General features: G+C 44.8%; 5 protein-coding genes and 1 long non-coding RNA gene across 9 annotated transcripts in view; 1 reads left to right on the top strand and 5 right to left on the bottom strand.

Moving 5' to 3' along the window:
- baiap2b (BAR/IMD domain containing adaptor protein 2b) overlaps positions 1-47,505 on the bottom strand; it is a 73,810-nt gene extending 26,305 nt beyond the window's left edge. Inside the window, exons 1-5 of the mRNA XM_056296750.1 lie at positions 47,207-47,505; positions 24,328-24,403; positions 20,379-20,465; positions 2,905-2,966; positions 1,363-1,434 (exon numbers count right to left, since the gene is read on the bottom strand). Of these exons, the coding sequence (XP_056152725.1) occupies positions 1,363-1,434; positions 2,905-2,966; positions 20,379-20,465; positions 24,328-24,403; positions 47,207-47,278 (369 nt within the window). The 5' untranslated portion in view covers positions 47,279-47,505. The remainder of the gene's footprint in view (positions 1-1,362; positions 1,435-2,904; positions 2,967-20,378; positions 20,466-24,327; positions 24,404-47,206) is intronic.
- A 2,935-nt stretch (positions 47,506-50,440) lies between these two features.
- Positions 50,441-56,502, bottom strand: chmp6b (charged multivesicular body protein 6b). The gene is given in 9 exon segments (XM_056297300.1): positions 50,441-50,930; positions 51,252-51,324; positions 51,629-51,697; positions 51,699-51,710; positions 51,958-52,023; positions 52,195-52,281; positions 52,387-52,474; positions 55,796-55,905; positions 56,292-56,502. Coding segments are annotated over 9 exon segments (618 nt in total). The 5' UTR covers positions 56,355-56,502; the 3' UTR covers positions 50,441-50,880.
- A 3,721-nt stretch (positions 56,503-60,223) lies between these two features.
- On the bottom strand, positions 60,224-98,605 carry abca5 (ATP-binding cassette, sub-family A (ABC1), member 5). The gene is made up of 38 exons (XM_056297223.1): positions 98,582-98,605; positions 97,338-97,504; positions 92,061-92,250; positions 90,605-90,778; positions 90,317-90,414; positions 88,043-88,269; positions 86,532-86,673; positions 84,825-85,013; positions 84,372-84,519; positions 82,897-83,074; positions 82,475-82,533; positions 81,883-82,169; positions 80,818-80,937; positions 80,350-80,488; positions 79,359-79,449; positions 72,611-72,750; positions 72,293-72,412; positions 71,950-72,151; positions 71,533-71,699; positions 70,424-70,551; positions 70,011-70,148; positions 69,781-69,894; positions 69,372-69,542; positions 68,145-68,258; positions 67,405-67,542; positions 67,065-67,133; positions 66,861-66,952; positions 66,461-66,584; positions 65,195-65,312; positions 64,551-64,642; positions 63,992-64,167; positions 63,114-63,189; positions 62,344-62,438; positions 62,046-62,165; positions 61,285-61,437; positions 61,060-61,139; positions 60,884-60,939; positions 60,224-60,731 (listed from the first exon to the last, which is right to left on the bottom strand). Exons 1-38 carry the CDS (start codon positions 98,592-98,594, stop codon positions 60,591-60,593), a joined length of 5,046 nt encoding a protein of 1,681 aa, XP_056153198.1. The 5' UTR covers positions 98,595-98,605; the 3' UTR covers positions 60,224-60,590.
- Positions 98,606-99,169: 564 nt separating this feature from the next.
- Positions 99,170-113,990, bottom strand: LOC130127732 (ankyrin repeat and SOCS box protein 3-like). 3 transcript variants are annotated; one of them, XM_056297452.1, is made up of 10 exons: positions 113,977-113,990; positions 112,322-112,537; positions 111,884-112,057; positions 109,731-109,843; positions 109,504-109,636; positions 108,994-109,171; positions 108,593-108,808; positions 108,178-108,480; positions 107,933-108,066; positions 99,170-100,064 (listed from the first exon to the last, which is right to left on the bottom strand). In XM_056297452.1, the coding sequence occupies exons 2-10, from the start codon at positions 112,518-112,520 to the stop codon at positions 99,832-99,834; spliced, it is 1,683 nt and encodes a 560-aa protein (XP_056153427.1). In that variant the 5' UTR covers positions 112,521-112,537; positions 113,977-113,990; the 3' UTR covers positions 99,170-99,831. The 3 variants fall into 3 exon arrangements, with proteins under 3 accessions (XP_056153427.1, XP_056153429.1, XP_056153428.1); XM_056297454.1 differs by having other exon boundaries at positions 111,884-112,054; XM_056297453.1 differs by having other exon boundaries at positions 113,587-113,986.
- A 3,369-nt stretch (positions 113,991-117,359) lies between these two features.
- LOC130127829 (ankyrin repeat and SOCS box protein 3-like) lies at positions 117,360-127,871 on the bottom strand. Of its 2 annotated transcripts, none has more exons than XM_056297551.1 (9): positions 127,445-127,871; positions 125,881-126,048; positions 125,671-125,780; positions 122,187-122,319; positions 121,810-121,987; positions 121,078-121,293; positions 119,784-120,050; positions 118,009-118,142; positions 117,360-117,882 (listed from the first exon to the last, which is right to left on the bottom strand). In XM_056297551.1, exons 1-9 carry the CDS (start codon positions 127,644-127,646, stop codon positions 117,731-117,733), a joined length of 1,560 nt encoding a protein of 519 aa, XP_056153526.1. In that variant the 5' UTR covers positions 127,647-127,871; the 3' UTR covers positions 117,360-117,730. The 2 variants fall into 2 exon arrangements, with proteins under 2 accessions (XP_056153526.1, XP_056153527.1); XM_056297552.1 differs by having other exon boundaries at positions 117,360-117,844.
- Positions 127,515-137,522, top strand: LOC130127830 (uncharacterized). Its single transcript, XR_008811854.1, has 3 exons — positions 127,515-127,560; positions 133,753-133,979; positions 137,440-137,522. It is a non-coding gene; the product is annotated as an uncharacterized LOC130127830 (long non-coding RNA).
- The last annotated feature ends 6,657 nt before the right edge of the window (positions 137,523-144,179 follow it).

Below are 144,179 nucleotides of genomic sequence, written 5' to 3'. Positions count from 1 at the left end.
TCTCTTCAAATAATTTTCTTTTGTTTTGATTTAAAAAAAAAAAAGCACAGGCACACATTGTTAATTACTTTTACAAAGAATGGAAATCACAGGGCAGGCCCACGTGCACGCCTGTTTGATTCTAAGCCCAGACACCAAAACCCAAAATGGAATTGTCACATGAATCATGAGGCCATAGTGTGACTTCTGAGCCTATTTTCCTTTGTGTGTGCATGTAGATACCAGTGTTGTAGTACTCGAGTCCAGGACTCGACTTGGACTTAAGCATGGATGACTCGGACTTGGACTCGAGCATTGACTCTATTCGGACTCGGAAGTTGGAGATGAGGACTCGGACTTGTTAACTGATAAAGACTTTTTTGTTTTTGTTAAGTTTTTTTGTTTGGCTATTGTGTCACAAAGTAAATAAACTCCCTTTCAAGTGGTGACAGCTGTGTCACTTTTGTTTCGTGTAGACCTTTTTTATTTGTATGTCAGCTTTTTTACGGTGCCAGACTGGGGCACTGGAGCCCATCTTGGAACTCGACTCAGACTCAACCTTGGTGACTCGGACTCGGGTAATGGGGACTTGACTCGGACTCGTCTCGGACTTTTCTTTGGGGACTCGGACTCGAACACTGGGGACTCGAGACTCGACTCGGACTCGAGGTTTAGTGACTCGACTACAACACTGGTAGATACTAACCACCATGACGATCATCGTCAAAGAGCGAGGCACACAATCGGCCCCACCGCCTGTGTTTTACACCTTGTGGGTTCTTTTCCCCACACCACTGCTCTCTACAAATGAGATTGTCTGTTTTATATTTTGTAAAAATCATTTTCGTAAAATGGGGTAAATTTGTGGTGCAGAAAAGGAAGCAATTTATATGTCGGTATTGCAGTGGTCGGATTGAAATCCCTTCGAGAAATAAAAGAAAGTTTGTGCGTATTGTCTTTTGATAGTGATTTAAGAGACTTCTGCTCATGTTCCCCATATCGTCCCTCCTTGGAGAGGCCTGTCTGAAACAGGAAGCAGTGATGCAGAAGGTCCTTAAAGAAGAGGTCGTCACTTCAGAATGCACATGCTACATGGTGGGGCTGTTACATAATTAACTAAAACACAATATTCTCAGGATTTTCCTGTGCCGTCCTAAAATTTAAGACAGGAACTCAGAGACGGCCATCTAGTTTGCTGATACCTGTGGGTTTTTTTATTGAAACAACACAAAAAAAGAGGGCTGGTAACTGTGGTTCTTGACAAAAAGAGCTTCAGTATCGAAACAAAACATCTTTTGGCACACATAATATTGATGTGAGAATACGTTTTATAACAGCAGACTTGAACGTGACTGAAGATGTGGTATAGGAGGTGAAACTTACATTCAGATATCGTGCGTCCAGCTCAACCTTCTTCTCCAGCTCTGTGAGGAGCTCGTTGTGAAAAGACTTCAGCTAAACAGCAAGACACACAACAACACCGCATTAACAGCTTACGCAACTAGAAGAAATAAATGACATAAACCTCAAGTAGCTGCACATACGATGCTCCAACACAGCTGGCTTATTTTCAAGAAGGAACGCCGTGGCTCTCTCAGTGCTGCGGTGCCAGAGTGAATTTAAGCTAAACTCTGTTTACGTTGATATCACAACTGCTGCACCCAAAGGATGAGGAGAGGATGTCTGCTATGTCACACACATGACAGAATCCGTTTGGTTTGTCTGTGTGCATATATGTGAGTGTGTGTGTGTGTGTGCATGTAGAGCAGTGTTTCCCAACCCAGTCCTCAAGGACCCCTTATCCTGCAGCTTTTCTTTGCAACCCTAAATAGGTACCTGTTTGTAGTTAGTCAGCCAATCAGCAATGAATGATGTCAGATTTTGTACACCTTGCATGATTAAGTACTGTGAGATGATTGGTTGAGTAAGTACAAGCAGGGCTACCTATGCAGGGTTACAGTGAAAATTTGCAGGATAGAGGGTCCTTGAGGACTGGGTCAGGAAACACCAATGTAGAGGGCGGCAGTGTTGAATGCAAAAAATGTCCTCAAAAAACGTCAAAGGAAAAATAAAGAGTATCCTCTTTAAAATAAATAACAATAAAAAAATTTTTTTAAAAACATACTTGCTGTAATGCCTGTAGCCACTGACTGGCTGTACCAGGGGTTTTCAATAATGAGCGATTGAAAGCAGTGTGTATGGAAGTTTTCACAACTCAAAACTCCCCCGGCTGATTTCATGAATTAGTCCCCCCCCCCCCCCAGTCTGGCTGAAGGTGTGTTAATAAGGGAAGTCAGCCGGTGTGGTGCCGGGCTGGGATGAAAACCCGCGTATAGTCTATGGACCACATTTACAGAGGCTCTTCTCAAATGAAACAGAATTTCTGCCTCATATTACATCAGGTCATTTTGCATAGGAACCTTTATCAGGGCTCTTTACCCTCTTTCTGCTTCTCTTATCGTTACGGGGGAAATATTTTCTTAAACTTATCAGCTGTAACAGCGGTAGCTCTTAAAAGATTAAGTCTTGGATGAACACTGAGTTCTGAGCCCAGCAGTCCAGAGGCGATCATTTGAGGGTGTTGCAATAGACCGAGGTCCGGTTTGTGTTAGGACTTCCTGTTCCTCTGCTTCATTCGGGGCTAGCCCTTGCAGAAGATGAGACAAACGACTCAACAGGGACATTTCTGTGTGGCACCGTCCTTCAGAATAGGTCGGTCTTTAGTGCAATTGTCTCTTTTCAGCGATGGATTCAAACTAGGCAAACTGGGTGTCACTCTGGGACCCAAGCACTGAGAAATATGAAAATACAACAAGAGGGGGAAACTATATTAGAACTCCGGCTTTGTTGAGAACAAACTGTTTTGGGTCCCAGAGCGTAGTTTAAGATGCACTGATTTCAGAGACACCATCACCACCAGCTCACCATCTCTTCAAGCTGGATCTGGATCTGTCTGTGGACTTCAGCCATCTGAAAGAGCACTTCCCCTGCAGAGAAGAGAGAGACGAGGAAGAAAATAAACAAAAAAAAGAAGAAGAAGGGAGAAAGAATGATATCAAACCTTCCCAATGCCTTTAACAATTGTACTTGATCGTGCAAAAAAAAAAAACAAACAAAACAAAACGGACCATGCAGCTACACACAACACAGATGAGAGACAGGTGGATGGTAACAGAGAGGAAGAGGAGGAGAAGATGTACAAGATGGAGCCTCTGTCATGTTTCAAAGCAGACAAAACTCAACATGGACAAAATCAACAGGACGTCACAAGGATATGCAGCGAAGACAGAATGTATGTCCGGAGTTTGTCCAGAGGTTTAAAGAAAGCTATTTATTCTACATTAACATTGACCACAATACAAACTTTTGATTTTTTATTGCATAAACAGTATACTACAAATACACTTACTGCTAAGAGACATATGATTAGTTTAATGAAAGTAATATTATAAAATCTTTGCACAAAAAACATGAAGAAAAAAAAACATTAAAAAGCGAAGCCCGGAGGGCTCAAAAACTTAAAAAAAATAAAAATAAAAAAAAAAAACCCACAAAAAAGAAGAACATAAAGGATGATTCATGCAGCCAGGGTGGTGCGTGTCGTTTTAAGATACCTACATGCTGCCTCTTCTGAATATGCAATGCGTTGTAAAAAAAGGAACAAAAACATCTAGTTTGAGCAAAGAACAGAGGGATAGAGACCTGGAGAGACAGTGACAGATCAAACTACCCCAGAAGAATGAGACACGACAGGTTTTCACACATACACAACTGGACGGGCAGTAAGTCGGACCCCTGAATAAACTAACACAATCTGCCATTTTGATAAACTTTGCGCAAAACTTCTGCCTCTTTAGAATTCAGTTATCTAACCACTTTTTTCATGAAGTTCAAATATGTGTGCATCCATCCATCTTTCAATTTGAGATAAGGGCCTCCCTGCTATAAATATTTATCAAGAAAAAAAAAATCTTTAAGATCAACAGAGAATATACGTTACCATGTAAAGACTTACAAACCTACTCAGAAAATGATATATTCTGCAGTTCCACTCCTGTTTCAGACAGCTCTGAGGCACTCGGGGCTAATTTATTCAAAATGAGCTCACTAATGTCCATTACAGCTCTCATCTGCCGGGTGCATAATGTATGTTGACACTGGAAAACGTGTGTTCTCACAGGCTTACCATGAGCGAGTGAGCTCGGTGACGTATGGGTGGACGGGGAATTAATGGTCCGTGGACGGTGTGCCGAACTAGTGAGCAGGACACTGGGATTGGGGTGTGTTTTAAGGGGATATTGGAGGCTTAAGTCAAATACTGTGGTCATCTACATGAGACTCAGCTGGAGTGGGGGGATTGAGGCGATGGGGGGGGGGGGCTGAGGCAGTCCAGGGGAATTCCATCTGACTGCCCTTTAGGCTTTGAATCCACAAAAACACAGGCATGTGATGCAAATCGGTCACACATATAAATGGAGGAAATTTGGGTTATGAAATATGTCAAGCTTTACACATTTATAGCAAATAAAACAGAGAAAGACACCAACAATTTGGGGGGTGCAGACCACACGGCTCATGGTCGCAACCGTCGCCGGTTCGATTCCAGCCGGCGACATTTGTTGCATCTCATACCTCTCTCTCTCTCTAATCTCCAATACGCACCCCCCCCTTTTCATGGCTTCCCCCCACTCATCTGTCCATAAAAAAAAATGCAGTGACAGCTATATTACTGTACAAATGTTCCACTGCTTGAGGCTAGGGCATTAGGAGTAGTGAGGCAGATAAAGGCACCGGTGTGTACTTCCAATCTCTCCTTTGATTTTTGGAGGGCACCCAACACACTCGCTGTCCCATCATGCATCTATAAGCAGCCGCTGGTCATTAGTTTGCAATAGCAATAGGTCCTGAACTCAAACGCCTCCATACAACAACACCTATATATACCACAACAGAAAAAATGTGTGACCTCAATAAGAGGGGTGATAAGAGGACTGCATGCTATAAAAACATATTCAAATGCACACAGCGATAGCTTCTTCCCCTTTACAACCATTATAAAAAAAAATTTGTAAGGTCATAGACGTGTTCCACACAAAGGTTGGCTGTGTGCATTCTCTGTGTGGATGTGCCACATTGCCCCCCCCCCTTTAAGGAAGCCACTAAATAAAATTTTAAAAAAAGTGGGGGAGAAAGAGATGGAGAGCCACACACACACACACACACACACACACACACACACACACACACACACACACAAACACACACATGCAGTACTGTGAATGATAAGCGCTGATCTCTACACTTGCTCCATTTTCCCTGCAGTCCCTCATTCCCTCTCCACCAATAAGAAAGCATTCAGCTGGGAGAGAGATTTGCAATGGATTAACTACACTTTACAGTACACAGCCTCGACAAAGATGAAGCCTGGCTGTTGTTCCTGATCTTTATATTGGAATATGTTCACCTCACCACGACAGCTGAAGACTAAATATGTCTGATTATCAATCCCCATAGGAACACTGACGTAGTCCAAACTGTCAGTACATTCTGCAGACTTCAAGTATGTAGTGTATACTCAAGGCTCAGCGTTTTCGGTTTTTTACCGATTTTCACTGAAAAATACCCAGATTTCTTAAAAGGAGCAGATCGGTTTAAACTGATTTTCACCCAGATTTAATGTTTCCACGGATCCAAAAGTTGTTCCTGTTCGTGTGAGGTTATGCAACAGTGTCCTCTGTGGCGAAATTCGGCATGCTGGAGGGCTTTGAAAAATAAAAACCGAAAACGCTGAGCCACGTGTATACCCCATACTATCGGGACCTACCATTTAGTACGTAGAATGCAATATGCACTGCATATGTGTGTCTGACATTCTTGTGTAACAAGTGGGGTAGTTGTGAAGCGTCTAGTGTGTTGGTGTAGTGTTCTGTGCCCGTCACGTCTCACTCGCAACCTTCACCGCTGGCTAGCAGAAATGCGAACAGGAGAGCCGAGCACCTGAGTCTCTCCCTGCCAGTACATAGCCTCTCCAACAGCAAGCCCTATGTAGCGCCTCCTCGTGGCAACACACAGTAACTGGGTACACCTTGGACCCTGGCTGAACTACAAGGGACTCGGAGGAGGTCTGGCCCCTCGACGTGCGGTACGCAGGCCCACCGGTGTGTGGCTATTCCCTGATGCCCACGAACCAGCCCCCCGCTATGGGTTAAATAGTGCCGCTGCCTAGTGGATACCTCAGGGGAGGACTAGGCTATACGGGAGTAAACCCCTACACAACATCAATGTCCACAGTGCTGTTGTTTTTCTTGCCCTTTGTAACTGTTTAGTTGGAGTGTACTGCTGGAGTCGTGTGTGGCTGCCACTTCTCCCTCTCGTAGCCCCCCTTCCCATCCACCCCTGTATGTTAGTGTGACGTTTATGTGTTGTCTTGTTTCACCGCCGTTTATTACAAAGCGACTTTGAGTGTTAGACAAGCACTATATAAATTTGATTTATTATTATATTTACATACATTACAAAAAAATCAAATCTATTTTGCATGCATACACATGCCTTTCACATTCTAAATGTGCATAGTAACCCAGGGCATACTACAATTTGCATACTAGTAGTATGAACAATTCAGACACAGGTACTGTCTTTTCAGCTGCCCCCCTCTCACAGCAAGATTGGAGTCACAGGTCAGCTAGAGTCCCTGCACCTGGCAGGGCTCGTCTTGCTCAAAGACACTTCAGCCAGGCTGATACTTGCCCATGCAAACTTGAAGCTGTTCATCAAAGGATGGTCTCTAACCACCGAGTTACCCAGCCGCTGCACACACAGTCAACCAAACACAGTGGTCTCCGCTGCATTAAAACCTCCTCATACCTGACGTTTACAAGACTGAAGAAAGAGAAAATAAAACAGCCGGCAGAGATAACAGCAGGTTTGCCAGGCTGTGTGCCCTTAGTCACTAACTTTGGTACGGCGGGTCCCTGTTCCCTGGCCTGCCCCTGGATTCCTGGACGTACTTATTTCACTGCTGCAGTCTAATCCAAAACAACTTCAACTCGCCTGTAAAATACTGGGCTTCCACCCAGCAGGCCAAATAAGCTGCTTACCAATAATCACAGCAGATCACAATATCTGAGGCTTAGCGAGACTGAAGCATACTGTTGTGCGCTCCTAGTACCAGAGGGTCTGGATCACTTGAAGAACACAGTTGGAGCCACACAGCTGTTTTTTCTACTTTAAGTCCTCAACAATAATTACTTAACCGTCCCCTAAAATATCTGTTCGTGACAAAATCTTTTTTTTTCCTCTCATTTTATTTTTGATTTTAAAGTCTGATTCTAGCATTCACCAGTGTACTTGTTATTTCACAATAATGTTTAAATATGAAAATGAGGGGCTTTAGAAAAAACAGAATAAATGTTCTATCAATTAAGCAAACTAAAACGAGTGCAAACAGCTAAAACACACACACAACTCTCAGGTCAACAGTGCAGGCGGGGAGCAATGTAAGCGCCTCAAAACGGTGAGATCTATAAAAAATATGGCTCTCAGTAGTGGGTTCGGGGAATAATCAATACTGTATGAAGCGGTTTGGATAATGGATGGATGGATGAAACCAGTTGAAGCAGTTATTCAAGCAGGTGAAAAGCTGTCAGAGAACAAACCTGAACCTCCTCTATCATCTAAATACCCTGCCAGGTCTGAACTATAAACTTAAAACTGGTGCTTTGTTATTCATCTCCTCAGAAAGAGAGAGAGAGAGAGAGAGAGAGAGAGAGAGAGAGAGAGAGAGAGAGAGAGAGAGTGTGCGCGCGCGCGTTTTTTTTCTTCTGGTAGAGCCCAGCAGGTCTGAACCTGCCTGTAGGGGGAGCCATTTTGCCTCAGGTAATGGAGGGTGAGAAGCGATCCATTATTCCGTGTGGCTGACCCAGGGGCAGCATTCACAGCTGGGTTTATTACCCCCGCTATTCTCCATCTTCGCCGGGCGTGACAGAAGGAAATACATATAACGGGGGAGACAGATGGAGCGCGCGAGTGGCTCTGTACCGAGCGGTGGGGAAGACACAGCCTCTACTAATGGCCATATGGAGAAGGGGCTTTTTTATGTGGTGGGTTTCTCTGTGGGGAGTGTATTATGGGGGCCTGGGAGCAGACACGGGCAACTCTAATCCCCAGAAAGCTGCAATGAAGGGAGCACAAGGTGCTGCAGGGAGATTTGTTCTCCTCAAAGATAGCTGACTGACTGCGGCGGTCCTTGCCTGGTTGCTTTCATTTCTCTTTAACAGCACCCGTTTTCCCGACATGTTCCTCCATTGCCCTTGAATGAAGAAGTCATATCTTCTACGGCATTCACACGCATACCGGCAGAGCGCAAGAATACATACAGGGCCATCCTGTATATCTGTTTGCACATCATCAGCTATACAAAGAAGATACACAGGGTTAGCAGACAGGGCTCAATAAGGACAGACCGATCAGTGAATTAACTGCCTGTAGTCCAACATTAAATACCACAGTCCTGCACACTGCTGGCAGAAATACAAAAGCCTGGAATGCCTAATTGGGGAATACGGTCAACGTGGTTCTTGACCAGGAAAATTAAAAACTCAAAAATGAGCAGCTGCTCATTCTAAAGAAGAAATAGGTTTGTCCTCAGCCATACAGGGACGTTGTACAGCATGCCCAAGTCGAAGCAGTGTCTTGCGAGTTGATGCCATGAGTGAATGCATTTTGTTTCGTGACCGGGCACTGTTTGACATCTTTAGTTATACACCGTACTGAAAAGAAAAATGAATCCCTTGAAAAAATGAATTAGGCTACCGAAGATCGATAGGAATGACCAGCTATACATAATCATTACAGAGCGGCTGATGGGCTGCAAAATGGAGACTGATTATTTCTGACCGCAGACGGAAGCTGGGGGCGGGGGGATAGAGGGATGTGGGGACAGAGGGCTGAGGAGGGAGACGAGAGGGAACAAGTCACAGACAGTCCGGTGGATTGGGCCCGCTTTGACACAAATGGCGTGTAGACTCCAGCTGGCCCAATAGGTTTCTTGGCCTGAAACTCATCATGCCTTCAACAAACTATTGTCCCCAACTTTTCCACCACTTGTTCTGTCCCCGTCTCTCTCTGTTGTGAATGCAATGAGCGCGGCAAGTGGAACCCAAGATATCCAAATAAATATTAACACGACGACTCTGAGGAGCACGCAACAAACCGACAAGAGGCACCGAATGCCCTGCAGCTGGCAGGTGGAATATCCTCACGTAAGAGAAAGCACATCAGCTAAATCGTAGTCCTAAACAAACTACAAATAAACAAACAAGCGACTGTTGAGGTTTGTTCATTTGACAATGGTTTATGCATCTTGGGGCCTGTCGCCTGTCAGTGGCTCTTTGCAGAGGAATCGCCGCTGTTTCACACCATAGTCTGGTGAGCGTGAGATAGGGGACGGGCAGAACAGGGAGGTGCTGCTATACACCATGAGATGCATAACTGTTTGTCCCCTGGGGGAAAGGAAGGTTGTCCTCCCCTTCTTTCCTGAAGACATCAAGACGGTTAAGTAATTTTGGCTTTAACGTCTGCCGTGTATTGTCATCGGAGCCGTCACGCCCAAAGGATTAGGGGAGGATGTCTGGCATGTAGAACTCATGCCAAAGTCAATTTGTGGTGTGTTTGTTTACGTTGACGCTTGTGTGTGTGTGTGTGTGCGCGCGCGCGCGCGCATGCGTGCCAGTGTAGTGCCTCTGATCACGCCCCATGTTTCATGCCATTATCAGCCTCATTAAGTCGCCATTTGGCAGAGTCTCCCCACCAAGGACGATGCGACAGCTCAAGGACATATTTTGTGAGGTCTGGCGAGCTTTAAAGCCACATCGACACCTTATCGCCGCCCATCGCTCACTGAAAAGTATCACACAGTTTAACCTCCGAAATAAGCTTGAAATTAAAATCTACAGCCGAACAGTAGGTCTTACACCATCATTTCCAAAGTCTTTGCCATTTTAATGGTTAAATGAAGAAGTGCATTATTCAGCGAGCGATCGAGCGAGCGAGCGAGCGACATCGGCGCCTGTTTGAAATTTGGTGCATGTGCACAGCGCTCCAGACAGCAGCATGACACAGTGGCAAGCCAGTGGGATCAGTCAGGCGGTGAGAGAAGTATCAATGGGAGGCATCAGGGTGATCAAAGCAGCAACACTAGGCCCTGTGAGCTTTGTTGCCAGCAAGGCTTTGATTTGGCCGGGCCCCGACTGAAGGATGCTAATGAGCTGGGAATACGTTGCCTTGGCATAGCCTCTATGTCTCTTTCTTCTAACTACCCCACTGTCTCTTTCTTGCTCTCTGTTCATTTTGTCGCTAGCTCTCCCCTCCCTCCGTCCCTGGGATGACTCGAGGACAAGGGGTGTCCAAAGAACTGAGTCAGTGAAATCGAATTCACATCATTGGTCAGGCCAGATAATGCACAGAGGAAGGACAGCTCTGTTTCTTATGTGTGATAGGTCTCCTGGACTTCAAAGCACACAAAATGTTGGAAAAGGGAAAAATGCAAAGAACTGAAGGAAGGGAAAGGGGGGGGATCACTCCATCCTATGTTACATAACCTGATTAGGTCTGAACTGCAAGTTTTCAAGCTCAACTCTTTTGCCTCAGAGAGTTGTCATCAAAACAGCACAGTGTAGTTGGGAGGGTGGGGGGGATGTCAAAGTTGAAGGAAGGAAAACTATTTCCCATGGGCAACGTGTGCATATGCATAGACAGAGTGTAGGAGTGAGAGCAGAACTGTGGCATTAGAGGATGGGTGGATAATGAGATGGTTAAAAGAGGAAAAGAAGGGGGAAGAAACCCTTGGAAAGAGTCCTCTCGCCGCAGTTTCCCTCTACGCAGAGCGAATGCAAGCAGAATTCTGATAGGGGCTGAAACTCAGGGGAGATTCATGCTGCGCTGGCTCTCAGAGGGTATATGTATGTGTGTTCACATATGTGTGTGGTTTTGTGTGTCAGGGAGGCTCACTATGGAGGTTACCAGCTTTCCTTCTAGCTGGTCAGCAAGAAACGTCCATCTAACCAGCGGAGGTACGAAAAAAATAAGACAAGACCAGAAGCTGGGAGATGTTTTAAGTCCATGTGTGTGTGTGTGTGTATATCCATCTCTCCAACACAAAGACCTCTATAGCTACTGACTGCCACTGAGGATGCCCCATCCCCACTTGTTTTGAGGCTTCAGAATTTCTTTCATCCTCTTTTTTTCTCCTGCGAGTGATCTTACTACCTGTTTAACTGTCCTCCAGCTGAGCACAACAAGGTACTCCTCTCACAACAAAACAAAGGATGCAGGGCTATTTGACAGACCAACGAGAGGGAACGCATGCTGTATAATGCAGTATAATCAAATGACGGGTATCTGACTGTGGGAAGCAAATCTTGTAGATTTTCCTTTTTTGGCCCAGAAGAACTGAGTTACGTTTCCCTGTGCGGTTCCCTCGTCTGGTCGTTGCTAGCACTGTGCTGTATCCGAGCCCCTTGTTCTCCTTCTGAGTGGCCGCCATTTTCAGCGTTATATTTGTTTGACAACGGAGTATGGAAAATGTATAAGCTGGCCCAGACACAGTCCATAATGTTGTTACTTTGAATCCATATCTACTGCGTAACTGTTTCCCAACTTGTTTCTGTGTTTTGACCTCAATATTGGCCATAACAGTTGTCCTCAGACTGTTTTAATGAGATAATCATGATGCTAAACTGTTTCATTAGGTTGTGGACATGAGGCGTAATGTTGTTTTTTTGCAGTCATTATTTGGGGCGGCTGTGATTACAGAAAGTATATGATGGATGGCATAGAAGAGATGGCTCACAATCTGTAAGATGTTTCAATGATTTGGTCAGTCTCTATTCTTCTGGAGCGGCATGACTCAGGAGGTAGAGCGGATTGTCTAGTAATCAGAAGGTCGCTGGTTCGATCCCCGGCTCCTGCGGTGAGCGTGTCGAAGTGTCTTTGAGCAAGACACTGAACCCCTAAGGACTCCTGATGAGCCAGGTTGGCGCCTTGCATGGCAGCCTACTCCATCAGTGTATGAATGTGTGTGTGAATGGGTGACTGTGAGGTGTACGCTGTAAAGCGCTCTGAGGGGTCGGTGGACTAGAAAAGCACCGTATAAACACAGTCCATTTACCATTTATTGTTGTTTTCATTTCACAAGTGCACAAATGTAAATGTGGTTTGTACCGAAAAGCAACGATCTTTGGGACCATAAATAGTTAAAACACTGTCCGTGCACCCAGCTCCCCGCTCCTAGCTGCCTCGGCATTTCGTGACGATGCCTCCATGTTTCACATTTCCTTCTACTCTCGGTGACAACAATTTAAGTGAGCCAGGGGTAAATTTGATGACAAGATTAGACAGTTGCTACAGGTAAGTGTCATCAAACAGACGACTACCTTAAAAAAAACAACAACATAATGATCTGGGATCTAGCGAATGTAAAATATGAAATCAGACCTAATGCAATAAAAGAAGACTTCCTCAATTGGAGTCTTCCATAAAATGTGTTACTTATCCAGAGCCCCCCCCTTATGTTCGGCTGAAGTCGAGCGCAGTGCTTCATCACAGTATTGAGCACCACGGCCACCAACCTGCATCTGAACTGCACTGATGATGGCTGAGCCCATATAAGGCCAGAGAGGCAAGCCGGAACTGCAGGAGCTCCCTTTTTTTTTTTTTTATCACAGCTATGTCCTTATTTAGTAAGCGGAACATAGAAGATGTCGTTTCTCGCCGGTACTGACATCACCGACGAACCATTTTTGGTCTGCACATTGAACACTGTATTTCTTTCTCTCTCTCTCCTCCTTTTCTCTCAGAGCAGCTCTAGTCGAGGCGTGCGTTTGATCTATTTTTGGAAACGTGTGTGGCGGCGGCGTGCTCTCCCAGGGCTGCCTCGGCTCCCACATCAATGCGGGGGTGTTTGCAGAGGCAGAGAGCGAGGGAGCGTGCCGGAGACAGAGAGGGAGAGGGAGAATTTCACAGGGATGAGGGAGTGGGCTGCCTCTCACCTCTGCAGCAATGAATAAGGAAAGATGTTCAAACTTCCTCAGCACAGCTTCAATTAAGAATGAATGAAACATTATTTACTTCTTGCACGTCCTACTCTAAAAGTCCTTGGAGCTATGGTATCAGCTTAATGACTACAGACCCATTTGCTTTGACCTCAGTAATAATGAAATGCTTTGAAAAATTAGTTAAGACACATAAATCCTAACATTCCTGCCAACCTTGATACGCAAGACTTTGCTTATCGGTCAAATAGATGTGTGGAAGACACTGTGTCATTGTCTCTGCATACTGTGTTAAAAGTGTAGCGGTCTATTCCGTTGCCTACCAACATGGGGATCGCTGGTTCAAATCCCCGTGTTGCCTACGGCTTGGTCAGCCGTCCCTACAGACACAATTGGCCCTGTCTGCGGGAGGGAAGCCGGATGTGGGTATGGGTCCCAGTCGCCGCACTAGCACCTCCTCTGGACGGTCAGGGCGCCTGTTCAGGGAGGAGGGGGAACTGGGGGAAATAGTGGGATCCTCCCATGTGCCACATCCCCCTGGCAAAACTCCTCACTGTCAGGTGAAAAGAAGCGGCTGGTGACTCCACATGTATGGGAGGAGGCATGTGGTAGTCTGCAGCCCTCCCAAGATCAGCAGAGGGGGTGGAGCAGCGACCAGGAAGGCTTGGAAGAGTGGAGTAATTGGCTGGGTACAACTGGGGAGAAAAAAATCCCCCCACCCCCCCTCCAAAAAAAAACACCTTGAAGGAGAAACATCTGTCAGATTGTTGTTTATTGCCTATTGCTCTGCATGTAATACCATTGTACCATCTGGTGTTAAAGCTTAGACACCTTGGTCTTTCTAATTCTATCTGTAAGTAGTTATAGGACTTTCTGACAGGCAGACCTCAGACAGTGAGAGCAGGTACCAGCTACTCATCTACCATAGTTCTCAACACAGGGTTGTTGCCTTAGTCCTTTACTCTACAGTCTATTCACAGATGACCGTGTTGCCAAATATTGTAACAGCATGGTGAAATTTGCTGATGACGCCACAGTGATTGGATTGATAAATGACAACAATGAAAATGCCTATAGGAAGGAGGTGAGGGACCTATCCATATGGTGTCAAGATAACAACCTCTCCCTAAATGTTGAGAAAATCAGAATCAGAATAGATAATTGCTGATTTTAGGGAGTCCAAAATGGTTCAGACACCAGTTTATATCAACGGTGTCCCTGTTGAAATTGTGAAGACCTCCGGCTTGGTCGGGCACCCCTATATACACAATTGGCTGTGTCTACGGTTGGGAAGCCGGATGTGGGTGCGTCCTGGTCGCTGCACTAGCGGAGGGGGAACTGGGGGGAATAGCGGGATACTCCCACATGCTACGTCCCCCTGGCAACACTCCTCACTGTCAGGTGAAAAGAGGTGGCTAGCGACTCCACATGTATCAGAGGAGGCATGTGGTAGTCTGCAGCAGAGATTGGGAAGGCTCGGAAGAGTGGGGTAATTGGCTAGATACAATTGGGGAGAAAAAAGGGGGGGGGATTGTGAAGAACTTCAGATTTTTAAGCATCCACTTCTCAGACTCCCTCTCCTGGTCTCTAAACACCAGTTGTGTTATTAAGAAGGCACAACAGAGACTATACCTTCTGAGATGTCTTGGAAAATTCGGCGTCCACAAAAACCCTGGTCAGTTTCTACCAGACTACCATAGAGAGCATCCTTACTGGAAGCATACTGGAAGTATACTGGTGTGGTTTGGCAACCTGACTGAACAGGAGCGCAAACAACTGAGAAGGGTAGTAAAAACAGCTTCATAGGAACAGCACTGCCACAGCTTCAGGACATGTGCACCACCTGTTACAGAAGGAAGGCCCTAAGTATGATGGAGGACACCAACCACCCAGCACATGGTCTGTTCTCCCTCTTTCCCTCGGGACAACGCTTACAGAGCATCAGCGCTCGGACCAGCTGCCTCAAAGACAGTTTTTACCCCCAGGTGGTCAGAGGAATGAACAGTAGGTGCCTTACATAACTTTCATCGATTTATTATTTTGTGGGATTTCTGATTTCTAAATTAATTTTTCACTTATTATTTCCTTTTTACAGTTTTTAAGGGCTGAGAGAGCCAGGGTATATACAGTTCATTGCATTTGAAGGTACATGATACTGTTTATATGTATATGACAATAAAGTGAAACTTGAACTTGAGCTATGCAAAGTGAACAATGCTGTACTCCATAAACAAGTGTCCCCATGAGTGGATGAGATGGTATTTTGGTTACGGAAAATTGATAATAACCACGTTATATTTTTGTACTAATTACAATGTTTGAGCGCTGGAACAGGCACGCACGTGTGTGCAAGTTCCCATGTGTGCGTGTGTGCACACACGGGAAGACGGCTTGAATCTACAATTTAACCGCTCCCCTGTGGCTGCCGTCTCCAAAGCTACACAGCAAGCCAGACTGCAAAACATGCCCATGAAAAACCAGCGGGATTCACCACCACACTCTTTATCTACTGCAATTACACACTGGAAGCTTCTCTATAACAATGAACATCACAACAATGAAGGTGTAGGATGACCTCGCATTTTTTTTTTTTTTTGCAGTTTCTGTGTCGTCTTTGTCAGCCAATGTTTGCGGCTGAAAACATCCTGCTCTTCTCCTGGGACAGCTACGGTAAGCTGAAAAACTGGTTTGTATGTTTTACCCAAGATCATATGTTTTACATATTTTCACAAGTATGCTGACCATGTTAGAAAAAAAAAAGAGTGGGGAATACTTGAGCCTGTATCAGGCTGTGTGTGTACCTCGGGCTATAATTTGTTATTCGGCTCTGTGCGGCTCCATTCCACTGATATTCTCACACAGAAGTTGTGCATTATTTAGCTAAAATTGAAGGGGCTCGATAGGAAATGCTTTTTATCCAATTTGGACGAAATAAAAAAATCAATTTTTAATTTGCAGTCGCATAATTTTATGATCAAAAGCAAGACTGCCGCATAAAGCAATGAGCTGAAGGAGAATAATAACTTGGCCCCCCATCACCCACTGCAATCAGTTAGTTTCCAGCAAAAACAACATGCTTTCTGTACAGAGGTGTGCCACCTCCCAATTACCCATGTTATCTTTCTAATTCCTGTGTCCGATGTGAGCAAACTACCAAGATAAATTATTTATATTTTCAACCTTAACTGACTGATAAAACTGAATCTATATTCAACTTTCATATCAGCAATACCTTCCCCCCGCCCTTTTTGTCCCCAATTGTACCTGGGGAGGGCTGCAGACTACCACATGCCTCCTCCGATACATGTGGAGCCACCAGCTGCTTCTTTTCACCTGACAGTGAGGAGTTTCATAGGGGGAATGTAGCATGTGGAGGGTCACGCTATTCCCCCCAGTTCCCCCTCCCCCCTGAACAGGCGCCTCGACCGACCAGAGGAGGCGCTAGTGCAGTGACCAGGACACATACCCACATCCGGCTTCCCTCCCGCAGGGGACACCCGACCGTACCTTCTTAAACAGAAATTTCACCGATGGTTTTGCGTACGTGGAATCAGTACTGACGAGTAATGTAGTCGATTAAAGAAATTAAGTTCTGGCCGTGTACTACTGACTGAAAAATTGGTGTTGTCCCGCTCCCAGAGTCTTTCCCACAGTGCCTACATGTACCAGAATGCATCTCTGCACGCTAGCTTATGCTACTGTTGTGGGACGCCATTTCCACCATCGGAAACGTAGCTTAGTCAAGAGAACATGGATGTTTTTTTTAAAACAGTTTGTTTAGAGTATATTAGAGTACTAGAAACCCTGCTAGGCTGTAGTTTTTTCAACTGACGTCAGGATACATCAATTGGCAGCCAGAAAAAAAAGAAGGAAAAAAAACTAGAGTTTTGCTGCCGTTCCAGAGATGCAGAAATGATAGAGACAAGGTTGAAAATCAGTGAATTTTCCCCTTTAAAGAGATGGCGCCCATATCAGCCCCCACCGCCCCATGCCCAAAGCAGCAGACATCTTACAATCGGAAGAAGCAGATCAGCTGACTACACATTAGAGGGAGCATCACACACTCACATACACACACACACACACACACACACACACACAATAACAATAATGACAATAATAATACGATAAAGGCAGCTGGTTCAACACGGGGGTGCAGCATTCTCCTCAACCATAGCGGCCAGCTAGTTTTGATTTCAACTCCCGAGGCTTCCTTAGGGGTAATTTTATCATAACAATACAATGAATAATTATCAGTAAAATAAACGTTTCTTTTAAATTCAGCATACGTACATGGCTTATTTACTGACCAATACCCAAGTACCCCATACTCCATTCTTGGCTTTCACTACCTACCCTCTCATATCCAGCTGTCCATATTCTCCCCTTGCCCTCTTTCTTGCCCCACACGTGCTGGTCAGCCTCACTGGTGCATGATATAACGCCATTAGCTGTTTTCCCCTAAATGTCCGGATTAATTCCATTGTTTCAGGCAGAACAATTGGAGGTGGCAGTCTCGCTCTGCCAGAGTTTTAACTCCCTGAGTTTAAGTAGTGTAAAGTTCAGCTGTGTTCATTTAGCTGTCAAACTCAGCCACCCACCCCACCAACAAAATGTGATCATATTAACAATTGCAAGTCTCTGGATCTAACAAATGTGCCTTCGGCCTTATGAGTTATGAGGTAAAGCCCTTGTGTGAGGGATTACCCATCACGCACGCACGCGCGCGCGCACACACACACACACACACACACACACACACACACACACACACACACACACACACACACACACACACACACAGACACATAGATAGACAGACAGACAGACAGACAGACAGACAGACAGACAGACAGACACACACACACACACACACACACACACACAAACACACTTGTGGCTCTGCCGTCATAGCTTCGGTCGTAACAACCCTCTAGCCGACAAGTGCCAGATGAATGACATTCAAAACACAGCAACAACCGTAGCACCTGCTGATTATGAGATGCGGTGGGCTTGAGAAGTTGCAACAACAGCACTCACACGTTCTCCCTCCTCACCCCCTTCTCATCCTTTAGGCTAGCAAAAACAGCACTGACGAAGACATTCAGTCCTTGTACTGGCCGTAATGGATCCCATATGAGTCTAATGCCTGCCAGTGCTTCTGGAAATGACTCGGGCTAACTATCTAATCATTAGATCCTAACAAGCTAAGGGAGGACTGATTATGTAAATACTTGATAGGTACTCATAGATTGTAAACTTGTGGTAATGGGTAAAATGGGATTGGGGTTGGTCAATGATTACCCCTCTGACACTCAAAAATCATTTACCAATGAATTTGACAGTACCTTCACTGTATGTATATGAATAATTGATAATGCAAGAAATCCCATAGATTGATATGATCTTCAACTTAACCAACTATAAGACCCTCACGGTACATTGTACTTTTGATTGTGTTTCTTTTACCCTTGTTCTCTTACACATGCACAACAGTATACTCAAACCGTTAGGTCCAGCCGTGCCACACATGTAAGAGATGGAAAATGCATATCAATCCATGAAAGCAATATGCATTCAGAGAGCAAGTCCCTCATTTGGGCTGCACAGGCCCCAGCCACAGACAAAAGCTGCTCTGGGCTCTGTTGATATGTGGAGACAGCATCAATCTGGCCTTTTCAGCCCAGCTTGTCATTTCACCCAAGGCAGAGAGAGGTTTTGCTGAGTTTAACAGTGCTGGGGCTGCTGAGTCATGGTTAGGCCTGCTAAAGAAAAAAAATACAGAAAATGGAAAAGAAAGACGCAAGACAGGAAAGCCAAACATGTAAACGAACTCAGGACATGACACAAGTACAATTCAGCAAGACAGAAAGCATGTAGGGATGGACATCAGACCAAAGCAACCAAGCTGATGGATATGAATATGGGGATGGAGATATATGGCTTGGTTGATAGATGTATGGTATGGTATGTATAGATGCATGGCTTGGTTGATAGGCAGATATTTAGACATTCCACTCAAGGGAGGATTTTTAAGAGAATTGCAGAGGGTTTGACATAATTATGGGTGCAGAATTTGTATAGTGGGCTGTCCCGCTGTTGCATATTCTGATACATAAATTCCTCAGCTTTCAATGGAGGTGGTCTTAATGCCAAGTGAGACCACCACGCGGACAATGAGATTGAAGCCGAAAGCAGAGAAGGTAATGGACTTTCACCATTCAAAACCATGTGCACACTTGGAATATGCACACAAAATCATTTGAATATGTTTTTGCAGAGAGGGAAAATGAAAAGATGAGTTTCCAGAAGTGTGTGTGTGTGTGTGTGGGGGGGGGGGACCAGAAAAGGTCGCCCCATGAATAATGAAAGCGCAGAAAGCTTTTATACCCCTCCTCTCTCAGCTGAGATAGCTTTCTTACACTGTACTCGCTCTTACCCCTGGCTCCCTCCCTCTTGCCCCATTTGAATCCAACGCCTGCTATCTTCTTTCAGAGCAGGGGATAAAACCAAGAGAATGCACTGATTTGGTGGTAACATAAGCTAGTCACATTCCCCTGCATGTGACTAGCTCCGCGACTGCCACGCAGCCAATACTTTTCTAACTGTACGATGGAGAGGCAACGGTGAAGAGGTCAGGCTCTTTTTATTTTGAATGCAATTTAGGGACTCCTACCTGTGTACCTTCCAATCTGTCCACTCTAGAGGACAAAATTATCGCTAACAAGCCTTTCACTGTAATGAGCAGAACCAGGGCCGATTCAGCCTTAACCAGACTGCATATTTTGTAAAAAACTGTTCTGTCAAGGACTGGATAAAGTAATGAGAATTTGTCCTTGCAATCTCCTCAAAATAGCGGTCTTAAAGAACTACTTTTCATCAACACAGAACATTTATTCTGGGTTATTATCAGTTAGAAGGCAATCTGCTTCACCATGTGTGTCATTGTGAATCTCAATTCTTAGAGAAAGATAAATTTGTGAATTAATTATTCACTCACAGTGGTAAAACATAAAAAACAATCTGTTGAATGCAAGGGGGAGAAAGGGAGATTAGAAAAAGAAGTATTGGCATAACAAATGCCTGGAGTTAATTCTTAGATACAATTGTCTGTGAAAAGTGATGGTGCCATCGCATCAAATAAGCTTCAAATCACAGCAACTGACATGCTAACGTGACTTCAACAGCTTGTATTGCAGATTGAGCACTGGGTACATGTGTATCAAAGCACGAACCTGCACCTCCAGTTTCAGGTCAGTCATCGGCTGCTTCTGCTCATAACCCAGGCCTCCTTATGCAACCCCCCTCAGCCCCACTGGGCGAACTACAGCCACTACTAGGACTCACCAAGATCCTTAGAGCCTTGACTTTCGCTGGCCATCTCGCCCATCCGTACCAGAGCGTCGAAGTAGCCCTTTGCAGCAAATGTCACACCTGGAAACATGGAAGCATTGGGCATCAGGTCAAGGGTGCTGAGCGGAAATGATGTCATCTTCAGACCAGCCTTCTTCCCCTGTGGTTCCACATAGGTAAGGCTGGTCAGGGGAAATAAAAAGTTCTACAAGCTACAATAGAGACTAGAGAGGTAAAAGAAAAATCACTTTTTAGACAACTACAGGAAGTGCTATTGGACAGCTATCGTGACAACACACTGTAAGACCAATTTTAATCTCTATATGGTACAAATAAATCCCAAGACAATCTATGGAAAGCTAACAAGAGGAGAAAAAGAGAGATCAATCTAAATTACTTTAGACAACGGTTCCTCCACCAACTCAAAATCAAGACTTAATACTATGTTGAAGAAAGTTAAAGTTTTCATGGCAGTGGGGTCATAGTATTCTGCAATTCAAATATATCAGCTCTTCTCCTCTGCAGTCAATCATTCCACATGGCTGGGATACTGGCTGTGAAGTTCTGCAGACGAAGGCCCCAGCACAGGGACCTAGTAGCCTCACCAGCACAGCCTTGCCATAGAAGCCGTGAACAGCAATTAAACAGGTCAGAGGTTAGCCACAAAGGGGGCTACAGTCATCATGAAAAAAGAAACCTGTCTAGTAAGGAGATGCCTGAATGAGGGGTATACGTAAATATTAGGGGCAGCCATACTGATGGATCCATCTTCAAACCACAGATGGCATCCAAGCATGTACACTGCACAAGAGAGATGGAAATTTCTCTCCAGATGACAAACAATGGAAAACCACTCAAAAGTCAAGTTTGCTTTGAGTTCGTTTCATGCTGTGGCTAAGTGGGCCTCTGTAGCTCAATTTGGTAGAGTGCCACATGTTGTGACATCATATTCCTTGAGCATGGTACTAATACTGCCAGAGTAAGGGGTTCAGTTCTCACTGGGGCCACCCATCTGTAATATGATGCTATAATTTCACTGTGATGCACTTTGTCTTGTAGGACTAGAGAAGCACTACAGAACTGCAAGTGGAGTTCAAGTGGAGTTCACCAAGACAATAGCAGAAGCCTACCCTTATGTAAACTGATGTGTTTCCTCTGACAAGGAGAATGGAGTCTGGCAGCTTACTCTACAAACAACAGACGGACTATGTCTCATTAAATCCCTCCACTCTGGAGAAAACAGTCAGAAGTTTTCCATCCGCATCATTTCCCTTACTTTATTGCAGTCCTGGACTGACAACACAACCGAGCCAGGTAAATCTCCAGCCACAGTGCAATGTTCCCTGATAAGCTAGGCTGTGCACTTGGCAATGACCAATGACACCCGCAGCATGAGAGAGCGAGAGTGACAGTAAGCGAGAGAGAGGGACCCTCTAGCAGCTCTTTCTAAGCCCATCTTAAGTTAAACCAGGGTAGGAAATGAAAGAGTGTGGAGGTGAGGCAGTGTGGTAAGCCTCCGGCTCTGGGAAGCCGGGTAGCCACGGATGGATGGGCTAATTTAACCATCTCCACAGATATCCTGGCCAGGAAGAGTATGGGGCCAGGTAAGAAAGGATTAGCCTGAGGAGATGTGAGAGCTTTGGCTGTCTGTGGATTGCGAAGGGGGCTGTGGAAGAAAGGGGGAGAAGTGAGGGGAAGGAAAAGGGGGGTGGACTTGCAGTACAGAGGATTAGCATGGTGATATAAAGCTGATACAGAGATTCCTCCCACATGTTACAGAGTAAATGACACACGCACAATGAAGAAGCAAAACCCGAGCTTAACCAGTTGCACAACAGACTGAATATGTGCTCTCTATCCATTCTCCTCCTCCTCCCTCTCTTTTCACCAATCCACTCCCCAGTATGTCTACCACAACCTCTATTGCATCCCCACAGCTCCTCCTTTCCCCTCTTCACTCACCCTTTTCTCACATGGAACCTCTCCATGGTGAGATGTTCTCTCCACCTCACAACTACAACATAATCCAGCATTGGTTAGTGACTTTTCTCCCCCCCCCCCATTTTCGAGGCCTGCGGCTTGCTTAAACAGAACAGAAAGAATCCCATTGTCCTACGAGACAGACAGAGGATTTTAATCAAAATGCTCACACTGCTTCACATTCTGGCCGAGCAACACATGCCAGTTTACACTGCTCACATCCAATCAAAATGCCCCCCCCTCACGCACACACACTTTAAGAGTCAAACAAAATGCCTCTCCCTCTGCTTAATGAAGATCCCCAAGGGACTGTCACTCCACCCCTGTTGCTATGAATTTGAGATATTTGGCAATGGCATATTTGCAGTGCCAGTGAGAGGAACTGGGTGCCCAACCCTGCTTTGCTCCATGTCTACTGCAGTATCTGCAGCCCAGGCAGAACCCTGTGCCTGGCTCCTTGGCATTGATGAAGTGTAATCCCCACATTGGGAGTCGCTTGGCTATTTTTAGTCTTATCTATCAGGCTATACTGAGGCCTCCTTTTATTGGGCTCTTGTGTTGCTGAGACTTCCCTGCATTTCCCCTCTCAGGTGGACACAGGGAGGAATGCCTGATGAAAGGGTGTTCACGGCGGAGTAATCAAACCCAATTACAATGCATGTTGTGCTGTTCTGTTATGCATGGTAAATTCATCGCACAAAATGGAATAACCCATCAGATAAGCAGACTGCCCTCTCCCAATAGGATGAAAAGCAAGAGACGAGTAGAAAAGACATGTCTTCTGATCAGAAAACAGGTTCCAAATGTCTGGAGGTAACTTTATCTAAAGACATACACATGGCACCGCAAGAGGGGCAAGATCTTTTCATTCAACTCCAATTCTCACTGGCTTGCATGAAAAATACCAATAGATGCTTAATGTTTCACTCCCATCAAAGTCCCCGTGACACTGATTCATAACCGGGCTATAATATGCTGCTGCTTCAATATCATCAACTGCACACAGACTGCAGTCAGTTCCCTTTTAACTTCCAGTCTTTTTCTCCTCGAGCTTCTAAATATCCCATTCTTTCTCATCTATTTTTTTTCTCCTTCTTTCCTCCATTTTGTCCTGGATTCTGGCTCTGTCCGTTCTCTTTTCCTTGGCCCTTTGGGGCCACTCCTATTCTCAGGGCTCCTCCTGCTCCACTTCCCATTGGCCTACGCTCCACTTAGCTCTCCCCACCTCCCCGTAGACATTACTGCATCTTCAGTCCCACCCACAACCTGGAACCATCACTTCATGTATACAATGTGCACTTGCACACGGGCGCGTGCGCACACACACACACACACACACACACACACACACACACCAATACAAACAGAGCTGTACAAGCCACTGACTTGTCACAAAATGAAACGTAAAAGATGAAGCAGATGTACAACTGATGAGTTGGTGCAGAGGGACAGGAAGAAATATGGACAGAGACATCCTCAAAGAGGAACAATCTGACATTTCAGCGAATTTTCAAAGTCAACACCATCACCTTACAAATACAGAACACAGCACAATTACCACTGTTTGAAGAGAATATTCAAACACAGCATATTACAAGACTTTCTCTGTGGGGCATTGATACTGCTCTCGCTGTTTCAAAATAGGCTGACATCAAACTAGCCCATGTCATTTAATGCCAAATGGATGCAGCATCTGCCGGAGATTTCTAAATAGACTTTGAAGACCCTGGAAGGGACACTGACTGCATTCAGACGTCAACAAAACCAGTAAATACTGTATATCACTGTCATCATCCAAGCTCATCACTACTACAGATCCATCTAAAAGAATATTGAAGCAGTACCAGGTGTCAGGCCAGTTGGCCCTCTGCCTGGACTACCGGACAGAGGGGAGAAGGGGGGGGGGGATACATTGAGAGGGGAAAAAGAGAGAAAGAGGATACGGGAGAGAGGGTTTACTCACTGGAGAGTGCCTTCTCGTAGCTTTTCCCCATGGCTATGAAGTTCCGCAAGCACGGGTTGAACTGCTCCATGATGGACTGAAAAGAGAAAAGGTATGTGATGTCAGTCAGCACGGGTAGCTGATAGAGCCCAGTAGAACACTGCACAAGCACTCATATACACACACATATATAAGCATTACAATACAGGCGCCCTACCATTACTAGCACACTCACACACATAGCTTGCTAAGCTATGCAAACCAGGAAGAAGATAACAACAGCAGGGATCCATTCGGTGCCTGCACTACGGATTGGAGGGATGAGATATAAGCGAGAGAGCGAGAGAGAGAGAGAGAGAGAGAGGAGAGTTCTGAGGGTATGTATGTGTGTATGTATGTGTGTATGTGTGTGTGAGGGGGTGTCATCCTCTCCCCCTAAATGAAGCCTGGATTCATTTTAGAACAGCTCAGCAGCAGGAGCTGGCCCTGGTGCTGCACTCCTCCACTCCCCACATCTGACTGAACTGTGTCACGCAGCTCATGCTAATTGCCTTTTTTTTATTGGAGCGGGAACATACAAGGAAATGGAAAAAGCAAAGGAGGGAGGAGGGAGGAAAAGTTGAGGAATGGGGAAGGACAACAGTGATGGATGAAGCAGAATCAGACAGCTTTGCTGACATTGTCAACATTGGATTGGTGGCGTTGCGTATTGCATGGTTTGATGAACTTTTTAGATGTTAAGCGCCTCATGAACCTGCCTTCCAACTCACTCACTCACTCACTCACAAACTGACATACTGGGCTCCATCTTACACCCGGCGCGAAGCCGCACCAAGCACAACGCAAGTGTTTTGCCAGTTTCAGACCGACGCAGTTGTCTTTTTTCCCATCCAGTGCCCATGTTGTTTAAAAAGCTAATGCACTTGCGCCCATCTGAGCACCAATGGGTGTGTTGGTCCTAAAACGAGGTGTGGTCAGGCACATTGTTGGCTCGTTGCTATCTTGACGCAGCGGAAAGCGATCGCACAATTGACCAACAAAAACCTGGTCTTAAGTCAATGGCGCAATATTTTACTGTTATTCTAAGGGCGCATTATCAAGATGGTAAGACGCGCCTACATTGGCAGGTGCACAACTTTCCTACTACTTGGCAAACCCGCTAATATAACAGCAATCCACCAAGGTGCAAGCACACCTGGCTTTTAAAGGGCACGGGAGATGACGTCGCGTTTGGTTTATTTCATGCTTCACCCAAAACACACCTATGATTAATTAAGAGACAAAGTACAACCCCTTCGAACCATGCACCTTACTTTGCATTCAGATTATCCACCGTTAAACTAGCAAAAGTGGATTTGGACATGCGTAAATGCACTTGCACCACGCACTTTAGACCATGTGCACTTAGAGCGTTAAAATACAGCCCATAGTTTCTCTGTACCATCTGTGTAGATTTGGAGGTGGGGTCTTGCAACCCCTCCAAAAATGCTTGTGAGTGCGTGCATTGAACTATATATGCTGTTATAAGACATTAAAGATTTGTTGTTTTCTTTTTTTTTATCAACATTATGAGCATCACTGGTAAGAAAACTGCCCCAATATATTTTTTCTGCACTCCCTCCACTGTTCTTTTAGCCTCTCCCTCGTACTCCATCACTTGGTATTGCCCATGTGGTTTCATTAGAGGTAGGATTTCACAGAAACGCCATCGACAGAGATACAAGCAAGACACACTGTATCAACTCTAACATGCTGAAACAAATCAATCTTTTGATCAAAGTTTTGAAGTGTTTCTGATAATCAATACTAGGCCAACGACCTTAAGACAATAATCCCACATCATTCTGATAAAGTCACACAACAGTTGTGCTTTGCATCTACGACACTATATGTCCTTGTTTTTATATTGCAAAGGCAAAGGCAAAAAAAAAAAAAAAAAGGAATGAGAGATCAACACTGACATATGAGAAGCAGGAAGCGAGGACACTACGGTCTCAAAAAATATGTAACATCTAATAACATCTGTCCCCCCTGACAAGGTTAGGGGCGAATAGACCACACCATGTTCACAACACAAGGTAGCTCCCAGCCAGCACTGTCCTCAAAAACCCTCACACACACACACACACACACACCAAAATTCCTCTCCGTCTTGATAGACGGTGAAGTATTGATCCATTCTCTGACACTCGCCGTATGTCTGTTTCACAGTAATTGTGTGCAGTCTGCTGGGTGTGCGACATGGAGAGACAGCCAAACCCCAGGTCACAGGTGTGTGCAATATTTCTGGCTAGGCTGTCAGTGTTGACGTGCTTGTCACCCCAGATTCTCCCTTTCTCACACCCACCCACCCACCCACCCACACACACACACACACACACACACACACACAGTTGATTAAGCATTTCTAGTGTGTGTGTGTGTGCGTATAGGCAGCAGAATGGGGCGATGGATACGCATAGCTAACCAACAAGTAGGGGAAAAGTTAAAAAAAAAGAAAAGGTAATGCACAATGAGTTCCTCATTACCTCCTCCCTCTATCTCTGTTTCTCTTCCTCCTCTTATCGCTCCATTTCCCTCACCATACAAAGAAGCAGTGAGTCATCCTTCCTCACAGTCCATGCTGCCCTTTGCTTTCTCTTGCAAAGTCCACAGTTTAAAACTGGCAACTCTCCCCTTCACGCTCCGTGTTCCAGGATTAAAGTGGCAGGACTGTCAGATGGCCTTTAAGGTAAACGTAGGGGCAAAGAAGGTACTTGTTGAGAGAGAACGAGACAGGGAGCATGTGTGTGTGTCTGGGGGGTGGGGGGATGGTGGAAAGAGGAGAGAATAAGGGGCAGTCTTAAAAAAAACAAATAAAGGGGCATCCGGGTAGCATAGCGGTCTATTCCGTTGCCTACCAACACGGGGATCGCCAATTCGAATCCCCGTGTTCCCTCCGGCTCAGTCGGGCGTCCCTACAGACACAATTTGGCCGTGTCTGCGGGTGGGAAGCCGGATGTGGGTGTGTGTCCTGGTCGCTGCACTAGCGCCTCCTCTAGTCGGCCGGGGTGCCTGTTCGGGGGGGGGGGACTGGGGGGAATAGTGTGATCCTCCCACACGCTACGTCCCCCAGGTGAAACTCCTCACCGTCAGGTGAAAAGAAGCGGCTGGTGACTCCACATGTATCGGAGGAGGCAAGTGGTAGTCTGGAGCCCTCCCCGGATCGGCAGAGGGGGTGGAGTAGTAACCAGGATGGCTCAGAAGAGTGGGGTAATTGGGTGGGTACAATAAAAGACAAAAAACATAGAACTCTACAAAATGTATGAAATTTCAAGTGGCAGTGGTGGGGCAGAAGGCAAAATAGAGGGGTGAAAGGAACGTGGAAAGGCACACTATATTCCTGCCAGCTTGGTACAAGGGGTGCCTGCTAATGCCGCTCCCTGCCAAACGGAAGTGGAGAGGACAAAAGACAGACATGAAGTAAATAACATATTCTAAAAAAAATAATAAAAAATGAGAATGACTGATCTGTGAGTGAAAGGAGAGAAGAAAAAAAACAAAGGCCAGATGTGGGAAACAGGGTTGGGTTGTGTAATACATAGGAGTAGGCTGACCATAGCTGGACCACACGATGAAGGGGGGGGGGGTTGAGGCACACAATGTTGAATTAAATTTTACGCTAATTCTACACATATGGGCATTAAAACTGGCTATCACAAGTGGGCTTGTCAGACACGGCCACGCCGGCTGTGGGCTTCATAATAACGCGCCTACACACGCGAGAACGGGGAGATCGTGCTCGTGACTATATTGCCTGGGACAGACCGGCCTATTTATACCCCAGTTCTATCTCGTCTGTCTCTTTCTTTCTCTTTCTCGCTCTCTCCGGATACAAATTCTGTTACGCAAGACCCCGGGTACTGAACAAACCCCATTCAATGGAGGCGCCCCAACAGTGGCAATCATCCTGGCTACATCACTCCTTGGCAGGAGGAACGGCGGGGGGGGGGGATGAACAAAGAGAATAAATATAGAATATGGAGAGCGGCCCGTTTCTCCTCTCTGAGTAAACGGCAGATGTGACGACTGCCGAGGAACATGTTACACGGAGGCGAGTGCGCGCCCGCGTTTGTTGCGTGCGACGGGACAGAGAGAGGGGAGCGTTACGCAATCGACGTCGAACAGGTCTCGCCTCGCGTGCCACGTTCCTCCAGAGAGCCGGTGGCGTCGCGGTGTGTTGAGGTTTATCGCGTACACCAGTTCACGTGTGGGGAAACCGTCACACAAATGAAAAAGCGCTGCGATTAAAAGGAGATGTCAGAGCTTGACTGGGGGGGGTGGCTGGGCTAACTACACGTTGTGTATTGTAACGTGCATCGATAAGAAGACACGCTGACTGGCGGGTCTGACCCTTTAGTCGAGCGGTTAGCGATGCCTCCTGCGGTGCGGGCGATACGGGTTCGCGTCCCGGCCGCGGCAGTTCCTGCGGTTGCGTTGTCCCCCGAATTCGCTACAGTATGATCAATTTTGCAGGAGTTAGTCGTGCAAGCGCAGACTCCTGTGGGAATTCTACCCGGCTGACTCGGTCCCAAACCGATCGATCGCTTGACACTCAAGCACGCGGCAACTGCTCCCTCGTCGCGCCGTCTGCACATGTGCTGGCGGTGAACAAATACAGGAGCTCGCCCCCCCCTCCCCCCATCTGCAACGTGGTCATATGATTCAGTGTCATAATTCAATAGGATCATTAACGTTGCCGGTGCTGTCTTAATCCACGCTCAGTCAGCTGAGCTTGTGCGTTTCTCAACAGGGCTAAAACCGATTAGCATTCCTGTGAATGAATGACAGTATTTGACGGCGTACATGGGAAATGAGCGGGATTACCACGCAAACAGCGTATGGAGGCTTTATCTGGTTTTGCCCATGCGCTTTGGTAATGCGTTTGCTTAAGCCTCCTCTTTAATTGACTAACTAATCGCTCTTACCAATCAAATGCCGAAACTCTGCAACAATAGATGGGCTGTCTTTTCACATAACACAGTGGGGGAGGGGGGACTATTTTTTTAATAACATGTTTGAGCTCCAACAAAGAAAAGCACAAATTCATGGGACGTTAACGTCAAACCAGCACAAGACAAATGCTCAAGCACTTTAAAGTGTCTTCTACCTTGTTAAAACAGCAATTCAGCAACAGCGATAAGATATCTGGTGAAGGTTTGTGCCTCTATTGGCATGTTTGGGCGGCACGGTGGCCCAGTGATTGGCGCTGCTGCCTCACAGCAAGAAGGTCCTGGGTTCGAACCCCGGGCCGTACCCAGGTCCTTTCTGTGTGGCGTTTGCATGTTCTCCCCGTGTCTGTGTGGGTTTCCTCCCACCATCGTGTGTGTATGTACAATGGCAAATAATAAAGTGTCTTCTCACTGATATCCCTCTGATTCTGTCAGTCGGCTGCGGTGATGCTTTATGGTTTTGTTTCCACAACTTTTTTAATACCTTGGCATAGTTACAGGACTGAAACTCCGAGGCAGAATCCAGTAGCTGTCTCCTAATGATGACTGTAGAAGGAGAGATTGGGAAAGATGTGCTGACTGAGGACAACAGTGTTGTGTAACATAAGGCAAAAGGGGAATCGGGCCTGTTTTAGTGTATTCTATTGATTATTCTTCCATATCGCTTGTCAATACTAGTAACCACTACAATAACATTATATCACAGTCTGCATAGTTTTATAAGAATTAAAATATTCAGGTTAATTAACATTTTATTTTCTATATGTTCGCCATTTTATAATTCATTTTGCTGCCAAACATCCCATGCTTTCTTGAATATCCTTAAGAGGAACACGGGTAACCTGCAGCATTCAGGTAGAGGCTGGAGGTACACGCATATTCAAGCACGTGAACATACACACAGGTCACAAGAAGCACACCGAACAGTTTTTCCCATACTGACGTGCTGTATGTATGGCCGGCGTTTCAAATATTTATCTTCAAATGGAAGACAAATAGCCTCCAGTCCTCACTCAAGGCCATGTTGTGGCTATTTGGGTGAGCAGATGTTCACTTCAGAGGCATCAGAGTCCAAACAAAAGCCTGCGTCTGAAAGTTTGTGCGTAAATCTGCAGGAAAAGGCTTTGTCAGTCAAAGGGTGCATAAATATCTATGTATGGCCGTGTCTTCTGCGTGTATTTCTGAGTGTCTGTACACCTAATGCAAGGATCTGTAATGTTTCTGTGACTGTCATAAGATTCTGACTGTTCAGAGCACATCATATAACCAGCCATGACAGCTGCCATGTAACATCAGGTTCTATAGGAGATGGGGATTTGGGGCTTCAGAGGTTTGACTGGGAGGCAAACAGCGCTGCTCCTGCTACACAAACTCTGCTGGGTGTGTGTTTTTACCTTTTATGCACCGACATCACTAATGTGAACAATACCGTACCATTTTGCTATTCATAGGGCCCTGGTTTCTGGCGTTGCACTCTCCAACTCAATATTCAAGTTTGAAAACTAGAGTTTTTTTTTTTATTTGTTCAGATTACAGATTATTAAAACTGCATTTCTTATGCACATGGCAACAAAAATTCAGAAGCTGTTGTTGCAATTACAGGTCTTTAAGTCATGAAGCACAGTGCAGACACGGTGGGATATGATTTGTGAGCCTGTCTGGGAAGGGGTGAGAAAGACAATGTGTAACTTGTAAAAATGTTCTGACAAACAAATTTTGTGCTGATGAAAATGAGACTTGACTTTGTACAAAGCTTATCTGAACTTGCTCATCATACCCCGAGGCAATTATCAGGAGGTGCTGTCACGCTCGCCCATTCTCTGTATTCCAGTTCATTCTCTCCGGATGTACTCATCAGTTTTAATCACTGATTACAGCGCAGGTCCAAGTCTCTGCTCGGTCATCCCTGGCAACGAGCGCCGGTAAGTTCACCAATACAGCAGAAATTCAGCCGCACTCCTCTTTAAGTGTCAACCTGTCTGCAGCAGTTGGCTAATGTGAGGAGAGGGAGATGGAATAGGGGGCAGCTAGCCCTTAGCACCAAGCTCAATAGATCAATCACACAAGCATGGCCGTGTTGGACGCTACGTCCCACGCCAGATGAGCGATGTGGAAGAAAACTAGAGGTTATACAAGCCACTGAACAAAAGGGGGCATTGAACAGGTAGAAAAATACATCTTTCTGGAATGTGTATGTCAGGCCACAGTAAAAATGGCAGTGAGTGCAATTCAATAACGGACTATGCACAAAAACAAAAGATATGCACACATGCACATTGTGTGCTAACATACCAGTGTCCACATTCACTGATACTTGGCAAAAACAAGCACAGGGAGAAAACAAGCGGCATTAGAGAACATGGTGACCTAGCTGGCTCTGCCATGACGGTAGGTGTGTGTGTGTGTGTGTGTGTGAAGTGCCTGAAGTGAGTCAGAGCCTACATAACCACCAGCAGGTTCATCCCATGGAGGGGTGTAAATTACTGTAAAGCCAGGCCATGTGGTATCATTAGAGCCCACTGCGCCTCTCCTTGCCAAAAACATTAACTGGCCAGCTAGGGCCTGGCCTTTTAAGAGGGACAGAGAAGAACAGAAAGGTGAGAGAGAGAAAGAGCGAGAGAGAGAGAGAGAGAGAGAGAGAGAGAGAGAGAGAGAGAGAAGTGAAGAGAGAAGACCAAGACAAAGAGAGATTAAAGAGACAGTCCATGTGAGTGACATGTGAACGTCATCCCGCCACTAAACCACAATCACCATGATGTGGGACTGATACACGGCATTCCAGACAGGTCACCTTTCTCTCACACGGCCCAGAGCATGCACTGCTACAACCCCCTCTCTCTCTCCCTCTCTCTCTCTCTCTCTCTCTCTCTCCCCCCCACCCCCCGGCAGCCTGTTGGTGTTTGTGTGTATATGTGTGTGAGCACAACATACTGTTCCTCCACTGGTCCACAGAGTGAATCCGGTGGCTTATGGACCAGCTGAGCTCTATGTCACTGCCTCTCTTGCTTTCTCTCTCCCTCTCCCTCCCTCCCTCCCTCCCTCCCTCTCACACAGACAGGTCAGGCTGAGGGTCCACAGCAGAAATCACAGCTCCTGACAAGTGACACACCGAGTCGCGGGGACATGCAGTTCGAGTTACAGGCTTACAGACAGTCTGAAGAGAGTCTCTTTTAAACGGGAAGGAGAAAGGGCACTGGAGATGTGGAAGAGGAGAGGAGGAGAGAAAAGGAAGAAGCAGGTTCAGTTGGTTGAGCAGTCGTGGCACACAGGCTTTAAGATGCCAATTCAGCTGTTCCTAGAGCTGTTTTCCTCTGAGGGGGGCACCGGGATTCAAGAATATTACACAGGCAACTCCCGTATTTTAGAAACCCAGAAACGAGGCCCGGGTGACAGGACGACAGCGATACGTACCGGCGACAGACACGTCATCAATAGCAAGAAGAAAACTGTTCGATATAACGTCTGATCCTTTCACTTAAATCCATTAAATACAAACCGCCATGAAAGCACATAATTGAATACGCGGGCTCCCTCCCCGGCTCATAAACAGCCTATCATATCCCCTGATAACGGAGCGTGCTGCGAGTGACAGGTGAACAGCCAATCATTTAACAGCTGTTGTTCGGTCGCACCGTCCACACGTGATGGCGTGAGAAAACGACTGCCGACGGTGAGGAAATTCTTGACCAAAAAGGACAGGTCAACTCGCCAGTACGGGGGGTTTGAAGTCTGACCGATATCAGAACACAGTTGTGTGTAAACCGTGCGGGAAAACCGTCCAGACCAAGAGCGGGAATTCAACCTTTTTTTTTTCCTCCTGGTTTTTATTAAAAAGAGGTCATAAAAATGATCAATAATTGCAGATATCGACTGAAATGAAAGATTTCATCATGATACATTTTTCAGCTGTGTCGCCCAGCCCTTACACACACACAGAAACACACAGCGAAGGAAAAGGTTTCCCTCTTGATGGAGGTTAACCACAGTTTAAGTGTGAGCCGCCATGGAAGGGTCAACCTTAATAATACCAAGTAAAGTTCCCCTTTTGTTCCGATCCCACTCAGACGTGTACTGGCCATGTGGACGTAAAAGGTTAAACAGATTAAAAGGGCTCACATGCAAGGAAATATATACACACACACACACACACACATATCAGGAAAAGGTCATTTCGTTGGGTGGTCACTATGGCAACGGGGAGGGTTCTGGCAGTGCTGAGGTGTATTTAGCTGCACTGCTGTACAAGTACTCAAGGTGACCCTTGTCTGGAGTGTCTACAGTGTGTGTGTGTGTGTGTGTGTGTGTGTGTGTGTGTGTGTGTGTGTGTGTGTGTGTGTGTGTGTGTGTGAGAGAGAGCAAGAGAGAGAGAGAGAGAGAGAGAGAGAGAGAGAGAGAGAGAGAGAGAAAGAGTTTTACCAGTATGACTGCCCATTTTCTAAATCCGGCCATCACACCGCTTTTCTTGCCATATGCAAACACTGCACGATATGACAACTGTAGTGTAGACACACATTGCTCCCAATTGCTCACACACACAACACACAAAAGAAATGTGCTGCCCACACACCGCATGCCATTTTTCCACAAATACCCAAGGAAAAACAAACTGGGGTTGTGACGGTACTGCAAGTAATATTCACAATTTCCATTCCTCACTCAATTTGGCCGTGTCTGCGGGTGGGAAGCTGGATGTGGGTGCGTGTCCTGGTCGCTGCACTAGCGCCTCCTCTGGTCGGTTGGGGTGCCTGTTCTCGGGGGGGGGGGGGGCTAGGGAGAATAGCGTGATCCTCCCACGTGCTACATCCCTCGGGCGAAACTCCTCACTGTCAGGTGAAAAGAAGCGGCTGGCGACTCCACATGTATCGGAGGAGGCACGTGGTAGTCTGCAGCCCTCCCCGGGTCGGCAGAGGGGGGGGGGTGGAGCAGAGATCGGGACGGCTCAGATGAGTGGGGATAATTGGCTGGGTACAATTGGGGAGAAAAGGGGGGGGGAATCCCCCCACCCCCCCCAAAAAAAAAAGTTTTATGAAAAAGGAATTTGTATTTCCCAAAATAACGTTCAGTCGGACCTTAAACTTACTGAAAGGTGGGTAAAATCCCCCCCCCCCGAGGAAGGTCGTTATATCGTTACAACCCCAGTAAAATAAACTCTTACATAGGGGATGCTGTGTGCATGCATCAGCACACACCTCTGATTTCATGCAGCGAGAATAAGAAGTCAAGCTGATTGTTATCGGTTAGAGCGATACAGAACACATTAGAGATCTGTCTGCTCCTATTAAACCCTGCACGACACGCACTGTGTGTGTGTGTGTGTGTGTATGTGTGTGTGTAATAATGACTTAAGATGAAATTGTGATGCACGTGCGGTGCACTGCATACATTAGTCTTACGGTGCTATCCCTCGCCATCTTTGTTTCGGAGGAAATGGCCTTTATTTACCTCTGGCGAGTCACAGTGCAGATCACTGGGCTAATGGAAAGCCCTCAGGAGACAGAAATTAAGTCGCTGCTTATGTGTGTGGCGTGTGTTTGCACACGCCACAGTCTCTTGATCGAGTGGAGAATTGATGTAGGAATGAGAGCTACCGAGGGGAGCACGCACACATGCATTTATATGAGTTCAGTCAATTTCCCTTTCATATGAGCTTTTATCTGCGGGGGGGGGGGGGGGTTAGAGGCACTTCCGCCACCATTTATGGCATTGCTGGAATCCCCACTGCCAAACAGGGTATCTCATCTCCATTTGCTTGGCTCGTACCGTAGAAGACCCGAGGGGAGGAGGGCGTGAGGAGGAGGAGGAGGAGGTGGAGGAGGTAGTAATAGGAGGGGAGAAAGCTCTGCTGCATGAGCAAAGGTGAGCATTATTGCTTGTGAATGATGCATGCAACTCTATATACACAACCCCCCCATCCACGCCGTCACCTCCTCTCATTTACAGACACACATACTAGCACACACACCAACATATGCTCCAATGAACATGTTCGTGTACATTTGTTCACGTGAGCAAGTATTAATTTATGCACACACACACATATATATACACACACACACACACACACACACACACATATATATACACACACACACACACACATATATATACACACACACACACACACACACACACACACACAGCTGGAAGTACAGTATAATGTGAACTCCTTTTCACATCTCAGTTTTTGACGCATATAAAATGTAGGAGTTCACATTAAAAATAGTCAAACTAATACATGTTAACATTTATAAAGCTTATACGGAAAGTAGTTTGCTAAGTCGTGTATATTGTATAACCAGCGTTTCAGTTTTCAAACATCATCAACATGGACTGGTCTGAGCAAATCAAGATACCAAGATACAGCACAGCAAAGACCTATAGCAATCACAAAACATGGAAAAACCAGAAGAGTGCAGACCTCTGCCAGGCGTATCTCCTCTTCTACGGTGCTCGGACTTGGGCGAAAAACCAGCTGAGGAGTTAGCACTAAAATCACGGTATAAAACAGGCTCTTCAAAGGTTTTGAATCACCGCAACCACGAGAGGTCCTTGATCATACGGTCATAACTGCGCAACAGTTATTAGGCTGACAGGCCCAGTAGTATGCGAGATCAGCAGCGGACAGACACACACACACACACACACACACACACACACACACACACACACACACACACACACACACTCACACACAGAAAAACCAGTCTTTCCTGCTATATACCAACATTAAGGATGCATACAGCCCTTCTGTCCTGCCCCCCCCCCCCTTGGTAGCTCAGATCACAATCTGGTTAGACTTACACCAACCTACAAAACTGTTATCAGAAAGCAACCAGCTACCGCTCGGGTTGTCCAACAGTGGTCAGTGGAAGTGGAGGAGACAATGAAGGAGTGTAATAGGACAACTGACTGGGAGTTATTCAAGGAGGTCTGCAACCTGCCCCAACCTCGCCCCCCCCTCCTCCTCCCGCACAACGACTGACTAGGATCGACTCCTTGACCCTCTCCCCCGCACAAGGACTGACTCCTTGACCCCCTGACTAGGACCAACTCCTTGACCTCCATAGGCCACCACAGAGCCCTCTGACTTATCATTAGGCTGACTAGATCTAGTGACCCACCTGACCATACCGTACCTTGCATATTGCACATGGTGTACTGTTTTACAGTGTACAAGTTGCTACTGTTCACATGTGCGTATATACTATGCTATATACTATATATATATAGACACATACACACACTCATACACACACACACACACATATATACATATATATATATATATGCAGAATACATGTGTAGATGCTAATTTCATATCTATGATGTTGATTAGTATTGTTAGTATTAACGTTAGGTTTAGTATTGTTCTGATCCCGAGGTGACTGACCTCTACTATCCATCTACCTCTGTTAATCTGCCCTGTTGATGTCCTTTTTTTTTTTTTTACCCTCTTGCTGCAATCTCCACCTGAATTTCCCTTCGGGGATGAATAAAGATTATCTTACTTTCCTGACATTATAAGACTTTTGCACAGTGCCCAAGTCGATTGAACAAGAAATACGGGGGACATTTTTTAATATGCAGTGCTCAAGCTAAAAATTCTACCAAATAAAAACGGTTTGCCTGTCAGCCTGTGGATGTGCAGCCTTCTAGGCAGACCCTCGCACAAATGCGATCCAAGTCTAATATGAACTCGCGCTTTCCGAAATGAAAAGGTTTGCTATGCGACCATTTTGGTTGTAGTCTAGAAGCTCTGCAGAGAAAGAGAGCGAGGGGGAGAGAGTGTGTGAGAGAGAGAGACACAGAGAGAGAGAGAAGTGGCTGAGTGAGCTAGAGAGTGAATGAAGAGAGGGAGTAGCGACAGCGAGAACAAACGTTTTTCAAAGCTTCTGAATCACTACAACCACAAGAGGTTCTTCATTATACAGTCATAACTGTGCACACAAAATATTGGGCTGACAGGCCATAGCCCCAGTAGTATTCGAGATTAGCTGTGGGGACACACACACACACACACACACACACACACACACACACACCTCCAGGCTACCTCCTGGCAGAGATAAAAATTGTATTTGTTTATCTGAAGGTTCTTATGTTTGAAATGCGTTTCGTTTACCCTACTAGACAACATTGCCTACGACAGTTTGTGCTTTTTGACATGCAGAAACACCAAGTCCAGAGTATTTTGAACACCGGGACATTACAACCGACCACGCTTCCTCGTTGTTGTGTTTAAATCAATTTAACACTGCTAATGAGAACAAGACAAACGGTGAACCACTAGGGAATCCACCCACAGCAACACGTGCGTTCATTCGGCTGCGGGTGTAGATTGAAACGTTGAGTTGTGACGTGGTTGTGCAATGCTTTTCTGGTGCAGATTTGTGGCAACGCAACCGTAAGATTACGGTCCATGTTTCACCTTGCCACATCCACAGTCCCCCCCCCACCCCCCACCCCACACATCAGCCTCCAGATTAAATGTCACTCGTCAAGCTACCTGGAGTGACGCTACTTCATAATAACAGACGCACACAGCAGAAGATTAGAGTCATTTCTTGCCTCTCGGGTCTCCTTTGACTTTCTCTCCATCTAATTAGAGGGTAAAAACTATACAGCAGGTCCACGATCGCTCTCCCTTGTCTATCCTTACTGCTGTCCTTTTCTCTCGTCCCCCCCCCCCTCCTCGCTCTCGCTTTCCTTTCAGAGAGCTGTCCCAGTAACTTTCCTCTCATCCCCTGCCAACTTGCTGCTTACCGACAGCCTCTACTTCTCTTACCCCCAATCTCTCACCGGCTCAAGAAAGAGAACTTATATCAGCGCTGCTACTGTACAACACCCGCAGCGGATGCTAACAGTTATGTTTTATGACAGCTATGAATGCCGAGTTGTCCTTACGGAGAAATCTTTCAGCTACACACCAGCTATGAGCTAATGTCTTCTGGAGGCCCACTTAGGGTCCCCCCTGTTGCTGAAGGGTTTCATTTACCAAGACCTATCATTCTCCATAGCAGCAAGACATCTTGAAAGGCACTGTGAAAGGCACTCTTAGAGTTGTGGGTTTGCAGCTGCACATAACACTCACTCAACTTTGTTACGGACGTCTTTCTATTGATGAGCCCTATAGGATGTAGGTTTAGTCCAATTCTCCTGGATCGCCAACTTGTCGTGGTGGAGAAGCTTGTGTGTACTAATGTTCTCAAGAGTTATGCCGTCCGGAGCTTGGCTCCTGGTGGGGCCACCCACGCTGGACAGGTCAAGGGGGAGGTTCCAGGTGAAGCGCGATCCAACAAGGACCTCAACAGCGCAACTGGGGGGAAGACGATGCCAGTGAAGGCAGATGAAGGCCGCAACAGAGGGTGGCCCCCAATCGTCTTGGTTCTCCATGACATTGGCCACCCCCTGCCAAGGACCGTGTGGTGGCTGCAGGCGCATCAGCCGCTCCACGTAAAAAGCTGTCACGCGCAGGCTTCCTCTCACAAGGATACCCACAAGGACCCAGAAGGACAGTCATGCTCAAACCCGGGTGACTGCTGATGATGATGTTTCGTCTTAGCCAATACATTAAAGCCAAAAAAAATTTTTTTCTTTAAATAATAGCCTATATAGTATAAGAGAACAATAAAGTTTTGAATCCTGAAACTTCAAATCTACCCCCATTTGTGACATTCATTTTAATCATCATCATAATCTAAAAAACTGCCCAAACATGGTGAAGCTTCTCCTCTTACATATCGAAATCACTGAATCAAAAACACAAGTCAAAATCGTCACAATACCACTTTGTGAACATTTCTGTAATTCCGGCAGAAGTAATAATGCCCAGCCTTGAGCTGAAGGACTCGGCTGGCCTCAGGGAAACAGACACAAAGACAGCAGTGTGAGTCCAAACAGAGACAATAGAGGTGAAATGCCCCGTGACAAATTGGAAAAGAGGAGCAAAAAAAAAATGCTGATTTAAACGCCATCACACTGGAGAAAATCAGTTCGGTTGAGCGTTCAGAGTTCAATAGTTTCTGTTCACACAACAATAGAAGTGGGAGGACTGAGCTCACCTTAAATGACCTCAAAGATGAGCAAACGCAAAACTTAACCCGAGTCCCCCCCCCATCAGCCTTTAAGGGCTGCAAGGAGACATGATGCCGGGGTAGCTCTACCATCCCAGCATGTGAGAGAAGAAAAGAATGGAGGGCCTGATGAAGCTCCCCGCTAACTTGGTGAGGCTGGATTATTATTCTGCCTATGGAGAGGATGCCACGAGTCCCTCCCTTTCTCGTTACAATCACAGCTGCCACGAGTCTCGTTCCAATCAGAGCTGCCATGAGTCCCTTCCCTTCTCATTTCAATCACAGCTGCACTCATCCTATCGCCAACAGATGCCCGGCCTTTCACCTGTAGTGCTGACTGTGACAGCAGCTGTCTGCTACCTTATGAGCTTAAAATGTGCACGTGCATGCATGCACACACACACACACACACACACACACACACACACACACACACACACACACACACACACTCACTCACTCACCACAAACAGTTGAAAATGAAAATGTCTAGATGCACGCTCAATAATCCAGGTAAGAAAATCAAGAAGGTTGAATCAGTTCATCTGATACAACGGTTATTGACAGGTAAGTCGTTGATATTTGATAGAAGTCCTTAGTTTTTGTTTTTGTCAAGTTTCTTTTTTGGCTTGACAACACATCATGAGTGAACAGAGTATCTGCCAGGCGCAGGCCGCCGTCATGGTGTACGATGATGCCAATAAGAAGTGGGTCCCAGCTGGCGGCTCCACGGGCTTCAGCCGAGTCCACATATACCACCACGCTGGTAACAATGCCTTCTGCGTGGTAGGGCGCAAGATCCAAGGCCATCAGGTGGCGATTAACTGTGCCATTCCCAAGGGGCTGAAGTACAACCAGGCCACGCAGACCTTCCACCAGTGGCGCGACGCCATGCAGGTCTATGGCCTCAACTTCGGCAGCAAGGAGGACGCCAACGTATTCGCCAGTGCCATGATGCACGCCCTGGAGGTGCTCAACTCCCAGGAAACAGACCCCACATTGCCAAGGCAGGCCTCCCAGGTGCAGAATGACTACACACATCTCATGGGCTGCACCGGAGAGCACTCTGGAGCTCACGGCAGCGGCGAGGGCTCTCCGTGGCTTGAATACATGGCAACAGCAGCACATCAGACTCATGCACGCCCACTCTCATAGTGCTCCTCCAAGTGGCAGCACATATGTTCAACTAGTTGTTGAATGAATGGGTAATTTGCGCACCTGCTGTCTTCCTTAGATGCAATAGCCATTTCTCAGGCTACCTCTCTGGAACTGAACCCTGATTCCCTGTTACCCATGGTCACCATGGAAGGCACAGAAAGTACCATCGAAAGTTGATAGGGCAGACATTTGAATGAGATGTCGCTGCTGCGGAGGGCAGGGCGATCGGCCCGAGGTTATCTAAAGTCACCAAAGCAGTCCAGAGCACCCTGCGAGGGGTTTGGATCTGATGAATGCACGCATCCCCGAAAGTCAGTGCTTGTCGGTATATATTAGGTCTAGAATTGTCACAGTTAACCATGTAACAGAAGAGCAATCAAAGGAACCATAACTGATTTAATGAGCCATTGGCAGTTTCACTGTACCAGCCATGTGTACCGTACCGTCAGGGTGCCGTCCTCTTTCCTGCGGTGGCCATTGTTCTGAGGCGGTTTTGGCATGTTTGAGGAAGATGACAGCCTGTTCGCAGTAGGCCATATCTATGATGAAGAGCTCATCTTTGGGAGCCCCATGATGCTGCTGTTGATGGTCTGATAGCGGTGTTTTGGCGACTGATGCCATACTGTTTGGGGCTAGGTCCTCGGTGTGCTGGGAATTGGTGAGAAGGGTCTGAGTGATTGGGGAGTCAAAGATGTCTCGGACGTGGCGGGGCGGCGGATTGTTCCTCTTGTGGAGGGACAGCATGTAGGATTCCAGTCAGCACTGGATGGCCTCGGCCTGGGTCCAGGTCAGCGTGGACAGCAGAACTGCGTTGTTGACATCCTCACTGTCAATAAACGTTGTATCCAGATGAACTGATTCAACCTTCTTTGAGTTGAACGTTAATATTTTCAGTGACAGTTTAGAGGATCACAAATGTACAAATGAAGGATTCCTATGAAATCCAATGAAATACTGGGTGCTGTTGCCATATAAACTTGTCACAATTGCACCTTATAGACTTGTCTACATGTCTCAGCTTTGTTATATCGTGTATGTTAAAAGGTAGAACGAGTAGGATTTGCCGGTTGCGGTTTGTAAACACAACATTCAAAGTTGGCCCCTCCTCCCCGGCTCAGCAACACCAAAAGCGTGGGCCCCCTGACCGCATTTACCAGAACACATCCCATTTTACAGGCCCATCCTCTCCTTCAGTGCTCGCCAGAGGGTGAAAGCCAACCCCAGATTCACTCTCGTTTTGGAACTAGCTTTGTCCGCCATTGTCGTAGCTTCCTCTTGGATGCATGCTTACGATCTCGATCTGGCACCCGGTCACTACATTTTTTTTTATAGAGTCCCACTGCCCAAAGGTTAATCCCCAGAAATGTCCCGTATGCCACAAAATAAAAAAATAGGAAATACAGGCAAAGGACAGGGTCTCTGCAGATACAGACACTGCCACACAAGTCTAGTGGGTGACTGAGAGGGATTATTTTCATATGAGTCTATACACTGGGTTTTAGGAAAATCCTACTCGTTCTACCTTTAAACAGAGCTGGAGGAACCACTCTGTCGAGTGAAATTTCCAATGTGTCACTAAGGCTGAAACAAAACTAAACAGATTATGCTCCTGTGGTTGTGGGGATAGAGAATTCACCAACATTACTAACCATGCGCCACACAATTGATAAAATTCCCCACACCAGACTAAATATTGTTAGCTATGAATGTGCACCGCCATTTGCAAGCGCCATCTGTGAGCCTGAGTTTTGCCATTGTGTCTTTAAAGGGGCCGAGTTTGGGAATATGACGATATTTACAGAGATTCATAGATCATTTCACTGATTGTGCCCCACGGAGATAGGTAAGCAACAGAAATGCACACGGAGTATTATTTTTCTTTGAGAAGAAAACAGACAACACACGTTATTGAAAGATGAAGATAAGCCCAGTTGACAGTCCACATCGAAATCCATCAACTGACTTGATGTCGTTTGTCTATTGCTTTTTTGTATCAATTCGATGTTATTTAAAATGACACTAAAGCATTCCTCATCAAATGGAGCTCATAGCTCTGCCTTGGCCTAATAAACTCAACTTAAAACAAGCAAACATGTAATAAGCATATAAACAGATGGTCTTTGTTGAACAACTGCCTCAGCCTGAGGACACAACATTTATCTTTACTGTCTGTGCCTGCAATATTACCGTGAGCATATTTCACCATCTGGCTCACAGCAAATTTTACATCCAAACACCACATTTAGACACAACATCAAGTTTTAACAATCCATTTCAGCGAATCATTTTAAGGGACAAATCAATTCATAAGATTTTAGGATTTTATTTGGGGCTTTAATGGATCATTTGAGATTGTGGATCGTTTCAGGGCCCGACACAGTGTCAGCCCATGTATAGTGTGAGAAACAGACACACACACACACTGAGTCGTGAGACACTGCCCACAGGCTTGCTCACACAAACTAAAGCAACTGCTTGTGTGAGTCACGCAGTGTCACGTTCAGCATTGCATCTTATTCCAGCAGATGAGCGGTGGGGTTGCTTGACAGTTGTGAGCCTGCAACTCACTGCTCAGTGGAACTGAATATTAACATCCTGATGGTTAATATCCAGAGAATTAACATTTACCATCAAAAGAAAGACGAAAAAAAAAACATTTTTACATGACATTTTCTCCCCCAAATCAAATTTATTGAGGGAAGGACCTTGGTGAGCATGCTTCATGTTCAGTATGCCCACATTCTCACAAATATACACGCACTTGGGAGACAAACAGTACAGCCACAGTTTTGAACTTTTGGCCTCAGAGCTGCTCCACTGGAGCGGTTACTAAAAATGTCTTGCTCAGTGGTAGTTCTTAAGAGAAGATAATATTTCGATCACAATAGGAACCAGGAGACTTTTTTTCTAGTATTTTGGCTACCTCTTAACAGAAACATATTGCCTTGCATAAATGACGATCCTGCTCTCAACCATATTTGATGGGTTAAATCCCTGGTATCTGCTCCTTCTCCCCTCCCTCCTCACAGATTTTAACTATTTTCCATCTTTGTTCTTCTAAGGACACACCATTGCGCTACCCTAAGGTAGGTGGGGAGAGCGTAGACTTCTACACACATCCTCTCGATACACTAGAAACCACCCATCACTACTTTTCACATGCCAGCTGCAGGTTTCTCCAAGTGAACGTTAACATGTGCAGAGATTCCTGACATTTCCCTCAGACACACCCACAACTGTACGGTTACCCCACGACTTGCAGGAGTCACAAACTGCAATGGTGGGTCACATAACCCCAGCTCCCCACCCACGAGTACTATTAATTGTGCTCCTCGCAACACTCGGGCAAGTCACAGGCAACACTGTGGTGCAAACTGTGAACCACAGCATTGGAACGAAAGTGAATTAGTCCCCTACACTATCTGCCAGATACAGACTTACACATCTGATGAGAGATAGCACCTCTGGGCCACTTCATTTCACAGCCTTTATAAACTAATCAAAGTCTCATGTGGTCTCTTAAAGGTAAAATTGAAGATTTTGCTCCATCAATATCGTTATTCTATCCATCTGGCAGCTTTACCAGGCTTTGAGACATGTTATATATACATCACTGTTGACACTCTTGACCAGGTGGGACGAACACTGTTGTAGTGGCAAACACATTCCTAATCAAGCGGAAGAGAACCTAAATTGGATGACAGCGTGGCAATACTTCTGTTACACAGGTAATCTACCCAATTTCCCCTCAGGGATGAATAAAGTATTCTGATACCGATTCTCATCTACCAATCCTACAATCAATATTACAGTACAAAAATGCTGCCAAATCGTTTGCTGTCATTTGTTATACATTACATTGCCTGTGTGTTAGCTTTGGTCCAAGGACACCCTTTTTAGAAGGTGGGAACTGCTTAATGCTGAGCTGATGGCAAACAAGTGACAATGACTGATACACCTTGTTTGTAGTTCTTGCTACCAGAGAGTGGGACGGATTCGGGAAATCTCAGATTTCAGCTTTAGCAGTGTCCCACACAAAGATGACCACCTTCACTGGGCCGACTCATAACCACCCCACACATACTATTCTACCACCAAAACACCAACACTATGACCCCCAGTATCATTCCCCAGCAAATAGTGCCTGGCAGTGGACCAAATCAGCCACAACCCTCTGCATCTCCTCTCACTCCATCTGATCCTTTAATCATGTTGTCGGCCAATGTAGGGAAGACATCCCTCCGATGTATTTCTTCACATCGACATTCTCTAGTTCTCTTTTCGTCTTCACCAGAGCGTGTTCCTTCTAATACTGGCTTCATCCTCTCATGTTCGCCTTTCCTGCTCCTCTACCTGAGCCTCTTTCTGAACGAGGCATTTTTTTCCTTTTAATTACAGGGAATCTCCCCTCCTTATCCCTATTCAGCTTTTTCAATACACGACTAAGCCTGTCATTATCGCTGACTCTTTGTCCTCCCTTGTCAAACACCACCTCCTCCTCCTCATCTCATCGACACCACCATCAACCTCCTCCTCCACCTCCTCTTCCTCCTGGCTTCTCATCAGCTATTAATGAGCCAAAGAAACCTCCGCAGGTCACATTATCAGCCACTTGCTCCGGGGGTACCGTCGATCCCTCATTACAGCCCCACGAAGGTGTGTGGGTGTGTTCTTTGTGTACATCAGCAGGTGATCATTATAGCACCAAGGACTAAACATTACAAAAGGCTGAGGAAAAGATTACAAAAAGTTGAGCTGAACATCCTCCATAACCACCTTGGCAAAAAAATTCTTTCAAGCCAACATGTCACGTGAGGCTTGGCCTCACTAACACCTACTGGTTCCTCTGGAACCTGAAATGTTTGTCTTCACACCAGTTATTTACACAGTCATTCCTCTCCCCAACAGATAACCCTGAACTCTCAATGACTTTTCAACCAAACCGCAACAAGCGCTCCCTTCAAATGCAGATTTTGTTTCTTTACAAATGCCCTTTTCCCCAGTACTACTTCTATTACCAAGTTATCTACGACCGTTGAACACTTCCCCATCTCCAGATTCTTGGGGGAACTGCTTTTGAGTCATCCGGGCTGTATGCGACACCAAGCATGTCTCCTCTCACAGGAGGAAACCCTCATTATCTTTCATCTCCCATTTCATAACCAATTTCCCCTCGGGGATGACTAAAGTATCCCGATTCTGATTCAAACACCCCTAGCCCGGGCAGCTGCCCTGAGGCTGAAGCCGGACACCTCGCTCTCTCTCTCTCGCTCTGTGTGAATGTCTCTCTACCCCCATCTCTCTCTCTCTTTCGCTATCTGTCTCTCTCTACCTCTGTCTCTCTACCTCTCTGTATGTCTCTCTACTATCTCTGTGTATGTCTCTATCTCGCTCCTCTCTCTCTCTCTGTATGTCTCTCTACCCCTCTCTCTCTCTCTCGCTATCTGTGTCTCTCTACCTCTCTGTATGTCTCTCTACTATCTCTGTGTATGTCTCTATCTCGCTCCTCTCTCTCTCTCTCTCTGTATGTCTCTCTACCCCTCTCTCTCTCTCTCTCGCTATCTGTGTCCCTCTACCTCTCTGTCTCTCTACCTCTCTGTATGTCTCTCTACTATCTCTGTGTATGTCTCTATCTCGCTCCTCTCTCTCTCTCTGTATGTCTCTCTACCTCTCTCTGTATCTCTACTTCTATCTCTGTGTATGTCTCTATCTGTGTCTCTACCTCTATTTGTGTGTATGTCTCTCTATGTGTCTCTACCTCTATCTGTGTGTACATCTCTCTATCTGTGTCTCTACCTCTATCTGTGTGTATGTCTCTCTATCTGTGTCTCTACCTCTATCTCTGTGCATGTCTCTCTATCTGTGTCTCTACCTCTATCTGTGTGTATGTCTCTCTATCTGTGTCTCTACCTCTATCTCTGTGCATGTCTCTCTATCTGTGTCTCTACCTCTATCTCTGTGTATGTCTCTCTATCTGTGTCTCTACCTCTATCTGTGTATATGTCTCTCTATGTGTCTCTACCTCTATCTGTATGTCTCTCTATCTGTGTCTCTACCTCTATCTCTGTGTGTATGTCTCTCTATCTGTGTCTCTACCTCTGTCTCTGTATATGTCTATCTCTCTCTACCTCTGAGAGTGTGTGTGTCTCTCCACCCTTCGCCTTAACCGCGGGGCAGCTTTGTTGCGTTGAACAACAACCCACGAAGACGAGGGGTTATTTTAACCACTTTAGTTTCAACACCTTTGGTTCAACGCGGCGGGGCTACCTACCCGCGGTGAACCGCCACACGGACGCGTCGGTAAACTTTTCGACCGACTAACTAGGTAGCTTAGTTCTCCGGCTCGACTAACCTCTCCGGGGGCATTTCCGTTTAACGTCCAACAAGTCGAGCCTGCGAATCCGCCTCCGGGCGAACTTGTTCAGGTTTTTTTTACGCGACGGGGCCGCTCAGCCACTTTCTCTGGACAGCGGACGAGCTGATAAACACACGCGTTACATCTGCTCGAACTAGCGCGTTTTAGCCGGTGTCACTGACGCAGCAGGTGTCCACTCGTCTTCCTCCTCCTCTTCGTCATCATCATCATCATCATCACTATCAGTCATCATCGCCGCCGTCAATCAACGCGCGAACGGACACAGAAACAGGTGAACATCGCCTTTTCTTTTTGGTTTTTACCTTGTAGACGTTCTCCGTTATACGGTGCACCTCGTCGGTTCGAGACATCTTGGAAGCGTCGGTCACAACCATAGACGAGGTTTCTCCTTCAGAGAGAAGAGAGACAGAGAGAGTGGGGGTGAGACTGAGTTTGGTTGCCGGAGGAGAAACTGCGGTGGTTGTAAAGTCAGCAGACAGAGAGAGAGAGAGAGAGAGAGCGAGAGAGCGAGAGAGAGCGAGAGAGAGCGAGAGAGAGGCACGGACTGGTCTGACTGGGATGCCCGCTTTTATATAGGAAAGTCCTCTGATGATGCACCCACACCGGCCCACGCATCCACTGGCACACTCCGGTGGAGTGCAGAGGCAGACTCCTCATAGAGAGAGAGAGAGGGAGAGAGGGAGGGAGGGAGGGAGAGAGAGAAAGCGGTGGGGGGCGTGGCTGGTTTAAACGGCATTAAGCGCTCGCTCTCTCTCTCTCTCTCTCTCTCTCTCCATCTCGCTCTACCGCGCGCTCTCGCTCACGCGCACACGCACGCGTCGCCCGCTGCCCCCGTCTCCGCGAGGCATAGCGAGACCTCCCTTCTACGCCAACTCTCATCTTCTTCCACACAACGGGAGTCTCTGGAAACCTTTCGGCGCACAGGAAAAGCGCCCCGTCGTCGAAAAGAACGTCGTAAAACGTCTCATCCTGTATGTTTTTGTACACATGTTCGTGTTCTTACTTGCAATTCCTGACTGTAGTTTTTGCAATTAAAAAACGGGTTATGACACCTACTCCGCGTCAGTACGTCGGTGCTGTGTGCGAAAGATTTCAGTTTCTGTGGCGTCTCTGTATGGCACAAAGACGTGTGTGTGTGTGTGTGTGTGCGTGTGTTTTTAATAGGTGTGCTTTGTTTAAACTGTCTTTATGGCGGCGCGGTGCTGTGGTTATGTGGGTTGTAGTCCAGTTCTTGTGAGGGGGGAAGAAACTTTCTTGTTGCTATTTTAAACGGATTATTATCGTGAGTAGGAACAAACACTACGACACATACTGTTTGCAAGTCACGATTTGTTGCATTTCAGTGTATTGGAAAATATCGACAGCTGTAAGACGAGACGTCCTCTACTTAGTGATGGGTTTATTTGTTCATATGAGGACGGGTTTATTAAGCACCGACAGCTTCCACCCAAACAGATGAAGAGATGGGGGGGGATCAAAGTGAAAATCCAAAGTTTTCACGGGTGAAGGATGCTGACCTGATTGTACGTGCTCTCCCCGTACGCATTCAATAAGTTAACACTTCATTAAATCAGTCAAGTTTAAATCAACTGCGGAATAAAACAATATAGGAGCAAATTAATAGAGCCAACGTAAGATCCACAACGACACGTGGTAGACAGCCCAACATGAACATCTGGAAGACTGAGACACAGCCCGAGTCCCCTGCGTCTGCGCGCGCGCGCGCGTCTTCTCGCTTACTTACGTATATTGTAAGGACCAGTTACCGCTTCTAGATATAAGCGCGAGGACGATCATTTGCAAACCGGGAACATGTTGTTCTCTCCTCGTTTCTTAAAGGGTGAAGGGTTAGGATTTAGGTTTAAAGTCAAGAGCAGAATGAGGATTAGGTTAAGGTTAGGGTAAAGGTTAACGGTGAAGTTATATCTGGACAAGTGTTAAGCACAGAAGCTAGGGAATGAATGTAGTCAATGAGGGGTCAGTCCTCACAAGTACCGAAAAACGCGCGAGAAAGCGAGTAGGGGTATACTGTCTTGACCTCAACCCCACAGCAAACCATTCGTCATCACTTTCAGAACTAGGCGTGGGGAGCTGGAGGAGGAAACAAGTGGGCTGTCAAAAGTGGCGGTGGGCAGGACGTTTTACGCGCGATCGCGCGCGCACACACACACACCTGAGGCATACCTCCAGCGCTTCCACACAACTGTCGTGGTTTGTCCTCTCCTCCGCAGTCCTTGAGACCTCCTTCATCTACAGCCTACGCACCACCACTGTCCACGTCTCCCCCGTACAGATCGCCATCGGTGATTCATAAAGCGCAGTGCTCCGACACTGCTGTCTGCCGCGCACCGCCCACTCCCACGCCTCCCCACCGGCCCCGTGTTAGTGAATGGGGCCCACTTCCATTCAAACGCGAGGTGAATCTCAGCCTAATTCAGACTACTTTGCTGAAAGTCCTGACGAGTGCTGAAATTTGTATCGTCAAAAGGCCTACCTCAAGGTCACAGATGAAACCGCAGCGGCACTCGGCTGCTATGCATGGGAGCTGTTAGTGTGCAGCGGTGCAACGAGCGATCATTAAATCTCAACGTCAGAAGCACCAATACTGAGGAGTATAAGAGCCATGACCACGCTGACGTATTTTCTTGTGACCCTGAACTGGTCACATAGGTGACGGAATACTTTTTTTTTTAAAGGGCAAGGATAGGAATATATGATTATGTAGAGTTCAGGCTTCCTCAAAAGGTTTGCGCTATAATGAATGACTACACGGAAACTAAATCTTTCTGATGTTCTCGCAGTCTCAGTGGTATGTGTGTTTTTGAGTCAAAAATCTTGTAACGTTTACTCCTATTTAGTCACGGTCAGGGATGGAACGGGTCACACACTGCCACCTAGTGGCCGTTTATGTAAACGTCACCTTAACGATCGTTGAAGTGGACAACTGAAAGTAACGGTTAAAAAAAACGTTTACTTCGAAAACAATAAACGGTGACAATTTCCAAACCATTTTAAATATACATGGTTTGACGGAGTGTTAATTGCGAAATTACAGCCACAACCTGCTTGAATTAGTAAGCAAAGTTTTTCAAATGTTTACATGACAAACTCATTTTCAGATTTGAGAAAGGCTTCGACCAACAATGTGCCATTGTCTATTGTACCATGGTGTACTCATATAAGCCATTAGGATAAGCCTTATTTATGCACGTCTCTTATGTAATTTTTACCAGATCTAAGCGAGTCAGGGAGTGATATGTAAAGTCATTGTAGACCATAACTATACTGATAAGCGCACAGAGCCTGGGTTGTCTCCGATAATAACCTGGATAGATTCTAATAACTAACTGTTGTCTGGGCTGTAGAGGTAAGCTTGCTGACAATACGATTAGCCCTTTCACCAATGACACTGAGCTAATCCACAAGGAGAGAGGAGAATTAGATTGGTTAAGCTGTTTGTCTAAAGGGGTCAGCCTGAGAAAATGGCAAGAGAAACAACTAGCAATCTGTGAAGTGCAATAATTGATACATACATGTGTTAGTAAATGAATTTATCCCAAATAAGATGGATATTTTGCTCTTTTGCAGAGGTCTGAACATAAAAATACACTGATTAAACAGCAGCAAAGCATAGGCACAATAATTGGTATCTTGCGGCTCTTTTTATGATTTTAACATTTCCCCAGAGATACTAGGTGCTGGAGCTGATTTACTAGATGACTGACCATTCATAGGACTAAGTAGCTTGCAGTTGGGGCCAGAGAGGTTGTTGGCCTGTAGTGCAAGCTAGATGGAGAGGCCACAGACTGTGGTGGAGTGGTATGATGGTCCAGTCTTCATCAGTACAGGAGATAAGAGTAGCAGTACAGTAGACGTCGGAAAGGGGAAGATTTCCCCTGTGCGTGTATTTGTGTGTTGGACTGCATCATCTAGAGCAGGACCAGGAGTAACCAGGTCACCCGAGGGAGGCAAGTCTCTAGGCAGCAAGCATCTCACGCTCTTGCTTCTTCCTTGGATGATCCATCTCTGAAATAAAGACAGAGTCACAAAGGGATGAACCGCTGGACTACCTTGAGAGCTAGTATGTGACAGACATAGAGGACTACAGCTGCATCATAGACCATAAATAATATGCAAGCAGGTAAGGGATCAGGGCAACATGGACAGGCAGAAATATCAAGAAGTAACATAGGACTACTCCAGCTGAAATGAATGGGAGAGCTCTGCAGAAACCCACAAGGAGTTTCATCACCAGAAACACCAGGAGACAGAAATTCAGAATAAAACTAAAATAAAATTCACATCCCTGAGAAATCTTTTGGGCATTCAGCATTTGGCGCGTCATACCTGGCTTTTCCTCTGTCTCTTCTGGACCCTCTGGCAAAGCTTCTGAGGGAACATCGGGAAGTTCAACCTCTTCCTGAGACAATAACGGTTCAAAAAGAACGCAAACTTAGAAAATAGTGAAAATAGAAAAGTGTGCTCATCAACAGATTTAAAAGGGCAGAAGCCTGAGTCCATTTTGCCTCTTAGGTCCAACAAGCTACAACGATGTGGTCTCCTAAAATCTAGTCCGCCTCATTTCAACAGAAGTCCGCATTAGAATAAAAAAAACCTACATCAGTAATCTCCAGTTACTGCTTTTGCTTCCTAAGTAGAGTGTTTGAGATATGGATAAGACTGAATGTCCTGGTTATTCAAACAGAGCTGCTAGTTGGGCTGACCTGAGTGATGGCCTCCAGCTCAGCCAGTATTGCATCTTCATCTTCTTCTGTCAGAGATCCTGCCAGCATTTTCATCTATTTCCTGCAGGTGACAAACAATCAATGAACAAAAACACATGTTCAGGTCAGGATGCAGGATTTTTAGAAATCACTGAGGGTACGTTTTCTCCTGAGCAAAGTGTGGATATTAAATCTAAGCAACGAGTTCAACATGTCAGTGTTTTTCAAATTAGGAATAAAACTAATATTAAAACATTTGCTGTGAGAATTGTGAAAACAAAAAAAAGAGAACGGATCCCTACGACTCTAGATTACTAGTGGGGCCATACCCTTTGATATTCAATGGCATCTTGGGTCTCATCCATAATCCGTTCCACCTCCTCAATGGACAGCACCTATTATGCAGAAAAAAAAAGAAAACAGTCAACAGGAGGCTGTCAATAGCCAGTGGTCTAAGGGAACATGATGAGAGAATACCAGAAGTATTCCTCCCTGTTATAACGTATGGTGGCACAGAAAGATGACCCTGTACAGATTAGAGAAAAATCTACCCTCATTGTGCCTACCTCATGCATTTTTTTCAGACAGTCATTCCCAACTTTCAGCCCCTCAATGACCTTCATTTCAATCTGGGCAAACTCAAGGTCTTGAACCTACAATAAGAAAAAAAAACCCAGGAGATTAGTGGATTTGATGTTTTGCACAGATATGAAGTGAGGCTGGAATATACTATGTCAGCAAAGACTCAGAATACAAACCATGCGCTCCAAGTTGCTTATCTGATTCTCTGTCTTGTCCAAGAGTTGGTCCTGGTAGCGCTTCTTCTTGAGCAAGAGGAGTGCCTTCCTATTGATGATGAGCAAGTCAGTATTACTGTATAAGATGAACCAAACACCAGTCGTGAGACTTGCTTAAAGCTGAATTTCAGGATCTTTCTCCATTAGGAAATGGTTATTACATCCATCTGGACCATGGAGTCAGGTTACATTAGATCAACTGGCATTTTTACCATGGTGAGAGACTCTTCATATAAAGCTGTTGACATTTTTGACAGGGTAGGACAAACACTGGTACAGCGGCAAACACATTCCTACTCAGAGGAAAAAGGACTGAAACATGATGATGTTTCTGCTGGACAGGTAATCTACCAATACAATCAGCTTTACAGTTTGATTTGATTTTGATTTTATTTGCACATATAAAACAAAGCGGCAAAAACACAACGACAAAAGAAAAGAAGATGTGCAGATGAGATTAAAAAAAAAACCTCTAGGGGCTTATAGAAGGAATCCCACCTCAATAAGCATTATGAGCAAATACAAAAGTATATGCTATCCACAAAAGTAAACAGGCAGGCAAATGAAATAAAAAAGGCAAACATAAAATAAGCAACATAAATCAAGCAAAAACATAAAATAATATAGTGAGAGCGTGTGTGCAACTCATTACGAGAGAGAGAGAGAGAGAGAGAGAGAGAGAGAGAGAGAGAGAGAGAGAGAGAGAGAGAGAGAGAGAGAGAGAGAGAGAGAGAGAGAGACAGAGAGAGAGAGAGAGAGAGAGAGAGAGAGAGAGAGAGAGAGAGAGAGAGAGAGAGAGAGAATGTAGGTAAATTATAGTCAAATATCATCAGTTTGGATAGTTTGGTTCATCAGACAGGACCTAAGCCAATATTTGAAATTCTTGAGTGAGGCAGACTGAACTGCAGTTTGAATATAACTGTCCCATAGATGAGCCCCCTTATATCTAATAGAAAGTTAACAGAGCCCAGTACAAAACATTGGGAGGTGTAACCATTTGGGATGGGGTGGCCCTCTCTACCTCAAGCTGATGTGTGGTGAGTGTTCTGGGGCAAAATGGCTACCGTGCATCACCCAGGTGGGTGCTACACATCGGTGGTGGTTGAGGTGAGTTTCCCCCCTTCCCTGTGAAGCGCTTTGGGTGTCCAGATAGAGCACTTTATAAATCTAATCCATTATTATTATTATTATTATTATTATTATTTTATGTCTTGTATTATAGTTATGTACATCACAGTTAGGCAGAAAGAATACTTTACAAGACATGGGAAGCGAACCAGGCTGATACAACATTTTATAAACAAAAATACAAGTCTGATATGTATTTATGTTTAAAACTGATAGAATATTGAACCGATTGAAAAGAGGGGCTGAGTGTTCTGCCCTGCTCCTAAATGTGGCAATTCTACAGAACCTTGTTTGTAAAATATAAACCTTATGAAGGTGAGTGGGACAGGTAGCTCCCTAAATGATATTGCAGTATATGAGGTAAGGATAAATTAGGCTATAATAAAGATTTAATAAACACTTCTGATATACCAAACTTTGAATTTTGCCAATGATGCCAATAGATTTGGATATTTTATTGCAAATAACTTGAATATGACGCTTCCAGCTTAGGGTTTCATCAATGAAGACGCCAAGGAAACTTGTGGATGAGACCTGGGTCACTGGGTTATTCCCAATGGAGAGATGAGAACTAGATTTACAATAGTTTTGTTTTTTAATGTAAATATGATTAAGTTGGATTTTTTTAATATCAAGAGATAATTTGTTTAATTGGAACCATTTGAAAATTCTTCCTATATCAAAGTGAGTTTTTGCCATAAGTACAGCGAAATTAGTATGTGAAAGAAATATTGGTATCATCGAAAAAACGTACTGGGAACATGGTGGATGATGCAGCAGGGTCATTGATATAACTAAGGAATAGGAATGGTCCTAGAATAGATCATTGTGGGACTCCATATGTTATAGTGGCCCTATCAGATGTCCATCCATTAATGTTAACAAACTGTTGTCGATTATGAATACAATTGTAAAACCATTATAAGTGATTACAGTAAAACAATAGTGTAACAATTTTTGGAGTAAGATATGATTAACAGTGTCAAAAGCTTTAGATAAGTCAAGGAATATTCCTAAAGAATATTTGTTGTTATTTAAAGCAGTGTGAATTTTGTCAACCAATTGAAACACAACCATTTCTGTAGAATAATTTTCCCTAAATCCATACTGGTGTTCATACATGATTTTCCACTCCTGCAGATCTTTCATCATTCTATTGTCAACCTACTTCTCCCAATTTTTGAAAAACATGGACAGAAATAGGGCAGCAGTTGCTAAATGAACTTTGGTCACCAGATTTAAAAACAGGAACTACTCTAGCAATTTTAAGATCATTTGGTATTATTCCAGTTTCTAGAGATTTGGCAAATATATAGGTCAATGTGCTGATAACTGAGGAACTAATTTTGGTGCTCAGACATGACCTGACCTCATCATGAACAGCTCATATTGGCAATGATGTCCATAATTTCCTTCTCGGTATGAGCACAGAAGCTCTGGAGAGAAGCTTAGCAACCTTTCAGGAACTCAGATGGGGACCTAGCAATAGGACTTATCCTCTCTGATAGAACTGAACCAGTATTGGCAAAATAATTATTAAAAGCACATACAATATCGGATGGGTCTGTATATACTCTATTTTCACCCAAAACTGGAACAGAAGAGTGACTGAAGCCTTTTTCCTATTCAAGAGCTGATTGATGACTCTCCATGTTATTTTGATCCTATTTGAAGCCTCATCAAATTTGTTAGTGAAGTATTTTTTCTTTGTAATTGTAATTAAGTGGTTACATTTGATTCCATACTTCTTATAATTGGTAATATTCATAGGGGATGGATTTCCGATACATTTCTTATACAATCTATTCTTTGTTAGTGCTGACTTGGAGACCTGGAGTAAAACAAGGTTTATTGAATGTACTGACTTTTTTAGTATGCATACTGACCAGGGGTAGACAACTGTAAAATACAGTTAAATGAAGCAACAAAACCTTGTGCCCAAATTGTTTGATGTAGTTTGCAATACATTGTAATACATTAGATTGCCTGTGTGTTAGCTTTGGTCTGAGGATATCATTTACATAAGGGTGGGAACTGTTTACTGCTGAGCTGACAGCACACAAGCAACGATGGCCAATACACCTTGTTTGAAGTTCTTGCTAACTTATAGGCAAGGGCAGATTGGGGAAATCGTGGATTTAAGCTTTAAAACCAAGCATCGTATCGCGGAAAAGACAACACACCAAAAAGAAACCTGCTGTTATAATCAACGGGACTGTATCATGAAAAAGAGAAGTCTTACTCTTTTTTGCCATCTTTCAGCAGCTGTTTGGCAAGAAGTCTCTCCTTATCCAGCCGCAGATTTATCTTCTTTTGATACTGCCTCAGTTTATCTCTCTGCTGTTTCAGTTGCTGGAATTAAACAAATAGGACACACAATAACACAGGGGAAAGGTATGTATAGTGCCTGTGTGTGTTTGTTTTTAGTTTATTTGAATAGGGACAGTGCATATTAATGAACATGGGTATAGCAGATACACATGTAAACACACATGTAGCAATACTGCTCATTTACATCCGTTGTCCCCTAGGCAACGGGACATGTTAGTAACATGTGTGTGTGATATATTACTATGTGAGTCATACAGCATAGCTACAACTGATCCAGCTATCTGCAGTTCTGTACAACTAGCGGTAACACACAGCAAGTAAGGTCAGAGAGCACAGTAAGTGGCTCGGGTCAGTGCACAGACACCGTCGGCGAAGCTACGTTAGCTAATGCTAGCTGTTAGGCTCACCAGAACCGCCTTGTCTTGCTCTGTCACGCGAGTGCGTTTCTTTCTGCCAAAAATGTTTCCCATGTCGACACCGCATCCCAGCCGCTATTCACGATTAGATACGACCTAACCAGCACAACGTCACCTACGTCTGGTCAGTTCGTTAATCTAGCGGGCAATTCACTCAACCACATTGTTTGTGTAGTCATCTGCTGAGAGTGCCACGGTCCACACCCACAACAGGAAGTACGGGGGCCGGAAGGGGACTTTCCCCCCACACAAAACTCGAAACCGGATATATATGTACGTATATGTATATATGTATATGTACGTATATGTATATATGAATATTTATGTATGTTTTATGTATATATGAATATGTATATATACATACATTTATATAAATTGATATATTATTATAAAATGGGATTCTTTGAGACCTTGTAATAAATGCACCTGGATACACAAATGCAAATTTAATGATCTCTCTACATTCCATTTTTTATGTGAATCTTCTCTCGAGTGAACGTAACGAAAAAAAGTGGGGGGGAGTTGTGTTTGAATCTGTCCTAACTATTATTTTGGGGAAAATGTTGTCCCTATCGCTAAATCATTCCATTAATCATTAAAAGATGGTAATACATTGATACTCTTCACTTAATAAATGTGTATTTATATTAGTAGTAATGATACTTATATTACATAAATATCACCTTAATAAATGCACTTTTGCCGTCTACTGGTATACAAAGAGGAAAAAGGCCCAAACTGACGGTATCAACATTTATTCATGAGGAGATGGTGTAGGGACCACAGAGGTCATTCATGACCGGTGTTCTTTGACCTGTGTTCGTCTAGACATGGAAGCAATAGAGGAACAAAACACGGCACACTGCTAAACCACACACAGTCTTTAAAATCAGTGCACAGATAGTTGTACAAAAATTGCATAATATGCTGAAAGGTTATAAAATTTCCCAGAAATAGTGCAATTATACCACCACCAGGAAAAAAAAAACAAAAGACCGGTACAATTCCAAGACCATCTACCTTTAAGTCATAGACTCTACAGAGAGAGGGGGAAAAAAGTGTTTGTGTGATTGTATCTGTTTTGGTACCAGGCATCAGAAAAGTGCAAAAAAAGCAAATGTTACTTGGGTGGCTACATTTTACTGACGACTAAGCCCATAAATCAGACAACATATGGGTATTGCAGCATGACAAGTTCAAAAAAACCTTCCTGCGAACACCAATTATGTAAATATTGCACTTTGGGGAAAAAAGAAAACCTGAAAAGTCATCCATTGTATACACAAAAAGTCACGTCAAACATGTAGAGTGAATATTCTGTTTTGTGTCTTTCATGACAGCACAAGGCTACATGTGTGCAAAAAATATTGATGAATAAAACAGGTCTTTTTCTAAGCTGTCACACTTACAAAAAGGTAGTATGAACACATCGCAGACTATGAATGTAAAAACAGGGGCTCACTCTTATTTTTTGACATTTCAGAATATCTGATTCTTCACTGCCCAACACTGGCCTTGGTCAGAGAGGAAATATGCAATCCATCAAGCTTCACAAAGTTGCATTTTAGATTTTATACCAGCACAAGAGCATTCTTGAATTGAGACAAACAGATATTTCATATTTCACAATCTTGCCACCACTTTGAAACTTTAACAGGCAGTGTAGATGTGTTTTAGTTATTGATAGTGAAATCACAGGTAGGGGGGGAAATGTACATCTTTAAGAACAAACACCTAACCATCGAAGATCACTCAACATCATCTTCACAATACTTGGTTTAAACTACGTATGCTTTCCAAAAAAAAAAGAAGATTTCAATACTTGGTCAAATTGATGATGGGGTGGAAACGTGTTCCACTGCCATCATTAAGTACGCTGATGACAGCATAATGCAAAACTCAACTAAATCAAAAAACACCTTTCAACCATGACTACAAAATCCCATCATTAAAATATACAATTCTGGATTATTACAACTATGAAGTATCTGCAACCCGAATGTGACAGCATGACACACAGCGCAGGACAGAAGTCAAGAGGCAGGATATTAATTCATACTGGAAGGCAAGACAGGATCTGGGATATATTTTATGGCACTTCCTTCCAAAATCCAGCTACAACACCAGTAAATCAAGTTTTCTTTCAGTAAAGTGACCACTAGTTAATTCTACCAAGTTACTCTAACAATGGCTGATTACCAGTGGCACCACGTCCTTCAGACTGAACTTCAAGACATCTTCTTCATGAACAACGAGATTCTACATTATGACGTATTCATAGCAGGGTTAGACAAGGAACAACTTAAAACGGGGGGTAAAATAAGTCATCCATTTGCAGTAATACTTCACGTGAAACAGGCAGAGGATCTCGAATCTGCATAATGCAACAGAACAGAAAAGCAAAAACTGACATGGATTGCTCTTTTACTCTCAGAGCAACCTGATATGTACTTCCTGTATGCTCCAACTTGGTATACTTTACCTACGATACCAAACCAGATGCCGAAAGGGTCATGCTGTGAATTAATAAACATGTTTAAAAAAAAAAGACACAGCACAAGCCATTCATAGTTGTAGACAGGCTTAAAAAAAATCACATTAATAAACCTGTCTCCCAGCAGGTGTTAAGAAAGTCTGTTAAAACCTGTGTCACATCTTTTCATCTGAATACGTAAGAAAATTTACAATTTAACGGCTTGCAGATATGCGCTGTGTCAACGATGCACCTCCTATTACAAGTATTAACCTGCGTATGCATAACCACCAAAATAGCCAAAGCTACTGTATACTAAACATATACACAATTAACACACACCAAAAAAAGGCTACGAAAATATATTTTTAAAAAAAAACACGTGATTAAAAGTGGCACCAAAGTGAAACAGAGTGACGACAGAGCTCCGCCAATCACATCATTAGTTGCGGAAGAGTTAGCCGCTCCTGCGTTACTAACCCTCCCTCTTCAGAGGCCCCAACTTACATTCAAAATTGGAAAGACAGGTAAAAACCCCAATAAAACCAGGCTAGGAAACGATTTAAAAAAAAAAAAAAAATCTCTTTCTGCTCACATTTCATTTGAGTTTCGTGTCTACAATGAATTCTCTACGAGGACGGTGTGCTACATGTACTGGTGTGCATATTCTATACGGCGTTCTCTGGGCCACTCTTCTCTGAAACCTATGACCCTGTGGAGAGCAGCGCCACAGAGCAGTGAGAACGCCGTCAATCCCAAAATCCATCCAAATATTTATCTTCCGTCTTTTAAAAATCATCCCAAATTCATCCTATGTGTGCATGCGGAGGTACTAAATGAAAAAGAGAGACGCTCCATAGAGGTGTACGTGGGATCAGGACGTTAAGCTCTGCATGCTGGTGTATAAACTGCGGAGAAGAGACTGTCCTTCTACTCTGCAGAAAATCAGTAGAAATCGCTCCACTCGACAAAAGGAGGTGTACATCTACAGCGAGCAGTAAGGACCGTCTTCGAGCCGCTGTGGAGCGGCAGCCTCTTTACTGCACTAAACAAAAAGGCATCTTCCTCTTTCTGCAACAAACAGTAAACATTTCATCTTTCCTTGTCCTGTTACTTATAAATGACCTCAATAATAGAACTTTTATGCAAACTAATCATACACATGCTACCCACACTTAAAAAAAAAAAGACAAAAAGACTGTCAAATAGTGTGACAGAGTGTGTGGTTCAGTCATGTGCTGCTTTGGTACTATTGAGTATTGATAGCAGTACTGCTAGTCTTCAAAAAACACATTGTAGTTTCACAAACACAATGGACGAAGAGTTGAGGACAAGACCAAACACACTGTACTACTAGTGTTACCACCTCCCAATAAGGAGAATGGATGGACATTAGAAAGCATAATAGTCATATATATTAATAGAATTTCATATATATTTTGATATACCGACTCCCTGTGAAGATTAAAAAAAAAAGCTATCACAAAGAGGAGTAGACGTCGCATCAGTGTGTCTTCGAGGAAGACTGCAGACTCTTCGGTCAGTACTAGTCGGAAAACACACGAAGCACCAGTGAACGAGGGTTACAAGTGCGCGCACCCTGACCTCGCAGAAAGGAGGCCATGACACCCCATTCCCACACACAGTTAGTCCCAGTGTAGTGTGTGTCCTTCCCCCTCCAGGGTCCTGCCCATAATACAGTTCCATAGGTTTGGGAGTGGTGGCCGTGTGTGGCGTGAGCGAGTGCTGGCATGTGCCCCCCAAGCGGCTGTGCCCGATGGGTCGACATCGGCCCCCTGCCCCTCTTCGGATGGTGTTCAAAGCTGGTGAACAATGCTATCTGTGTGATTGACAGACACAGGGGCATCCTGACGCAACCTCTGCCACTGGAAGGTGGTGCTGAGGGAGCCCACCTCCTCCTCTTCGTTCTCCTGCTCCTTGGCAAACTCCATGAACACCTGTGAGGAAAGAGGAGGCAGACGGGGGGGGGGGTAAGGCAAGCAAGAGGAGGGATTCAGTGAGCAGAGGAAGTAACAAATGCCAAAAACGAAATAAAGAGCAACTGGTGGATAAACCGACAGAAATCATCCCAAATAACGATGTTACTAACCTGCTCTAGTGTGGACTGGGAGAAGTTGTACTCTTCAAAATTAAAGGTTTGCTTTGCTGGGGGTAGAGAGAGACGAAGAAAAGCTATTAAGAGCAAGAAGTCAAAGAATATATGTATATGTAAATATATATGAACCATGGTGAGTGTGTGTACATCCAAGACCAGAAGCAACTCACCATTCTCTAACTGAGAGAACGACTTGGCCAGTGACTTGACATCCTCCATGGGGATCTTGTAAACCATCAGCGTGGCAAAGCTGCAAGACAGCACCAACAAACATTAGCAACTCAATTAGCAAGTTTGTTTTTACACACACACACACACACACACACACACACACACACACACACACACACACACACACACACACACACACACACACACACACAGTTCCATCTCACCTCTCTTGTCTTGTAGCATGAGGAAAAATTCGTAGGATTTCCTTGTGCAGCAGTGCCACCTGCTGGAGCCCCGTTAGCTCCTCTCTGAGCTTCACCTCCAAGCTGTAGCCTCGGCCATACTTCCCTTTCAAGTGCTGGATGGAACCAATACATCTGAAAGGGGGATGCAGAGTGACCACTTTAAAACAGAGTACTCATAAAAGAACTTCACAAGATGGTTGTGAGACCAGCTATGTTGTATGGTTTGGAGACAGTAGCACTGACGAAAAGACAGGAGGCGGAGCTGGAGGTAGCAGAGCTGAAGATGCTAAGATTTTCAATGGGAGTGATGACGAAGGACAGGATTAGGAGCGATTATATTAGAGGGACAGCTCAGGTTGGACGGTTTGAGATGGCTTGGACATGTGTGGAGGAGACATGCTTGGGTATACTGGGAGAAGGATGCTGAATATGGAGCTGCCAGGGAAGAGGAAAAGAGGAAGGCCAAAGGGGAGGTTATGGATGTGGTGAGGGAGGACATGCAGAGGTGGCTGCTGTGACAGAGGAAGATGCAGAAGACAGGGAGAGATGGAACGGATGATCCACTGTGGCGACCCCTAATGGGAGCAGCCGAAAGTAGTAGTAGTAGTAGTAGTAGTAGTAGTAGCAGTAGTAGTAGCAGTGGTAGAATAAAAGAACTGGGGAAAAAATTGTTACAGTTCAACTAACAAAATAACGCAGAAGTGTGTGTCCCATATTTGTGATCTGGTGCAAACACAAACCTTAGCTGGCCAGACACCATAATAGCCACACGGTCACACACGGCCTCAGCTTCTTCCATGTAGTGTGTGGTCAGGATGGCCCCCCGCTGTCGATTCTTGAATGCAGCACGAATTGCCCTCCTAGATGAGGGAAACATTGTCATGTCAGGGAGCTATTCAAATTCAACAGCAGTGGTGGGGTGTGCTCATAAAGGAGACCATCAACTTAAAGGCATGGGCCTCCATCAAAGCCAGTCACGGTACAGCTGAAGTGTCTTTAACTAAGTTGTATAAATACACCGGTTAAATATTCTCTCACCACATGCGTTGTTTAGACTTGGGATCCATCCCTGTGGAGGGCTCATCCAGCAAGACAATTTGAGGGTTCCCAAGCATACTCAGAGCAAAGCACAACTGGAAATAGATGAGAGAATGACAAAAAAAAAGAGGCTTGTCATTCCCAGAGCATTTACTGCAACAAACAGTTTAGCTACGTGTCTGTGAATGTTCTCATTCATCCAGGTCATGGTTATGCAAAGGAATTGAATAAAGTGCAACTGGACTTGGTATATATCCGTGAAGACGTTTCACCTCTCATCCAAGAGGCTTCATTAGTTCGTGCCTTTCTGACTAGACCAAGCTAGTCTGACTGGCTGGTGATGAAACTCAGATGTTTATCCTCTTTGGAGTCGTTATCAGAGCTATTGATGTCCATGGCCCTTTGTGTTCCGATGTTTAGCAACGCCCGTCGTTATCAGAGGTATTGATATGCGTGGCTCTTTTGTGTTCCGATGTTTAGCCACGCCCGTCGTTATCAGTTATCAGTTTCATCACCAGCCAGTCAGACTAGCTTGGTCTAGTCAGAAAGGCATGAACTGATGAAGCCTCTTGGATGAGAGGCGAAACATCTTCACGGATATATACCAAGTCCAGTTGCACTTGATTCAATTCCTTTGGAGTTTAGCTACGTGTGTTTGCACTTGGAAATCTTGGTTGGATACGAAAAATCAACGGTTTATTCAGAATTGCTTTCTTGAATTTCAAATATTAAGGCCAGCTGTGGTGTTAAACTAAAGATTTTCTTCTCACCTTTCTCTTGAGTCCTGCAGACAGGTGTTTAGCTTGCTTGTTCAAGTGGTCCTTAAGCTCTAGAGCATTGACAATACTGAGGAAGAAAAACACAACATATGCTGTTAGGGAGTACCGCATGAATTACAAATCACAAAGAAAGTCATGTTAATGCCCCCCGCTCACCGCTCATCTCATCCAGTCCTCCATCTTGTCTGTGGAAGCTGATTTGGGCTTATGGGCTTTGTTTTTACTTTTCCCCCTTTTTCTCCCCAATTGTACTTGGCCAATTATCCCACTCTTCCGAGCCGTCCCAGTCGCTTCTCCACCCCCTCTGCCAAGCCGGGGAGGGCTGCAGACTACCACATGCCTCCTCCCATACATGTGGAGTCGCCAGCCGCTTCTTTTCATCTGACAGTGGGGAGTTTCGCCAGGGGAATGTAGCACGTGGAAGGATCACACTACTCCCCCCCCCAGTTCCCCCTCCCCCCAAACAGGCGCCCCGACCGACCAAAGGAGGCGTTAGTGCAGTGACCAGGACACATCCACAATCTGGCTTCCCACCCACAGACACGGCCAATTGTGTCTGTAGGGACGCCTGACAAAGCCGGAGGTAACACGAGGATTTGAACCGGAGATGCCCGTGTTGGTAGGCAACGGAATAGACCGCTACGCTACCCGCACGCCCATCATGTTAACATTTCTGACTGTGGTTTAACATAGACAAACAGACTTCAATCAAGACAACTTGTCACTGGTTTGAAGTGCTATCTATCTTGTACTCTAATTTACCTAGTCCTTCTAAAAAAAAAAAAGAAAAAAGAAAGGCACTGGTGAAATTATCAGTGTCTACGTCTTGCGCACCAATTCTTTGAAAGGACTCTAAGCTGAAAGCTTACCGTTTGATGATACCTGGAACATCTTGTCCTCGGAGGCCCTTGATGGCAGCATAGATCTCTAGGTGTTCCTGCAGGGTGATCCTGGGCCACAGTGGGTTGACCTGTGGGCAGTAGCCCACGTGCTCCAGCGAGGTTTCTGTCGGATGGTACTCGGTGCTATAGTCTCCCATCAGCACCTAGGGAGAGAAAAAAATGTGAGAATATTAACACTGCTCACCCCTGACTACATCCTCACATTTCCCCATGGAGGGCTGGGAGAAACATACATTATGTCTCTTTACTGAGGTATTTAATAAAATACACAGACTGAATGCCCAAAGGCAACATAACTAGTGTTCTTAAATGCTGTTTTTTCTCTGTTCTTTTTTTTTTTAGGGTTTCCATATGTCCAGGTTGAGCCATTGATATGGGAAGATTGCAACAATCATTAATTGTTAATAATTACGTATTGCAGGGGGATTAAATTATAATTTAACCCCCTGCAAAACGTCCCATGAATGAATGTCATAAGAAGGGACCAGCTACCCCTACAGCAAAGTAAATATGGGCGCTCTTATACCTGACCAGCAGTGGGGTCTGTATCACCAGCCAACATATGCATGATGGTGCTCTTCCCTGCTCCGTTAGGGCCCAACAGGCCAAGAACCTCACCTGGAAAAAACAATAGACAACTTTAGTTTTTCTACATGGAGATGACCAAGGTTCCTCTGATGCAATCTCACAAAAATAAATAAAAAAATGAATAAATAAATGATATAGCCTTACTATAACCATGATATAACATAATATGACATGATATAACATGATATCATAACATGATATAAGGTGAATCGGCCATACTAAATTGTCCCTAGGTGTGAATGTGTCGGCCCTGTGACGGACTGGCGGCCTGCACAGGGTGTCTCCCCGCCTGCCACCCAATGACTGCTGGGATAGGCTCCAGCATCCTGTGACCCAAATTCAGATAAGCAGCTTGGATAATGGATGGATAAATAATACGGCCACAGAAAACCAATTACAGCTAAATTCAGGCCAATTATAAATATAACATGTTACAAAAATTTGATTGTGAGAACCATCCTGACAAAATGAAAAGTAAACGCTGAGATCTGGCAGTAAAGTAAACTAACGGCAGGACTTAAGGGGAAATTCTTGAGGAAATCAGCGCTCCAGTTTTTTCTTTGATAAACAGGCGGCCCTTACCTTTGCGAACACAGAAGGAGATGTTTTTTGTGGCCACCTTCCTCCTCTTGTTGAGAGAAAAGCCTTCTCTTCTGCCCATGTACTGCTTCCTAAGATTACTCACCACCACCGCCGGTTTCTAAATGGAGAGCAAAAAGTGAAGAGGGGCAAAATTATCTCACATGCAGTTAATGCTTTGTGATGACCCCAGGCTAAAAACCTACCATCAGGCTCCCCGCTCTCTAAAGAGAAATAGTTTACCGGGATTTTTCAAGGTAATTTCCCCTGACTTTTGATGGATATACACAGTAGCATACCGTGGGGTTTCCATCAGGGCCTTCAGTAATGAACGGCCCCCCCCCCACCACACATTTCTCATATGGGTGTTGATACAGCCAACACAGCCACATACAAAATAAACCATCACACGCTATATGCACTACTGGATGAACATTAACAAGACAGCTGATCTTCAACAACCACAACGCACACACCACTGTGCACTATAGCAGCTATTGCAGCATCACCATCAGATCTTCCTTTATGTCACCAGAATGCACATGCACACCACATGGCACAAAAACAACTAGACACAGCAGATCTCCACCGGGCGTGAGATCTCCCCTTCTCCGGTGCTCCGACTTGGCAACAAACCACCCCTTTATTTCACCTACCGGTAGAAGGGGCCCTTATGTGTTTAAACGCTGCAATTTTCATGATATAAATTTAATGTAGTCAAATGACTTTCATTCATTCTAAAGCAATGAAACAATGGTAAAATAACACAGCTCATGATAGGCACTGTTGCTGCCTGATCTAACATCAACCGTGTGCATGCGTGCAGCAACAGAGCAGCGTTGGTCAAGCGAGCTAGAGAGTGAATGAGCAGAGGGAGCAGTAATAGCAAGAATAAACATTTTCCAAAGGTTTTTAATCACCAGGACAGCTCGAATAAGTTGGGTACAATTGGCCAAGTACAAATGGGGGGGAAAGGGGAGGGGGATATTTGAGGGCATTAGATCAATTTTATTATTTTCAAGATGTTTTCCATGACTGGAAAACTAGTTCATAAATTTCCAGGTTTTCCTGGACGCCTGGGAACTCTGACAATGGATGGAGGCAGGACTTTCACATTCAAGTGCTCCAGCGCAACTTACTGAGGACAATGTTCAGAGTCTAGGACCTTAATTACATGAAAGAATAATGTGACAAATTAAAAAAAAAATGATGGAGCAGTTGGCTGTTCCAGAGACGGTGATGTCAACAGAGCTGACCATCAGCACCTACCTCCTCACAGGACTGGCAGTTGAGGGCCTCCCTCACCCGGGCCTTCTCCATCTGAACGTCCTCATCCTCATTTTGTCCTTCCTCTGGGTTCCTCTCCACTATGGGCTTAGCCTTAGATGTGATCCTTTGAAAATGAAAGGGAAAGCACCAGGGCTTGGGTCAGTTTGGCTCAATATTCATTCTGAGATGAGATGTTCTTATCATGGCTTTTCACAGCCAATCAAGTTTTTAATCTAAAACAACAAAACTTGCAACATCGTAGTCTCCATCATTACCGGAAAGAAAACCAGTTCAAATTTTACCATACTGGCAATACATCCGAAAAATAAACAGAACAAAGGTACCAGGGTGATGACTGAAGTGTCACCTCATTGTGATGGTGTATTATCTACGTGATCACCTGCAAAACTGGTCATTTTTCATGGTCCTCCCTCCGTAGTGGATCTCCAACCAGCGAAGCAGGAAAAGCAGCAGGATGCACTGAAGGTAAGGCTGAACAAAACAGATTCACACGATGGGCTCGACACACAACCGCGTTGCCATCATCTGCGATTTTCTTTATATCAGCGTTTCAGCCATGGTACTAAAAAATAGAACTACGTACAGTTACGATGGCGATTAGCAGGTTCTTCCACAAGAAGTTGTCCTCATAGAAAGACGGGAGGAAGGTGGCCTGCAAAAAAAAAACAAAAAAACAATTGTCTTAACCTCTTTTGACTGAAACCCCATCTTCAAACTTAGCAGGGCTGCAATTCTTACAAACAATTTAAGCACAATAAAGTGTTACATGAAAGCTAAAAAACTTTCCTCATGAAAATGTGCACCCTCACGATAAACCTAGAGAAAATAGAAAATAACAAAAAATAAGATATAAAAGAAATAAACAATATAAAAAAACAGCCAGCCAGCAGGCAATGGATCGGCTGCCTGTTCCGAGCTCCTACCTTAGTGATGCAGTTGAGGCAGCCCATTAGAGGGTATAGGGGGTTGAAGAAGCACAATGCGTTGTGCAGATCTCTGGTCAGACCGGGGTTGTCGTTTACAAATGACAGCTGAACCAGCGAGGCCGAAACCACACACAGCTAAAGACACAAGACACGTACGTGAGGTCAAAAAAAGTCCACATGAATGTGGTATGATGCTCTGATGAGCCAATATCTAAGCAATACAAGAGAAGAGGAGCAGTGAAGGTGCCGCAGTGGTGAAGAGTGATAACAATCACTGTAGCTGTCTGGATGCACACTCAATAAGCCAGGTAAGAAAATCAAAGGAGGAGGAATCGGTTCATCTGGATACAACGTGTACTGACAGAAATATCTGTCAGTTATTATCTGTCAATAAACGTTGTATCCAGATAAACTGATTCAACCTTCTTTGAATCACTGTAGCTATTACAGAAGTGTTGAACCATCACAGCAAAGATGATTGTCCCAATTAATGTGCGATATTGTGATTGTGATTATAAATGTAGATGACTGGAGGAATAAAATTACTTCCTTAGATTTTCTGCAAACCAAATGATTTTAACCGCAATGGAATCTTCTGGAGAAAGTGAAATAAAATGTTTCAACACCCCGAAAGTGTAAGCTAATGTATTGTTTCAAAATAAAACTGTCACATTTAATCATACACAATTAGTTGTGCAGGCCAATGAAACAATGCTACACAATACATCCCCTCTTACCATCATTGAGACAACGGAGAAGAAGTCCCTGTTGCTCTGGACGCGGGCGAAGCCAAAAGAAACAACGTAGGTGAAGAGAATCATTGCTGGGCCGAAGCCGACAGTACACAGGACCTGAGACAGCGGAAAAGAATGGTAAGACAGTGGCTCATACTGAGTGTCAAGGTGACCGTCACAAAACATTTCTTGTTAGAAGTTAAACGACTTGTTAGTGCTATCACTTCATTAGTTCTCCTCCTCATTCTTTTAATCTATGTCCTTTTATTAAAACTTTTTCGGTCAGTGACAGTTAAGGACTCTGATGCAGCCCGAGAAAACATTATACTTTGTGCCTTGCAATGTAATACTGGTTAACTGTGTTAAACAGTACTAGGTTATGGTACTAGTTATAGCTTAACTGTGTGCGCTGATGCTTGCTTTGGGTTAGCTCAGGGAGCTGCCCAATGACTTGTTCCAGTGGTTGGTCCTATGTTGTGAGCACCGCTATCCCTTTGTGGAGTGACTGAAGCGCAAGATGCCCTTTTCTGATGGTTTATTCAAAATTAGTTCATGGTGATGGGTCATTTCTCTAGGTGTTGACAGCAATATTTTTCATCATTTCAGATAATTCTCCATAAATCTCTGATACTTTTTTTTTTTTTTGGCTTTCCCCCCCTTTTTCTCCCCAATTGTATCTGGCCAATTACCCCACTCTTCCAAGCCATCCCGGTCACTCCACCCCCTCTGCCGATCCGGGGAGGGCTGCAGACTGCCACGTCTCCTCCGATACATGTGGAGTCACCAGCCGCTTCTTTTCACCTGACACTGAGGAGTGAGGAGTTTGCCAGGGGGACGTAGCACGTGGGAGGATCACGCTATTTCCCCCAGTTCCCCCTCAGCCCTGAACAGGCGCCCCGACTGACCAGAGGAGATGCTAGTGCAGCAACCAGGACACATACTCACATCTGGCTTCCCACCCACAGACACTGCCAACTGTGTCTGTAGGGACGCCCGACCAAACTGGAAGTAACACTGGGATTCAAACCGGCGATCCCCGTGTTGGTAGGCAACGGAATAGACTGCTACGCTACTCTCTTATACTTTATCCACACTTACCTTGCCCTGTCTCCTTTGCCCCAAAATAATGTTTATGCATCTTACAGCATGCTAGCTCACAAAATGGAGTATCCAAGCACCTGTGTGTTTGTTTGTGTGCATGTATGCCTGTATGCAAACAGCAGTACACACCACAGCTGTTAGGTTGCTAGAGGTGAGCAGGTTGTCGGTGTGGAAGGAGAAGAGGATGGTGGTCATGCAAGACAAGATGAGGTAGTAGAAGGGGACATCCACTGCTGCCTGGCCGCACCAGTAGGCTGAGGGCACCATGCCGGAGATACGCAGGGTGGAGCGACACTTGATCTAAGTGGGAGAGAAAAAAAAAGAATTGGTAAATACAAATGCACACAACATGAGTGAAGATGTATATATGCTTATGAGTACACATGTGCACAATACGTTAATCAGTACTGACTGAAATATTCAATAGGGTAAAATACATGACGCCTTCCTTCTTTATTAATAAATGTACATGGGAATAAAAGAAGATCCGATTCTGATAATATAATCCTCATCATCATCATCAGGGTTGAGTGTTTACCTCTCTATCTCGAGTGTGGTCCATTGCAAAGTAGGCTGGCATTCCTGCTGCCAGCATGCCTAGTATGATGGCCTCTATGTACACCAGGGCATAGGATGTGGCATCAGGGATTTGCTGAGGGATTGCCACAAAAGCAGCAGCATTAAATTGGCAGGATTCAAAAAAGAATTACCAAAAAGATTTTGTTGTTGTTGTGCATGTGTCTTATGAATGTGTTCTTGGACACTCACGTAGTCAAAAGGCTTAGCCCAGGTTCGGATCTGTCCAGTACCATTGAGACCTCTTAGAAGAGCATTGCTTAAAACACTGACAGCCATGGGCAAGGAGTGGACTGTGGTGCTATTGAACGCAACACTGTATTTGAAACCCTGTTAAAAGATGGTGCAAAAAACGGCAGCCTCTTTTACATGTCCTTGCAATAGATGAACAGTTGTTACAGTGAGTGCCCCTCTAAATAACAGCCTTTCAAATTAGGCCACTTGGTGCAGAGCAGTCCTCAAAAATAAGCACTCAATTTGGCACGTTACCCTGCAGGAATTATAGGCTGAGGAGGTGAACGGGATCTCAGACCACAATAAACACTTTGTCTCTGGCTTTATCTGGTACTTCCATATAAAATGAATCTCTTGAACATCCTACTGACCTTGGAGGATCCTGTTACATTGATGGCTGCACTGTGAGGAGCTGCTGCCATGTAGTCCATCTGCTTCATCATCTCCACTTTTATGTCCTGACTCTCCAGGTTGTGGATGAAGTCAGAGATATCAGAGCCTATCGAGAGAAGAAGAGCAGACTACAAAATGTGTAGAAGTAGTCATAACAAAATATAATGAGCTCAAAAAAATTAAGATCAAATTTACAATAGGGGAGGAAAAAATATACAAAGTGGATCACAATAGAAATGTAAAAAAAATTTTTTTTACCACAAGGACAATTAGTCAGCAAATTACACAAGGAAACACACACACACACACACACGTGCACACAAGCACACACACGCACACCAGACCACACCAGCATATGCACTGCATATGTGCTCATTGCTACTATATCTAATATTTATTAGCAACATAAATAAGATGTTAATTCAAAGCTGATCCAACAAAGATCTGACATGTGTAATCAAGACGTCACTAGGAACCTCAAGGCACGACAGAGTTTTCGTAGTGCAAAAAAATAGGGAACTGCAATCAAGAGATCATGTAACATAGGGTCGCAGTATTGGTGGTGTCTGGTATTACTACTGGGCCCTTGCTTGCTCATTTAGACACCATTAAACTGATCACTCAATCACAGACTGCCCCTTCACTATTGAAAATACACACTTAAGCTGTTCATTATGGCTACTGTTACCAACTGCATAATTGGCCATTTGCACACATTTACCATTTACGGTACCACGTCATATGTCACCGTATTATTGTGCATTGTCTACTGTAGCACACTGTCCAACAAGTACATTCAACGTCTGCACTGACTGTTTTTGCACATGTATCCTGTTCTTGCACTTTGATTTCTCTAAGTACTTCCATTTCCTACTTGTGTGTTGAGTCAGCAAAACAAACATTTCATTATGGAATTAGTTTCATATATGATAAATAAACTTGAAACTGCAACTATTGCACAGCTAATGCCTAGAGGCAAAGTGTCACTTGTAGTATTTCATTGAACTCTTATCTGATGTAAGATTGATCTAACCACAAAAAACACCCAAAATATTTCGGTCATTTTGAAAACCTCTGCATGACTGACCAGAAGAGTTCTGAACCAGCAGACTAGTTGCATATTTCCTGGGAGCCTGGTTTCGTCTCAAGAGGTAGATAGGCAGGAACTGGCGGTCCGGGGAATGGATCTGGATGTTGCCTGTGGCCAGAGACAGGACCAGCACTGCAGCCGCAAACACCAGAAACAAGGCCAGACTGGGAGAGATGGTAGGTAGGTGGACAGAGAGGTAAGATGGATAGGAGAATAGGGAGGAAGACAGAAGAAAGGAAAGAGAAAAAGCAAAGCTGAATCAACTTCCTTATAACTGCCCGCACAAAACATTCTATTTCTTCAGGATAGAGAAAAAGTAATTGCAGGTCTCAAAGCGGAAAAATAAAAAATAAATACATTTCAACAGATGACACAAAAGTTACTCAGCCCTGAGAAACCTTCCTGTGTACTTACGTGTAGACAAAAGCCTTCCTCTCTCTGCGCATGTTGAGCATGTGGAGCCAGGCCACAGTGCTGAACTGCTGCCTCCAAAGAGCATGGCCTGTCACGGCATCTGGTTTGGTGTCCGAGAAAGTTAGCAGCCGCTGATCAGTGTCATCCAGGGAGGGCTCAACGCAGTCATCCTCCACCTGCTCCTGATTAAAAACACTATAGTCTGGGGGGATGGGTGAGCAGGTGGGGGGGGGGGTCAGGGTTATACACATACAAAAAAAGCTGACTCAATGTATTGCAGACGAGCATAGACGTAGTGGGCATGTAGGATTCACATGAAAATCTATACTTGTTTCACACTCACCGGCTTGATCCACTTCGGCTTCGGCCTCCAGGCGGAGGAAAACATCCTCCAGTGTCGTCATGGAGACCCCATAGTTGATAATTCCCAGGTCAGGTCGACAGTCCAGCTCAGAGAAGAGGCCTGTGGGGGACAATCTGTTGTGACCATTTGACCAAAAGTAGCTGCACATAATTAATAGCATTTGTCTTAATCAAACTGGAGTAGCAGACAGTTGAGGGTCTATAGTATCTGTGGCCTGTCTAGCAAAGCAAGATTACTAGCTGGCAAGTTAAGTTTGGGTTTAACCTAATGTTTTCAGTCCCACTATGTTGACCTGACCTGGAAAGGTGTCCATGCTTTCAAATGGGAGAGTGTATGTCAGCTCGGCCTCTTGTTGCCTTGACAACTTTGCCTTGGGAACGTGTTGCTTAACCAGTGATGTGACATTTCCCGCCAAGCATCCCTCACTGACCGACATCCTATGTGGAAAATTAGGAACAATATAATAGTTATTAAGCTGTTGTGGTGGTGGGGTGTGGTTTGGCGTCGGCTGGAAGAGAGGGAGCGTAGCTCACGGGAGAGCAGATGCAATAGGGAGGCTGATTAGTGATCAGGTGTGCTGAATCAACAAACTGTGCTTTATATACCACAGTGAAGCTGGGTCCTGGACTGACATTGACACTGACGCAGACACAGACACTGGTAGAACACACTGTGAAAGATTAAGAAGGGATCCACACGCCACTCTGGTTGGAAAGAACAAGGCAGTGGCTGCAGCACCTGAGCACACCAGCCTGTGCAGAGTAAGAGACATTTTAAATAAAAGGATGTGTTCCACCGAAACCATCTCCTTCCTTTCATCCAGAATCCCTCCAGTGGTGGTCTTTACACTGTGGCAAATGTGCCATTTTAATTTTTTTAAACCTCAGCATGGCTTTTGATATGGTTGATCACTGTATTCTATTAAACTGTCTCAAGGACCAGGTTGGCATCCAGGACACTGCCCTCAAGTGGTCTGCCTCCTTCTTAACCGACAGAACTTTTCCAGTTAAGATTGGCAGCCTCTCTTCCTCTACTACCTCAATCACTTGTGGAGTACCTCAAGGCTCCATTTAGGGCCCATTTTATTTTCTTTGTATATGCGCCTTTTAGGGTCCAGGGTGTCTTTCCGCCTACCGCCCAATGACTGCTGGGATAGGCTCCAGCATCCCCATGACCCACCAAGTGCACATGTACCGGAAACCAAAATAGATGCTGAATTTGAAGACAGGACGAGTGAAGAGGTCTGTCACTACCCGCATCTTGACAATTCGTCTTGAAAACAGTACATTGATTAAAACAGTACAGTGATTGAGCGGCCACACACCACTTTCTTGTTTTCTGCACTTTTCTTACTTTATGTGATTGTGCTTTTCTTTTTTATGTGATTGCACAAAGTACCACAGACAAAGCAGCTCTTCTTCCATGCATGTCACCATTTTGATTTGATTCATAGTGCACATGCACAGAAACATGTCAGACGCTGCCGATTACATCAGACGCCGATCTACTGCACGTGTGTCACGCATCCTCCAAACGGACTCCAGAAAGTAGTATAAACAGAATTATGACACATAACTCTGTTTATACTACTAAAACAGAATTATGATGCATAATTCTGTTTATACTACAGTGTCCTACACCGTCCGTGTACGTAGTACCCACTTGGGAGTATATTTAAGCCCTAACTGGTGCCAGAAAGAGAGACAGAATTAAACCTGTTCTAGCAACCCGCACTTGCTACCCGTCAAATACAGAATTGAATTCTAGGTTCTTTTATTTGTGCCAGCCTTACATGGGCTGGCACCCCTGTTCATTTCAGAACTTCTCTGTCCCTACTCTAACTCTAGGCCACTCAGATCCTCAGAACAACTGCTCATGAGCAAGGCTAGTGAGTAAGGGAGATTGTGCCTTTGAGGTGGCAGCTCCAAAGCTTTGGAATAACCTTCCACTTTCAATCAAATATACCCCCTCCATTGACACTTAAGACAAAACTCAAGACATACATGTTTTCAATGGCCTTTGGTTGTTCTTAGTGGTTTTGGTATTTTAAAATCTTTTCTACTTTTTCATTTTATCTCACAAGTCTTATACCCTTTCTGTTTTACATTGTACACATATTTTCATATTTTGATATTGCCTTGTAGCTTATCTTTGCCTTCTGCTGTTATTCTGGGTTCAGTGTCACCATCCTTAGGGCCTAGCCAAAGCTTTCCCCTTAGCAAAGTACCACCTTACCCTTCCCGCCCAGGGCCGACGTGGCAGGGACCCCAAGCCGGCGCGTGTGGCCTGCCCCATCCTGGCCCCGAGGAGGCTACAGGACCAGGGCACTAACACCTACCTATGTGCACCCACACATACCACCAACCAGTAGCACATTACCCCTACACCTCGACCCTGTACAAACCCCTCTTTCCTCTTTAATCCACAGGGCCCAGCTTCAGCCTTTGCCCTGCCATATATATGATAAACAGTTTATATGATACAGCTGATTTATTATTCAAGGCGGTGCCACTAAACAGTTGAAGAAGAGAACTGAAGAGAATTGATTCTTTTGTTTCCTGTTTTTATTTAGATTGTAATTATCTATACACCAGATCTTCTGCAGTCCCTGTTGCACAACTGTCGACACTCACATGAATGTTTTTGGCTTAAAACATGCTACGCTACCTTTGTAATTGCTGAGAGATCTATTTAATCTGAAATAAGGAAAGCTTTTTGGTTCCAGTTTATGAAGTGTTGGTTTTGGATCCTGGAACTGAAAAAAAGGAACAGCACATGTAAGGAGCAATACGTAGTTTCATGGATCCATGAAATGTTTTTTTTGTGTATAAAAAACGTAATTAACAGAGGTTCGCTGGTGAATATATTGCATCGTACAGCAGGATGGGAGGATGTATCTACTATCCAGTATATGGTTACATACTAGAGTTGACATGCAAATAGTCATATCCCATCTGTTTTACACCATGTTAAATAAATGGTGCTATACTTAAAAGGGGGGGCACAGCTCAAAAGGTAGAGCAGGTCGTCTAGTAATCGGAAGGTCACTGGTTCGATCCCCATCTACTCCCGAGAGCGTGTTGAAGTGTCCTTGGGCAAGAAACTGAACCCCTAACTGCTCCTGATGAGAAGGTTGGCACCTTCCATGCAGCCTCCGCCATCAAGGTATGAATGTGTGTGTGAATGTGAGCCATACATTGTAAAGTGCTTTAAGTGGTCTTTAGACTAGAAAAGCGCTATATAAATGCAGTCCATTCAAATATCCAGTGGTGACTACTACTGAAATAAGACATGTTGGGAAAGCACATAAAGTCCAGGCAGTGGTTAGTTCCCACCTGTCACAGCCCCTTTTAGTATGCTCGGATAGGCCAAGGTTTGATAGGGTGGCTAGGGAGACGACGGGGCTGCAAGAGTGACAGGCAGGGCAGTGTAAGTGGTGTGTGGTACTAAGTGGTGATGTGAGCTCATCCGAGCCAAGCAAGGGGAGTCAGCAATGGCTCCAGTGGTCCGTCCAATGGAGGACATCCCCATTGAGCAGACTCAAGAGACACTGAGCTTTGCCTTTGAATGTGCAATGACCTTCGATGGCCAACAGGTGCACCCAAACGCCATGCTCACTCACCTCTATTTTTCATTCATTAGAGACCGATTATATCAAGTGAGTCATGACACTCAAACCGGGCAAGAAACCACGCAATTGTTAGAGCCAAAAAGACACCGGGAACTGATCTTCCAGGTGGCTCATCACAACCCCATGGTGGGTCACCTTGGTTATAATAAAACACTCAACCAGATAATAACTTGATTCTACTGGCTGGGGATTCACAGCAACGTAAGCCGGTGGTGTGTGTCTTGCTGCGAATGTCAATCGATGAACTTACCAGCCACTCCAAAAGTGCCATGGCAGCCATTACCATTAATTGAACTCTCATTCGAGTGTATTGGCATGGACCTTGTCGGGCCATTAGACCAGAGCGCACAGGGACACCACTTTGTATTAGTCATAGTGGATTATGCAATGCACTATGTCGAAGCCGTGCCATTGCACAACATCTTGGCTAAAAGTGTTATGCAGGCACTGTTTCATGTAATCGCCGTGTCGAAATCCCGAAAGACATTCCAATGGACCAGGGCACATCATTTGTGTCAAAAAAAAAAAATCAATCCGCACGAGTGTTTATTACCCCCAGACAAAAGGGCTCGTGGAGAGATTTAATAAAAGGCTCAAAAACATGATTCGTAAGTTCATGCATAAGGATAGCTGCAATTGGGATAAATGGTTGGATCCTCTGCTATCTGCAGTGCAGGATATGCCTCAGGCATACACAGGGTTTTCCCACTTTGAGTTGCTGTTTGGCAGAATGCTGAGGGGTGTGTTGGACCTTATTAAAAAAAGCTGGAAGAGCGGTCCAAGCACCACTAAAAATTAAGTACAGTATGTTCTGGACCTGAGAGCAAAACACCATACAAAGGGACAGTTATCAAGGGAGAATCTGCTCCACGTCTAGGAACAGCAGAAGCACCTGCATAACAGAGGAACACAACTACATCAATTTGCACTGGGAGATAAAGTCCTTGTATTACCTCCAACATCCAGCTCCAAATTATTCGCCAAGTGGCAAGGACCCCTTTGTGGTCACACGGCAGGTGGGGGATGTCAGCTAGGAGGCTGCATGTAATTACAGGGGAGGCACAACACAGATTTACCACCTCAATCTCCTGAAAGCATGGATAGAGGCAGTCCCAGTTTCTCTAGCAATGGCGGTGAGTTGGTGCCGGAAATACAAAAATCAAACAATCCTGCCTACCTCCATTGTGAGAACCATCTCTTGCCCTGCTAGAAAGCTGAGGATGCCTCACTGCAACAGTGGTTTGCTGATGTGTTCTCCCCCCTGCCAGGACGCACAAACCTCATACAAAACCACATAGCGACATCACCAGTGTGCTCACATCCATATCTGCTGCCTGAACACAAGAAGAAAACTGTTCAGGCAGGAGTAAAGACCATGCTGGAAATGGGGGTAATAGAGGAGTCTAGCGGTAACTAGTGTAGTCCCATCGCCCTCGTACACAAGTCCAATGGCTCTATATAGTTCTGCGTGGCTACCGCAAGGTGAACAATGTGTCAAAGTTCGATGCCTATGCCACGGGTTAATGATATCCTGGATCGGCCTGGTTCTGCTCGCTTTTTCATCACACTGGATTTAACCAAGGGTTACTGGCAGATTCTCGTCACCAGCGTCTTAAGGAACAAATGGCTTTCTCTATGGTGGACAGTTTATACCAGTTTGTGACACCTCCATTCAGGCTGTTCAAGGCTCCAGCCACATTTCAACGCCTCATAGACTGGGTGCTGCGGCCGCATGCTGCACATGTTGCCACCTACTTGGATGATGTTATCATCCACAATAGCAGCTGGGGGCAACATATGTGGCAGGGCTCAACTCCTTGAGGCAGGTGGGGCTCACAGCCACCCTGAAGAAGTGCATGGTCGGGCAGCAGGAGATACAGTATCTGGAGAAGCACTTAGGCAGCGGGCTGGTGTGTTCCCAGGTAGATAAGACGGCAACGATTGTGGCCAGCCCAAGGCCCAAGACAAAATAGCGGTGAAGGCAATCCTGAGACTGGCTGGTTACTACAGGCAGTTCATCCCTGCCTTTGCGGAGCTGACTAGTCCCCTGATCAACCTCACCCAAAAGAGTGCCTCAGATCTGGTCCAGTGGACAGGGCAGAGTCAGGTAGCATTTGAGAGGGTTAAACAAGCCAATTGTGGGGAATCGCTGCTCCACAATCCTAACTTCTCTCTCCCTTTTGTCTTGCAGACCGACGTGTCGGACAGAGGGCTGGGGGCAATTTTGTTCCAGGAGGTGGAGGGAGTCAATTGCCCAGTGCTGTACATTAGTCGTAAATTGGCAGAGAGAGTGTAGAAGTACAGTACTGTGGATAAGGAGTGTCTAGCCATCAGATGGGGGATGGACACCCTCCGCTTCTACCTCCTGGGGCTCTGTTTGGACCATGCCTCGCTCCAGTGGCTCGACCGCATGAAGGATGCCAACACATGGATCACCCGTTGGTATCTGGCAACGGTCATGGACTACTTCCTCTCTTGTTTGGGGGGGAGGGGGCTTTCGGCCAGATGTTGCTCCTGCCTAAATTGGACGGTGGGGGTATGTTGTAGTGGGGTGTGGTTTAGCATCGGTTAGAAGCGGAAAGACGGAGTATGGCTTGTGGGAGAGCAGATGCAATAGGAATGCTGCTTATTGATCAGCCTCAGGTGTGCTCAGTCAACAAACTGTGCTACAGTGAAGCTGGGTCCTGGACTTACACTGACACTGACACGGACACAGACACCGGCAGAACATGTTATAGCGAAAGACTGAGAATGGAACCACATGGTGCCCTGATCGGAGAGAGCAAGGTGGCGGCTCCAGCACCTGAGCGTACCAGCCTGTGCAGAATGAGAGACATTTTGGATAAAAGCCTGCATTCCACCAAAACCACGTCCTTCCCTTCATCCAGAACCCCTCCAGTGGCAACAGCTTGCCATAGCTGGATTCATAAAAAAAAGTTATCTCAGTAGGTACATAGGTGCTGTCGATGCAAATTCTTAGCTTTACAAAATTCATACAGCCACATTAAACCACAGGAGGATATCACCACACACAAACTGAGAGTCCCCGATCAAGTATGAAGCTAAGGTCCTTAACAAGGGCAGGAAAAAAAAAATCAAATCGAAGAAAGCAATTATGGACTGACATTGTTTTTTTTTTCTAAAGGGATTTATTGTTTTGTTTGTTTGTTGTTTTATCATCCTAATGTTACTCAATAAAGTTTACAATCACAACTTATGCCTTTATCATTTTTAAAAATGTTCAGTGGTGGTCCAATAACCTTTAAAAAATATATATAAAAATGTGCACTACAGCTTATAACCCTTGTGAGATATGCCAGAGCAGGAACCAGTAAAGTAGCTGCTTTGACAAGTCAAACAAAATGCGATGCAATGCGTTTGGTTTCCACATATGTACTGAGGTCAACTACTTGCCTGAGATGGTATCCCACACCGCACTTGGTCTTGAGATACAGGGAGGAACCGACACACTTCAACTGGCCTTGTGAGATCACAGCTTTGCGATCTGGAGACAAAAGGTTATAATAAATGCTTTAAACATAAGGTGGATCACAATAAAAGAACAGCACAAATTGTGTACAGTCAGATTGTGTATTCTATTTTCAAGCTACAGCTATTTAACAATTAATTATTTCAATGCATCATGTTTAAGCACAGTTGTTTTTTTTTCCCCATTTTTCTCCCCAACTGTATCTGGTCAATTACGCCACTCTTCTGAGCCGTCCCGGTCACTGCTCCACCCCCTGTGCCGATCCAGGGAGGGCTACAGACTACCACATGCCTCCTCCGATACATGTGGAGTCGCCAGCCACTTCTTTTCACCTGAAAGTGAGGAGTTTCGCCAGGGGGACATAGCGCATGGAAGGATCACGCGCCCCCCCCCCAAAACAGGCACCCCGACCAACCAAAGGAGGCGCTAGTGCAGCGACCAGGACACATTGCGTCTGTAGCAGGAGGTAACAAGCAGGAGGTAACACGGGGATTCAAACCGCCTTCTCCGTGTTGGTAGGCAACGGAATAGAAAACTACGCTACCCGGACGCCCCCATTAAGCACAGTTAACTGAATACACACACTGAGAGCAGATTTTTCCACCCTCAAAGATACTACCACGAGTATTAAAAACAGTTGGCAGACTAGATCTGAATATAAGAGGAGGACTTGCGCGAGTGTTAGAAGCTCGAGTGTGAAGAATCACAGTTAAAAATCACATCTCCAAAAAGGGAGAATGTTACTTTTCTTGTATGAAGTTCATACATGATCTGACTATTTAGCAGCACTGTAAACCACGATGATGTTCAACAGTGCACAGGTAGAAAGGAGTGAAGTGTGGAATACCATACTGCCCACATGAAAATTCATCCATTCCCATGGGATTAATACAAACAGATACCCTATTTATTTACCAGCCAGTATGTCAGCCTCATCCATGTAGTGGGTGCTGAGGACAGTAACTCTGCCTGCCCGGCGGCTTTTCAACAGAGACCACACCTGGTGTCTGGAGCAAGGATCCATTCCTGCTGTGGGCTCATCCAGCAGCAAAATCTGATTCAAACACATTCAGACTACATGATCAGCATGGGACAGCGATCCACCAATCAGCACTCAGTGATCATCTCATTCCTCTGACATGGCTCAAACGGCACTACGCTAGGAGCGACGGAGGGTGGCAGGGCTTGGAGACATTTTGCAAATGGTCATTTAACCTGGCAGTTGTTAATGTTGGCACAGTGGACTTTGGTTCTCCAGCCAACTCACCAGTTAACCTGAAAATTTAGTTACATATTGTATACACACAAACACATGCAAAGCTGAAGACTAATGATAACTGATAGAAAAATGTGTAGGTTCAACCAATAGAAAGCTTTAGACACCTTAGGATCTCCTAAAATGGCAATGCCCACTGAGAGCTTCCTTTTCTGGCCTCCACTCAGATTCTTGGCCTGAGCGTCCATGATCTTCTCGAGATCCAGATCCTTCAGGACTTTGTTAACCTTGTGTATTGAGAGAAAGGGAAAACACACACACACACACACACACACACACACACACACACACACACACACACACACACACACACACACACACACACACACACACACACAAAGTGGGTCACCAGTAAAACACTTGTCAGTCTCCTGAATAAAAAAAAAAAATTCCCCCCCTTTTCTCCCCAATTGTACCCACCCAATTACCTCTTCTGAGCCATCCTGGTCACTGCTCCACCCCCTCTGCCGATCCGGGGAGGGCTGCAGACTACCGAATGCCTCCTCCGAAACATGTGGAGTCGCCAGCCGCTTCTTTTCACCTGACAGTGAGGAGTTTCGCCAGGGGGACGTAGCGCATGGGAGGATCAAGCAATTCCCCCCAGTTCCTCCTCACCCCCAAGCAGGTGCCCCAACCGACCAGAGGAGGCGCTAGTGCAGTGACCAGGACACACACCCACATCCGGCTTCCCACCCGCAGACATGGCCAATTGTGTCTGTAGGGACGCTCGACCAAGCCGGAGGTAACACAGGGATTCGAACCGGCGATCCCCGTGTTGGTAGGCAACGGAATAGACCGCTACGCTACCCGGACGCCCCAACGAATCAACATCTTTTAAGTCTTTTCTGCCGTTTCTACAATATAGTACACATGGGAAAAGAGAATTGTTGCTTGAAGGTGGTCAGACCCAGAAAGTGAAAAGATTCTGTCCCAAGCAGATAATTTCTGTTGTACATTTGGATTTCCATCACTTTTGTTTATAAGCTGGGTCTGTATAATACACCCACCCTTCTGGTTATGTCTATATTTCCCACCATCCTTTCCTGGGTGACTTTAATTCTGTCTTCTGTTTGTCTTGGCAGCCAAGCAGTTTGCGAAACATATTAAACATGCTATATAAATAACTTCAGAAGTTCACATGATTTATTAAATCGGCTCTCTCATATGGCTACCTCACTGTCAGTGTCTGCTGGCAGTATCCCTTTGACGGCAGCGAATATCCTCAGGTGCTCCTCCACGGTGAGTACGTCAAAGATGATATTGAACTGGGGGCAGATACCCACCAGCTGCTTCATCTCCGCCCCGTCGGCTATCTCTGCCACGGGGGAGCCGTAAATGGTCGCCGAACCGTCCGTGGGTGGGCAGATGCCGCACAGGATGTTCATGAGGGTCGACTTACCCGCTCCGCTGTGGCCCAGCAAAGCTGTGATCTGACCTTCGTAGATGTCAAAGGTCAAGCCTGTAAAGAGGGGTTCATTAGGTTGAGGGAAGGAGACAGCCTTATGTTCAACATATTACAGTATCTCTCTTCCACAGTCCGATCTTTACTCTCCACACAGGGAGACCGTTCTATTGTGCTATGATCAACTGGGGGCAGCAAAGAAAAGTCATTATCAAAAACGCTGAGTAACTTGATGCACCATGCAGGTCTTTTAATACTTACTGAGATAACACATGGATTTTTTTTTTTGCCATATCAAATTAACTATTATTTGAGAGACACAACTGAAGTAAATTGTTCACGTCTCAGTGCCAAGTCCTCACCTCGCAAAGCTTCCACCACGTTGTCCTTTTCTTTGTATACTTTGTGGATGTTGTTGATGCTGCTCAGGGGTGGAGTAAGGGACAAAGAAAAAAAAAGAAAAGAGTAACACACCAGCAGGGTCAGTGTCAACAGCAGCTCTCCGGTTGCAACGCTGGCCCCAGAGGCCCCCCTTGGCCTTGACTAATGGAGCAGTGGTGACTGGCGCTGAGCCAGTACCAGACTGTCTTTATGTATCAGGTTGACAGCAACTCTCCTCTGGAAACTCTAAAAGCCTGCATTTCTGTCCTCACACATCGATAACAGCCAACTCAGTCTCCCCAAGTATGGTCAAACTGTAAAGTAACCCATCTTACACTGCAGCAAAACCACATTTCCCAGAGATGAGCTGTTTGGATATATCTGTATGAGTTTAGACTCTTACCGTATGGCCTCTTTCCCTCTGAATTCCGGTGACACGGGCTCGATAGATTCGTCCCCTCCAGGAGTGCCATTCACCTCTGTCTCATAAACAGAGCTAACTTCTACGTAACGCTTCCTACGTTTGGACCAATAGGACGGCTTCAAAAAGTACACCAGGGACCGCCTCATACCAAACTCACCTGAACATAGAGAAAAAATAAAAAACAGAACAGCATGAAAAATACACTATATGGACAAAAGTATTGGGACACACCTCTTAATCATTGAATTCAGGTGTTTCATTCAGACCACTGTCACAGGTGTATAAAATCAAGCAGCTAGCCATGCAATCTGCATTTACAAACATTTGTGAAAGAATGGGTTGTTCTGATGAGCTCAGTGAATTCAAGCGTGGAACTGTCATAGGATGCCACCTTTGCAATAAGTCAGTTTGTGAAATTTCTTCCCAGCTAGATATTCCAGGGTCAACTGCAAGTGGTATTATTGAAAAGTGGAAGCGTTTAGGAACAACAGCAACTCAGCCACGAAGTAGCAGACCACGTGAAGTCACAACAGGGTCAACGAGTGCTGAGGCGCATAGTGCGTAAAAGTCGCCAACGCTGTGGTGACTCAACAGCTGCAGAGTTCCAAACTTCCTCTGGCATTAACATCAGCACAAATACTGTGCACCAGGAGCTTCATGGAATGGGTTTCCATGGTCGAGCAGCTGCATGCAAGCCTAACATCACCAAGCACGATGCCAAGCGTCGGATGGAGTGGTGTAAAGCACGCTGCCACTGGACTCTGGAGCAGTGGAAACGTGTTCTGTGGAGTGACGAATCACACTTCTCTGTCTGGCAGTCTGATGGACGAGTCTGGGTTTTGCAGATGCCAGGAGAATCTTACCTGCCTGACTGCATTGTGCCAACTGTACAGTTTGGTGGAGGACGGATAATGGTATGGGGTTGTTTTTCAGGGGTTGGGCTAGGCCCCTTAGTTCCAGTGAAGGGAAATCGTACTGCTTCAGCATACCAAGATATTTTGGACAATTTTATGCTTCCAACTTTGTGGTAACAGTTTGGGGAGGGCCCTTTTCTGTTCTAGCATGACTGTGCCCCAGGGCATAAAGAAAGGTACATTAAGCCATGGTTGGGTGAGTTTGGTGTGGAAGAACTTGACTGGCCTGCACAGAGCCCTGACCTCAGCCCCATCGAACACCTTTGGGATGAACTAGAATGGAGATTGCGAGCCAGGTCTTCTTGTCTACAGACACAATTGGCCATGTCTGCGTGTGGGAAGCTGTGGTCGGTTGGGGCGCCTGTTTGGGGGGGAAGGGGAACTGGGGGGAATAGCGTGATCCTCCCACACGCTACATCCCCCTGGCAAAACTCTGTCAGCGGGTGGAGCAGCGACCGGGACAGCTCAGAGAGTGGGGTAATTGGCCAAATGCAATTGAGGAGGGAAAAAAAGGGGGGGGGGCGAGAAGAGTGTGTTTACCTGGTAGGACCTGGTCGAGGTAGACAGCCAACAAAAGGTAGAGGATACAGTCCACAACTAACATGAGAAGGGGGACATAAAGAGGATGAGGGCCGTTGGCCAGGGTCGAAAACACTGCTCCATCTCCCTGGGCCTCTAGGTACACCACCTGAAAACACAAACAAACACACACACACACAAACGGCAGTGAGAAAGACCACAGCCAAGGCGCTCATGGGATTTCAATAGCAGTAAACAAAGCTTCATTACTTATGGAGAACAAAAACAGAGCTTACAAAAAGGGAAAAGTAGCCAGTAGTTAGGACAGCATCTAACGGGTCATGCTGGTTTATAACAACATGGTATAAGAAAATAACCAGGTCTTATTACTATTTTGGTGAGAGACTAATAGCAGATATTTCATTTCATGTCACGTGTCCTCGGATAATCGGTCAGTGCTGTGTGTGTATTTGCCTGAGCGATGCCGATGGAGAAGGCACTAGGAGACAGTAGGCACAGCAGCCAGACCAGCGGCTGGGGGAAGTCCTTCATCAGCACAGTGAACAGTGACAGGCAACCAAACACCACCGTCAGCATTGAGCCAACCGTGCTAGCAAACTTAGGCTTCTTGAACAATGGAGTCAGCATGAAGGAGAAGAAGATCTGAGGGAAGAGAAGAGAGGAGAGAAGAGAGTGAAGGATGTGAAAGCATGGTTTACTATGACCTGTCAGAGCAAGAGGCAAGAGTCAGGCTCAGGCAGCTAGAAGCACAGAGAGTTTTAGAGATTAGCAACACAAATTAAGACGTCGATCTGAGCTCTAATCCCCACCATGCATGCTGTCGTATTACATGAATTCTGAAGATCTGAGCTACAGCCCGTGGTTAAGGAAGTGGCACCAACCCTTGTGCCCTAAGACCCACTGGCTTGGCCATGCAATTAAAGGGTATTTCTGGATATTTACAGCCGTCTTGTCATGCAAGTACTAATAGCTGTAATATCGGCTAGAAGGTTTCATTTCCCAACAAAGGCAGAGAATTTTGACACTCAGTGTCTCTCATGTTGCCTTACGAGTAGATTTTTTGAGTTTGTTCCAATTTTGTTTATGAAAGAATTGTGTTCCTATTTCACTTATATATTTGATAAGAACTATTTGCTTATGTGCCAAATTTTAAACTGTAAAAAAAAAACAAAAAAAAAAAACCCCCATTTCTCCCCAATTGTATCCGGCCAATTACTCCACTTTTCCGAGCCATCCTGGTCGCTGCTCCACCCCCTCTGCCGATCCGGGGAGGGCTGCAGACTACCACATGTCTCCTCTGATACATGTGGAGTCACCAGCCGCTTCTTTTCACCTGACAGTGAGGAGTTTCGCCAGTGGCATGTACCACATGGGAGGATCCCACTATTCCCCCCAGTTCCCCCCTGACCCCTGAACAGGTGCCCCGACCGACCAGAGGAGGCGCTAGTGCAGTGACCAGGATGCATACCCACATCTGGCTTTCCACTCGCAGGCACGGCCAATTGTGACGGTAGGGACGCCTGACTAAGCCAGAGGTAACATGGGGATTTGAACCGGCGATCCCTGTGTTAGTAGGCTACGCTACCCGGACGCCCTGACAAATTTATGTTTAATGTTAGTGAATAACTTCTCTTTTTGGTCTGCCTCTGGAAGGAGACTGTCTATGCCCACTTGAGGACAATAGTTGAGGACTGAATTAACCTGGCCCCAAAATGATGGAGTGAACTCCCGTCTTCCATCAGAGCTTTAGACTCTTACATCAACCTAAACTAGACATGCTTTAATCCACAGAGGGTCTAAAAGCATGACTGTGATATGTAACTGTAGCATTGTCCAGTAAATTTCAAATCCCATATTACTCCTGAGACTACTGGTAATCTGCCTATTGCACACATTTATACTTGACATGACATGCACTCTTAGCAATGACATGGTTACTCTTTAGTGCTCCAAGATGACGGGAAGTACACATACAAGTAAATCTGCTACCTGCTGACTCTAATGTAGATAGCGTTGGATGAAAGCATCTGCTAAATGAGAAACTGTAAAATGTAATGTTGGTGAAATGCCGCACCAGTAAACCTTAAAAATGTCATTGGCTTTATTGATTTGTGCAAAGAAAAATAAACTTCTGTTTTGCTCTAACAAAGACCTACTCACAGAGGAGATTCCATAGAGGAAGATGAGAAGGAAGATAACAAAGAAGTCGCTGCTGGGGAAGAGGGCAGTGTAGGTAGCAATGATAGACATCAGCACAGACATGGTGGTCACCAGCGCAGCGTACAGGAGGCCCCATGACAACCTGACAGAAATACACAAACACCCACCACCATCACACACACACACACACACACACAAGATTCTTACAGATTAACTTCCAATAAACATCAAAATGGATGCATGGGAGAGGCAGGTCTTGACGCTTACTTTTTTCCCAAAACATTTCTTTTTGTGCTCCTAAATTTTTCAACATGTGCCCCAAAGTTGAAAAATTTAGGAGCACAAAAATAAATTTAGGGGCACAATGAAAATGTATCAAATAATGTGTTTTTCATTAATAAACGATATGAGGAGACGTTCACAAGCAAAATGATTTAATTTATTTGAATGCAAAAAGTACACTAGGGTTTCGATTATCTCTGCTTCAAACTGTATTTATTTAATAATTATAAATCTCTGTTAAAAGATTCTGTATATTTATATACAGAGGCTAAATCCCAGAAGCTCTCGGTTCCGAGATTGTTTAATTATTGATACTTTAAGCTGCATGAACGGTATGAACATGTCTATGATAAAGTAGTTCTTCTTAGTTCTAAACGCCAAAATGAATAAATAAATAAATACATAAATAAGGTCTGCTCAGTCTGTTTAGACACAAAGAATATCACTGGTCCAGCAGCTTTTTTTTCTTCCCTTTTTGGACCCCCCCCCCCCTTTTCTCCCAATTGTACTTGGCCAATTATCCCACTCTTCCGAGCCGTCCTGGTCGCTGCTCCACCCCTCTGCCAATCCGGAGAGGGCCGCAGACTACCACATGCCTCCTCCGATACATGTGGAGTTGCCAGCCGCTTCTTTTCACCTGACAGTGAGGAGTTTTGCCAGGGGGAAGTAGTACGTGGGGGGGGGGGTCACTCTATTCCCCCCAGTTCCCCCTCCACCCTGAACAGGCGCCCCGACCAACCAGAGGAGGTGCTAGTGCAGCGACCAGGACACATACCCACATCCGGCTTCTCACCGGCAGATACGGCCAATTGTGTCTGTAGGGACGCCCGACCAAGCTGGAGGTAACACAGGGATTCGAACCAGCAATCCCTATGTTGGTAGGCAATGGAATAGACCGCCACGCCACCCGGAGACCCCAGGTCCAGCAGCTTTTGTAAGCAGGTCGCCTGGCCCGCTTTGAGCTCAGCCAGCGGTCCAGAGCACGACTGGGACTGGACTTGTTGGGGTTTTTTTTAGAGAAAGTGGTGTCCCTTCGCACTGACAAGTGGATAACATGATTTTTTCAATGGATGACATTTGTTGGCGGGGGGGGGGGTAGCGGCTGAATTTTTTTTACTCGCACACATGCTCCTAAATACATTTTACAGTTCGCACACACCGATTTTAGTCACAAATGCAAGTGAAATGCTCAAACTGCCAAACCCTGACAGGTGGGCCATCCTTCTCACCAAAAGGCAGTGTCGTAGAGCCCCATCATGCTCATGGTGTCTTTAAGCCGGTGCTCCTTCTCGGCTGCCACATTAACGATGAGGAAGGTGACAAAAGGAGTGAAGGCCAGGACCAGATAGATGGAAATGAGGGCGTGTGGAAACTTCTGCACCTCCACGGACCCGGGTTGTCCCATCATCACCACCCTCAGGTCCATTTCACTCCTCACAGAACGCTTCGTCTGCATCTGCAAGACAGGACCCAAATGTGCAAAAGCAGCCACGCAGACTTGTTCCACTTCAGGATAAACTAATGGAGCCTCCTACAAAATGTACATTTTCTCACTTTTTCCAAACCATAAACCTACAACCCTTGAGACTGACATCTGTGGGGCTTCTAGGGCCAGGCAATAATTCAATACCATATTTCATCGTCTTTCAGTGGTGTTGTATCAGGATGAAATTGAAATAATTTTACATCGAATTACATAATTTTGTTGTCTAAATTAATGATAATGAAAATCTGTTACCTAAAATTTTTCACACTAAGGTCTGAAATATTTGAGGAGCTTCATTTGAATAGAATATTGTACTCAACAGTATTAGTATTAGCATTAACAGTAGTAGTAGTAGATTCAACATTACAGTTAGATGTGATGAACCTCAGTTGGATTCTTAAAGAGAGACTGACATGCCCTTTCTGAACACATTTTTTAACATTGGGAGTTTGAATCATAACCGAAAACAGGTGTGGTTGTATGATTTCAAAGCTATTGGCTACTGTCGTCCTGACGTCACTGCGCTACCGCTACCGCTCATACCACTCATGTCCGCCGAGATGATAACTGACCGATAAACGTTGATTAATATCACAATTTGGTGAGTATTTTGACTTCATAACTCAAAATCTGTTACAAACAACAGTAACACACAGGTACGTGGATATAAAGTTTTTATTTTAGGGTTTTAAACATGAGCGGTAGGGCGGCTACGTTTGACATGGATCCAGTTATTCACAGCTCTCATACGTAGTATAGAGGGCTGTGTAACCCTATATGCAAATTGACTGGTGTCTCCGTATCCACCGACACAATTTCTCCATGGTCACATTCCAACTCGGAACATAGCCTATCAATAGGAATTTTCCGATTTTGATGTCAGTATCACTTTAAACGCGGTATTTTTGCTTAAGTAAGCAGAGTGATATATATTGATATCATATAAGAATCCCTATGATTGTCGTGATAACCATAACTTCCATATGACCCAGCACTAGACGATAAAGGTAACTGGATTGGTGTTGACTACTCTGAATCTCAGGTCGATTCAAAATAAGCAGTCTAAATGGAGCGATGTTGTGTCAGCACCTTCCCCACATGGCTGAACCTAAATCTTAGCTACTGCTGCGGTAGAGGAATCTCAATTTTAGCTATTGCTGTTGGTAAAGGCTTTTCTATTAGCTTGGTGTGCAATATCTTTTTGTGTGTCACAACAACTCTACTCCTCCGTCAATCTCTGTCACCACGACCTGTCTTTTTCTTCTGCTTACGATGATGCAGAAATTCAACACTATGCATCGTGTTACCGTTCCGAGAAAAAGCCGACTCGACAGTAACCACTGAAATAAGCAGCTAAAAAAAGCATCCACGATTTACAATTATCTTTTCTTTTTTTTCCTGTTTTGATTTTCCCCCTTTTTCTCTCCAATTGTACCCGGCCAATTATCCCACTCTTCCGAGCCGCCCCGGTTGCTGCTCCACCCCCTCTGCCGATCCAGGGAGGGCTGCAGACTACCACATGCCTCCTCCGATACATGTGGAGTCACCAGCTGCTTCTTTTCACATGACAGTGAGGAGTTTCGCCAGGGGGACATAGGGCATGGGAGGATCACGCTATTCCCCCCTGTTCCCCCTCTCCCCTGAACAGGCGCCCTGACCAATGAGGAGGCACTAGTGCAGTGACCAGGACACATACCCACCTCCGGCTTCCCCACTCGCAGACACAGCCGATTGTGTATGTAGGGACGCCCAACCAAGCCGGAGGTAACATGGGGATTGCAACGATATAGACCGCTACGCCACCTGGATGCCCCCCCCCCCCAATTTACAATTATCTATTGCTTATTAGCTAAAAATTACGTTTGTTTAAATTCAGATCTTCAGCAGTACACAGTGCTTTATTTTACTGCGATGCTTGATTCCTTTTACTTTAAGAAAAGATGCAGTGAATCCTACGTTCTGTGGGTCACATGGGTTTGTTCAGAAGAGCACTCTGCAGCTCTCTGGCCTGTCTCACCTGGATGATGGCTGCGTCGATAAGGGATTGGAGGCGGATAAAGCCAGAGTACCAGTAATTGGCTGCTCTGCAGTTCACCGAGTTGGCAAAACAGTTGGCTGCGAGAGCACAAAAACAACGGCAACCACCATTACTGTCTATTCAAGTTCACACTGCTTGCCTTCAGTAACAAACATTTCCGACTTTTATAATGTTACCGGCATTTAAATCACTTTATTCCATGACAACGGATGACTTTAAAATGAATTAAAAGAAATGACTAAATACACGAGCAGGATTTTTTTTTACCAATTGATTCGGTGTAATCGCTAGGTAGGGGCAGCTGGTTGTACGGGAAGCGTAGTCTGTAGGAAGTGGCAGAACTGTCCAGGAAGACCACACCAATGTATCCAGAGGGCTCATACAGGCTGGCGTTCTCCAAGTCTTCTTCACTGGAAAACATCTCCAGACGATCCTGTATGTCTGGAAACAAACAGGAGAAGATATCAGTAGCATGAACCAGGCAACACTGGCAGCGTCGGTTTCATCCACCGAGAGTCATCCAACCATTGTGCAAGCAGGTATAATAAACTGGCTCCACATGTTGGCAGTCAAATAGAAATTGATTTAAAATTAGTAGTGTAGTGACAGCTTCTTGTCATCTATCCAGTTGACTATTTGCAAAATTTCTCCAAGTCTCGCCAGCCTTAGCTATTGGTCCTGACAAGATTTGGGTTAAGGGAACGGGACTAAAACAACACACATTTACATCTTTATCATGATCAGGGCTGTCGCGGGGGGGGGGGGGGGGGGGGGCTGTGTGAACTTGACATGCGAGGCCCTGCTTATTGACATGCACAGGCATGAATCACGGTCACACGCACGCAGCTATTCTAGTTCTACTGCATGCATAATCTTGGTGCAACACATTTTTAACAAGTAGAATAATACAGCATCATTACACATAGTGACTTTCTGCTATTATCGTCTTTCAACGGGAGAAAAAAAAAATCAACTGTAAAACGATTGCCTTTACATCATCAAGTCAGCTCAGCTGCCTACATTTCATTCAGATTTTAGATAATTTTTGGGACTGGTCATTACATGTAGCCCAAGGTCACAGTCACATGCTCAGCTTTGGACCCCTGCTCAGCCACCACATCTCCGCAAGTGTTGACAAATGTACCCAGCGATCCACGCAGTGACTTATGAAATTCTTCCTTTTTATTTTTCCTTTTCTCAGCATCCAACTCGTGTTTATGAAATCGGTCGCGCTAGATGGAGCACGTGCTACGTAACGACACAAAATATCGAAAATGAAAAAACTTGAATAATTTGTTAAATTTTTTTCATGTGACTTTGATTATAATGGAACTGACACAGACATTTCTTTTTCGTAGCATGTCGGGTCAGAACAGTCATAAAAAATTATATATTCAAAAAAATAAAACTGCAGGATTGCAGGCCAGGTGCGAGACCCTAGAGCTCTGAGGCCCTGTGCAGTTGCACACTTCGCACAGCCCATGTGACAGTTCTGATCATAATCATCATCTACACCATCTATTGTGCATTGCAAACATGGTGTTCTGTCACTTCTGCTGGGACATCAGAGCTTGGCGTCGCAGGATGCACATTGGTTAGTTGACAGCTGCGTCAATGATTATTTTGTATACAGTAACTATTTCAGATCAATGCGCAACAGAAATGACTGAAGGTGTGATAAAGGTTGGTATCTGGACATTTATGGTGTCAGAGAGACACTCACGCATCTCTTGGGCCACCTCCTCCATGATGTGGTTGGTGATGTTAGTGATGGGGGTGTAGCCCAGGCCCTTGGGCGAGTGGAAGTCATCGCTATCCAGCTCCATGGTGCTGATTCCTCCGTAATAAACATGAGGGTTCATGGTGCTGATGAGGATCAGGAGGCCCAAAAGGAGCAGAGGCAGGATCAGCTCCTGGAGGAGGCAGATAGACAGATGAGCACAGGACATAGACCATGAAAATACAGGAGTCCATAGTCATTATCAGAAATTTACCTGTCAGGGGAAAAAAAAAAAGGTATTTTCTAGGAGAGTCTGAGAACATGTTTTTCCCCACACTCTGAAGTACACCCAGTTGAAATGGTAGAATAGGGTGGCTGTAGTAAACTGCCAAATATTCACCCTTTCTCAAAATGGATAACATCCGACCAAAGGGACCATAAACAGAGGATTTTAGGCGAGGGGGATTGGCTTTTTTGGGGGTCCGTTTTCTCTTATCACACTTTACAGATGGATACCTGACAACAGCTTTGAAAACTGCACAGGAGTGACAGGACAGTTGTTGCATGATGACGGGACGTTGGACCAGAAGCTGTTACTGAGATTATTGGTTTGAAATTTGACGTTGAATTTCCATACACACAATGAGCAGGGAACAAAAAAAAGTTCTTGAGGAAAGAAAAGTTAGCGAGAGTTGATATAAAAAACACAAGAATGTACAAGTTGTGGGCATTTTGTTGTAGTTAGAGCTACATTAAAGTATGTATAGTAAATTAATGTCTACTAATACTACTTTCGGCTGCTCCTGTTAGAGGTCGTCACAGCGGATCATCCGTTTCCATCTCTTCCTGTCTTCTGCATCTTCCTCTGTCACACCAGCCACCTGCATGTCCTCCCTCACCACATCCATAAACCTCCTCTTGGCCTTCCTCTTTTCCTCTTCCCTGGCAGCTCCATATTCAGCATCCTTCTCCCAATATACCCAGCATCTCTCCTCCACACATGTCCAAGCCATCTCAATCTTGCCTCTCTTGCTTTGTCTCCAAACCGTCTAACTTGAGCTGTCCCTCTAATATAATCATTCCTAATCCTGTCCTTCTTCATCACTCCCAATGAAAATCTTAGCATCTTCAACTCTGCCACCTCCAGCTCCACCTCCTGTCTTTTCGTCAGTGCCACTGTCTCCAAACCATATAACATAGCTGGTCTCACAACCATCTTGTAAACCTTCCCTTTAACTCTTGCTGGTACCCTTCTGGCGCAAATCCCTCCTGACACTCTTCTCCACCCACTCCACCCTGCCTGCACTCTCTTCCACCCTCCCCATTACTTATTACAGTTGACCCCAAGTATTTAAACTCATATGTCTTGGTCACCTCTACTCCTTGCATCCTCACCATTCCACTGTCCTCCCTCTCATTCACGCATAGGTATTCTCTTTTGCTCCTACTGGCTTTCATTCCTCTTCTCTCCTGTGCATACCTCCACCTCTCCAGGCTCTCCTCAACCTTCACCCTACTCTCGCTACAGATCACAATGTCATCTGCAAACATCATAGTCCACGGAGACTCCTGCCTGATTTCGTCCGTCAACCTGTCCATCATCATTGCAAACAAGAAAGGGCTCAGAGCCGATCCTTGATGTAATCCCACCTCCACCTTGAACCCATCTGTCATTCCAACCCCACACCTCACCACTGTCACACTTCCCTCATACATATCCTGCACCACTCCTACATACTTCTCTGCCACTCCTGACTTCCTCATACAATACCACACCTCCTCTCTCGGCACCCTGTCATATGCTTTCTCTAAATCTGCAAAGAAACAACTCCTTCTGGCCTTCTCTATACTTCTCAATCAACAGTAACAATCAACAGTAGTAATCAACAGTATAGTAAATTAGTGTAAAGGACATTTTTCATATTAGCATGCCTTTAAAACCAATACTTACCAAAAGTCTGTTTTAATAACTTGGTTAAATTTATTTGCAGGGTTAAAACCACTAAAGTCTACTGACAAGCAGCTCATTAAACCCCCCTGGTTCATCCATGACAGACCCATCAGCAATGGTTCTTGGGAAGGAGTCAAAGAAGCAGAGTTTAAGATCTGTTGAGACTCTGCATTAACGGATGGACATGCTGCAAACTACAGATCCAGCATTCTGTACATTAGCACACAATTTCTGCAAAACGCCCATGAAATTCAGCCCTTTTATCACCAAATAACGGATGCGCAATATTGAACGTGTCCAAGGACTTCGACTTCCCTACCCATTAAGTCCCCTGATAAATGAGCAGGGCTGCTGCCCTCTCCACAAACATGATGCAACAGCTCGTCCTTGAGCGACAGAGAGGAAATTGAAGCTCTAAATTCAGAGCTATTGACACGCCAAGACCTGAACCCAGTGCCAGCACACCTTTCGAAATAGCTATAGATCAAAAGACCTTTTACACCTACGGTCGATTCATGTCAACTGCTTAAAGCGGATCAGGTATAAACACCTAGACACAAACACTATCTTTTGGGACTGGTATCCGAAAGTAAAGAGCTAGGCCTCCAGAGAATTGGGTCACCAGGGATTAGTCATGACAATAGACCCAACAAACCCATTTGGTAAACACTGTGTTTGTTCTCTGAGACAAATCAATAGCGTTACTGTCAAACTGGTGAGGCTCTGCGTTGCACGTCGCATAACGCAATTCATTTGATTTCCATTTAATAACCTCTCACAAGGGATGTGCGAGACTAAGACAGCCAATGATGAACAGAGGCATCTCTGCATGGTAGGAACGCAAATGCTATTACCCACTATTCAGCATCGCCACTTCCTTAATAGCAATTTAATTCCAAAAAGCCTCTTATCAGTTCCCCCAGGGAGATAAGATGAAACAGAGAGACACATTAAAAATGCAATAGTGCAACTTAAATCCAAATGAAAAATGCATGGTCTTACAAAGAGTAAAAGGGGGTGGGGGGGTGAAGGAAGAGGTACTAGCTGTAACATTTATTCAATTCCAAAATAAAATAAAAAGTGGGGAAGTGTTTTTTTTCCCCCAGTGAGAACTAGAGGCTCCCCTTTAACCCAGCACTCTAGTGGCCATAGGTAAAATTATCAGTCGACCGATTATGGGCAGCATGGTGGCCCAGTGGTTAGCGCTGTTGCCACACAGCAAGAAGGTCCTGGGTTCGAACCCCAGGCCATCCCAGGTCCTTTTTGTGTGGAGTTTGCATGTTCGCCCTGTGTCTGCATGGGTTTCCTCCGGGTGCCCCGGTTTCTTCCCACCATCAAAAAGACATGCATGTTAGGGTTAATACTCCTGCCTGTGAACCTGACCAAGGCAATAGGAAGAAATAACTGGAGCTGGTCCCCGGGCGCTGCACGGCGGCTGCCCACTGCTCCTAGCTACACAGCTAGGATGGGTTAAATGCAGAGCATAAATTTCATTTGTATGCATGTACAAAATGACTAATAAATAGTATTCTATTCTATTCTATCAGCCTGGCCAATTATCAGATCTGATATTCAGAATTTTTACAATTATCGGAATCATTAATTTTTTTTAATCAGATTAACAAAATAAATTGTTATAAAAATTTGCTACTTTGGCTCTGATACAGCTGCCTCTCTGTCGTCACCACGCTGTGGTCTTGAGCAATGTCCCGCCCACAGCACTATCTGATTGGTTACACGTCATGAGCAACACTGAAGGCGACTATGCCACAGACGGGTGCAGAGAAACGCATCTGCAGACTTGAGCACCTCCGGCGAGCAAGCGGAGCCGTGTTTCGAAGGTAAGGCAGCAGATATTGCTGAAGTTGCAATAAAGCTCACAATCCTCTACGCCGAAGTTGCAAAAACACCACAGTCTTATGATCTATTTCTATGATGACAAGCATGCCCAGTTTCCTAGTTACACCACTGAAAATGGCCGAATAACGCATTTTGTAGCAATGATGTTTATAACGAGACAATAGAGTATTTATGCAGCGATAGCTATCTCTTTGTGTGACGCTGGTGCCAATGCAACTGGAACTTATTTTATATATATTGTGAATGTAACATTACTCACCTGCATGAGTTAGTGTTTCTACATGTTTAGGTAGCCAATGGTCATAATAATGTAAGCTAATGTTCAGCCTCATAGAGCTAACTTGAATGTGACAGCGGACATCAGCAAATTCATTTGTTGATGATTTAAGATGATGTTGAAAATTTCTCTTTTAAATCAACATATATGCATAAAGGCATTTCAATGAAGTTTTGTGTTGGAGTTTGTGTTAGTCTAAATTTTTACACAAAGATTTTCGTTTTTACTGCAAATGTATATTGTTTGTTCAGTTATTGGTCTCCTTGATCACTAAATAATCGGTATCGGCCCTGAAAAAAACATACTGGTCAACCCCTAGTTTAAATGACTTGCGACACACGGGTGTGATAAAATGCCAGCTAAAGGGCTCGCTTAGCATCCCTCACATGGAACAACCAGACACAAAAAGAATATTCTCAAGAAGACACTGCTGACACCATGACAGTAAACAAGTCCTATGGGAGAAGTGAAGGATGGCGTAGGAGGCAAAATTACTGATGACCCCCTCCCCCCCAAAAAAGCTTAAAATCTTCTCTAAAGTTGAAATGGAGTTCACGAGGTTAAAAGAAGGGTTGAGCTGAACACTAAGATGTCAATAGCAAGTGAGGGAATGAGGTTTAAAACATAGTAACAGTAGAAGTGACCAAAGACCCAGCTGGCACAGAAATTTGTTAAAGCAGTGGTTATCAGTTATATGAGGAATGAAAAATAAAACAAGTAAAAAACTGTATTATGTAGTGCAACATTGTTAAGTTTATGCTGAGCAGATTCCCTGGATATGTACACGCATTTTATGAATCTGTAGGCCATTAGCTTTACGCCGATTGCTCCTGTTACATATACTGTAAAACAGTGTGGCCAACTGCTCCATATTCCAACCCACACTCTAAATCGGATGACGTGAACCTTTCCCCTCTTGTAAACGTGTTAACAACAAGGTCAACAGTCAGGTCTGACAACAGTGCTGTAAATCTATCAAAACAAAGATCATTCACCAGACTGTGACTTTCCATCTGAAAAGGTTTCGCTGTCCACCATCTAATCAAATCCACAGTGACAGTCCAATGCATGTTCTTACATCGGTTTGATATTTGTATATTCCTGAATGACTGATATGAATCTACACAGAGATGTACATTGGAAGTGTATACGTCTAGAGTAATGTCCAGCATGTAAATGCATGACAAAGCACCTGCAGACTCTGTTGTTTGGTCCTCCATTTAATGAGCAGATTCTTGTATAGAAGAATTCTTGTTTGGTGCCAGACTCCCGCGTCTCTTCTATATATGGGCTGCATGCTGCTTGACTGCCTCACCCGGATGATGTATGGAGTAGTTGTCTCCCAAACGCTGGGCTCAGCTGTAAATCAGAGGAACGCCACGGCAACATATTAAGTGTTTATTTCACAGTTAAGTTATTCACAGCGAGTGTTTTCAGTGGGGAAGGACCGCAGCAGTTTTCGCACACCGGCAACGTCAGCGTCAAGTTCACAGTGGCGCCCCCAGAAATGTTTCATAGGGGGAGGGCCAAATGGGGCCACTGAAAATCTTGGGGTGGCACACCAAAACCAAAAGCCATGACTGAATTTCGGGAATTCTATGCTGCTGTTGTAGTGTACTGTATAGGCTAGTAGAAAACTGTCAATATGAGAGTTAAGAAAAATATACATTATTGATTTAAATGAACAGCACCTAATGCAAAACATCAGATAGACGCATATTATGCATAATCAGAAGCATATTCTGCATATGCGACTCGTGGGGGGGGGCAGCGGGGGGGCCAGGGATAGTATCAGGGCGGCCCTGGCCCCCCCTTGGGGGGCGCCACTGCGCGAAGTTCACGCTGGCTCGGTTCAGTCGGCGTGTTCATTTCGCGAGTATTCGCCCATCAACGGCTTCGTTTGTTTGCTGGGCACCGATGCTTGACGCCGTGCCCTTGCAAGGCAAGACGACGGACTAGTATAAACAGAGGCTCTCGGAGCGCTTCTGCAGGCAAACCCCACAAACAGGCCATCCGTCCACGGAGTGGCTACCATGCCGCGTCTGTCCACAGAGGCTCCGTTTTGGTGCATCGCATGCAGAAACAAACGTTCTGGGTCAACGTATATCATGACTGAAGCCTTAGCAGGAGGAGGAAGAGGAGGAGGAGGAGGAGGAGGGGGGGCCGCTCGCGTTAGCCAACTAGACCAACCTGCTGCTGCGAGGCGCCGACGAGGCTAACGCCGCCTCCGTGCCATCAAATGTGTGACTAAGATAGGGACAACCGTAGTCGCCTGTTATTCCCAACGTAAACAAAGGCGCCGGCGTTGGCAGATGAATCAGAAGCTGGCGTCAAACGAGCTAGCCCCCCCACCACCACCACCACCACCCCCGACACGTAGCCGATAACCCCCCCACAATGCACACGCACAGAAAAGCCAGCATTTAAAACACTCACCTATGGTATACATCAAGACATGTCTTCCCCTGCGCTTTACACGGCTCGATTAGCTTGCATTTCGATTTTGAGGTTGTTTTTTTTGTTTTTGTTTGTTTTGGGTTTTTTTTGGCGTAGTGATGAACCCAAAACCCGGAGTCCTTGTTTCGCCTGTCGCTACTTCCGCCTGTCAGTGTACGAAACCCGACGGAGGCGACACCGGCCAATCAGATCTCAAGTAGCTCCGCCGTCGTGACGAGGGTTTCAGCCAATCACGAATGGATCCATTTACCTTCGGCGTTGTCAAGCTGTCGCTGGAATCGGTGTTTTTTTTTTGTGTGTCAACGATTAAATAATAGTAAAAATAATCACTCTCTGAGTTGGACTTCAAATACATAAAGACTTCAATCTATCAATAACAGAATACATATGGCATGTGTGCAGGAGAGAGGAGGCAGGTGCAGGGTCAGCTTGATAAGAGCAGTCCAACAATGAAACTTTTATAATCCCCCACTGCCATTTAAATAGTTGCGGCTACAGACATGAATAAAAATAAACGACCAAATCAGAGAGAGGGACAGACACCAAATGTTGCATTCAAAAGACATACAGTACAAACAACTTTATTAATCCCACTACGGACAATTTGTTTGGAGAAGCTTGTGATCATAAAACACAGTAACATGCAAACAAATAGCACGAAAAATAAATAATAACACCCCAGGGAGCGAAATGTGGAATCAAATCGATAAACGTATATAATAAGAAACACAATAAGATAAACGTGATAAAGACACAACAATCCGACAAAAAACACATAAAAATAGCACAAGCATATTTACTGGTGAGACAGCCATGGCAGCTGAGACCAGCTCAAGATGGTTGCGGTTGATGAGAGCCCACAGTTGGAACACTCCTGCAGGTGAAGGCTAATTTGGTCTTTGCTGCCCGACTCAGGCAAGGCGTACAGGCTAAGGGGCGAACCGCTTGTGACCCTGAGATACCTGCTGAAGATGCAGAAGGGTTCACCGCAATGCGAATACTCCGACCGCCCTTCCACCAAGGAATGCCATCAAGAGGAGTAACTTGCAACATCTTGAGTAGCGCCCGCAGTTTCTGCTTGTAGCAAAGCATCTCTGGTGTTTATTTCGCTCGTAATTGCATTTATATAATACATAAGTGCAAAATGCAAATGTGTATCATTCTGAGTCATATATCAGGGTAATAGACAGACAATGTGAGATAACAGTAGTCTATATCAGTGATCCATTTTATAGAACATGTCTGTGTTTATGTGTGCTGCGGTATCCTTGTATTCGTTGTGACACGGGTGGATGCGGTGAGTGTGTGTAGGACGTTTGTTGGATATCTGTGAACTGGATGTAGCTGTATAGATTGACAGGTACAGGGAGCTGCTGGACAACATCGGTCCTCATCAGTACGTCCGACCCCAAAATCTCTCTGACCTTTAGTCTGCAGAGGTGAGATAGGCAGGGGACACACTCTAGAGGGAGGGAGGAAAGAAAGAGGGAGAACAAAATAAAGTGAGAAGGAGAGAAACAGCTTTCATTCAGAAGTTGCTGACAACTACTCTAAGTTTTGTCTTTATGCATGCTCAATAATCCAGGTAAGAAAACCAAAGAAGGTTGAATCAGTTCAAATTCAAGCTCAAGTTCAACTACTTTATTTGTCACATGCACAGAAAATAAACGTTGTGTCCAGTTCATCTGGACACAACGTTTATTGACAGATACGTTTCATCACTCATCTAAGTGACCTCTTAGTCTAAACTGACTGCAGGTATCCCCGTCCTTATAAACAATACAGCTGCATAATGACCGAAACCAATGATCAGTTTCATATGTAAATACAGGCATTAGTAATTACAGTTACAATGGCCATGTGTACTATTCACAGAGGATTAGGGAATGTTTGCAATCACAAACCTATAGCAGTTACCAACAATAATGGGTTTAGTTTAAGGTAGTAGGACATCAATCCGAATTGCCACTCTCTCGTCCTGGAGCAAACCACAGCTTACATTGAAACCAATATCAGCCCTAACATACATACACACTCCTCCACCTCTCCAGCTTATATCTCTTCTAGTAACTGAATAATTTTCTATTTTGATTTCAGACTCATTCACAGACCCATCAAGCCCTTCAAAACATAGAATCCCCAATTTACAGCTCGATACCATCTGTATAATTTCCTCTATTTTGGAAGAAGGGTTCTGATATTGAGATGCATAATATGGAGTCCTCTAGTAGTGAATATCTTCAAGTTATAATTAATAGCCTCTTTTTGAGGGGATGAATCCGTTTTATTGTCAGCAGGTCTCCTGACCGAATGATCCCTCACTGTTGACATTGCAGGTCTATCCCCCCTGTCATTTCTTCCTCTCCTCAGGTGATTGCCTCCCACTGCACCGGCACCCAAATGATCAGCCTTGCCCATTCTCACAGCAATCTGTAATACTGGGTTGTTGCGCCGACATGCCCGACCTTCCCACACCTCTGAATCCAACCCGGTTGTCTGACTGGCTGTCGACCCTGGACATCTGTGAATATTTACCAATAAAAGCAAACAGTGATGACCATCCACTTGATGTTTTCCTATAATCGACCTCCATCCATAAGTAGTCTTGTGGAGGTAAAGATGAATGAAGGTTCTAAACAACGAGTCTCTCCCGAAACCAAAATATTTCAAGCCACCATTATAAAATGACAAAACGTATACATCATGCGGCCCAATGGAAACTTTTGTATCATGCAGCAAATTGGGCCCCGTATCTAAAAAAAATTCAACATCAAACAATAAACTAAAAAAAGCTGTCAGAACACTAAACTTGCTTGCAGTCATCTTGCTCCTCCCCACTGTTAGACTGACTAAGAAGGGGAGTTGAAGGGGAATTGCCAGGAAGAGTGTACCTTGATTATGTGAGTTACAGGGTGAGGCCATATGAGAGAGCTCCTCTCAGCTGTTTTTGCTGTCAAGAATATGGACATATGGCTACAGTATGTAATGGCGTCAGAAGATTTGGGAGATGCGGACAACTGTAATGTGGAAAATTGTACAGTTGAGAAAGCACAAGCAAAGTGCCTGCACTGCAAAGGAAATCATGATACGAATCATGATACGAGGTCAGCACAGTGTCCAAAAAGAAGTAAGGAAGAGAAAGTGAATAAGATGAGAGCAGAAAAGGGACTGTCATATGCTGAATCTGCTAAAAGAATGGAGAGAAACAACGAGAATGATGTGAGATAAGCTAAGGAAGAAAAGTCAGTCCGGAAGCATGCTTTTGCGAGGACCAGATGAAAATTTTGGCCTTTTTGATAATGATAATTAACTGCACTGATGCGAGTAGAAAGAAAATCTGAGAGAACTGGCATATTTGTAGATGCAGCAAGGACATTTCTGGGAGTTGTGGGTGTTTCTGGAGGTGTGCAGCAGCTGCTGAGAGAGGCGTTTAGTCACTCAGAAACCTTTAATTGAGATGTTTTTTTTTTCTTTTTTTGTTTTTTTAGTAAACACATTCTGGTCCACTCTCTATTCCAGTTGGTAGCGGTAATGTACCAAATCGTTCTATGCCAACTGACAATAAGTAAACCTAAAGAAGAAAAACAAAGAAGAATATATTGCCGCTCATGGATACTACTGAAACGCTAAGAACGGGATATTTTGCTGCTCTTTCCACATCTGGTTACACCAGCGGTCGGGAACCTATGGCTCGCGAGCCATATATGGCTCTTCCGGTGACGGCATATGGCTCCCAGACAATTTTGAGTTGAAAATTATTTTTTTTTCAAAAAAATCAGTTTGTAACTGATTTTAAAATACTTGTGATATTTCTTAATAATACTGTGTCATTTTAAAGTAAACAGAAATTAGTTTTGAAGATAAATTTCACGGGTCACCCGTGGGTCGGGTCGGGAACCAATGGCTCGCGAGCATGTCCGGGTCATTGTAAAGGTGAAGAAATCAATTTTATCAGATAGCCAACTAGTTTATCCGCTTCAACCCTTGTAACGGAAAAGATGGCGAAAAGAAAAAAAGACGATGATTACCGTGCATTCCAGGCTGCGTGGACAGAGGAATTTGCATTTGTGGAGAGAGCAGGATCTGCGGTATGTCTAATATGCAATGATAAAATTGCATCGATGAAACGGTCAAATATAAAGCGGCACTTCGATACGCACCATGCTTCATTTGCATCGAAATATCCAGCGGGGGACAGCAGGAAAAGGGCATGCGAGGAGCTACAGCGGAGAGTGCAGACGAGTCAGCAGCAACTACGTGTGTGGACCAAGCAAGGTGACGGGAATTCCGCTAGCTTTGCGGGGGCTTTGGCAATAGTAAGGAATGGAAAGTCATTCACAGATGGCGAGTATGCCAAAACATTCATGCTTGATGTGGCCAATGAACTGTTTGATGACTTCCCAAATAAAGACAAGATAATCAAACGAATAAAAGACATGCCCCTGTCAGCAAGAACTGTGCACGATCGTAGCATCATGATGGCAAATCAAGTCGAGGAAACACAAATTAAGGACATAAACGCCGGGACATACTTTTCTCTCGCGTTAGATGAGTCAACAGACGTTAGCCATCTATCTCAGTGCAGTATCATTGCCAGGTATGCTGCAGGTGACACACTGCGTGAGGAAAGCTTGGCTGTTTTGCCAATGAAAGGGACAACAAGAGGAGAGGATTTATTCATGTCTTTCATGGAGTTTGCTAAAGAAAAAAAACTACCGATGGATAAACTTATTTCTGTCTGTACTGATGGTGCACCCTGTATGTTGGGGAAGAACAAAGGATTTGTAGCGCTTCTCCGTGAACATGAAAAGAGAGCCATCCTAAGTTTTCATTGCATCCTGCACCAGGAGGCGCTTTGCGCTCAGACGTGTGGCCAGGAGCTTGGCGAGGTGATGTCTCTGGTCATTCGAGTGGTCAACTTTATTGTTGCCCGAGCTTTAAATGATCGCCAGTTTAAAGCTCTGTTAGAAGAAGTTGGGAATCATTATCCCGGTCTGCTTTTACACAGCAACGTGCGTTGGTTGTCAAGGGGGAAGGTGCTCAGCCGTTTTGCAGCTTGCCTGAGTGAAATCCGGACTTTTCTTGAAATGAAAGGCGTCAAGCATCCTGAGCTAGACAACACTGACTGGCTCCTGCAGTTTCACTATCTCGTGGACATAACTGGCCATCTGAACCAGCTCAATGTGAAAATGCAAGGTATTGGAAATACAATCTCATCCCTTCAACAAGCAGTGTTTGCATTTGAAAGCAAGCTGGAAGTCTTTCTCAGGGACATTGAAACAGGTCGTCTTCTGCACTTTGAAAGACTGCAACAATTTAGAGATGCATGCTTAGCAAGTGACTCCACTCAACATCTGGATCTCCAGCAGCTAGCTGGCTTTACGTTCAATCTCCTGCAGTCATTCAAAGCACGTTTTGGAGAATTTCGTGCGCGCACTGGTCTTTTCAAGTTCATCACTCATCCACATGAGTGTGCAGTGGACAAAATCGACCTGACATGCATCCCCGGGGTCTCTATCGGAGACTTTGAGCTGGAAGTTGCTGACCTGAAGGCATCAGACATGTGGATGAGTAAGTTCAAGTCACTTAATGGAGAGTTGGAAAGTCTTGCGCGACAGCGAGCAGAGCTGGTGAGGGAACACAAGTGGACAGAAATTAAAAATCTTCAACCTGAAGACCAGCTGATTCTTAAAACTTGGAACGAGCTTCCTGTGACATACCACACAATGCAGCGTGTGAGTATTGCCGTATTGACCATGTTTGGCTCTACATATGCATGTGAACAGTCTTTCTCGCATATGAGGAACATTAAGACCAACCTACGCTCACGTTTAACTGATGGAAGCCTCAACGCCTGCATGAAGCTCAACCTCACCACGTATGAACCAGACGACAAGGCCATCAGCAAAACCATGCAGCACCAGAAGTCGCATTAAAAGTAAGACATATTTAATTTATTATACGTTAAAAATACTATATGGCTCTCAATGAAATATATTTAGAAATATTTGGCTTTTATGGCTCTCCCAGTCAAAAAGGTTCCCGACCCCTGGGTTACACACTAACAGTCCAGCTTAGAGCAAGTAGGAGAGAAAGGAGCTCTCCATGTGCCAAGAGGCATGACGTAGAGCAGACAATTAAAGCACTCCAAATAACAATCACTCCGACAAAACAATACAATCTTAGAAAAACAAGAGATATCCGTAGCTAGAAACAGGTAAAAGAGGGGGAGTTAACAAATTAGAATAATAATAATTACTTTAATTAACAAATATTACTGGGACCACTACATAAATATCCAGGCATTGGGGGTGTCTGCGTAGCATAGCAGTCTATTCCATTGCCTACCAACACCAGGATCACCGGTTCGAATCCCTGTGTTACCTCCTGCTTGGTCAGGCGTTCCTGCAGACACAATTGGACATGTCTGCGGGTGGGAAGCCAGATGTGGGTTAAGTGTTCTGGCTGCTGCACTAGCGCCTCCTCTGATCGGTGGGGGGGGGGGGCTGTTCAGGGGGGAGAGGGAACTGGGGGGAATAGCGTGATCCTCCCACACGCTACGTCCCCTTGGTGAAACTCCTCACTGTCAGGTGAAAAGATGCGACTGGCAACTCCACATGTATTGGAGAAGGCATATGGTAGCTTGTATGGTATTACATTAAAAAAAATATATATCCAGGCATTCCCATTATACACGTAACCACGACCCCTCTAACGAATTGGCCACCATTTCGAACACTGACCATACATGGTCTAGCCATATACTAGGTTTTGACCTAGTCTTGTTAGAGGAACAGCAGTTTCTGCATTCCTTGTTCAGTTTTAAAAGTAAATGAAAAAGATGATTTACGTGTGTTTTTTTCTCAGGTGTTTGACTTTACATCCATAAAAGAGCAGTAAGTGTCTCATGGAGCAAAAAGGCATAAACCAAAGACAACTCTCTATGGCACAAAAAATGTAATCTGTAAGTTGAAAGAATAGAAAAATATACTAATAAGAACAGCAAAAATATTAGGTATGGCAAGTGCAAAAATTTAAGTTGTGAAAAAGAAAAATTGTGGGTTAACCTAAAAATAAGCAAACTGTTCAGCCCAGGAAAAGCCATAATCTGCAATTCCTCTTTAGTCCTGATCTCTATCAGCAAAACAAACACCTGAAAATTCAGTAGAAAGGCAGCTGATATAGTATAACACACTTGCTACAGCTGCCATTTTTGAATGCCCTCAGTAGATATCAACAAACTATGCCACGATTGCAAGATGCGGAGGACTGCGAGTGTGTGCAAACTCTTGTATTGATTACGCATCAACCAACAACTAAAACAACTCAGCTGGCCCAGCTCCTGTGTTTCTGAATCCAGAAATCTCTTAATAGGGGAGAGGGTGAGCGGTCATGTATCATATACTTTGTGTTAGTCAGTACCTTTTAGTGGCCTCTGTTCATTATATCGTGCTTCAAGGAAGCCACCTTTAAGAGGAAACAGTGTTTTGTAGCTTTAATGCAATCATTGCATTGAGGTGATTGGCAACCATATACTGATGAGCCAAAACATAACCATGTGCCTAATATGCTGTTGGTCCTCCGTGTGCTGCCAAAACCGCGCTGACCTGCCGAGGCATGGACTGCAACAAGACCCCTGAAGTTGTCTTGTGGTATCTGGCACCAAAACATTAGCAGCAGATCCTTTAAGTCCTGTAAGTTGTGAGGTGGAGCCACTCTGGATCGGACTTGTCGGTCCAGCACATCCCGCATATGCTCAATTGGATTGAGATCTGGAGAATTTGGTGGACAGGGCAATACCCTGAATACGTCACCATGTTCCTCAAACCATTCCCGAACAATATGTGCAGTGTGGCAGAGAGTGTTGCCCTGCTGAAAGAGGCAACTGCCATCAGGGAATACTGCTGCCATGATATTACCATTGCCATTGGTAATACCATTGCCATGAGGCAATTCTCTGGGGTGTACCTGGTCTGCAATGACATTTAGGTAGGCAGCACATGTTAAATTGACATCCACATGAATGGCCAGACTCAGTTTCCCAGTACACCGTTGCCCAGCGTTGCACACTCCCTTCACCGGCTTGTCTTCCCACAGTACATCCTGGTGCCAGCACTTCCCCAGGTAAACGGCATACACTTAAACGGCCATCCACGTGATCTTAAAGAAAACAGGACTCATTGGACTGGGTGACCTTCTTCCGCTACTTGCATGCCCATTGTAGGCACTTTCTTTTTTTTTTTAATTTATTTCTGATTTTTCCCTTTTTTCTCCCAATTGAGTGGCCAATTGATCGCTATTTTAATTCAAACACCCACCCTCGTATTGCATGCGTTCGCCAACTGCATCTCTCCGGCCGGCAGTCTTGAAGGAAAGCGCCTCCCCACTTTCGTGACAAGGCGAATCCAAGCCGAACCACTGTTTTTCCGACACACACAGAGACGCATTCACATGACGAACACAAGCCGACTCCGCCCCCCTCCCGAAGACAGCGTTGCCAATGATTGCTGCTTCATCGAGTCCGGCCATAGTCGGATCTGACGAGACCGTGGCGCGAACCCCAGTCCCCAGTGGGCAACTGCATCGACACCAAACCGATGCTTAGACCGCTACGCCACCGCGGACTATTTGTAGGCACTTTCAATAGTGGACATGGGTCATCATAGGCACTCTTACCGGTCTGTGACTACGCAGCTCCATACACAACAGGGTGCAATGCACTGTGTTGTGACACATTCCTCCAGTAAATGTCATTAAATTTTTCTCTGACTTGTGCCACAGTGGACCTTCTGTTGGTTTGGACCAGACGGGATAGCCTTCATTGCCCTCACCCATCGATGAGCCTTGAGTGCCCAACACCCTGTCGCCGGTTTGTGGCTTGTCCCACGTTAGACCACTGTTGATAGGTACTCACCACTACTGACCGGGAGCAACCCACAAGCCTTGCTGTTTCAGAGATACTCTGACCCAGTCACCTGGCTAGAATGATTTGGCCCTTGTCAAAGTTGCTCAAGTCTTTACTTCTGCATCCTACACGTTGACTACGAGAACTTATTGTTCGCTTACCATCTAATCTACCCAGACCTTGACATGTGCCCTTGTTTGAAAATGATCAAAATTATTCGGTTGAATTGTGAGTGGTCATAATTGTTTGGAGCCAAAACATTATGACCACCATGGATTAAAAGTGGACTGTTTGTGCTTCGGTCTCTCACTCAAATTTTAATCTCAAATAATGTGTCAGATACAGAGCAGATTTGATTTCTTACTTTTGAAAGGAACTGCTGTAAATTGATATCCTCAATCTACATTATAAATCTAATACTATACCAAAATGTGCATGCGGTGTCCATGTCTTCTCCTCCTTTCTCTGGTGCAGAATAAGTTTCAGAGAAGGAGAAAGAGTTGACCAGTTCACAAACTCCAGTAGGTAATTCAGCACCCCACCGTCTGCCTCCTCCAGCCTGCAAAAGTGTTGACAAGCAACTCATCAAGTATGGTCAACTGTCAATCCCTCAGAGAGAAAGAAAGAGAGTGTGGGAGAGAAAGAATTTGAGAGCGTGACAGAGACTTACATGTTGGGCTGAAGTAGTAAAGAAGGCTCAAGTCCTGCCTGTAGAAGCAGGGGCAGCCAGCAGGCGGCAAAATGCACCTCACTGAGCGCCACACACATCAGCTCCCTCAGTTCCTGCAGCTTTAACACAGTCCTTTTTGCATGCTCTGGTGAAGAAATGGTACCCCTCTTCCAATCTGGTCGAGGGATCCACCTGTGCTGCAGTATCAGTTGCAGTAGGTCAGTTTTCTCCGTGGACAAGGCATACATCAAATCATCTTCGCTCAGAGTTGCTCCTGCAGCTATCAGCAACCTCACTGATTCACTGAAACAGATTTTAATCCCCATTAGGGGAAACTAATATAAAACACATTAACTTTTAGTTTATAAATGTGTTTAGGGATTAGTAAGGCTATTAAATATGCTCATTTACAAACCTGTATGGCTCATCAGATGTAAGAAACAAGGCAAATGAAAGTGGTGAACGGAGGCCCAGGATGTGTGTGCAGTCCTGGGCATCTGAGCTGTAACCCTCTCTCAAAAGTAGCTCGACACTCTTGCTTTGCTTCCTCACAGCCAAATACAGTGGACTCACCATGCCTAAGCCGCGGTCGCAGACACGGTCCGTAACAGCTATCAGCCTATTAAGGATACTGGTATGCCAAAATCAAATGGAGAATAAAATCATGAAATATTCTACAAATTGCTAATAATCACATGCACAGTTATATTAAAAGTACATTTTAAAGCCTGTGAGCAAGACCTGCTTTTTTGCATGCTTGACATTCAAATTAGGAGTCCTGTAGTGTTTTGTCAAAAGATACCAATAGATTATCACCCGATATGGCCAAACTCGGCCGCGGCATGAATGGGCAACTGCGGCCAGTCACAACTACAAGTTAGGTTTGGGTCTGCGCCGTGGTCCAACAGAAGCGCCACACAACCAACATGACCCTCCTGGGATGCAATCATGAGTGGTGTGGCCAGATCAGCTGCCTGTGCATTCACATTAGCACCTGCAGTGGAAACCATATCATACACACAATTAATTATTGTGATAGTTTATCAATTTGCAAGATTTACTCTTTAAGGGGAGTGGAAAATCAATTCACCTTTTCCAGTGTCCGTATTCTGTGTTTAGATAGTGGGAAAATAGAAAAGGAGACATAGTAGGGGAGACACAATGCTCCAGTGTGATCCAATCCAGTCAGGTTAATCGGAATGTGTGGGGTTTAACCATTACATATTTTGGGGCATGAGCACTTTTTTTTCCCAAAAACAATTATTTTAAATACTAGAATCTCTTCACTCGCATAAACAGACATATGAGAAAATAAAAGCTTTTTACCTGCATCAATGAGAATTTCCAGGCATTTTTGCTGTCCATACTGTGCAGCCACAAAAAGCGGGGTGATTTTGTGGTCATCAAGGGCCTCAAGGTGACATACACTAACAAGTATGTGCACAATTTCAATGTAACCCTTGGGAAGTACAAGATAAGTCAGTATTTCTGAAAGGGATACATTTTTCACACGGTGGCAGTTAAAGATCTGTGGATACGGGTTCCATTATTACCTTGTAAACAGCTTGATGAAGGCAGGTCCAACATGAAGCAGTGTGCGTTCCATTAACCTCCGCGCCTTTACTGACCAGGTATTCCACAATCTCTTTGTGTCCACCATCCACAGCTGTTGGTAAGTCATCAACAATGAATAAATAATACAGCAATACAGATAACACATAACACCCTTAACAACCAAATGTTAATTTACCAAAAGGCAGTTAAGGATGTGAGATCAGCATACTTCTCTGAACTAATATTGAGAAATAACCCACAATCCTGAAGTTCTCTTCGGGGTAATTGATTCTGTCATTAATGGTCCCTCCACTTCTCTTTTTGAACCTGATGTTGAGTTGTCTGAAAAATTTCTCACTCGTTTTGTAAACAAGGTGGAGAATATTAGTTCCCAAATCCAGCCAGGCTCTTTTTGTTCCATTCCCCATGTCAATTCTGCCTCTTTCACCCAATTTCAACCAATTACAATTTCAGTGTTGGAGACTACAGTCTCCAGTATGAGCTCCTCCTCCTGCATCCTAGATATCATTCCCACTAAGCTACTCAAGGAGGTATTTTCCAGTATCAGCCCTGTTATTCTTCAAATTCTTAATAATTCTCTGGCCTCCAGTTCTTTTTCAGACAGTTTTAAGCATGCCATCATTCATCCATTGCTGAAGAAACTTAATTTAGACCCCCTGTCCCTAAGTAACTACAAGCCAATCTCCAAACTGTCTTTTTTATCTAAGGCTCTGGAGAGAGTAATTTCTTCTCAGGTGATTTCACCACTTCATAGTACTGAGACAGCTCTACTTAAGGTCACTAATGATCTACTACTGAATGCAGACAGAGGGGACTGCTCAATTTTAGCTCTTTTGGACTTAAGTGCTGCCTTTGACACGGTTGATCACAACATCCTCCTACATTGCTTAGAGACTTGGGTTGGCGTCAAGGGCTTGGCTCTTTACTTATTACACTCTTACCTCACCAACAGAATTTTTTCTGTTGTTCTGGGTAACTCTACCTCCTCAGTGGCTCAGCTGAGTTGTGGTGTCCCTCAAGGCCCAGTTCTTGGTCCCCTTCTCTTCTCTATATACATGCTGCCCCTTGGCCAGGTCATTCAAAATCAAGATGTGCTCTACCATTTTTATGCTGACGACACTCAGTTATACATGCCACTAAAACCCACTGATCCCAGCACCCTATTAAATCTCAAAGCTTGACTTACCGAAATTAAATTCTGGATGTCCAAAAATGTTCTTAAATTTAATGACGATAAGTCTGAGGTCATTCTGTTCGGTAACAAAAATTTCATCAGTCCGTTTGCTACTAATCTTGGTGGTCTGTCAGGTAGTCTTACACAGGCTGCTAGGAATCTTGGGGTAATATTTGATGCTAACCTCAGTTTTGACAATCAAATTAAGCATGTTGTTCAGTCATGCTTTTTCCAACTCAAGCTAATCTCCAAAATTAGATCATTGTTATCATTGCCGATTTGCAAAAAGATGTACACGCTTTTATCTTTTCTCGACTACTGTAATGCACTTTATTCTGGTATCAGCAAGGGCTCACTCCACAGTCTGCAGTACAAAATGCTGCCGCTCGGCTCATTACAGGGACAAGGAGGCATAACCATATCACTCCTGTGCTTGCCTCCCTACACTGGCTCCTTGTTATATTTCCAATTGATTTTAAAATTTTACTGCTCACTTTTAAGGGTTTATTTAAATGGTATTGCTCCTTTATACATTTGTGATTTATTGACTTGGTATGCTCCCCTCGACTATTAAGGTCTGCAGATGGAGCCCTGCTAGTTATTCCCAGGTCTTGGTTGGTTACAAAAGGTGATCGGGCTTTTGCTGTTAGAGCCCCCACACTATGGAACGCTCTTCCTGCTGAGCTAAGACGAACTAAGTCTCTAGCTTCTTTTAAATCTCGTCTTAAAACTTTTCTTTTTATGAAAGCTTTTACAAATGTTTGATATTTGTTTTTATTTTTACTGTTTTTATTTTTACTCTTATTTGATCTTACTGTTATTCCTGCCTTGTCTGGTTTTATCTGTTTTTATTTTTATGAAGCACTTTGTAACATTGTTTTAGAAAGGTGCTATATAAATAAAATTATTATTATTATCATTACAGCAATGTGTGTCTTAAACACGTGGTGTTTTTACCTGCATACAGAGGACAGGACAGGTCATTGGTTGGCTGGTCAACATTGGCGTGTGCTTTCAGCAGAAGCTTAACCACAGATAGGTGTCCACGCTGTGCAGCCAGGTAAAATGCAGACTCGCCCTCATGTGTCAAAGAGTTCACATAAGCACGACTGCTGCGGGAGCAGCCTGCTGCTGGCAGTCATGAAGGCAAAAGCAAAGCAGCATGAAATCAGGCAACTGGCTTGTTTAGATACGATAAAAACTGAGAGAAAAGGGGATCTAAAACACTGCACATGGATCAGGGTCATTCTGAGGGTAGGCTGTGGTTTGCCAAAGGATGGACAAAAATGACACTCAATGTGATAGGAGGTACCAATTCAGAGGGGGACTTTTAGGCTGGTAATCTTCGACCAGATCATCTATAACGTTTACTCTGCATTTTGTATCCTCGCTTACCGGCAGCAGACAAAATTTCTCGCACACAGTCCTTGCTGCCAGCGGCTGCCGCCTCGTGGAGAGCATTCCACCCACGGTTATCTCTGCTCTTCACACTGAAGCCTCTGCGGATCAGCTTCTGCACTTGAGCTCTGCATCCCGAACGAGCAGCTGCAGCAACAATGGACACGGTGTCGCTGTAGCACTCAGTAAAGTCCATCCCCCCTTTTAACTGACCTGGAATGATAACAGGCAGATCATGACTTGAATTCACAAACGGGCGCACGGTAGGGAGCTCACGAAGTTTCACACCAATGCACGCTCAGAAAATACGTTGCATATGACAGTGGTTCTCAATCCGGTCCTCAGGAACCCCGAGTACTGCTGGGTTTTCTACTCTACCAGGCAATTCGTTATATTAACCTGTTGTTCAAGCCTCCAATCATTGGGGTATTACAACTTGAACGAGTAGATGTAATGAACCAAGTGGGTTGAAAGAACAGAAAACCAGCAGCTTTGGATGTCCCCGTGGACCGGACTGAGAACCACTGGCACATATCATTAACAGTGGTTCTCAACCTTTTTGGGGTCCTGGACCCCCTGCGTATTTTTGATCTACCCTGAGGACCCCTCCACCTGATCTTGGGGGAGAGGGGTTGCAATTTGATAGAAACAGTAGAAACTGCATTTTAAATTGCATTATAGCATTTATTCACTCTTTGGGGCAAAAATAAGAGCTTTCAGTTGTAACTTAGATATAGTTAACAAAACAGAACTCTTATGCAGTAACTTTCAGATATATGTAACAAAACAGAATATGTATTCAGTAACTTTCAGATATATGTAACAGAATTTTTATGCAGTAACTTTTAACACTGCAAACGGGAGCGAGATCTCTTATTAAAATACAATAAATTACACTTGTGAAACAGATGTAATTAGAGAAAAAAGTCCTGTTACCCTTTATAGTTTAGGTAGATAAAGGTCTCAGTCACATTTGAGTAAAATAATCCTATTTCTATAAATGTCATAGGATCTTTTTTTTAAAGATATTTTATTTTCACGGACCCCTTGCAATTACACCACGGACCACTAGGGGTCCGCGGACCCCCGGTTGAGAAACACTGCTTTATAGCATTAGCCTATGCGATGCCTCCTTTCCCATCAACGCTGTTATCTAACAAATGAATACCGCTACTCCGTAAATGTCACCAAAACAAACAGCTGAGCTGCGAGTCACGATACGACGCCCAAAGCATGACGTGTAATGTGTCGTCTGATTTTACCGTCTTGCTTTCATCCACAATGACTTCTGGTTTGCCGTCTGCCGTAGAATTGTCCGACCCCCCCCCCGAAGAATGCGACTACCCTTGGCGTCAAGGGGGTAACGGTTAGGGGGGTAGAGTTAGTCTAACCTAACCTCGCCTAGCGCCAAGCGGCGTCAGAAAATTCTCGTAACACCGGACTCCATGCGAACGCATCATAAAGCTAAACGCTAACCTTCCGTAAAAACCAGGCACTGGGCTAAGTCGCCTGACTGCATCAGCTAGCAACAGCGCTTGCCGTCTCGCCCATCCAACTATAAGCGATCGTCCCTTTTGTGTAAAAACCGCATCATTTCACGCCAAAGCATGTTACGGCGTGGTTAACGATGCGAGCCGCGCACTTTAACTTACCGCCGCGAAGGCGTTTATCCGTCCAGCGTGCGTTCTGACAGGAAGTCCCCCCTTCTTCCGTGCGTATGGATATGGTTCCTACCATTGGTCGACATTATAAAAATACAGCCCATTTAAAAGAAGAAGAAGAAGAAAACGTTTCCGTGAGAACTGCGGAGCCCGGGAGGTGACATGGACATTTGTTTTTTTATTTTTCTACAAAAGCTTTAGGGACAACGTTATTGAGTGGAGACAAAATCTGTAACCCCGGCGCTCAGTCTGTCACGGGGGCTAATATTGCTGCGGCACAGCGGCTGTCTAATAAAAAACCGTCTAGTTCCACTGACAAAGTTTAAATGTAGAGTAGTTACTATATTTGTCTTAGTCAGGAGCAGCCTAGGGTTCTGGCTGGAACCAGCCCAGGTGCAACATGACCGTAGACTGTGTGTAATTTATAATCCTTGCCATGGAATAGGCCAGATTGATTTTTATAGCTGTTGTCATAGTTTAGGTCAGATTGTTATTTACTGATGTTTCAGATCAGTTTACTAATTATATTGTAACGATCACGGATGAAGATACTCGGTAGCCCTTAACTAACGGGTCGGACCCTTTAGTCGGCTGGTTAACGTTGTCGCTTGCGGAACGGGAGAACGGGTTCGCACCCCGGCTGGGGCGGTTCCAGAGCTACCCCCCGAATTTATTGTTGCTGAATCGATTAAATCTATATTCATTATGTTGTTATCATACAGGCCAGATTGCTATTTATATCCACTGTTTTAAATAGATCAGATTGTACTTATAACTTTTGAGATTGGTTTTCTGGTGTATTGTCATGTTTTTATTTTGTCTTGATTGTTCTTTGTCTGCCTGTTCAATAGTTTTTTTATGTATAGACCACGGCACTTCCGCGTTCGAACGTTAGAGCGGGGGGAGCTAGAGGGGGATAGAAGCCGGCAAGTTTGAACACGGTTTAAATGGCTAACTATGTCGCTACGTTGGCTGCTGCGGACAAGAACCGATATTTGCGAAAAATTCGCAGTATCGGTGGCCAGTGTCCTTTCAATCGAACAGGGGAATGGGTTAATAACCCCACTCGTGCATTACACCCTGAAATGACAAAAGGCAAAAATGAAATCACACATCATGACCTAGAGCAGCCATGGGGAAAAGACATAGGAACTAGGCTACATTTTCAACAAATGTTTGCATTTTATTCAATTATTACTTTTTACTGATGTAACCGGTTATTTTCTTGCCCGGTGCGGGATTCGATACGAGGTGTACTGCACCACAAGGCGACATCACTAACCGCTCGGCTAAAGGATGACAATAATAATGTGAAAACAATGTTTGCATTTTAACTGGGTAAGGGAGACCGGGGTAGTTACCCCTTGTTTCTAGGAAAGATAAACAAAATTGAGCATGTGACCAAATATTCAGGGGGGAGGGACCATTTTATGAGTTTTAATGGATAAAAATACATATGGGTTTGAAGAATGTGATCCAATTCAGACAGGTTTAGCTAACTGTGGAATTCCATATAGCCACCGGCTCAACCTGCGCCAGACCAAACTGTTCCAGGGAGGGAGGTGAGGGAGGGGTCAGAGCGGGTCTTAGAAAATATGAGTGGAGGAGGGAAGGCAAGGGGAGGGGAAGAGGGAGATGAATCAACCTACCCCGCAACTGAGTTTCACATCTAGCTGCTACAGGGTAGCTGAAGGGAGCCTGGCGAGGGAGACTACAGTGTAACTAACATTATGCGGGTTGTAGCCTAGCTAACTCGGCTACATCTCGTTCAATGTAGCTAGCCTATTACAGTGACTAAATTCGTTTTCCCATGTCATTCAGGAAAATCAACGATGAACTAACTGACCGCGATGGATGACACTGTGCTACGAGGCATGAGGATCGTTGTCCCTCATTCGTTACAAATCAGGGCTTTGTCACTGGCACATGAAGGCCATCAGGGGGTGGTCAAAACTAAGAAGTTGATCAGAGAGAAAGTCTGGTTCCCTGGCATTGACAGACAAGTAGAAACCATGATAGCTGGCTGCATCCTATGTCAGGCTGTTGTGCCTAATCACACACAAGAACCTCTCCGCATGTCTGAGCTACCATCGTCACCACAGGAAAAAGTTGGTGTGGACTTCTGTGGTCCATTCCCTTCTGGTGATTACCTTTTGGTGGTCATCGATGAATACTCCAGGTATCCAGAGGTAGAGATTCTGCAGTCCACGTCAGCCAGAGCCACGATCCCTAAACTCGACAAAATGTTCTCTACACTGGGAATTCCACTGGAGGTCAAAACTGACAACGGCCCACCCTTCCAAAGCTCGGAATATGCAGACTTTGCTACATACTTGGGTTTCAGGCATAGCAAGATAACTTAGATGTGGCCTCAGGCCAATGCTGAGCCTGAACGCTTCATGCGTACCCTTGAAAAGACCATACGTGCTGCCAACGTTGAAGGTCGCCCATGGAAACAGACTCCGTACGCGTTCCTCCGCAACTACCGTGCCACGCCTCACTGCTCAACTGGTATGGCGCCTGCAGATGTGCTGTTCGGTAGGCCCCTCGGGTTCAAGCTGCCTGAATCTCCTCTTCCCTTCCAGTCTCAGGCTGATGCAAAGCTACGACAAGCAGATGCAGTGGCAAAGAACAGGATGAAACACAATGCTGACAGGATGCACCATGCTGCGCCTTCGGCTGTGAAAGTAGGCGACAGGGTCCAGTGTCGACAAAAGAAGGAAGGGGAGCTATGCCCTGCTTACAGTCCCTGCCCATACAGGGTCATCGCCATCAAAGGCTTCATGGTGACAGCCAAACACGATGACCATGTCATCACCAGAAACTCATCCCACTTCAAGATCCTCCTGGTGGCTGAAAATCACCACTCTCAGCAATGTGGTTTAAAAGGCATGGACTGGACTCAAATCCACCCTGAACAAATCCCAGAGCCCTTAGCCCCTAACCCTTCTGGGCCACAGTCACCTGTTCAGATACCCAGTCAGAATAAACAGGAAGACCCCCGTCATACCTCACTGACTTTAAAGTGACTGACTAAAAGGTATAATGCAAGAGAAAGTTTGAGTTGGACTGGTTAATAGTTATTGTTTTAAAAAAAATGTAAGGAAAGGAGGGTTGTAATGTCCATGCTTTGTAACAAGTTCAGTAATGTTTCTGGTGTTGGGTTTTATGTTATTCTGGTCACTAGGGGGCGCTCTAAGTTAAGCGTTAAGCCCGGGAGTAGGAGGGTAAGGGGGGTGTATTAGTATGCCATGGCTAGCGGATACACCAGCAGATATACCGTTGTCGTTATACACGTTTCATTAAAGATTCTAAAACGCAGCTTCATGGTATTTGAGTTATCATTTAAAACTTTACAGATTCCTTATCAACTAGCTAATGTTAGGGCTTTCTATTGTAGTCTGGAAAACAGGCAATCCTTATTGCAATTAACAGACCCCTCCCCCCCAAAAAAAGATTTCTTGACTGATGAATTCATTTGTGTGGCGTGCAAGCACGGTATACAATGTAACACAAGCTTCCACAGAAAGTTACCTTGCAGTATGTATACTGTGACATATTAAGACAACTCTTTTACAAAAATGTAAAGATTATAAAACATTATATATGTATATATTACTTTTTTAAATCAATACCATTATCGTTAACGCATTTCAATAAAACCCCGCCTTTTATTCCCAGTATAAACAATGATCCAATCTGAACCAGAACATTTGGCTAATGGCTGAAAAGCTTTGACGCTCCATCATGGGGGTAAAATGTCATCAAACCGGAGACAGCTGTGTAATAGAGAGGGCACAGGGAGGCTCTCCACAATGTTAGTCCTCATCAACACATCTGAACCCAACACTTGGCGGATCTGTAGCCGACAAAGGTGGAAGAGAGAGGGAACACACTCTGCATACACACCATACATACAAACACACAATCATACACAATATATTAATTCACTTGTGTCCTCTTGGGCTTTTCAGAATCAACTTCTAACTCAGAAGCACGCAAATAGGAGTGTACTTTTCCAACCTTGGTGAGGGTGTGGTGTCCAGGTGTTGGACTTGAGTCGCTGCTCCATTATTTCTTTTAGCTGCTGGGATAGAGTTGACCAGTTCACAAAGTCCAGCAGGTAATTCAGCACCTTACCATCGACTGTCAGAAACCTAGTGTACCACAGCAACCACAACAATTGGATACTAAAAACATTTATCAGAATAACATATGAAAGATATATTCTGTGCATTTATATAAATTTATAAAAAAGTTCAAACAGTGTTTGTCTGATTTATTAACCCAATTTCCAATATTTTTAAGTGAACTTTTTAAAACAAAAAGAAATTATGAATCAGCTGAATTTCCATGAGCTGGTTTTAAACAATACAATCTCCTCATGTATAGGACTACACCATTAGCAATATTGTAAATAATTTTGAAGAATTGTTTTTGTTTAGCTTACAGACACCTATAATATGCCATAGTAACTGCACTGGTGCTGAAGATATCCAAATCCCATGAGCCACCTAAAGTAAAAGTCTCTGGTACTTTAATGTCAGTAACTTCCCAATCAAAAAACAAAACAAAACAACAACAGCCAAACCAGAGTTTTAGCTGCTGATGTTGTGCATGGCCATAAACTGTAATACACATTAAGGGGGACTCCCCAGCCCTCCGTGAATGGATGCAGATTATTCGTGTTTGTTCTTCATTTTAGTTTCTTATCCAAAATTCCCCTATGATATCATTTCAATAAGAAAACCTTTTATCATTTAGTAATTTTTTCTTGCGCCATGGGGTTTCGTCAAGCCCTCTGACTCGCGTGCACGTTAGACTCCTTCGGCCCTGTGATGGCCTTGCGACCTGACCAGGGTGTCTCCCGCCTGCCGCCCTATGACTGCTGGGATAGGCTCCAGCATCCCCGTGACCCTGAGAGCAGGATACGTAAGTGGTTTGGAAAATGGATGGATGGGATTCTCCCCAATTGTATCCAGCCAATTACCCCACTCTTCTGAATCCCGGTCGCTGCTCCACTCCCTATCTGACAGTGAGGAGTTTCGCCAGGGGGACGTAGTGCATGGGAGGATCACACTAGTCCCCCCAGTTCCCCCTCCCCCCGAACAGGCACCCCAACTGACCAGAGTAGGCACTAGTGCAGCGACCAGGACACATACCCACATGCGGCTTCCCACCCGCAGACATGGCCAATTGTGTCTGTAGGGACGCCCGACCAAGCTGGAGGTAACACGGGGATTCGAACCGGCAATCCCCGTGTTGGTAGGCAACGGAATAGATCGCCACGCCACCCGGACACCCTCATCATTTAGTAATTTTAAAAAACGATTAAAAGAATAGAAATTATGAAATGAAAATTATATTACAGGGGACATGGATTCTTCCCATTTTAAGTTAAATGCCCAGTTACGGCCTTGTTGTAATAACTGTTGGTAAAGGTTGTTTATAAGGAACTTTGCTTGTTCTTGAAAATCCCTGCAAACTGCCTTCATTTCCTGTGTTTGGACGCGATGCTGAAGATGGGAATCTGTATTACTTTTCCAGGGGAAGTCCTACAGGACAGTAACCCTTTAAATGAGCAAGTACAAAGCATTCACAAATTGCAAAGTCGTAGTTTGGCTATTGTGTTAAATATGCCCTGCCCTGTATCAAAAATGACATTTGTTTGCGTGTAAATCTTCAGAATTTTAACTTTGATAGCAAAGGTTTGACAATAAATTAATCCTAAATATTTTGACGTTGTAATGTGCAGCTTCTAATGTCACAGATAGTGACCGTATGTCTTTATGTCTTACAAGTCAGAGAGCAGGAACAGAGAGGGATCCAGGCCGCAGGTCAGAAGGGTGGGAAGCCAGTCGTCTGCCTCTGAATCGTGTTTGGCTGCCACACGCTGCAGCTTCTTCAGCTCCTTGGGAGTGAACAGCTCCGTCCTCTTCTTCTCTTTGCTGACTTTCTGCCTGTGCTCCAGGAGCGTGCTCAGAAACTCTGGTTCTATTAAAAACACGTCCCAGGAGTCCTTGGTCACCAACGCTCCTGCCTCTACCAGAAGTTCAACGGAACGGCTGTGGAAGCAGAAACGACATGGCTTTGTTAGTGACATTTAAAATTGAGTACAAAAAGGGTGTCCGGTGGCGTAGCGGTCTATTCTGTTGCCTGCCAACACGGGGATCGCCGGTTCGAGTCCACGTGTTACCTCCGGCTTGGTCAGGCGTTCCTACAGACACAATTGGCCGTGTCTGTGGATGGAAAGCCGGATTCCTGGTCGCCGCACTAACGCCTCCTCTGCTCGGTCAGGGCGCCTGTTCGGGGGGGAGGGGAAACTGGGGGGAATAGCGTGATCCTCCCACGTGCTACGTCACCCTGGCGAAACTCCTCACTGTCAGGTGAAAAGAAGCGGTTGGCGACTCCACATGTATCGGAGGTAGCATGTGGTAGTCTGCAGCCCTCCCCGGATCGGCAGAAGGGGTGGAGCAGCGACCGGGACGGCTCGGAAGAGTGGGGTAATTGGACAGGTACAATTGGGGAGAAGGGGGGAAATTCCAAAAAAAGGAAAAACATTTTGAGTACAAACCTGTTTCTTAAAAAATGTCATTAAAACTTTTTTTTTTGGTTAAACAAAAGGTCACATTTTGCTCAATACAATATTTACTGATTTTTCAGGTTTGCGACGTATTTTCCAAAAAGCGATGATCATAGTTATCTTTTCTAGTTATGGAAACAGGCCTGGGTTGATCACCACTATATTTGGCGATAGATTGATACTGCTGATGACAATCAACACTTGTAATTTAATGTGATGGCTGTACACAATATAATCTAGATAGATTAATACTGAATTTTTTTAACCCGCCCACCTCCAAGAGATTTGACTCAAGTTGAACTCTGGTTATCTTTGGCACAGACTACTAGTATTTAAACTGCACAGTGGTGAAATGGTGTTTTTGTTGCTTCAGGACCAGCAAGAATATGGCTAAGATACATCAGTCCCTTGCAGTAATTACTTGGCATACATATCATGCTGCTTAAACTGACTACATTTCAAAACACCTGAATTTCACTTCAGCCCCCCCAGTAGAGAACTTAAAGCACCTGTCAATGAGCTCATCCACTGCATAAGACAACGCTAAGGCGAGTGGTGAGTCTATGTCATAGACGTTTTTGCAGTCTTGGCCGTTGGGGTTGAATCCCTCCTTCAGCAATAGGTCCAGCATCTGAGGATTCTCCACAGCTTCGTACACTGGACTTACCATTCCCTTTCTGTGGTCAATGTTACGGTCTGTCACATCAATGAGGCTTTTCAGGATCCTGCCAGGACAGAAACACACAGATATACAGAGCAATGCTGTGTTAATAAGCAGCAACGCACTAAAACATGTCTTTTGAGACGTTAACTGCCAAGGATGAGATGAGACAATCTGGGTTATGATGTTAACATCCGAGTGCATTTGCAGGATTACTTATATTTAAAGTCACAATATTGGTGCTCACTGGTTTTTCTGGTGGTGGGAGTCTTTAGCGAGCGAATTGGATGTGTCGAGATGTTAGCACTCTTGGTCACACCATCCGATTTTACCATAGGAAAAGCATTTTATACACACATCTTGCGCTGATAAAATGGACATTTATGAGAAAGTTGTGACCACTTTTGTAATTGCTGTTCTGATGCCACTAGAAAGCGTTGTGTAGTATGCTGGAGGAGAAATGCGTGCCAACACAAAGGCTCAGAGCTGATGTATTTTTCACCTTCCACCTCTTAACTTTTGCAGAAGATGAAACATTCACAGAACTAAATAGATTTGATGCAAATGTATGTAAGCTTACTTCCCGTTTCCCAACTTGGCGGCCGTATGGATGGGGAGTTTTGGCCATAAACGGCTGCAAACAATATTTGGGTTGGCATTGTGCCTCAACAAGGTCTTCACGCAAGCCTCGGACTCATTCTTTGTTGCGGCCATCAGTGGGGTTGTGCAGTCGTCTAACTGGGTATTCACACAGGCACCTGCGAGTCAAACAAAAGGTCCTGGACATCAGGCATGACAGAAAACCCACACAGACACAATCAAGTCCCCTATTACTGCTGACGTTTCAGCGAGCAGGCTCCTTTCACCAGCAGCATTAATCGAGCCTGATGCTGTGCTTCTCTGGCTAGAGTAGATGCTTCTATTTGGAAGGAACTTTAGAGGGCGTATTGAGATTACCTGCATCAGCCAGGATTTCCAAGCAAATGTTGGAATCCTTCCTAGCAGCCAAAAACAGGGCTGTCTTTTGTTTATTGTCCCGCAGCTCTAAATGGCACAGAGGTACCAGAATGCGAACAATCTCACTGAGACCCTGAAAAGACAATAGACAGACAAAGAGAGCTAAAGTGATTCGACGCACATGTCAAAAGACATGCGTGTCTTCATTCTCACACAGATGTCCCACCCACCTCAAACCCGAATCATATTGACATCATTGACATGAGTGACGGTCAGTTTTTCTGGATCTAAACAGCAACTACACTGGACAATGAGGATTTTGCTTCCTGAATACTTCTGGGTAAACTTTATGGATTCTGGGCTGCTGATCACAAAAATCAGCTTAAAATTTTCCAATTACACACCGTTTTGTAGCAATAACCTATTTTTTTGTGATTTTCCATCATATTTTAAGTCTACTAGTGTATTGCCCACAAAGCAAGCTGTTTTGGTCAGTGCAGGCATGCTTGGGCAAGCACTTAGTGTAGGTGCTGTTGTCTTAGGCATACCTGGGCATGCTTAGTCAGGTTAGATGCTCGTAGACAGGCTGTAAAAGCTGCTCACATTTACAGATGCTGTTTGGACGCATGTTGATGCACATGTTCTTCAGGCAGTAGCATAGTGAGCATACTTAACAATAGAATTTATTATCTCCAGGAAGATTTAATGCAGCAGAAATAATACAGCTGTGATACATTCTGTTACACCAGTACCGAGTATACGCTTAAGGCTCAAAGATGCACCGTGACTGCACTTATTAAGAAAGCCTATGAGCTCTACTTCGGATGTAAAATTGGTGACCAAGAGAAACCCTGGGCTCCTCACATTTGTTGTGCATCGTGCAGTCAACCTGAGAGCTTGGCTCAGAGGTACTCGAAGTCGATGCCATTTGCAGTCCCAATGATATGGTGAGAACAGAAGGATCACATGATGGACTGTTACTTCTGTCTGACCAATGTATCTGGCTTTTCTACTAAAAATAAGAAATCTATTGAATACCCCAATCTGCCTTCAGCCATTAGACCAGTGCTACATGATGACAGTTTGCCAGCACCGAAGCCACTACAGGCATGGAGCCTAGAAGAGGCAGATGAAGATGCCCCAACGCATGAACCAGATGTGGAAAACGACACTGATCCAGATGTTGAACGCTTTATGCCTGGTTATCCTCATCTGATAATACAGCCAGAATTAAATGACCTAGTTAAGGACTTAGATTTGTCAAAAGCTAAAGCAGAACTCCTTGGTTCAAGATTGCAAGGATGGGGTTTGCTGTCACCTGGTACAAAAATGTCTATCTTTCGGAGCCGTCAAGAACATTTGACAAACTTCTTTACACAGGTTGACAACTTCTGTTTCTGCACTGACATTGATGGATTGTTCATGGCTTTGGGTTGTGTGCATGGCCCACAACAATGGCGTCCTTTTTTATAGATTCATCAAAGTTAAGCCTGAAAGCTGTCCTGTTACACAATGGCAATGTCCACCCTTCAGTAGCCATTGGCTATGCAGCACATGTGAAAGAAACCTACAATAACATGGACCTGTTGTTGAAATTATACAGTACAACAATTATGTCTGGAACATCTGTGGTGATCTAAAGGTATTGGCACTGTTACTAGGAACGCAGCTCAGATATGCAAAGTATTGTTGCTTCCTTTGTGGATGGGATAGCTATGCTAAAGAGTCACATCACATTAAAAAGAACTGGCCGCTCCGTAAGCATTTTGTTCCAGAGCAGAAAAGTGTGGCACATAGACCACTTGTCGACACAACAAAGATATTTCTGCCTCCTCTTCAAATAAAACTCGGATTGATGAAAATTTGGTGAAAGCAATGAACAAAGAAGGTGATGGATTTTGTTATATGAGACAGATGTTTCCAAGAATAACCGATGCCAAGATTAAGGAAGACATTTTTGTTGGTCCACAAATCTGACAGGTCATCAATGACAGGAAGTTAGAAGATCTGCTAGCGGGGCCAGAGAACATAACATGGAAGGCATTTAAGGACGTTGTTGAGAATTTTCTTGGCAACTACAGAGCATCAAGCTACACTGAGCGGCTTGACAACATGCTTAAAGCATACAAAACCACGAAGTGCAACATGTCATTGGAAATTCACTTTCTGCATTCACACTTGGACTTCTTCCCTGCTGGTCTTGGTGCGGTCAGTGATGAACATGGTGAAAGGTTTCACCAGGACATTGGGACCATGGAAAAGAGGTATCAGAGCAACTGGAATCCATCCGTGCTGGCCGACTATTGTTGGACGCTGACACGAGAGGCACCAGATGCTGAGTACAAATGAATATCAGCTGCAAGACATTTTAAGCTCAGTTGAACTAACACAATGTGTCAGCGTCATTATGCGAGTAACAATAAAAGTTATTTTAATGTTTCTCCAAATTCCTACGTGATACAGCAAACCTGAAATTATTGTTTTGTTCAGCTTGACATTTTTTCAGGAAGCAAAACGTTTGAAAAAAAATTTGCTGTCAATGACATCAAGATGACAAACTTGTCATCTTTCTCTTATAGCTATTAGAGAAAGATGACAGTTTGTATTCATCCGGGGGCGTCCGGGTAGCGTAGTGGTCTATTCTGTTGCCTACCAAAATGGGGATCACTGGTTCAAATTCCCGTGTTACTTTCGGCTTGGTCAGGTGTCCCTACAGACACAATTGTCCGTGTCTGCGGGTGGGAAGCTGGATGTGGGTATGTGTCCTGGTCGTTGCACTAGCGCCTCCTCTGGTCGGTCAGGGCGCCTGTTCAGGGGGAAGGGGGGACTGGGGGGAATAGCATGATTCTCCCACGTGCCACATCCCCCTGGTGAAACTCCTCACTGTCAGGTGAAAAGAAGTGGCAGGCGACTCCACATGTATCGGAGGAGGCATGTGGTAGTCTGCAGCCCTCCCCGGATCGGCAGAGGGGGTGGAGCAACAACCGGGAGGGCTCAGAAAATAGGGTAATTGGCCAAGTGCAACTGGGGAGAAAAAGGAGGGGGGGGGGAACTAAAAAAAAAAAGTTTATATTCATCCATCCATCCATTATCCAAATCGTTTATCCAGCTCTCAGGGGCATGGGGATGCTGGAGCCTATCCCAGCAGTCACTGGGTGACAGGCGGGGAGACACCCTGGACAGGCTACCAGGCCATCACAGGGCTCACACACACACACACACACACACACACACATATTCACACCTAGTTTGTAGTCCTTCTTCTAAAAATGATACTTTCTTGTCCCTCTCCTTGGCACGAGTCTCTCATTGTAACACCACAGGGCACCATCTCCCTGACCTTTGAACTTCAACTGCAATTTTAACTTTGGTGGTTGAGGGAGTCCTTTTCTGCTGTAACCCTTCTTGTGAAATCACTCTGGATGAGGGCATTGTCAAAATACCCAAAACACTTGAACATGTGCATTTAAGTGATTCCACTTACCAGTGCAACAGCATCATGAAGACAGGACCGATGTTTGAAATTTGTGGCATTGACATCTGCCCCCTTTCTGATGAGCACCTTAACCATATCCAAGTGACAATTTGATACAGCTGCACACAGATATATACATTTAACATCAGATCGACTAAACACACAATGACAGTAATACAGAGGATTATTTTCATGTCTCAGTGAGGGCCTGCATGTTACCGTGATGGAGAGGAGTGAGTCCTTCTCCATCTTTGATATTGATCTTACTGCCTGCATTCAGCAGCAGTTTGACAATGTCTACATGGCCTTTGGCGGCAGCGAGTGACATCGCATTGCATCCCTGAAGAGCCTTTTTGTTTACATAGTCGACCATGTCGCTGTAGCAGCCTGTGAGAGACAGAGAGAGGGCAAATGAGGGAGAGAGGATCTTCAAAATTACTGCTACAAGTATTATTATTCATAACTTTTTATTAGCTTGTCCTTGCTTTTGATTAATATGCCATTTATGCTGAATGTGCTTTGGCGGTACAAATGCATCATTTTGTCATGGCAATAAAGCTAATTAAACTGAAACTGAATGAGACAAACACACAGCAACATATACAGGAATAAGAATTGGACAACGAGGGCTAGGCCTTAAAATGAGTTTAAGAGCACTAAGTTTCAGAGAGGGCAAAGACTGAAAAAAGACACCGCTTTTTGCATCAGTGTTAAAATAAATGGGTGGAAATGTTCAGTCACACGTCCACCAGTCTCCGTTGCTGTAAAGGAAAGGTGTTTCACTACTTGGCACACCAGGGGCGCGCGCGGGCACAAATTAGGCCTTTGCGGGACACGTGGCAAGTATTACCAGTCCACAGATAGTTTAACTCAACGCTTCCGAAGTCCCCTTGAGGGAAACGAAGGCCACGCTTGTGTTAGAATATCTCTCTCGAAGATCCCATCTGAAATTGCCCAGGGCAGAGGGCGCGTGTCCTCCACTCCTCCCCCTCTGGTAGGCGCTACAGAGCACTGTACGCCAAAACAACCGGATACAAAAAGTTGCTTTCCATGGGCAGTCGTTCAAACGGACGCTTAACGTTGTCGAATAAATCCGCACAATTTTGTATACACTGTAGTTTACCTTGTACGTATACGGGCGCGCTCTGTCACGTCCATCTACCTCCGGGCATGTGTGTAAAGTAGCTTGCTAACATCTATTTCGGCATCTGTCATATTGTGGAGAATTCGGGGGACAACGCAACCGCAGGAACTGCCGCGGCCGGGACGCGAACCCGTATCGCCCGCACCGCAAAAGGCATCGCTAACCACTCGACTACAGGGTCAGACCCGCCGAACAGCGGCCAGCGTGTCTACTAACCCATGCACGTTACACTATGTTCTTTGCGCCATTGCACTTTATCACCTCTTATTTCGCATATATATCTGAAGACTGTTGTGTTGTCGTGCGTGTTGTTCTGTGTTAAGCACACTTTGAGAACTTCCATGGATGCGCAAACAAACCCACATGGCAGATCTGCGCAAGTGATCGGAGAAAGAGAAAGAGAAAGCGAAAGCGAAAAAGAAAGCAAACAAGGCAGCGAAAGAAATCAGCCCCGGCGTGGAAAAATAACCCGAGGGAGAGACATAATAATCATAATAATAATAATAATAATAAAAAAGAAATCAAGCGAAACAACGGGGAAGATGTGTGTGTGTGTGTGTGTATGTGTGTGTGTGTGTGTGTGTGTGTGTGTTGGGGGTTGTCAGCAGAGCGCAGTCAATTGCGTGAAAGATATCTTACAAAACTTGCTGAGGAGCTCTCGTATACATCCGATGTTGCCGGCCTCGGCCGCCTCGTGCAAAGGGCTGCGGCCGAGGCCGTCGGTGCTCAGCTGGCTGTGGCCGTTGCGCATCAAGGTACGCAGCAGGTCCCGCTTCCCCTCCCGCGCTGCCCGGTGGAGCAGGTAAGCGTCGGCGACCGCGCCCGGGTCCGCCTCGGTCATGATGGACGCGCTCCTCGCTCCTCCCCACACCGCTAAAACAAAAACAACAAAAACAAACGTTTCGGTAAATCGCCGAGAGGCCGAAAGTACGAGAAGGATTTTACGCTCGGAACAAGGAAGCGCCGGGAGCGCCGGGGATGTTTGGACGGCCGCCTCCTGACCGGCCAGGGCGACGAAGTTCAGCGTAAACGCTGGCTGGATAAATAAACGGCAAGACGCGTAAAGTCCCGGTGGTTTTTTCACGACGTCAAACCCCGCCCGCTTTACAGCAGACTTTCAACTTTAACCACATTCCCCTCCACACACACACACACATATATACACACACACACATATACACACACATATACACACACACACCCTAACAGCGGATCAGTTTTGTTTTGATGAGCCCCGGTGTCTTTCAACTGATGGAAAACACCCCCTGACCCGGTGTAGTCAGGACCGAAATGGGAAAAAAACACTCTAGAAAATGAGGTGGTAGGCATTTTAGGGTAAAAGTGTTTCCTTGGTTGTTCCTAAAGTAGTTTTTTTTGTGCTGAATCCACTTCTGCCGGATGCCAAGCTGCACAAGTTACGGTTTAGTCATCACTATTGATTAATTAGCTTAATTATTGATCAATCGCCCCAACATTAGAAATGGCTATAATTTTCCCATTTGTTAATATTTAATATATGATTGTGTTGTGTCATTGTAAAGGGGACCTTCTAGGCTTTCATTTAAGCCCATGGTTGTATCTTTCTGACAAACACAGAGGTCACATGACCTCTTTAAACCATAAATTACACACATTTTCCCACAATTTTCGCCTAAACTATATAGTTTCTTTTATCCCCGTGGGGTCAAGGGATATCAGGGACCCAAAATTCAACAACTTCAATACTTAACGGCCTCTGTGGATTCAGGAAATGTATAATATACCCATACTATTTCTTTGTGAGAGGTTATTGTGAGCCTTAAAGTAGCAGTAACAGGCTCATGCCCGTTCACCTCCATTCATTCTTTAGACTAGTATTACATAAAAACTACCAAACCAATTTTCACTAAACTTTGTGGAGGTGTGTATCATGGTCCACCTTAAAACCATTTCCATTTTGGGCCTGATCCAACCCACAGGGCCAGTCCAAGTGCCACCCAAACATGTCCGACGGCCGCCCATTCACCCCTATTCATTTTTGGACCAGGATTTCATGAAAACTCTCAGACCAATTTTCACGAAAGCTGGTGAAAACATGTAACATGGTCCAACTTAGAACCCATTCCATTTTTACACACTCAATAACTGCAACCGAGCGCACCACAAATCCACCAACAATCTAAGCAACCAGCAAGACGACTTAACGTCAACATTACTGCAGACCAGTTCAGAAGACTTGACGTTACAGCAGACAACTGTCAAATAGGTATGATGCTGCCAGTTGGTATTTCTACTGTTGTTGATGTTATACTTATTTTATCTGAATTCATGTATTCATTGATGAAAACATTAGCTAATCTTAGCCAGGAATTTTTGACAACTCTAATCTTGATGGCAAGGAAAATTTAGCTAGCTAGCATTAACTGAACGGATATTTTATGTGCTTCCTCAACTAAACCACATCATATAGGCTAGTTTAAAAGTTCTGTTGCAAAAACCTGACAAACCTTTTATTTTAACTGTAATAATGTTGTAAGTCAATGAGGTTATTTTGGAATAGCTAACATTACCTAGTTCACTAAATAAGCTAACATTAGCTAATCTTAGCCAGGCATTTTGACAACGCCAATCTTGATGGCAATGAAAATGTAGCTAGCTAGCATTAACTGAATGGATATGTTATGTGCTTTGTGTCCTCAACTAAACCACATCATATAGTTTAGACATTTTGTTGCAATAACCTGATAAACCTTTTAATTGTAATAAACTGTACAGGGTCAATTTGTTTGAGCATACATTTGTGTTGTCTTTATTATCCAGTAGCCTACACTGATTAAAAGACTGTACGGAGATGACCAGAGACTCACCACCAAAACACAGAACACAAAAAGGTAACCTCAGCCTGTAATATATCAGCTCTGACCTTAAGGTCAGGAGAAGCACACAAGAGATGTGTATGATTATGCTGAACTGCTGTGACAGTTATTTACACCCCTACAGGTCATGGTGTGGTGGTCAACAAGACAGGAGATCCTGGTCTGAAGGTTAGGAGTACATGAGGTTATGGTGCTGGAGTCAAGACAAAAAGAGGTAAATTCACTTGTTAAATTACCTGTTGAATTTGTGAACATTATTTATACCTTGGTTTAAACTTCCAAACCAAGACTAACTGCCAATAAGCAGTATCCATTTTAAAGGGTCTCAATTTTTCTTTCAGGATAACTTCAGAGCCTAATCATGGAAGCTGCTGCCAATCTCAAGAGGACTGGCCACTTCCCATATTCTGAAGAATGTCTCATCTGTCAAGAGAGAACAAAAGAAAGGTTAAAACAACTTGGACAACAGTGACTTGAGACATTAAAATGTTCTTCTGAGAAAAGAGACAAACTGCGTGACAGAGAATACAGGCCAGTAATCGAGCGAATCAAAGAAATATCAACAGATAATCTGCTGTGGTGTCACAAAACATGTTTCTCATCATTCACAAGCAAGACTAAAATCGAACGTCTACGAAAGAAAATGTCAAAATCCAGACCAGAAAGCTGTCAACCAAGCACATCTATGTCAACCAGCACCCCAATGCTGCGAAGCTCAAGGAAATCTGTAAATTGGGATCTTTGCATTTTCTGCCAAGAAACAAACGTGAAAAAGGGAATGTCATCTGTGACGTCATTTGAAGTAAGTGATTGCATCCTAGATTTGTCCAAGTACGACCCAGAGATCCTTGTGCGTCTAGCAGGTATAAGTGACCTTGTCGCAGCAGAAGCAAAATACCACCTACACTGCCGTAGGAGGTTTGAGCGAAATGCATCAATGACCAAAGAAAGAGCCCAAAAAACAGATATTGCTTTTGAATGGCTTATCAGTGAACTCAGAATCTGTAAAGAAGGGGCTTGTCTTTTAACTTTCAGAAGTGTGGAACAGGTACTATGAATTAGCACAAAAAGCCAATGTTGAAGTACCAGCATCGTTTCAAAGCAGAAGAGCTACATTCAATGAAAAACTTCAAATACATACACAGGACTCATATGACTTTATCGCTGTACCCAACCAATATGTGTTACTTGTTCCCAAGAAGTTTGTACATGTGCCGATAACAGATATCATGTCGGAGGAAGACAAAGAAGAAGCGTCTCACACAATCCCTACATATCAGTCTCCTGTTGAGGGATTCCGGGAGTTGGTACATGTAGCATTAAAACTAAGAGAAGACATACTGGCACATCCCAAGTATACTGGATTTGAAGTCAATGAGGAGGAAAGGATAACCTGTGTTCCCAAAAGTGTTTTCATGTTCATCCGGTTGATGTTTGGTGGCCAGAGCCTTTTGGGAGAAAACACATATGATGGAGAAGACATCACCTTGGACAGGAAAGAAGCTGATATTCAAACAAGAGTTCTGAGCATGGCCCAAGATCTTGTTTACAATGTGACTGGAGGGACACACTGGACACTGAAGCATGTGGGTCTAGCCAGTACCTTGCACCAGGCAACACGATCAAAGGAACTGGTCAAACTGTTTCACACTGCAGGACACACAATCAGCTTGATGCAGGTTGACACTGCTCTGGCAGAGAAAACGCTACAAGACTGCCACCCACCAGAGATGCTCTGAACTTTCACATTCAGCGTGTGCACTTCCAGACTTTGGTCTGGCGCCAGGCCCACTTGCAGTACCTGGTGCTGCCACCCCCTGAAAATATGGGATGGAAGATGAAGGACAATGTGCTTGTTCCTCAACTCATGTCTCTGCCTGCAGTTCCAGATGCCTGTGAGGAGCTAGTGACCTGTGGCTGCACAACTGGATGCAAGACAGCCCGATGCGGCTGCAAGCCAAACCCATGCACTGCATCTTGTCAGTGCCGAAAGTCAAGTGACCTTTGCATGAATATGTAATGCACTGAAGAAAATAAAAAATGTGATCACAAAAAAATGAATATGTAATGCACTGTTGTTTTGATTCGATCATTACTATCCATATTTGTAATTAGTGGCCATGTTCAGTGAATTTTATTAATTAAATGGATGAAAAATGTTTACCTGGCCTATGATTATAATTGCATTAGTATTAGTAATATTATCATTATATCTAGACAATTGGTGTGGTAGTTTTTATGTAATGCTAGTCCAAAGAATGAATGGAGGTGAATGGGCATGAGCCTGTTACTGCTAATTTAAGGCTCACAATAACCTCTCACAAAGAAATAGTATGGGTATATTATACATTTCCTGAATCCACAGAGGCCATTAAGTATTGAAGTTGTTGAATTTTGGGTCCCTGATATCCCTTGATCCCACGGGGATAAAAGAAACTATATAGTTTAGGCGAAAATTGTGGGAAAATGTGTGTAATTTATGGTTTAAAGAGGTCATGTGACCTCTGTGTTTGTCAGAAAGATACAACCATGGGCTTAAATGAAAGCCTAGAAGGTCCCCTTTACAATACCAAACAACCATATATAGAATATTAACAAATATGAAATTTATAGCCATTTCTAATTTTGGGCGATTAATCAATAATTATGCTAATTAATCAATAATTATGACTAAACCGTAACTTTTACAGCTTGGCATCCGGCAGAAATTGATTCAGCACAAAAAAAATACTATAGGAACAACCAAGAAAACACTTTTACCCCAAAATGCCTACAGAGTTCCAGAATTCTGAGGTTACAGCCCGGACTAGTGGCAAATACGGTTACTTTTAGGACTCACTCCAAGCTTCCTGACTCGCCTCTTTAATCATTCTCGCTCTCGACAGTATTATGGCAGTGACAATGTGATGTCTTCACTTTGACTTTAATGATGAGGCTGTCCGGGATTCATATTAACAGTTTATTCAATAACGTACATGTAGTACCGCCGTCCACCCTCCCTCAGGCTGCAGCCATTACCTTCTCATGACGTAAACCAGCTTCTTCCTCGTCGTCTTCGTCTTCTTCTCTCAGTTTACTTGCGGATCGCAAACAACTTTAAGGTGCACACCGCCACCTACTGTCCCAGAGTTTAACATCATGTAATTTTACCCTATTTCTTGAATTCTACCCATCAACCTTGTGTCACTTAAGTAAATAGTGCCTTCCTGGTGATTTTAATCCCCCCCCCCTCCCTCTGTTCCCAGTATCCCCATCAGATTCCACTCCCGTCCCGCCTCTCGGGCTTTATCCTGCAACCTTTCTCTTTCCACTTCATAATGCTACAATGTAATATTACATGTTCAGCGTTTTCTTTAACGGCACAGTTCTCACACTTATCGCTGTCCCTTTCTCCCATTATAAACAAAGTGCCATTTAATCCTGTGTGATCCAGTCTTAGTCCTGTAATAATGATTTTCTTCCTTCTGTTCCTTTCTTTGTAGTTCTTTGTTACGACAAATTTTTTTATTTTGTAAAAACCCCCTTCCTTTCTGGTCTTCCGCCCACCTTTTCTGCTATATCTCCATTCCTTTCCTCTTAATCACTGCTTTTCATTCTCCTGTTCCAAGTGGAACTGATACTGTTCTTTCCTTTTGCAAAGCTGTCTTGCTAGTTTATCTGCACACTCATTCCCTTTCAGTCCCTCGTGTGCTGGTACCCAACAGAATTGTACATCTACAGTATACTACCTCTGTGTAGTCTTAGCAAATTATGGTAAATTTCAATAATTAAATCTTCTCTGGCAGTTTTTGCTGACTGTAAATTTTCCAAGACTGCCATTGAATCTGTACATATCACCACCCTATCAGGTCTGACCTCTTCAACCCACTGTTACCCAATAATGACTGGCACTATTTCTGCTGATAACTGGTCAGATATGCTTTTGGAAATAGATATTTTAAACTCAGGGACATACACATCAATTCCCACACATTCCCGTTTGCTCTTGGAACCATCTGTGTAGATTTTGAGATAACTGTGATGACTATTTCTCAAGTACACACTTGTTTGATTTCCCACTTCATTCACTGACCATTCTCTTTTCTTTTCCAGAATACCTGTGTCTATCTTTACTTCTGGGAGCAGCCAAGGGGGTACGCTACTACACGGGGTGGACCTGGTGAATTCTAAGGCCTCCACTCGTATATGTCCTCGCTCTTTCATCTCTTGCCCACCCAAACCCATACATCTGGAACTTGGAATATTCCCAACAACCCCGTATCATCTTCTTTGTAAGGTTTTCTTCCCCGCTTCCTTTTAATCTGACCCAATATGCAAGTGTGAGTTTCTCTCTTCTTAACTCCAGTGGTGTCTCTCCTGCTTCTATTAGTACTGCATTACTGGGAACTGACTTAATAGCTCCTATATATATTTGTAGTACTCTATACTGTAGTCTAGCCACTTTTTTTGCAATGATGTTTTTGCTGCTGCTCCATATACTATACATCAATCCATCCAGTCCATTTCTTTCCCATTATCTCTATTAGTTAGACAAGACCTGTTCTTTACTTGATTATTTTCATCTGTGAAAAGGCCATCTCATAGAGATATGTTGATCCAAAGTATGCCTTCACCTTAAGTGCACCAGATGAAAGGAGGGGGAACTTTTCAGTGTTTACAAGACCCCTAAAGACCCTGTCTCTTGATCTTCCTTTCAACCCGATGTCATTTTGCAAATCAGTTATCTCCATGTCAGCTCTGACTGATAAAGCAAATACTTGCTGGAATTTTGTGGACACTTCCTCAATCTCGATGGGGAGGAAAGGGTTATAAATAAATGCAACAACTTCCCCTATGTCGTTTAACACCCGAAAACGCCCGTTGAATGCGTATGCCAGTTTCTCTAGGTGGGTGCAGAATTCTTGCAGGAGAAAAGCATCTTTGGTTCCGATGTTTTGTGACATTTTCTCTAGGTTTGGGAAGTGCACCAGCCATCCATTCCTCAGCTGAGAGGCCCACGCACCCATCTTGGCCTTAAAGTGCTACATGTGCCACGTCGTTGTCTTTTCCCTGAAGCTCATAGTTGAGCTTGTTCAGTTTTGCTGTTATGTCGGTGAGGAAACCTAAGTCTGGCAGCCATGCTTCATCAGACAGTTCCTAATGCTCCTCATTTTGTGTGTCTCCAGAAATGATCTGATCTCAGGCAGCAAGTCAGCAAATCGCTGCGGTACTTTCTCATGACTCAACCACCTTACGCCAGTGTGGGGAATCAAGTCACCATACGTGGCATCAAGCTCATCTAATAAAGATTTAAACAAGCGGTGCTGAAGTCCTTTTGCACGAATCGAATTAACAATCATAACGACACCTGTCATGACATGAGACAAGTCCACTACTTTACTAGCCAGTGCTTGCTGATGGATCGCACAGTGGTAGTTCACAAACTTGGGGAAATTGGGATCACGACGGCACAGTGCAACGAAGCCCGAATGCACCCCATGCTTTGCCGGGGTTTGTAGTCTCAAGCCATGTGCTGGCCTTTCACTGCATCTTTCCCTGTAAACCAAGGAAACCTTGTTCTGACAGGTTTTCGTTGTTGTCATGGAAATGATGCCACCAGTGAAGGACAGGTAGGCTATATTCAGTGTAAGGGATATTATGAATAAACAAATTTCATTTATTCTGTTATTTTATTTTATGTAACCATTTTCGTTTTTTCCCTGTATACATACATATCTGCATGGATGTTTTTTGAACAATTCCCGGTTTCATGTCAAAATATTACTGAACGGTCAAAACCCCGGGAATGGGCTAAAACATCAGAAGAAGAAAAATAAATTCTAAAAGGTTTTTTCTATAATGCCTAACATGGTTTTAGTCTCTCTCTTCTGGCTGTGATATTGCCATTAGTCAGGAAAGTGTTAGAGATCTTTTAAAACGGGTAAACGTCAGGAAGACCCCTGGTCCAGATCACATTTGGGGATGCACATTATGATACTGTGCTGACCAGCTTCGCGGTGTCCTCCACCATCTCTTCCAGATGTCGCTTGATGTAACCAAATCCCTGCTATCTGGAAATCCTCTACTGTGATGCCTGTCCCAAAGAGCACCAATCCTAGGCAACTTAATGATTTTAGACCAGTTGCGCTAACATCATTCATAATGAAAATCCTTGAGAAATTTGTTTGAAACCCCGTTTTTTCAACTGTGGATGGAAAACTTGATCCGCTGCAATTTGCTTACCAGGCAGGAAAGGTGTGGAGGATGCAAAACAAATACTTAATAAACCTGTATAACTACTTGGAAAAGCTGCAAGCCCATGCCAGACTTTTGTTTGCTGACTTTTCATCGGCATTCAATACGATGCAGCTGCATCTTTTAATAGACAGGTTGCTATGTGGTTTCAATTTGCCTCACAGCTTGTGTTGTGGATCTTGGACTTGTTGACTGGCAGAGAGCAGAGGATATCTGTAACTGGCTGTCTCTCAGACTCTGTAGCGATATATCCACAGGCTCACCACAAGGACGCGTCCTTTCGCCCTTACTGTTTATCATGGACACTGATGGATGCAGGAGCACTCAGGAGGGCAGCTATTTGGTCAAATTTTCTGACAACACTGCATTGCCAACCCTTCTCCACGGTTCAGAATCAGTCCATGGGAATACTCTCACTGATTTTATTTCTTAGTGTGATAACAACTTCTTGGACTTAAATGTTTCTAAAACCTAGCAAGTGACTATTGATTTTAGACGTAACAGAGATGCAGCCAGAGTGTGCATCATGCATAATGAAAGTGTGGACATGGTACATCATACAGGTATTTGGGCGCTATCATCGATGAGCACCTTAAATTTGATGTGAACACTGAGGCTACTGTGAAACGGGGGGCAACAGAGAATTCCCCCTCTGCATACACTAAATTCCTTTTCTGTCAGTCCTGTCATCCTCTGTCGCTTTTATCATTCTTTTGTTGAGAGTCTTCTGAGTTTTTCTTTTATCTGCTGGTTTCACAGCCTCATGGTAAAAGGCCGAAACAGCCTGAACAGCATTGTTAACATCTGTTCTAAGCTCGCCAGAGGGAAACAAAGAGATCTGAATTCTTTTGGCAACCAACAAATCCTCCAGAAAGCAGCAAGTATTTTGGCTTCGGATAAGCGGTTTGGATAATGGATGGATGGATGGATGGATGGACGGACATGTTCTAGCAAGTGAATTTTCTCTGTTGCCGTCAGGGCCTCATTACGTTTTACCTGCTCGTAAAACTAACCGTTATTCTAAATCACTCATACCTGTTGCAACTCCATTATTAAATGCTCCATAGTGTTCTTTTATCAGATTGTTTTATTGTCTTTATCAGGTTTATATTATTGTGTGCTTTTATAGAGTTTATTCCACATTTAGCTCCCTGGGGTGTTATTCTGTATTGTTTGTGGTATTTGTTTGTTTGCATGTTACTGTGTTTTGTGTTCACAAGGTTCTCCAAACAAATTGCCCCTTGCGGGATCAATAAAGTTGTTTGTAGTCTTGTAGCTCTAACATGATTTTAGTTTGAACTTGTACACATGTGAAGTAGACAAAATGAAAATAACTCTTTTTCACAAAGACTTTTCTGGAGGGAATAAATATCCCTGTAGTTGAAGAACTGCCCATCAACTGTTGCCACAGTAAATTTAGTGGGTGGGCAAGTATGGAAGATGTTTTGGAAGTTCATATGGAAAATGGTGCCCAATAATCACATATACACTATCTGACAACTGCTTATGACTGTATGCATTTGTGAATTTGTCTTTTCCCTGCAGCATCAGAACTCCTGAAGTTCAGAGTCACAATTCACCAGCCTACACGGGACAGAATCTTCACCTTTGCCACGCGTAGATTACAGGGAACATTTGAAATTACAAATAGAAAATTAAAATGTTCTTTTAATTCTATTAATAAAAATATTTCTAAATTCATATATACAGATTTAGTGCATATTTTACATGGTTCTGTATTACAAAGATGTGTGTACGTATATGATGTGTATTGAATTAAAAGGAGGCAAGAAAAATAACATTCTGTTGATTCCAACAAACAAAATATATCCTGAATAATATATTCAGGTAAATCAAAAGAGCACAGATGTAATATGGAATACATATGTGTGAGTGAGAGGGAGGACAGTGGAATGGTGAGGATGCAAGGAGTGAAGGTGACGAAGGCGTTTAAATACTTGGGGTCAACTGTCCAAAGTAACAGGGAGTGCAGAAGAGAGGTGGAAAAAGAGAGTGCAGGCAGGGTGGAGTGGGTGGAGGAGAGTGTCAGGAGTGATCTGTGACAGAAGGGTGCCAGCAAGAGTTAAAGGGAAGGTTTACAAGATGGTACTGAGACCAGCTATGTTATATGGTTTGGAGACAGTGGCACTGATGAAAAGACAGGAGGCAGAGCTGGAGGTGGCAGAGTTGAAGACGATAAGATTTTCACTGGGAGTGACGAGGGAGGACAGGATTAGGAATGATTATATTAGAGGGACCGCTCAGGTTGGACGGTTTGGAGACAAAGCAAGAGAGGCAAGATTGAGATGGCTTGGACATGTGTGGAGGAGAGATGCTGGGTATACTGGGAGGAGGATGCTGAATATGGAGCTGCCAGGGAAGAGGAAAAGAGGAAGGCCAAACAGGAGGTTTATGGATGTGGTGAGGGAGGACATGCAGGTGGCTGGTGTGACAGAGGAAGATGCAGAGGACACGAAGAGATGGAAACGGATGATCCGCTGTGGCGCCCCCTAACGGGAGCAGCCGAAAGTAGTAATAGTAAGTTAAAAGAGCACTGGACTGTGATGGTGTGGGCAACACATAGAATTACTAAATTTAGGGGGAGTCTGGGTGGTGTGACGGTCTATTCCGGTGCCTACCTCCGGCTTGGTCGGGCGTCCCTACGGATACAATTGGCCATGTCTGCGGGTGGGAAGTCGGATGTGGGTATGTGTCCTGGTCGCTGCACTAGCGCCTCCTCTGGTCGGTCAGGGTGCCTGTTCGAGGGGAGGGGGAACTGGGGTGGGGTGTAACAGAGGAGGCATGTGGTAGTCTGCAGCCCTCCCCGGATCGGCAGAGGGGTTGGAGCAGCGACCGGGACGGCTCGGAAGAGTGGGGTAATTGGTCAGATACATTAGGGAAGAAAAGGGGGGGGGGTGGAACAAGATATATCTGAAACACAGAAAACACAATGGTGTTGTTAATAACATAGACATGCAGCAGCAAGCTGTGCTTTTAGGTTTAGCTGACTGTTCACCGAGGCCTTCGAAAGAGAGACACAGTCTGGAGCAGGAAATGGGGAAAAGAGTAGAGAAAGAGAAAAATCTTATAGTTTTTTTTTTTACGTGTCTTGCAGTTTTGTCTGTTGTAGCAAAATTAAGCTCCAACAGCTGCTTTAACCGTTCGAAGAACGAGTAGGCTGAATGTGAAGAGGTGGGACCTGTTTCACGTTCCTCCCATTGTAAGGACAGACTGCACAGAGAACTTCTTTCCTGGTGAACTGGCGAAAACAAAGCTGTCTGACGGAAAGAAAGAGTTTCGTTTCCATAGAGACTTCTTGACAATTCTCAACTGTGGTCTCCTTATCGCTGCCCACAGCTATATCTGTTTCATCTCCAGGCAACCTTTACGGCATCCCCCCCTTTAAACACTGGGGTTATTTATTTTGCACGTGCGTCACCAGGTTATTTGCTAGTTGGTCAATGTTAAGGCAAAAGCCTTTTGGCAAACCCCTCAAGGTGAGACTTTCTAAACATGTCCATTCGTCATCCCCGTGGAAAACTTAGACAAAATACTCTTTAACAAAATAGTTTCTGACCACCAAGTTTAAGATTATTTGGCATCGCAACACCCTTACATCCCAACATTTCCTCCAAACATAACACGTGCAACCAAAATAAAATCTGTAACCAAACAATTGGTTTGGCGTTGATCCCTTAGAGAGTCTTTAGGATGAGACCTGTTCCTATCAAGGCCTTCAGCTTTACCCTGCCTGGGTGACTGTGTGTTTCTACTGACAGCCAAAGGGTTTACAACATGATAATGAGAAACTCTGGCCTCCTCTGTTCATTTTAATCTATGAGCCGTTGCTGAGAGACACTGTAGAAGTCACCCAGGCACTCAAAGAGAAGCAATCAGGGGCCTTTAAAAACAATGACACTTCCATAAGTCATAGTGTCCAGGACTAATGATGTCCAGGACAAGGACAATGGTCTTTGTGTTTGTTTATGTGTGTGTGCATGCATGCGTGCATGTATGTGTGTGTGTGTGTGTGTGTGTGGGAAGGGGGCAGTTGCACAGAAATGGGAAAACGACAAGAGTTTGCATGAGCTCTGAGTTTGAGGGAGAACTGTGAGAGGGAGTTGGGTCTCGCACGAGAAAGACATGAATCTGTGATAAAGAAGTGCTCTCCAACACAACAAAACATGTGGATGGCTGATGGACAATCTCTGGCTAAAGACAGGAAAAGTATGAGGAGGAGGAAGAATAGCAACAGAGATCTATAGACACAAAGTCCAATAATGCATCTTATGGGATGATGGAGCATTTGTATGGATCTTATAGTGAACTAGCATCAAGATTTTCCTTCCGTGGGTGGGCTGGTCTATGATCTGCTGCAAGTGATGATGGACACGACATCTTCTCAAAACCTGGTTATACTGTGGATTTCGTGTGTGGTTTTGACCATCACATCTGGAGGTGAGAATGTTAATGTGATCTAGAAATAGGTCTGTTAATCATAATGTGATACTAAATTTTTTACTTTCACTTGCAGCCTCTTTACAGGAGTCAGATTAGGGTCAGTAGGGTCAGTTACAGACCGGTACTCCGGTTTTGATAAGAATTCATTGTTTTGTACATGGAAGGTAAAGAGGAGCCAGTCTACGTTGATACCGTTGCTGGACTCAACTACACCTGCAGAATGAGATCTTCCTCATTCACTGCTCCTTTAACAACTTAGCTGCATGCTAACTGAATCATTTAATTACCTGGGTACGCTTTTTGAACATGTGCTACTTGATAGAGTACATGGTATAAGCCTCGTTCAAAACAGAAAACATAGACTTGTGTATCATTACTTTTGTCTAGATTTACACAATGTGCCACATTGGTTATCTCATGAAACCTGTACAAAAAAAACAAAAAAAAACTATGGGAAGACTTATTTTATCTTCAGTATACTTTATTTAGATAGATTTATCCTCAGATTTTTTACAACAATCCAACCACACGTTTTAGCTAGTAAACCACTGTCCACTTTTAATCTCGATGTTGGCATGGTGAAATGGGTAATGGACTTTTTAACATGTAGGCCACAGGTAGTCAGGGCTAATGGTGCCCTATCCCAGAAGCAGGTGTCATCCACAGGCTCACCCCAGGGGAGTGTTCTGTCCCCATTATTGTATATTCTATATACAAATGACTGTAGGAGTAACTATGATGACAGGCATTCCCTGATTAAAACAGCTGACACTGTTTTCATCAGTCTGCTCCAGGATAGACAGGTCGACCAAGAGCCAGTTGTGAAAGACTTTGTAGAGTGGTGTGACAACCACTTCTCTAAGTTGATGTTCACAAAACTAAAGATACGGCCATTGACTTCAGGAAAACCTCCCACTCAACCTTCCCAGCTATAATTAAGGGCTCACTTATTGAGAAGGTTGAGAGCTACAAGTACCTGGGAACAGTGATTGACAAGAACTTGAACCATGACCTCAACACATCTACAATCTGCAAAAAGGGCCTGCAGAGACTTTTTTTCTTCCCCTTGTTCTCCCCAACTGTATCTGGCCAATCACCCCACTCGTCTGAGCCGTCCCGGTTGCTGCTCCACCCCCTCTGCCGATCTGGGGAGGGCTGCAGACTACCACATGCCTCCTCCGATACATGTGGAGTCACTAGCTGCTTCTTTTCACCTGACAGTGAGGAGTTTTGCTAGAGGGACGTAGTGCGTGGGAGGATCACGCTATTCCCCTCCCCCCCGAACAGGCGCCCCGATCAACCAACCAGAGGAGGCGCTAGTGCAGCAACCAGGACACACACCCATATCCGGCTTCCCACCCGCAGACACGGCCAATTGTGTCTGTAGAGATGCCCGACCAAGCTGGAGGTAACACGGGGGATTCGATGCGGCGATCCCCGTGTTGGTAGGCAACGGGAACTTCCCTTTTTGTGCAGACTGAATATAATTTTTTCTTTTTTTTGGCTACATGGTGATGGTGGTGAGCCAAACCACAAGTACAGCTGAAAAAGATGAAAGCCCCTAAGTAATGTTTTGGACAAGAAGTGTTTCAGCCCTGTGATGGCCTGGCGGCCTGTCCAGGGTGTCTCCCTGCCTGCCGCCCAATGACTGCTGGGATAGACTCCAGCATCCCCATGCCCCTGACAGCAGGATAAGTGGTTTGGATAACGGACGGATGGACGGATGGTGATGGTGGTCGTGTGGCTCGGGTCCTGGGCTGTGCCGGTGTGATCTGGATACTGCTTGGCCTCCTCCTCATCACATTCTTCATATATTCTATAATTCCATTATAATTCTGTTAACCTCTTTCAATGTTCTTTTTTGTGGATTTCCCCCCCTTTTTCTCCCCAATTGTACTTGGCCAATTACCCTCCCGGTCGTTGCCACACCCCCTCTGCCGATCCGGGGAGGGCTGCAGACTACCACATGCCTCCTCCTACACATGTGGAGTCGCCGGCAGCTTCTTTTCACCTGAGGAGTTTTGCAAGAGGGACGTAGCGCGTGGGAGGCTCACGCTACTCCCCCCAGTACCCCCCACCCACCGAACAGGCGCCCTGACCGACCAGAGGAGGCGCTAGTGCAGCGACCAGGACGCAAACCCACATCCGGCAACCCCTCCCCCGTCCCCAGACTAGGCCAATTGTAGGGATGCCCTACTAAACTGGAGGTAACGCGGGAATTCGAACCGGCGATCCTCGTGTTGGTAGGCAACTCTGTCAGTGTCTTATTCTGTAATTTGAGTTTTATTCTGTACACACAACATCCACTGCACGTTGTCCGTCTTGGGAGAGAAATCTCTCTGTTGCTCTCCCTGAGGTTTCTTCCTATTTTTTCCCCTCCCTGTTAAAGGTTTTTTGTAGGGACTTGTTCCTTATCCGATGCGAGGGTCTAAGGCAGGGGTGTCAAACTCCAGGCCTCGAGGGCCGCAGTGTCTGCAGGTATTTGTTGCAGCCGTGCACTACACCACCTGATTTCACTAATTAGCTCACCTCCTGGATCAAGGAGGGAAAGGCACTAGTTTAATCAGGTGGTGTAGTGCATGGTTGCAACAAATACCTGCAGACACTGCGGCCCTCGAGGCCTGGAGTTTGACACCCCTGGTCTAAGGATAGGATGTTGTATTGCTGTAAAGCCCACTGAGGCAAACTTGTAATTTGTGATATTGGGCTATACAATTAAAACAGACTTGACAAGACACTGAGAGCTTTATTTTACAAATCCTTTACTATTCCTGCGAGGCAGATAGCCTGGAGTGGATCATGCGTTTGGTCGCGCGCGCACATGACCGCAGCTAATCTCGCAAACTACCTGAGCTATCGGCCTAAAATTTTTGTGTGTGCACAGTTGTAAAGAAACTTTCATGGTTGCAACTGTAAACTACTAAAAAGACTAACGGGTCTGACCCTTTAGCCGAGCGGTTAGCGATTTCGCCTTGTGGTGCAGTACACCCCGTATCGAATCCCGCACCGGGCAAGAAAATAACCGGTTACACTTTATTTTTTTTAGCTTAAGTGCTGCATATTAACCCCCCTCCCCATATTTCTCATTCAATCGACTCTCCGCCTTCCCGCAGGCTACAGCCGGCACTACTTGGCTACACGTTCCGACTTTCATAAGGAGGCCACACTGGCCAGAGGCGCGGAGCGTTCTAGGAGCGGATCTTCTTCTTTCGGCTTGTTCCCTGTTTCTCAGGGGCCGCCACGGCGGATTTTACCGTTTCCGTCGGTACCCTGTGAGGGCGCAGCACCGCGCCGCACCAGTGGCAGCCACCGGGACCCCCGATCCGTCCGGCGCGGGCGGACTAAAACGAATAGAAGCCCCGCTTCTCTGAGGTCCCCTGCCCCAATATTGCGCAACACGAAATTGAGACCGAATCACTGAAATGACGATTTTAACTCTCAAAGATCAAAAGTTGTTGACTAGTTTGATTAATTTATTGAGCAAAAACTAGGTAATATTTATTGCAACGTAAATGATGACGTATTAACGCGGAAAAATAGTTTATGAGGGGGAACTATGTTTTTGGATGGATGATTAATTTTTTTTAGTGGGGCGCTGCCGCGCCTGGCAGCCCATTTTTAAATGAGGCCTTGTGGGTCTAAAGTTAGTCAAGAGGCAGCGACTGAATTCCTTATTTCTCGCATCAGTTTTTTTAAGAAACAGGTTTCAGTGGACTGTTTAAGAAAAAGAACGTTTACGATTCTTGAATATGTCGCCATGCATGTACCGGCGTCATGGCGTCGCGGCAAAATTCCAATTTTAACCGCCAAGTCGCCAACTCCAT

The sequence above is a fragment of the Lampris incognitus genome, chromosome 17 (genome assembly GCF_029633865.1).
Source record: "Lampris incognitus isolate fLamInc1 chromosome 17, fLamInc1.hap2, whole genome shotgun sequence".
Classification (NCBI taxonomy): Eukaryota; Metazoa; Chordata; class Actinopteri; order Lampriformes; family Lampridae; genus Lampris; species Lampris incognitus.
The sequence above is the reverse complement of the archived record's forward strand: the minus strand, read 5'-3'. Positions and strand labels throughout refer to the sequence as shown.

Bases quoted from the DNA above. Each gene is read 5' to 3' on its own strand.
- abca5 (XM_056297223.1), bottom strand. The intron at 80,489-80,817 runs GTGTCTAAAGCT...TGTTTGAATCAG, and splicing joins CCATTTTAGGAGATCCTAAG to ATTTTGCTGCTGGATGAGCC. The intron at 72,152-72,292 runs GTGAGTGTGAAA...CCATCCCCCCAG, and splicing joins AGCCGAAGTGGATCAAGCCG to ACTATAGTGTTTTTAATCAG.
- LOC130127732 (XM_056297452.1), bottom strand. From the start codon at position 112,520: ATGGACTTTACTGAGTGCTACAGCGACACCGTGTCCATTGTTGCTGCA. The intron at 112,058-112,321 runs GTAAGCGAGGAT...CATGACTGCCAG, and splicing joins AGAAATTTTGTCTGCTGCCG to CAGCAGGCTGCTCCCGCAGC. The intron at 108,809-108,993 runs GTGATAATCTAT...TTGGCATACCAG, and splicing joins GCCGAGTTTGGCCATATCGG to TATCCTTAATAGGCTGATAG.
- LOC130127829 (XM_056297551.1), bottom strand. From the start codon at position 127,646: ATGACCGAGGCGGACCCGGGCGCGGTCGCCGACGCTTACCTGCTCCAC. The intron at 121,294-121,809 runs GTAAGCTTACAT...CTGTCCTGGCAG, and splicing joins GCCAAGTTGGGAAACGGGAA to GATCCTGAAAAGCCTCATTG. The intron at 117,883-118,008 runs GTTGGAAAAGTA...GTGTGTATGCAG, and splicing joins GACACCACACCCTCACCAAG to AGTGTGTTCCCTCTCTCTTC.